Here is a 118,549-nt window from a genome sequence, read left to right as displayed (position 1 = left end):
CAGCTTCTGATCCACAACTCCCAACAATGTGCCATCAAAAGACAGTAAAGTCTCTGTCTCAAAGAGTCTGTAAATCATACTGGAGCTCTCCCTTCATAGGGATGGTCTGCAATCTACCGATTGCCCTCTCTAATAAACATTTACTGAGAGTCAGCTGGGAGTCAGGCTTTGTGTTGGAAGCTAAGTGATAGGAGATGAATGATTTATGATCCATTCCCACGTGAGCTCCCAACCTAGTGCTAATAAAAATGCCTAATATGGTAAGAGCATTAGACTAGGAGTCAAAAGAATTCTGTCCTCCTGGGAATAGCTTTTTGATTTTGGACCAATCCGTTGCTGTTTGGAATCTTGACTTCTTAACCTGCAAAATTCAGAATGGAATACATACAAATATATATCTTACACTTAACTGGGGCCCTCTGGGTGGGTTCAAGGCTATCTGAAATTACCTGAAATTGTATGCCGATGTATGTAAATGCATCCCTTTTCTAGGAAGAGGTATTATAACTTAAAAAAAAAATAGATTTGGGGAGTTTATTGACCCATAAAGAGTTTAGAATAACTGAATCTGATTTTTGGATTTACTCTCTAAGGTCCTTTCCATTCTAATATTCTACAATCCTAATAGATCTCTAAGATCTCTCCTTCTATCTCTAATATTTTGTGATTCCAACAGGGATGGAAGAAATGGACTAGAGATCTAATGTTCATGATTCCAAGTACCACAAAAGTTCATTCCCTTTCACAAGAGAACAAGGTTCAATTTTGCAGTGTGGAATTCTAGGCTCTTTATGATTTAACCTCCAATTGACATTCCAACTCCAGCTCTCATCCCTTCCCCATACCCCAACCACATTCCTGTCCAGCCTGCAGTTTCCACAAAGTTTTGCTCCCATTCACTCCATGCCTTGGGACAGGCAATGCTTTTCCATTTGGAATGCCCTTAACTCCACCCTTTTTCTCCTTGAGTCTAGACTTAAAGGTCCCCTCCCCAGTGAAGCTTTCCACGACCTCTCATCCTTTGTAGCAGGGTTTGGTGTGCTTCCTTAGCCCTGGATGTCCACAGGAAATAGGACTGTTAGTTCTCAGAGCAGCAAACCTAAATGTCAAGAGGCCAGGCAGAGGAAGTAAAAGTTTGAAGCAGGTAGGTATAACAAATTCTAGGCCCCTGTTTTCCCACCTCTAAAGAAAAATATCAGCGCGAAGGAAAACTACCACCTGAGAGCAATAATAAGTGCAAACAACATCTCTGGCCTAAGGCAAATAAACCCTGCAATGCGGATGCCGCCAAGGCAGCCTGACTCCAACAGGCTAGCACAGTTTTACCATCCAGCAGAAATACAATGAAAACCCTATTTGTAATTTAAAATTTTCTAGCAGCCACATTTAAAAAGCAAAATTACACACGTGAAATTAATTTTAATGATATAATTTTTGACCCAATATATGTAAAATATTATCAATCCAATATGTAACCAATATAAAAAATCATTGAGATACTTAACATCATTTTTTTCGTACTAAGTTTTGTGTGCATTTTACATTACAGCACATCCCAATTCCGGCTAGCCACATTTCAAGGGCTCAGTAAACACACGTGGCTAGTGGCCACTATATGAAACTACGCATTTGGTTTAATAATCCTAAAGCGCAAAACAGAACCCACAGAGCAACCTGTTTCTTGGTTTCAGAGGACACGCCAAAAAAAAGGAAAAAAAAGTAATGGAAAAGAGTTCTTGAGCATAATTACTTTGTTTCACGAGAAGGGCAAGTTTTATACGTGTTGAGGATCTTACACTCGTTACCTTGTGTCATCCTCGCAACAAGGCGAGCACTAATGCCCTTCTCTTGACTCCAGAGGGAACTTTCCCCAGTCGAGCCCTCCCCCAGCGACCGACAGCCACGCCTCTGTCCCGCTCCCGCCACTCGCCGGGCGCCAGCCCCCTCGAGCCCTTGGCTCGCCATCATCCTAATCAACGTCAAGTAAGGAGGCCGCACGCAGGAGCAAGCGCAGGTCACCTGCAAGCGTTCAAAGTGGACAAGGCCCCTTTTGGGGCCCTCCTCCTTGGGCTTGAGCCGCGGCTCCGGCACCGACTCCTCCCCGGATTTCTCCTCAGGCTCCCCCTCCGACTCCTCCTCCGACTCCGCTTCCTCCCCCTCCTCCTCTCCCTCCTCTGACTTCTCCTCCTCCTCGAACTAGTGCTCGAAGGCGCCACCATCCGGAGCCAGCCATTGCACGCTTCGACTGGCCTGCCCCTCAGCGCTCGCCGCCACCTCCTGACTGGATTCGCGAACGCGAGGGGGCGCCTCTTCCTGCAGCTGGGACTCGGCTTCCGGACGCTCGCGCGCCGAGCTCATCATAGAGGAGCCAGCAGGGACGTCCACTTCCGGTTGCCCCAGATGCTTCGCCGGCACTGATGAGCTCGGCGCGCCCTCGGCTTCCCTCCTTCGGGGTCGCGCAGGCTTCGCCCTCTAGCGGAAACGTCTTCCTCTTCACCCCTCCCTCGCGCAGACGCAGTGCCGCGCCCACGGCTGCCGGACAAAGCGTGACGTCCAGAGCCGGAGACATGGAGGCGACTGACCCGGGCTTGGTGGCAACTGGGAGCCTAGCGCCGCCGTCGGGGGAAGAGGAAAGGGCCGGCCCGAACTCAGGCCCTGAGCGTGACTCTGCGGGCTTCTCGTCGACTCCTGAAGCCCCGCTACCTGCTCCTGAGACCTCCAGCCCCAACGCCGCGGTCCCCGAAGCAAATCCTACGCCTCCTGCGGCGGCCTCCGCGGCCCTGGAGCTGCCCCTCGTGCCCGCACCGCTGGGCTCCGCGCCACTTGCCGAAGCTGCTCCACGTTCCCCCCCAGGTCCTGGCAGCTCCCGGCCCGGCCCAGAGACGTTCCGCCAGCGATTCCGGCAGTTCCGCTACCAGGACGCGGCAGGCCCGAGGGAGGCATTCCGGCAGCTGCGGGAGCTCTCCCGCCAGTGGCTGAGGCCCGACATCCGCACGAAGGAGCAGATCGTGGAGATGTTGGTGCAGGAGCAGCTGCTCGCCATCCTACCCGAGGCGGCGCGAGCCCGGCGGCTTCGCCGCCGCACCGACGTGCGCATCACCGGCTGAGCTGTGGGCGGCCCGGGCCTCTCTGGACTGGAGCCATGATCGAGTCTCTCTTCACAACGCATTAATGAAAAACGAGTTTTGGCAGCTCGTGTGTCCTTTTCGTTCGTCCTTTACCGTGTTTATTTTCCCGAGCCTGTTTCAACCTCCTTTCTGGCTGGTGGCGAAACTAAGTTGAGAGCCCATGAGAATAAAGCCTTTGTTTCTTACTCACTTGGACTTTGTTGGCTTTTGTGGGATCACTACGTGTTGGCAGGGCCTGGGCTTCCATATCTGGGACGTTTTCTTCTGAGGTTCCCCAGGACCCCACTTGGGTTTCCTTTGTCTAGCTGGAGTCAGGGCCCCAGCAGCTTGGGTTCTATATTGACCCTTACCTCACTAGCTAAAATGTGAGGTTGTTTTCCTCCCTGAGAGAATAGTGATACTCTGTCTTATAGGTGGCTTTGGGATCACTCAGGCAAACTGCTGGCTCCACTAAGTGCTTATTTAACTGGCTACTGCTGTACCGCTACTGCTGTACCAATTCTGCTGCTGACTTGCTTCACCAGTCTGGCCTTTGGGCACAGGCTTCCCCCAAAACCTAAGTTATAGGGCTATTTTATTGTTTTAGTGTGGGTCCTTACAGAAATACGCTAGTTCTTGTTTGTGAGCTCTGGTTTAAGGCTCCAGACTCACCTTCCTTACCCAATTTTAGGCCTCAAGATTTAAGCAGCAGCTCTGGTGTGAACTAATAGATTATTTACATTGCTAGAGCTACTCATTTTAATGTCTCTCCAATTGCCTTCCTTAACTTTTTTTTTTAATAAGCATAATTGTGCAGGAAGGGAAGAAAGAATTTGGCAAGTAATAAGGAAGCTCTGCTATGAAATCTTAAAGCCTACTCTGTTCTTTGAGGCTTTTGTCCACCTAGGAAAGAGCTCTTTGGGGTCGGCACCATAGGCCGCTTAGATTGGTTTCACAAGGGTCCTATATGCAGTTGAGAGCAGTCTCAATAAAGAAGGCCCAACCTGTCTTCCCTGCACTGCTTTCAACAATCAATCTAATAAGCCTGCAGTTCATCACAATGCATGAGCCAGACTGGGCTAGAGGCTGTGTGGGGCATTTTACTTTTGAATATTAAAGACCCTTAAATGAATTCAGAAGTATTTTGCATACCTTCCTGGGATTTTGGATATTGAGCTTGCATCTGCCTCCCTGCAGAAGTCTGCAAAAGCAGACTTTCTTTAAAAGGTAATGTTCAGAGAAAATTAAGTAATGCATATTAAAAATTGGGTAGAGAACGCTATAATAACAAATGACTGAAACATAGCAACAAAAACCTGTTTTATTTTTTCCAAATACAGATACAGACATTTGCATGTTTTGCAAATATTGCTTCAAAGCAACATTTCTATATACAGCGCCTTCTGTTCTAATAGCGCGTAAACATAGATATGTGTCCACAGTGCAATGCTGGCTCATCAAGGGTCCACCTTGCATACACTCATCACTTAAAGAAACAAAATGATTAGTCAAACCAGAACTGTTTTTGTCAAGGCTATTTTTTTTATAGGTGGATAGTTTTTCTCAAAAGAAAACTTAGGTAGTGTACATATTTCTAAATAGTAACAGTAATATTTGCAAATAACAGTTTCCAGTGCTCCAACTTGGGGTTAACTGAACTTGACCCAGGAACTGGGGATGGAGTCCCTCAACATGGCTTTAAATTAGGGAAGCCCACTGAGGTTATCAGAACTTGGAGTCATCCCTGCTTCCCTAAGGACAAAAGTCACAATGAGTAAAATGGGATTATTTCTTTTACAAAAAGCATACAATAAACCCAATAATGAACACTTGGCAAAACTAGGGTAATTCAGTTTCTGCTTCTATCTTGAAAAAGACATGAGATTAACTACCTTAAAGTTACAGCTTCCCCAGAGGTGATGTTCAAATGTTTTTTCAAAAAAGAAAAATCAGTAATGTAATAATACATGTCACCATACCTCACAGTTGTGGCTACAGAAAATCATCTGGTTTCTTCCCTTTTCAGACAAACATCACACAGTTCTTATAATGTGGCTGTCTGATAAATTATGCAAAACAGATGCCATGCACACTCCTTGAGCTTTTCTTCCCACACCAGAAACACCAATGTTAGCAATGGGAAACAGCCTCTTGTAGAGGAATTGTGTCTGCTTAATTATGGATATCACAGCCACATGTATTCCCTCTGATGGATAAGCTACAGCAGGTCAACTTGCCCTAAATCCATTTTCTATCAAATGGTGAATTAAATCACTAGACAGAGCATTCCCTGAAACAGATCTTGGTACAGAGGCCTTCATGACTGCAATGACCTGTGTCTTAAAGCCTAACCATCCCAAATCATCCCCGTTGCTGGAGATACTGTCACTGCTATTGAGATCTTGGCTACTTCACGTTTACATAGTAAATATTTGCAGCATATAACATTACAGATTCATAAACCCATAATTAACTTGTGACTGTTAATGGACAGCTGTGCTTTGATTTTTGCCTTTAGTGATAAGAAAACTAAATGGTGATATGGGTCACTCCTCAAAGCATGGAACATTTTCTTAACTTTGCCTAGTAAGGAAAAACAAAACAATTACACGTGGAACCGTAACCTGCGAGAGTAACAAATATTGTCTTAAAAGGTACAAATTGTACCTGGACTTTAAGCAGCATGATCACCTTGATCTCACAAAATAATACAAACAGGAAATTTAAAGTGTTGAAGTATATTAAAACAATTCTGAAAATGCTGACTATTGAACATACACCCTTCAGGGAAGGAGAAAAGCGCACATGTAGAATCTGAAGTTTGTTTACAACAATATAAAATAAGGTTAATTCCCCAAACCACATTCTTTGTAACAAATCTTTACAGTGAAAGAGTTCAAAATTTTGGGAATAGTTTTCTGAACATTAAATAGAACTGGTAAGCTGTTGATATTAAGAATTGGGTAGAAAATGCTGTCCTTTGGGTTCCAGACCCTGCCTGCTTCAGTTTGGAATTCCTCCTGGATTCTTTTACAATGAGATTCTAGTTGCTCCACAGGCTGCATGGGCTCTGCTACAAAGACACGACCCGGCCGGCTAGGGGTGAAAGCGTACGGCACTCGCCCCCAGGGCCACGAAGTCATGCAAGGGACGTGCGGAGAAAAGTGAAGAGTCCTGAGAAGAAGGCAGGGCAGCTAAGGCCCCTGCTCCTTCCCAACCTCCACAGAATGGTGAAGTCACAGCATTCCCACGAATCTAGAAAAATGAAAATGATGCCTGCTGCCTAAGTCCATGCCAGGCAGAAAACCAGAAGGCTTGGCATGTGCCCCAACCTGACAGAAAAGTCAATTAAATAAGCTGCAAGTTGAATTTACAACTGTTTCCAACTAAACTTTTTTGGCTCTCATTCCATTTATCATCAGTGGCACGATTTCAAGTGAAGTTTGTGCAAAAAGACTCACTCTCCATTCAACAATGTGCACAGAAGGGAATCCCAAGAGTCTATTTGCTACCTTCTTGGTAGGCTTTGAGATCAGAATGCCCTCCCTTCCTGCAGCCAAAATGGCCTCTTTGTCCAATGTCCAATGTCCACCCCCTGCCCAGATCCCTGAAGTCAGTCGGTGTCACGTGCATTCGGCATGCTAGGTTTATTTATTTAAATATGCAAAGCTCCTCCTGCAGGTGCCCCAGGGTTATGCCCCCATCAGCTTTGGGTGCCCAGTTTCATGTTGAGCAGCAGAGTGCGATCTGCTGCACCTTGCCCAGGTCCGTCAGCAGCTGCTTGATGCAATGCTTGAGCTGCGGAAGCCTGGCCAGAGGCTCCGGGGGCTCCAGTTCCCCAGTATAGTCCAGCCAGCTCTCCAACACTGTAGGCAAAATAGAGAGAAGATCCAGTGAGTTCCCAACACTCTATTTGCAAGACTCTCAGCAAGAATTTCAGCACTTAATTCTATCTGGCCACTCATGGCGGATGGGGAGGGAGGCCATTTCAGGCAGTATTGACTCATCACCTTCTGCAAAGTATTACTCCTAGTACAAAGCTCAAATGCTGTAGAGCAGTGCGTCCAACAGAACTTTCTGCAATGATAAAAAGTGGCTATGTCTATGTTGTCTAATACCGCCACTAGCCATATGTAGCTACTGAGCACTTATGAGGTGGCTAGTGCAACTGAAGAACTGAATTTAAATTTTATTCCATTTTAATTAACTTAAATAGCCACACATAGCTAGCAACTACTGCATATTTGCAGCTCTAGAGTCTAGAAGGCTTTGAAGGACCCACCTTTCTCAGTGTTACTGCCCCATCCTGATAAGGCTTTCCCATGTTGAAAATCAGCCTGGAGTTTTAGCCTTCTGTTAAGAAAAATGAAAATCTAAAGGGATTTGAAAAGGTCTATTTCTATTACCATAAATCCTGATTTGCTTCAAATTAATTCCTATCATCAGTAACACAGAAAATTCTGATTTTATTCTCTCCAAGTATTTAATGTAAGAAGACCAGGTACTAACACTCTTGATTATAATTAGTTCAATAATTAAAAAGCTGTCTTGCTCCTGAGAGCAGGGATTTCTCTACTAAAAGATATCTGTTCTTCCCCAAGCTACTCCCTTAAGCTCTGGCATTTGGGAAGAGGCCATCGTTGATAAGAGCCAGCTCCTCCAGGTAGGCCCTGTGCTTACCCCAGCCCACCTGTAGCCTTTCTAGTCTGTGCACCAAACCATACTGAGCACCTTCCGGACCCTGGAGCCAGAGGTGCAAAAAAGAGGGAGGCCACACAGTACCTGTTCCCCAAGCAGCTTGCAGCCTCACACGCAATCCTCTGCTCTCCTCAGACCAGCCCTCCACCTTCCTTCCCATCTTTCTAAATCCTCTGTTCCCTATAAGTTACTTCTCAGGGAAGCCTTCCCCAACTATACAGCCTGAATCTGGTCCCTGTGTCACAGGTGCTATGCTATCACTTGCTCTCCTTTGGAGCACCTACCCTGGTTCATAATTATATATAATAGGATGATTTAATTAACGTCTGTCTTGACCATAAGATCAAGCTCCATAAGGGCAGAGGCTGAGTCTGCCCTGCTCACCATTATATCCCTACCACTCAACTATGCCTGGAACATAATAGGTTCTCAACAAAGGCAGTGAGAGAATGCCGGAATGGCCTAGCAATGTGCCCCACTGAACACTCAGGCTCCACAGAGCTCACCTTCCTCCCTCGATCAGATTTCTTGGTACTTGGGAGTTCCAAGGAGGAGGAATCTTCCCTCCTCCTGATCCCAACAAGTACAAGGACTTGAAAATAAGAAAAATAAGGCTGCATTCTCAGACCTGAACTTGAAAACCAAGAGTAAAGGATCAAAGTTACATGAGAGTGACTAGTGATCTCCTGAGCAAGAAAAACTCCATGGTGACCAGTTTCAATACCTCAGTAAGTCTTATTTAAAAAAAAAAAAAAGAAGAAGAAGAGGAAGAAAAAAAAAAAGAAAACCCACAAACTAAAAGAAGACAAGGAAATAGGAACTGCTCAGCAAAAGAGCACAAAAGTAAATGGAAAAAAGACCCAAAGTCAGTGCTGGAAAAGCCCATCTGGGTGAGCCTAAAGGGGCAGTCAGGGCTGGCTGGGTTGATTCCAAGAGAAAATGTCAGTCAGTCTGTCCTTGGCAAGATGATCCTACAATTGCTGAGAGGCCCCCTTAAAGCCACTGTAACTACCTCAGATCTGGTTCTGAGACATCCCCAACACTGTGGTGACCCAGCAGGCACACACAGGGAGGATGAGCAACAGTGTGCAGACTAGAAGGGTCTAGGCCACTCAACAGTCTCTGAACTTGGTTAAGAGAAACGTTTGAGCCCCTAAGGTGGAAGCCTTCTCTCTAGATCTACAGGGTGGAAGAGCAGACTCAGAACTGTGGGAGCCAATAGCACCTCCCCTGGACCTCAGCATCTAGCAGGCCAGCCTTTTCTCCACACCATGTGCTGGACCATCACCCTAAGTTTCTCTTTTAAGGAAGCTCTTTTAAGGAAGTATAATGACTGCAAGCGAGGCAGAAGGTTACAAAGGTAAAGTTTCATTTCAAATACACTCCCCCAGACCATCTGGATAGAGGCCAATATTCACTAAAGCAACATTAAAAACAATAATAATAATCTTTCTATTTCATGGTCATTAAATATCTTTTATCTATTAGTTTTACATGACTGTTCACACAACTGCATAAGTTATTAAATAATCGTTAGTGTTAAAACAATACACTTTTTAAAGTATGTATCAGCCAATATAATAGCTTATTAGGCTTTTTAAAAAGGATATTGTAACCAAATTCCTATAAAAGCTCAGTTTATCTTGATGATATTTAGATGAAATGAAGAGTACACTCCCCACTACAGTAGAAATAAAATGGGATTCTGATGAATCTTAATTAAATATAATGCAAAAGTCTATCTGCCTGAATAAAATCTTTAAACTTTGTAACTGACTTTCATTAAAGTTGGCTTCCAGGACCTCTTAGGGCCTGGCATATAAGAACAGGAAGAGTATGTGGCTCCAAATCAGTGGGACACATAAGAGGTCCAGAGAAGGGAGCCCAGGCTATTATCATCCTGGCCACATTGCCCACTCAGTGAGCTCTGGGCCGGAGCAGCCCAAGCTGGGTGGGAGGGGTCAGTCAGTGATTAAGAAGTAGATGGGCTTTGACTTCTCCCCTAGGGGCAGGTTCCTTTGGCAGCAACAGAACATTCACCCTTTTTCTATGGTGCTAAGCCTTCTCTCAGGGACCCAGAGCCAATTCTATTGCAGTTCTCTCAAAATCTACAATTTTCAGGCTGGTATTTCACCCTCTTTCAGCTTTCAAATAGCAGAGTTTTCACAGACCTGGCACCAGTTACAGTTCTAAGGAGCACAAGGAAATCTTTAAGGAGTAAGAGAGACAAACACTCCCCGTTCCAGAAATGCTCTCACGATGGACACTGGATTAGCCTCCCATTCCCAGTTCCGCAGGTTTGCCTCAGGGGCAGGACAGAAGCATGAGGGGGTATAGGTCTCTTTCTCTCACTGTCCTCCAGGGGGGGGACCCCATTCCAGTCAGCCAGCCCTCAGTCACCCCTTCTCTAGCACAAACATCACTCTCTTCAAGGCCCCGCTCTGTCCCAGGAATTCCAGGAAGCCCTCCTATTTTCGCTTCCCTCACAATAGTTCTTCCCAGCATCTCCTGGCCACAACTCGTGACCCTAGTTTATGTAACATATGGCATTCTTCTGAGTTATTTCATATAAGTATGTTTTATATCCATAATTACAGTAATAACAGCCTGGCTGTACTCAGAATCCTCAAATGCAACATTTATTTCTTAATCTGGCTCCTTTCTGTGGATGAAAACAAATAAATAGGAAGCAAGTGAACAATCAAAAATGAATTTTTATCTTCAAAAACCAAACTGACAACTTCTTGCAGATCAAGAGTTCAGTCCTCCAAGCACATCTGTTACCATTAACACCTGGGAGAAACACCCGGGGGCTATACAAATGACTCAGTAAAATTCTTAAATCTCTACTGATAAAGGGGAGAAGGCTTCATTTTAGATTTTTATCAAAGGCTGAAAAAAAAGGTGTTTTCAGATCAATCCTCTCAACATCCTAAAAACTCAATTAAGTCAAGGTTTCAATTCCCCACAGAACTGGGTTAGTAAAGAACTGCTCAGATCACACACTGCCTGCAGGCAGCATCCAGCTGCTCTTCTGCACCCTCTCCTTTGCAGAAGGGACTGGGTAAGTGAGGCAGGACCCTGACACCACACACACCTCAGAAGTGCCTGATAAATGCTAAAAGTAAAGCTTGGCCATCTTGAGGAGAGAATGGAGGCTTGTGAGACTGACAGGAGGCAAGAACACAACTGTCCCTGGAGAGCCAGATTAGGGGCTTCAGAAAGCAGCTCATCTCGAGGGGCCCACAGTGCCTGTCAACGGCAGGGAGCCAAGGAAGGAGCCCTACCATCCAGCTCCTTCTCAATGGAGTCCATCCTATGCGTGACTTCGTCCTGAAGAGATTCCACATGGGTCAGCAGGTTAAACTGCCACTGGTGGTGGGAGCTCAGCAACCCCTCTCCGCCTCTGTCCAGCAGCTTCCGAGCGGGGGCTTCCTCTGGCAAGACCTTTTTGGAGACATATTCCCTCACCTGGGGATCCAATAGCATTTAAGTTACTGCATGGAGATAGCTCCCAGCCCCTTTGCAAACCAGCCAGTGTTTGCAACCATTTGAAAAGCCAGCTGCAGTCTGAATATTCCAGATCTCTATCTCCCTACCCGCCTCCTTCTCTCTCGGGCACTGGGCAGAAGTGTGTCTGCTATACCAACCACCACCTCAGGGCAGCACAGACATCCAGCTCAGAGGACCCCACAGCTGCTTCCTAGTGAATGGGACAACGCCCTAGGCCTGAAGTAGGCCTCACAGAAGGGCTTCCAGAGCCCTGAGACCAGAGTAGACAGAGCAGGCTGAGGGGAGACAAGGGTCAGTATGTGGGTGTCAGACAAACTAGCTTTAAGTCCTAGCTCCGTGTCTTGCTGAATGCATAAACCTGGAGAGTTACTTCACATCTCTGGGCCTCTGTGCTCTCATGGGAAAGAAGAAAGTAGTAAAACCTACGTTAAAGGTTCATGAGGATGAAATAGGGTGACATTTATAAAACATAGTGCTGGGTCTATGGTCAGCCTGCCATCAATGAAAGAGATTTTTAACCCTGGCTGGTTTAGGCCCAGTATGTCCTGATTTTTCACCACGTGCCAGATGCCTCTAGGAAATTTGCCCAGTCTTCAGGATCACAAATCTTTTCTGGGGTTTGTGATTGCAATCTTTCATTCATTCATTTGAAATAAAATAGATTGTAGTCAACATATATTTAGAGCTTAGTATGTGCAAAGCCACATGCTGAGAGATTTTCAGATAAATGCTGTACAATAACTGAGGGGGCACTGTCACAGCTCCATTCTATAAGTGGGTAAGGAGACATGTCTGAGGAGGTGAAACGACCTACTCAGAATCACACAGCTAGTGGCTGAGCCCAGACTTGAAACTGGGTCTGTCTCCAAAGACTGTGTCCTCACCAGCCTTACCCAGCTGTTCAGACCCTAACAAGGGCACAGGCTGAATGAGGGACAATGCCTACCCTTGACGGGCTTCTAACCTGGGATGCTCCCTCTCGGCAAGTTGCAGCAATGTACTTACACTGGTGAGACTAAAGCACAGGGTACAGTCTGTGAAAGTAGAAAAGACAGGGTGGAAAAGCTCTCAAATCAAAGTCTCACTGACAACTGAGGACAGTGCAGAATGGGACCAATGAGCACTGGCAAGAGAATGACACAGGGGGCTCCAGAAGAGAATGACTTGAATTTTTTTTAAAAAGGGGTGGGGAGATAGAGATTTAGAATATTCAAACTGCAACTGGTATTTGAAATGGTTGCAAACACTGGCTGGTTGGAGCAAATCGCTTGGGAAAACTGATGAAGCCAGCAAGTATTTTGAAAACATGGACTGTTTTTATGTCAGGACTGTGAAGCTAAAAGTAAAGCTATCATAGAATTGTACTGAAAAACTTATGCCTAACAAAACACTTGACTCATTCTTTGCTTATGCCAAGGATTAGCACCTAGATGCAATTACAGTGTAAACCGCATTGAAAAAAAAAAAACTCATTTTCCTAACTTGGTTCTATTTATCAACTTCCAAACAACCCTTTTCTCCTTGGTACTTCCCATCTCTCCACCCCTAACCCCATTGACTCTGCCACCTTGTGGACATTTCCCAGAACCAATGATCTTTGGGGTTTAAGAGGGCTCTCTTGATTATTGTCTCATTTTGATAAATCAAAAAACACCTATACTAAGAAAATTTAAATACAATTTTACAATAAATACAACTTTAACATCTACAGAACACTCAACCCTCAAGGAGGAGAATGTACAAGCTCTCAAACACCAAATTAAGAACAAGTACAAGTTAGCCACATACCTTTGGGGAGCCAGGTTTGGGGTCACTGTTTCCTCTGCTCCTATCTTGGTCTAGAGGCCAGCCCAGGCGCGGAGAGAGGGAATCGTCACCGTTCTCGTGGAGGGGGTTGACTGCATCGTCAAGGGCAGAGCGCCGGGTCTCCACCACCAGCTTCTGTTCCACAGCAGGGTAATAGGTGCGGGGTTTTTGGTAGCAGTGCTCGCTGGTGATATATGACTCCTCCACAGACCGGGGCAAGGGCAGGGGCAGGGGCTTCTCCACTGCCCCGTTCAAAGTTCTATAGCTTGGGGCTTCCTCCTTGCTCTTGGCTTCAGTGACATGGATGTGTCTGGAATGAGATCTCCCCTCCGCTAGATGCTGTTTCCAAGGCTGACACCACAGCTGCAGATCAGGATGCTCCCGGCTTCTGCTGAGAGGCAAACACGGGAAGGGCTCTGGAGTACCTGGACCACTGCAGGGGCCTCCCAGTAGGGAAAAGAGCTCCCACCAGGGCCATCTGGCCACAAGCCACATTTTAACGAGAATGAGTATAAATCCACAGTCTCTGAGGAGACCACTTCCAGGCAAGCTCCTGCTGTATCACACACAGTGAGTAGGACTGGACTTGGAGTCAGAAGACCTGACTGCATTTCAGCTCAGCCGCTGATGAGCAGCACAGCTGGGCCGAGTCACTCAGCCAGCCTCATTCCCATTTCCTCCTCTGCAAAACTGTCTTAGCATCTGTCTGCCAGCAACCAGAGTCTGATAAAGATTAAGTGAGTTAATTTGAATGGAAGTACAGTATCTTGTTGGCAGCAAAGTGCTCTTCAAGTGTGACTTACTAAAAATAACCTTAACCTCTTAACAAGCAGTTGCGATAGTCCTGGCATGCAATGGTACTCAATTACACAAACTTGACGATGACCCGAGAGAGGGGTGGTCATCAAAAGTCTTCTCCATGTAGGCCATTAATAATAAGGTTTTTAAACATTCTTCCAAAATCTTCTGTTCTCACCATTCCAAAGAGGAAAATTTGTTATTAAAGAACAGGATTCTGATCTTTTTTTGGAGTCACGGACACCTTTGAGAACCTGAAAGCTCTGCCTACATGTATGTGCACATAAAACGCTGTGTATGACTTTAGGGTTTCCCACTATCATTCACTGTTTGAGTTTAGACCCAACAGAGGGTCATTAAATTAATTTATTCGATTATAATCAATTGTAAAAAAAGAAAATATAGAAAATATCAGAGTGTACCATTCTAAGTAGCAGTAGGTGTTCTGCAAATTTTAGTTTCAGTTTTGTACATGTGAGTGATATAAAATGTACTTCTGGGGGTGGGGAGGGTATAGCTCAATGGTAGAGTGCATGCTGAGCATGCACAAGGTCCTGGGTTCAATCTTTAGTACCTCCATTAAAAAAAATAATAAACCTAACTACTCTCTCCAAAAAATAAAACAATTAATTAATTAATTAATTAAAATTTAAAAACCAACGTATTTCTTGCTATGGGTTATATATTTTTTAAAGTTTAAAAGCTACTACTCTAGATAAACCTCACCTTTTAACTCATTTACCACTCAGAACTTCCAGTATAATTTTTTATCACTAAATGAAGGAAGAAAGGAAAGGAGAAAAGGACAGAGGAAGAAAAACTGGGCTTCTCCAGTAAGGCCCACCAGCTACCAGCAGTTCCTAGCTGGGGGGGAAGCAGTGCCCTCCAGGGGGCACTTAGAAACACATGGGAGGATAGACAGGTGTTACACTTGGTTCATGGATGTGCAGAAACACAGGGGAGCCTTTCTAGCCTTCCTGATTATCACAATGACTACTGATTGTCACAAATGTACTATTGGCATTCAGTTCATAGAATCCATGCTAAATACCCTGTAATTCTCAGTACAATCCCAAACACACAAAGAATTATCCTATGGTATAACTGTAAACATTACCTTCCCAGTCCCAACTGACAAACACTGAAACCAGGTCAGCAGGAACTCACCAGAACTCCCACATATGGGTACCCCTCTGCCACTAACACACACACTTTTCTGAAGCCTTCCTGCAGAAATGGAATAGGACATAAATATGAAGGCATGGAGTGATCTCACAGAATCTAAAATTCTGCTGTGAGGGGCTGCCACCATCCCATCTCATCTCTCCACTCCAGCAATCCCCAATACCACTCCCATCCACTGGGGAAGGAGAGGAAACCACAAGCAACAAGGCAGCCTGGGTCCCTGGGCTACGTCTCACATGGTACTGCAGCCTGTACCAGGAACCCAAGATCCCAGACACACCCCTAAAATCATAACTGCATCAGATGACATGGGAGTCATTGTTAACTTTCAGGTCTATGCTAGTCTGAAATCTGTTAACTTGGAGAATATAAGTCACAGTATGGATCTGTTCTTGCTTAAAAACCAAAAAAGTCTGTTTCCTTCCTCCTACAATTTTCACTCTCCCAGCTAATATCTGAAGCCCTAGCTACTACATAAGGATGACACCTGCCTTTCTTTGTAAGCCCTGTCAATCATGAAGAAGGTATGCACAGCCAAGCATGTTACTTTTTAAATGACAACAGATGCTCTGAAATCACTCCCAGTTTTATTGTTTGCTCTTGAAAATGAATCCACTAGGTCACTTAGGAACAAAGTTTGGGAGAATGAAGACCCCAGAGCCTGTGAGAGAAGAGACTATCCAGGGGTACACAGACATATTATACTGGGGCCACCCCCCACCCCCATGACTAATAAGATCTCCCTATACCCTCTCCTGAATTGCTCAGAGAAGTCAGGTTTAATTCCAGTACAAAGTTATTGCTATAAAGATGAAGGAACTAATAAACGGGGATTTGAAAGGAACAAGGTTCTAGAGCATGGGACAGGGCCAGGAGCACTGGCATTTGCTGTTGTGAGAAGAAAGAGAATACCATCTGACTGAATCCTCAAATGAAAAGAAATATAGCAGCATTTACAATCAGGAGCATCATCTGAGGTTCTTCCAGGCCCTCGCCTTCCATGTGTCTGGGTCAATTTCTGGTATCTCACTAAGAAGAAATTAATTTGGTTTATGTGGAGCAAAGTTTTCTGATTGTAAAAAAGGGAAGAGCTAGTCTCTGACACCCTAAACAGGGGCTGTCACTCGATTCAGTTCACCTCCATAGATACTGTCACAGTAATGGCTAATTTCCCCCTTTCCTTCTCTTATACCCACCTCCACCTTCACTCCTGAGTTAGCAGGCCACATGACCACCTGGCCACCTGGCTAGCTAGCTTCCTGTAGTTAGGTGTGTCCATGAAACTGTTTGCCCTCCTTTTTCTCTTTTCCCCCTCTTGGGAGTTACAGCAAAGTTGAGGTATTGGCGAGACTGCTTGGACCATGCGGATGAGATTAACCCCAGTGGAATGCCAGGGCAACAAGACAGAAGGAAACCAAGTCCCAGATCCATAGATGGAGTCCTGGAGAAAAGCCACCTGCCTGGCCTGGAATCCTGCCTACCTCTGGACCATGCTATATGTGACAAAGAAAATTCCATTTTGCTTTAGCCTCTATTTTTTGGTCTTTGCTATAGCAGTTGGGCTTTTACCCAGATCAATACATACCTTTGCTGAATGTGCCCTGCTCAACCACTCCTTGTCATCCAGTACTCGAAGCCAGGACTGTGCATTAGAAAGCAAGCGAAAGCAGACTCCCAGTCTGTCATCTCATTCTACTCTGCCTGACACCAAGAGACCTCCAGGACTAATCAGCACAAAGGAAACCTTGACAGGGAGTGGCTCATCAGGTCCAATTCCTCTGTAGCACTAGTTTGTCACTGTTGATGACTTCATTAAAATGGCACCCTACAGGCAGGCTGATGGGAGAACTTAAGGAGAGAAGCTATCTCTGCCACAGACTGTGCTAATATGAAAAGAAAATTTATACAGCCACGGAGGAGGCAGTTAGAAAGATTAGGACAAGTACTTGACGGGAGCCAGGACTTGAGCTCTAGTCCTGACTCTGCCCCTGGAAACCATGGGAGAGTAGTTGCCCCACTCAAGGCCCAATGCTCTGTTTGGTAAAGTAGGTGCAGATTACAAAAGCCAACAGACCCCAATAAGGGCCACATTCTTTCTCAGAACTTATATGAACTTAGGTCATCTGACACACAGAATGCAATCACAGAAGGAAATTTATACTCAATTTGACTCCAAATTCTGGCCACTAAAAGCCAGAAGTCCAGCTCCAAAAGAACTAAACTTTTTTGTATGAACAAACCATAAAGAGACATTCACTGAGCAACCACTATGCTAGAGAGTGGGCCCACCAACGTCTCTTCCCGCAGCTTTCATTTTACTTTGCTTACCAATCAAGAATCTTTAGGATGGATGCATAAACAAAATGTGTTATTATATACAATGGGATATTATTTAGCCTTAAAAAGGGAAGAAATTCTGATAGAGGTAACATAGATAAACCTTAAGGACGTATACTAAGTGAAATGAGCCAGTCGCAAAAAGACAAATACTGTAGAATCCCATTTATATGAAGTACCTAGAGCAGTCAAATACAGAGACACAGAAAGTAGAATGGTGGTTGCCAGGGGCTGTGGGAGGGGAAATGGAGAAGAGTTGCTTAATGGGTAGTTTCAGTTTTGCAAGATGAAAAGAGTTCTAGAGATTGGTGGCAACAACAGAGTGAATGTACTTAATACTGAACTGTACGCTTAAAAGTGGTTAAGGTGGCGAATTCTGTATTATGTATATCTTACTACAATTTAAAAAACAACAACAAAAAACTCAGAACGGTACACCAAAACAAAAAACAATCTATAAATACATACACCATATCTTGATTATAGTGGTGTTTGAAAGGGTATGTATACACTTGTCAAAACTCAAGGAACATTTAAAATGGGTGAACCTAATTATATGTAAATTATTCCTCAAGAGAGTTAATTTTTTTCTAAAAAAAGAACTTTATCATGTAACTGAGAATTTTTAGTAAAGATCTTAAACTCATCTGTCTTATCACTGATTTTGTGGTTTTGCAGTTTCTCATATTAATCCTGCTCTCTGCCCATGACAAATCAGACTCCTCCAAAACGGCAGGTGAGACACTTACTGTAAGATGCTCATCTTGAGCTGCAGGCCGTGCAGAACCTCGATCACTCTCTGCACATCGCCGAGAAGCTGGTGGGTGGCCACAATCTTCTTGGCATTCTGGTGGGAGTAGTTCTCTTCCAAAAATGCCAAGCCATGCATATGTCCCCTGCTCAACCACTCCTTGTCATACCAGTACTTGAAGCCAGGCCTCTGACCTAAAGCAGTGACAATAAGAGAGTTAATCCCTGGTCTGAAGGAAGCCCAGGCCATTTCACCACCACACAATTATCACACAAACTAATGGAAGGGTGGACTGGCGTGTTCGTTTTGTTCATTCATTCATCTAATATACATCCACTTGGCTACACCTACTACATGCTGGAGTCTCTACTAGGTGCTGGGGACAAAGCAATAAGTAAGGCATGTAAATTTCCTGATCTCTGCAACTGACCAGAGGTAGAATGGGAACATGGATATCTTGTTAAATTTACATCACATCATTCCCTAACTAACTAAATGGATGGTCAGGCCCCTTCTCCCTTCTCTGGACCTCCATTTCCCATCTGTTACAATGACAGATGAACTAAACAGCTCTGGTGGTCTTGTTCAATAAAGGGATCCTTAGGAAGGACTGAAAACACAACCACATGTGATTTCACAGTGTTTCCTGCTCCAACAGCCCAGGGAACAGCTTCCAACCAGAATGTTGTTCACCTCCCAACAGCTATAAAAATCCTAAAATAACCCGGGTAATCCTTATCAAGGTCCCTGGGCTCTTTCTGGCTTTATTCATAAGATACATGGTGGGGATGCACCTCCATCCTGTTAACAATATCTTTAAGCAGTCTTTAAAGAATAGATCTGATAGGTTAAATTCTGACCCAACACACTGCAGAGTCAAATGTGGTCAATAAATATGATAGACACCAAGTATTCAATTCGAGGAATCTATTCACAGTCTTGGCAATTTAGTTTTAAAAGTTTAGAAAGTGCATAGGAATTGATGAATATGGTGTATATGATTCATACAAAAGGAAAAGTGGAGGGAAAGAGTGAGAAATAATAAAGTGGACAGAGAGACTTTTCAGTGGTGCCCTAATGGTGCCCTCGGGATTGTACGTGGAATCTCAGGGGCAGCTGCTGCAGAGGCTGCCTGAGCAGCAGGGTTCAGAGCAGCACTACCTGTTTTACAAGACAAAGGGCAGAGACACCGGCTGTCATCTCCTATCTAGCACTAACTGTCTGAGTCATCTTAGGCCAATCATGTCTTTTCTGGGCCTGTTGCTTGCCTGTTAAATGTCAAGGCTGGACTAAGCAGTCTCTGAGATCCTGCCCATCAATAATATTCTATGACTCAAAGACTAATCTTCTGACCATATTCTTTCTTTGGGATAAACAGGAAAAACTGAGGCAGGCTGCTCTCTGTCTATGGGCTAAGCTAGCATAAGAAGACACAGTATCACAACAGAAATTATCAGGACCCAAGGGGACCCACTTGATTGAAAATGAACTCTGGTGGCCCAGTCCCTCCCTATACAACCAGAAAAATTAAGAGACTTGGTCTCTCAAGCCAGTTCTAATTCCAATTTGCCTTACGAGATTAGAAAAGTCATTCGTATTCCCGGGCATCAATTTTTCCCTCATAAGAAAAAATAGGATTAGGAGCTCCTATCAGGCCCACCTCATAGGACTAAAAAGAATAACAGAAGCAGAGGCTCTCAAGCATTGTCTAGCTGTAAGGGGATCACGGCACTGGAGCCAAGGGGACAGACCTTACAGGTGATGAATGGAGAAGATGTCACCATCTCACTGACAGCAAGACAAGAACCATAGTTTAATATCTACCCAGATTTCTGGAAGGGGGCACCCAACAGCCATAAGCAAGCCCTGTGGCCATGGAGCAATGAAACTAGCTGATCCTAAGGAATTAATTCACTGCTCTGAGCGGCAGACAGGCTCTTTGCAAACACACCTTTCCCTTTTTCCCCATCCCCTCAAAAGGGCATATCTCTTGTCCAGGTGGCAATGATGCAATGGAAGGCAGATGCCCCCAGAGGGAGCAGAGGCCAGTTCCTAATTCTCCAACAGCCTTGGAAAGTCAAAGACAGAGCTCACATCCTCATGAACTCCCAAGAAAAGAAAAAGGTGCTCGCTCTGGCAGCACATATTCTAAAACTGGAACAGTGGAGAAAAGGTTAGCGTAGCCTTTACACAAGGATGATGTGCAAATCTGTAAAGTGTTCCATAGTTTATGCAGAGTTTTAGTCATGCAAGATAAAAAAGTTCTAGAAATCTTCCATATAACATTTTGCTTATAGTTTATACACAATACTGTACTTGTACACTTAAAAATTTGTTAAGAGGGTAGTCTCATGTTATATAATTTTTACCACACACAAAAAAATTCTGGCTCAAGGCCAGGCCTTCCACCAGGTGAGCCTCTTCAGGTATGTTCTCTTACTGCCAAGTTCAGGACAGCTGGCCACCAGGTAAGCTAGCAACAAAGGCGAGGAGGAGTCAGAGTACAGCCAATGCTGAAGAAATGAGCCTCAAGACCACAGACACTTAGGCTGCTTCACCGTCAGCTGTGCTAAGGAAAGGCCACATATTGTTAATATCACTGACTCCAGAAATCTCTACCTGGAGGGTCTTGGCAAACATAACAGGTGTATTTCTCAGGCACATTTTCTTCCAGTAATCCCATGCAGACCCCATGCTGCCAGCACTGGCACTCTTCACACTGTTAGAATTAAAGAAGCAATAAAAATTAAACTCAGAAGGAATCCTCCATCCAAAAATAGGACTCACCTGTGGGGTAAAGGGCACTGAGAGGTGGAAAGAGGAGGGAGGGAGAGCACTTCTCACTGACTTCCACAAGAGCTGCGCTGCAGCCACTCTTCTAGAACTGCACTGGCCAATACTGCAGCCACTAGCCACCTGTGCTTTCAAAATTCAGATTAACCATCTAAGCTAAAAATTATTTCCTTAGTCCCACTAGCCACATCTTAAGGGCTCAATAGTCAACTGAGGCTAGTGGCTACTGTACTGGACAGCACAGATGAAGAACACTTAACTAATGAATCGGAGCTATATTCAATACCTTGTAGTAACTTATGGTGGAAAAGAATATGAAAACGAATATACGTATGTTCCTACATGACTGAAGCATTGTGCTGTACACCAGAAACTGACACATTGGAAACCGACTATACTTCAATAACAATATATTAAAACAAAAAAAAAAGTTTGCCAAAACCTGCCATAGAGCAATTAAAATAATTTAAATAGTAAATGAGTTTCCTGATGTTCCTTTTTTATGTGGTACCCAGATTTCTCAAACATTCATTATTAATTAGGATTTTAACCTCCCAGTGATTTAAATTAACACCAGTAAATAAAATCAAATAATAATATATATGAGCAATATTGATACCAAATAATGAAAACAATCAAAGAAAACTGTTTTTCTAAAGTAATGTATGCATCTTCTAGATAACAAACACTAAGTGTAACCTAGGGTTGTGCAAATTATCAAAGTAAGTTAAAATTTTCTTTTAATAAAAATTTATTTGAACCTTTCTAGATGATAAATACATTTAAAACTAGGCAATGAATACATTTATAAAGTTTAAATTGTATTTGTTCCAGTTAGCTCCCTCTAAATATATGCCTTTTGCTAAAGTTACTGAGTGGAAAAGGGACGCTGCTTACAATGACATGGAAAGTCAGCCACTGTCCCTCTATAACACAAAGCCAACTGGACAGCAAATGGACAGCAGAGAAAAGTCTTCAACAAAACCCAAGGTGTTCTCAAATGAGCTCACTACCACCACGATGTGAGCAGGAAGCCACAGTGCTGAGATGAGCTGAGCTGAGCTAAGGGGATGACTACGTGGAGCCTGGGAAGTAGAAGATGGAATTCAGTTCCTGACTCTGCCAGGTAACAGATGGTGTGGCCTCAATTTTTCTAAACTTAGTTTCTTCATATAGCACAAAAGGGCACTTCAAGCTCTACCTCCGAAGCACCCCATGATCCTTGCTACTTAAAGAAAAGTCAATGCAGGAAGTACCGTGGTGGATTGGAACTAGTTCTCTTAAACTGGTAAGTCAAAAGAGCCTTGCCAGGAGGGGACTTCATTACTCAGTCACTAATGATTTCTATGAACAAATGAGGACCAAATCAGGCTCCTAAGGCCCAGAACAGAGCACATGCCCAGAGAGATGGGATAAAAACCAAGAATTTTCAACATACTTTTAAAAGCAAATGTTAAAAAAAAAATTCTACTAGAAAAAAAAAGACTTTCACATTACATAAGGTTTTGAATTATATTCCACTAAGCTTCAGAGATTCTACAAACGGGTGCATTTTGTGAGACTATTTAAAACAAAATGAAAAATGCACACTCATACATGTTCCAAGCTTAATGTTAAGAAAACAGTCCACCAGTACATGTAATTCTGTACTGCTAGGCTAGCTTAGTGTTATACTGTCTTCAGAACAAAGCTCTTCCTCCCATCTCTGATTAATCAAAGTAACAACACAGTATGCTGCTTAGGAAAAGTAGTCCATACAAGGCCATGTGTATTAGGCTTGTCTCATAAAAAGAGGTAAACAACTGAGCCACTGAAGCGCTCCAAGTTGGCAATCATCACTCACAACCCTGAATGCATATTAGACCTCAGGGGAAGAGGCCTGCCCATTCACATTTCTGAACTTAAAAGTGAAAACTACTCATCCTGAACTTTGAAAACTGCTGCTTTTATGTCACACATTTTGGGGTTCCATGAAAGTCCATTAGAAAAGGGGTTCTGAGGTTGAAAAAGCTTGAAAACCACTGACCTAATGCATACTAAAGGTTATATATATCAGGGGCTATTCAAGACCATTCATATACTTTGAATTCCCAGAGGTTGCCATGAAGGCTATTCAAAAAGAAACTCCCAAAAGAATTCTAACCAACATAAACATGACTTACTTCAAAAACTCTGGCTCCCTGGACAGGCCAGGCAGCTGCCAAGACACACAGGGTATTTACGACAGCCCTTGGAGTCAGCCAGGCAGCAGCCACCTCCACCAGAACTGTGATTAAGAAGCAAGAGAAGGGCAAGTAGGTGCTGGCCAGTGATGGTCTCCCCAAGTGGACAGGGAGGACCCCCCAACAGGCACATCCCAGAGACGGAGATAACAAATACAAGTGTCAGGAAAACAAAAGAATAAGAAACAGACAAGTTATAAAACTGGCCTCAATTTCTTTATGCCACAAAGAAAATTTACCTCAGAGAGAAGATATGGGCCCATAGTAAGATCAAACTGCCACTCCAGAGATTTGGGTCCCTACTGTTCAACTCCTCACTGTGTGACCACAGCAAAGATCCTTCTCATTTGTGGGTCCAGCTGCCCCAAGCAGAGTATGAGAGGTTTAGACTAAATGATCCCTCAAGTCCTCTCGTATTCTGTTAACAAGCTATTTATACCAGCCTGAGATTTGCACGAAGCTGAACCAACAAGCAAAGCTCAATCTGCTGCCGGTAATACTGCCTACCTGGGGCTTCTGACAGGACTTGTTATTTTTGCTGCCCTCAAATTGTACTTCCTCAGAATTCCCTCCAAGGACCAGTTTGTGCTTCTTTACACCTGTGTCTCCTGGAAGCTCTACCTACCTGAATCATGAAGTCATTTTCCTCCTGAACTTCACAGATGCAGCGGACCACTTCAAAATCATAATGGTCATTCCCATCAAGCTCCTCATCTGGGTTGGTGGTCACATCCACATCTTGGCCATACTCCTCGTCGCTCCAAAGAAAGCTCTCGGAAGAGGACTCACTCAAATTTTCCTCTTCTGAAAGGAAACGGAAAGCAACAGTCACTATTTTAAACTTAGTTATAAAATTTTAGAAACCCTAGATTGTCAAGAGTGGAAATTACCTTACATACCCATTCCTCTATGAACTTTCAGAGTTGGGAAATGCAATCTGTTCCTCAGCCCTGTCATCTACCAACAGCCCAAACAACACATGCTGCCTGGCAGTGAACTGAACTCCTTCCTCATTTTCCTGACAGTGGAGCCCAAGGTAAGCCATTGCTCAAGGTCACAGCTCACTGGAAGAGAAGCTGCAACTCCCCATGAAGCATACAGATCATCAGCCCTAATGATTCAAATGTGTCTTCAACCTCATTCAGCCAGAACCTGGCTTACAGTCAAAGTCTGTAACCATAGTCACGCTTAAAACAGTGGGGAATGATTAAAGGGCAGATTTCAGGGATAAGCAGAACCAGAATCACTAGGTCTTGGTGCCTGATTAGTGATCATTACAGCTAACCTTTACTGATCACTTATTCTGTACCAGACACTGTTCTAAATACTTTGCATATACTTACTACTTTTAAACTCACAGTCACCATGTAAGTTGCTGAAGAAGGGGAAGCTTCCAGGCTGACTTAAATTTCCCCAATCAACCAGGTCAGATGCAGAGGCCACCAACAAGAAATGGAGGAATGAGAGGGGCAAGTACGAAGAGAATGGGGGATAATGGATTTGGTTATAGACACACTGGTTTGGAGGTACTTAAGAGACATTCAACTAAGACCAAAGTTGGAGAAATCAGAAGCTCAGGAAAAGTATAGCTAATGGTCTATTTTGATATACTTCTTATTTAAAAGATCTGACGGATTATTTGCAGAAGGCATGGGAATAGATTACAATATCAACAAAAATCCAGCCACCTCAGGCTATAGTGCTGTACAAATGATTGAGCCAGCAGAGAGCCTCCTTACCAGACATTTTTACTTTCCCTTTGTGGTTTCCAGATTCTGAGCCATGGAGCTGCGGGCTCATATGGGCCCCAGGCTTGTGTGAGGACCCACATCTAGTAACAGCAAATGCCTTGGGTGGAGAAGGTTCCTGGGAGGTGTCACTGATTTCCTCACTGCAGGGGCATTCTGGAAGAACAAGACCAGGAAGGAATTAGCACCCCCAGACATCATCATAACATTCGATAATCAATCCCATCCAACCATCAGCTCTGCTACTCAGATAGCTGAAAGGCTCAGAAGCAATTCAGCTAGAACAGATTTAGGCATTAATACTTCTAGTTACCTCCAATAACCTCAAAACCAAAAGCTTCCTCCTCACTATCATCCCTCTCTCCTTTCTCTGTTGAGATTGGTTTTCTAAGCTGGAAGACACTCAGAATAAAACACAGCATCCCTTTAGCTCCCAAGATTGGAACACTGATTTTCTTAAAAATCAGCATTTTTGTTGGGGCTAGCCACACCCTTTTCAAAAAGTGAACTTTTTCTTGAAAGGGTTCAGAAATGTGTGTTTAAGAGTTCTCTGTGCAAATACAGTCATTCACCTGCATGTCCTCTGCTACAATGATGCTTTCACTGCATCAGGGCACACTGGCCAACAAAGCAAGAGAGAGGGCTTTCCTAAATGCCAGTGTGGCCTTGTTAACACCTAGGGTGAGTGGGCTCTTCCCCTGCCAAGGCCCATGCTAGGTTGAGCCCACAAGCTCCATTAAAGGTCGGCCTTTCCTCTCCTCAGTGCAGGCTCAGAGGCCAGGACTCAGGAGAAAGCAACCTTCCCCACCTACAGTAAGGAAACCCAAGTGAAACAACCCCGGAGAAAAATTACCAGGTTTGGTTTTCTTTTTCTTTTTCTTTTTCTTCTTTGGCTTTACCCTCACAAACTCTTTGAATTTCTTCTCTTTATTCTTTTCCTTGTCTTTTGCAGCTGGAATTAAATACAGGTATAAGTACTGGCATTCTAACATTTTTGTTTTCAATTCTGGGATGTTTACTCTTAAGTAAGTAAGCAGGTGCAATGTGAAGAACTAAAATGGCCAGCAGAACAGAGTCCTGGGTCTGGTTCTGCCTGGGAGGTCACCTTCCACCTTTCTCAGAGCTCTGCAGCCCCTTCTCCAACACTGAGCCTTTAGAGCAGGGTTTGGCAAACTCTGGCCCACCACCTGTTACTGTAAATAAGTTTTACTGAAACACACCAGGCTCGTTACATGTTGACCACGGCTGCTGCCATACTTCAATGGCAGAGTTGAGTAGTAAAGACCTTATGGCCCTCCAGGCTGGAAAAATTTGTCTGGCTCTTTACAGAAAAAGTTTGCCAGCCCGACTTAGATCACTACTCCTCAACACTGGCTACATACTGCCATCACTAAGGAAGATTTTTTGAAAGTTAATGCCCAGGTCCCACCCACAAAGATTCTGATTTAACTGGCTTGAGGTATGACCTGAGCCATCAGGATTTAGTTTATTTGATTTCTTCTCCTTCTTCTTTTTTTCTTAAATAATTGAAGTACAAGTCACATAATCTAAAATTACTCATTTAAAAATGAATAATTCACACCTTCCAAAAACCACAACATCATTCTCTGCTACTTTTCACAGCAAAACTCCTTAAGTTATCAATACTCCCTGTCCAAACTTCTCTCAGTTTTCCTAATTCCATTCTTTTTTTTTTCATTGAAGTATATAGAGTTCATTTACAATGTTGTGTTAGTTTCTGGTATACACATAGTGATTCAGTTATACACACACACACATAATATATATATTATTTTTCATATTCTTTTTCATTATAGGTTATTCACTGTGGTAATAGTTTGGTACGTACATATGTCAAATTTCATTGAATTATACAACTTAAATATGTGCAGTGCACTACTAAGATTCAATAAAGCTGTAGAAAGGAAATAAGAAGGGAAAAAGGGGAAAGGAGACAGGAGGGGAGGGCAAAGAAGAGGAGATAGGAAAAAAGAAAGAACGATCCATTCACAATGCTGTGCAACCAGCTCTACCCTAGTTTCAAACATTCTCATCACTCCGAAGTAAAACCACTTACCATTAAGCAGATTCTCCCCAACTCTTAAACCCTTGGCAACCAACAATCAACCATCTGTCTCTATGGATTTATCCATTTTGGACATTCCATATACATGCAATCATACAATATGTGACTTTTTGTGGCTTCTTTCACTTAACATAATGTTTTCAACGGCATGAGGAGTTTTAAAAACACTCTCCATGTGTGATTCAGATGTGGAATCAAGACAGATCACAAAGCAAGCGTGGGGCAGGGCAAGCAATTACACTCAGCTGATTTTAACCAAGCACTTGTGTGCGAATATCATAAACACCTCATTTACCCCCAACCCGTGTCTATCATTCCAGTTTTACAGATGAGGAAACTGAAGCTTGGTGAGGTGAAGGCACTTGCTTGACATCAACAGATATTTAAAAACAGGTTCGTGTGGCTCTCCAGCAGCACTATGTCAGTGTAGCTGCCCAGGCCCCTCTCCCGAATAGGCATCCAGGAACTGTCAGAGAAGACACTGGGCTGCATCCACAAGCTGACAAACCTGGGCTCCACAGGCAGAAGTTAATCTCCTGGCTAAAGAACACAGGGCTTAAGGGTCTCTAAGCTCCTTTCCTGTTAAAATAGTCGGGAACTGGGCAAAAAAGTTCAAGGAACAAGAACTACAGGAAAGACCTTAGTCTAATTTCCAAAAACTCATTTTAAGATTAAGAAACCAGGGCCCAAAGAAATAAAATGACTTAGCCAAAGTCATACAATTGATTAGCAAACATGGTTAAACTTCATAAAAACTATTAACTATATTTACTTTTCCTCTGACCCAGGAACAGTCTTCTTCAGTAACAGAAACAGAACAACTTCTTTCTGCACATTCTCTTGGCTACAACCACATTATGAATCATGGTTTAAGTTCACTTATTTAACAAATATTTTAGCATCTACCACCTTCCAAGTACCATTCCAGGGGAGGAGAGATAAGGCAATGAACAGAAAAAGACAAAAACTCCTGCCCTCACAGAGCTACATTCAAGTGGGTGGGGACAGAAAGCAAGTAAGTTATATAGCATTTTGGGAGATGATTAGTGCTATGGAAAAAATAAAGCAGGGAAGGGGGATAGTGGAGATAAGACGGGGAGATTTGCGATTTTAATAGTCTGTGGTCAGAGAACGTGGCATCGAGAAAAGGACATCTGAGCAAAGACCTGAAAGGAGGGACATAACAAAACATGCAGAAATCTGGGAGAAGAGTCTCCCAGGCAGCAGGACAGCAGACGCAAAGATTCTAAGGGCAGGCCTCCAGTGTTCAAGAGGCACAGGGAACATTTCCTAACTCACTCTATGCGGCCAGCATTACTCTAACACCAAAATCAGATAAAGACATTACCAGAAAGAAAAACTGCAGACCATTATCTCTCATGAACACAAATGCAAAAATATTAGCAAACTGAATCCAATAATGCATAAAAAGAATTATACACCATGACCAAGTGGGATTTATTCCAGATATACAAGGCTGGTTCAACATCTGATAATCAATTAATGTAATCTACCATCATCAACAGGCTAAACAAGAAAAATAATATATCAACTGATGCAGAAAAAGCACTTGACAAAATCCAACACTCATTCATGATAAAAATTCTCAGAAAACTAGGAATAGAGGGAAACTTATTCAACCTGGTAAAGGATATCTACAAAAACCCTACAACTAACTTCATATTTAATGGTGAAAATTGGATGCTTTCTCCTTAAGATCAAGAAGAAGGCAGGGATGTACCCTCTCAACACTCCTATTCAACACTGTACTACTAGACATTCTAGCTAGGATCACAAGACAAGAAAAGGAAATAAAATATAGACTGAAACAGAAGAAACAGAACTGTCTGTTTGCAGAGACAGGATTGTCTGTGTAGAAAATTCCAAAGAACTGACGAAAAAACAAAAACAAAAACTTGAACTAATAGTGATTATAGTAACGTTGCAAGATACAAGGTTAATAAACAGAAGACCACTGTCTTCCCATATATTAGCAATGAACAATTGGAATTTGAAATCAATAAATAGCAAGGAGGCCTGTTTGTCTCCATTGGAACTGAAATTAGAATTAAGCTGAGGGAGAGATGATGATGTAGGCAGAAGCCGATCATGCCTTACAAGAAAACTGGCCTTCACTATGAGTGACTCAGGGAGCCATGGACGGATATGAGCAAAGGAGTGATGGGATTTGATGTACCTTCACCCACATACATATAGAAACTGATGTCCAATCTAGTTTTTGATTTTTAAATTTGGGTTTCAATGACCTCCAAACTAAAGTAACTGTATCCATTAGTTTAATAAAATGCTAATAGCATTAACCCAACCACTAGTAGAATTGGCTGAAGAAGGAAAACAACTTAGGTCCTGGATCCTTGAGACAGAAAGGTCAAGACATAGGTTATAAACTGCTGAATGCCAGGGCATACCCAGTTATCACCTCAGTATGGGAGTTCTTTGGACTTCTCTAAGAACGATCTTTTTCTGCATTTCACATTTTATAAAACAGCATCACATCCTTTAGGGAGCCCAATAGGCAGTGAGAGAAGGATGGAGAAGTTCATTCCATACAAAAGATTCCTGAAGATCCCACATTATTCAAACTGATGTAACTGATGACTAATATTCTCAGAAATAAAGGCACAATAAACACATTTTAATTGGCCTACCAGCTTTGAAATCATGTGGTTGGTTGATTTTCTTAAATTTGTAGGATTTGCATGAATTCAAATTTTACACATAAAACTTTTATATCACACAGTTTCAAACTGATAAACTTCATTTGGCATAAATATATATATACTTTAACATGATTATCACCTTACAGAGGAGGAAGTAAAATTCAGAGAAGCGCCAAGATCACATAAATTGATATATAGAAAAGATGAACTCAAACCTACTAGAGGACTTGGCTCAAAGCTTCGGCCCTGTGCACTGTCCTGAAATAGGAAACAAGCACAGGGCATGGATCTACTCCACAGCTTAACACAATACTACCCCTACCCTGGCTGTGCAGACTGTTGGGTGTACGTGCTGGGTGTAGCAGACATTGTGGGTATCTCCCAGAATCCTTTCTACCCCTCATTCACTGGGCAGCATCTAAGAGGTTTAGACAGGACTGAACTTCACACTCACTTAAACCAGTAAGAGTAATCTCATGTCCCTTGTCACAGTGATTAAAAGGTTTAGACAAATATGAGCCTGAGCCAACTGGTTTATAAGGTAGGGACAGGAATGGACCAATCCAACGCAATCTTAGGACTCTGGTCCAACGTTTATAGATAGGGCATGCTCTTACTCTCTTGTTAGGTATGAATGAAGCAGCATGGAGCCTTTAATGATATTGGCTTCCATCCGCTGACTGCAAGCGTTAACCCTGAAAAAAGCACTGAGAGGCAAGATGATAAAAGACACTGGGTCCTCAACCAACAGTCCTAGAGCAGTACATCTCCCCTGGACTTCCCTAGTACATGAGTTAACACATCCCCTTTAATGTGAAAGCAATTTGAAGTGGGGTTTCCTGTTATTTGTAGCTAAAAGCATCCCCTGAGTTACAGCTGGTCAAAAATATGGGCATATAAAGCATCAAAGAGTCCCCTCCTGAGGACTCAATTAGAGGAGTAAACAATGAGGATAAAAAGAAGAAATATTCTAGGAAGTTGTTCTATAGAAGCCTGTGTTCTCTGAACACAGAGAAGAGAAAAAGACTTCAGAGGCTCACCCTGGGTTCTGGATGAAGACTATAAAGTTACATGTGACCTTAGGTGACAAAGCTCATAGGGAGAACTGTCCAGCAGGGACTAAGCTAACCCAAGTGACTCCCTGAGGAACAGGGGCAGATAAGGTGACAACAAGCAGAAATCATTTGGACCACCCATGTGCACAGGAAGTCTCCTGCAGGGAAGCACTCCTATTCTCCACTCTAGGGCCCAGGAGCAGGGCATCCTTCCCTGGAATTCTCAAAGACACCAGAGCCTAGAGATGAGGTATGGACTCTGTAACTAGATTCAAATTATGGCTCCACCACCTGTTAGGTGTGTAGATATACTGGTTTAAGTTATTAATCCATCTCATCAACACCTCAGTTTCTAATCTATAAAGTGGGCACAATAGTACCCACCTTTGTTTTGACGATTAAATAAGACAATACACAAGTAAAGAACCTGCAACAGTGCCCAGCAAGTGACAAGTACTCCAACATTAGCTGTTATTATCTTGCTTGCGATACTCTATTCCTGGAAAGTGGTGCTGGTCTGCCGTCAGCTCTCTCTTTGAGTAGCTTGACCAATTGTTCCATGACCCCCAGAACAGGTACCTGGCTGCAGAGCTTCTTCCCAAATGCCCCAACTTGGATGGACAAAGAGTGACTTACTGCCAGTGCTCTGTTTCAGAGAGTAGTTTGTCACCTGAAGAGAGAGAGAGGCTTCTCTGGGGTGGCCACGTGCCCTCTCCCAGGCTGCAGGTGCCTATCAAGAGAAATACCAGAGCCCTTCTTGTTCCCACCATACAGCCTGCTCCCTACTTCTTCTATTTCTCCTACTTCTCATCACTGAGTCTTGAGAGCAGAAGGACATCAAACTATTGTTTCCAGGAGGGAAAAGGAAAAAGATAACATCACCCATCCCTATGGGAGAACTGTTTGGATGCCACAGAGCACGGCCACACAGCAGGGATGAACAGTGACCAGAGAGTGTCACTGACCTGCATGAGGAGATAGCAGCTCAAGGGTAGAGCAGAAGTGGGTATGCTCTTTGAGAAAGCATCAGGCCTAAAAGCCTCATTTCACCTTGTCTACTTTTCCAGCCTCCTCTCCCATCAGTCCCCCACCATGGATCCCATCCAGACCCTGGCCCAAAGGGACCTAATAAACCCCTCCCTCAAGCCCTGCCTTTTTCTATCCTTAGTTCATATGGCAGAGATTGCTAAGTATCTCCAATACCCACTTCTCCACTTTTTCCATACCAAAAAAATACACTTTCCAACTTCCCCTGAGTGAGGCGTGGCCAGATACGATGTTCTGGCCTATTGGATATGAATAGAAATGTGTGGTACTTCTGGGCTGTGCTCTTAGAAGAAAGAGATATGCCCCATCCGTCTCTTCCCAGCAGTTGAACGACAGGCAAGGTGGTGAGTTATTCTGGACCAACACCTTAGACCTGGTGGAACAATGAGAAAGCTGGCCCTGGACAACTTCATAGAGCCACAGCAGAGCCAATGTGGGGTTTGCAGTTTGCAAGCTTGCAGTTTGACCTGAGACAGAAATAAACCTCTGTCTTAAGCCAGCTACTTTGGGTCTCTCATTAAGGCATCATAATCTATATCCTAATTAAGCTCGTATTGCTCCCTTCCCTTTAAGGGGAGAAACGACATGCTCCTGTGAGAAGGGCAAGCCAGCACCATAAGAAAAGGCACAAAGAAGTACCCACTCTTGTGTCCCAAGGCACCTTTTGGCCTAAAGCCAAGGTTTACCCAGAGGGAGAATATGAACAAAATGGATGTAACAACAGATAATAACAGGTGAGGTTCCCTTTGATCTTTGAATATCCTTTCTGGGCCAAACCTCTAATCAGGACTGAACTCACCTACACAGAATCAAATCCAAACACTAAGGAAGCCTGAACTCACCCCAGAAGAGACTTTATTAAATGGATTCTGGTATTCTAAGAAAAGAATTTGCTTTTTGGAAAAGCAAATCTAACCTGACCTTCCAAATTAATTTATGTGACTAAAGTCCTGGCTGAAGGAACAGGATACATCTGACAGCCAGAACCAGAAGGGGTACCTTAGGGACAAGCATGACAGTTTGTTCCTCTCAATGCCTATAAATTTTGCCCTGCTGGTTCCCAGCATAGGAATGCCTTTCCTATTCCCCTGCCTGCCTTCTGGTCCAGCCCCTACCTATCCTCACTCTTTAAGGCCTAATTCATATGTCACCTCTTCCTCTCGACATCCCAGCCCCTGTTCTACAGGCAAAATCTGAATTTGTGTTCCCACAGCACTTTATACATTCCTTATGCAGAACTTAGCAGTTTTCACTGTATTTGTTTATGTGCTCTTTTTCCACACATGAAAGAGCCCTGTCTCATTCATACCTAGTCCTACATCATCACTTTGGAAAGAAGGAAGTCAGATCCATGAAGCGCTCAGATCATAAGTGGACAGTAGCAGGACTAAGAGTCAGTCTATAGAGTCACAGACCAGAACTGCTACTCCTGCCTAACCTTACTGGCAGGGTAACTGGAAACAAAAAAAAATCTCTGCTGAGCATTTTCTGGTCCTGCTGGACCAGAAGCCCCAGGAATCTCCATCTAGAAGTCTCCTAGAACTCAAGTTCTAGGAGAACTGTCATAATCAGAGCACTCAGCATAAAGGGGATACTGTTTTATAGTAACCATCCTCAAGCAACACAAATTCTGTAAAATTCTGTTTTTCACTTAAGCATAAACGTCAGGTTCAACTGCCTGTGAACTAGGACAAGGGCTGCCTGGTGTGTCTCACCCTGAAACATCTCCCCAACCGAACTCTCCACAACATCTGAAATTCCACCCCTAAAGATAAGAGCTTTCTTACAAGTGTGAGGTGAAATCTAGAAATGTGAGAGAACAGGTGAACTACTGAGCTATCATTCATTCTCAACGAAAAAAACAAGGAGATAACCACTTAAAATTCATAAGACTGAGCAAAATTACGTAAGATAATACCAAAAGCTGGTGAGGATACAGATAAATCACACAGCTGGTAGGAGTGTAGAAGTCAGAACTACCACTTTCAAATACATTCTGGTACACTAACTAAAACCCTTCCATCTAGCAATTCCTCTTCTAGGGAGAGCGTTTCTAAAGAAATGGTCATGCCACAGGGGACATGTACAAAGGTAGCCCCCAAAGCATCATCTATAAAAGCAAGAAACTAGAAACCTCAATGACCCTTAAGCAGGAAGGACTTAGAGAAACAACGGCATATTTAATGATTGTTTATTTGGGGAGGGGGTAATTAGGCTTATTATTAATGGAGGTAGTGGGGATTGAACCCAGAACATCATGCATGCCAGGCACGCACTCTACCACTGAGCTATAACTTCCCCTCTATTTAACGATTGTTTAAAAAAAAAAAACTAACAAAAAGAAACAAACAAAACAGTTATACCTGCAAAGGGAGGGTGGGAATGCCAAAAAACCCACAATATACCAGCTAAAGAATCAATGAGGTCCACTTACAGATTTCAACCTGGACAAAGCCGAACATAATGCTGAACAAAAAGCAGCAATTTCAAGAGTACGTGTGACATGATACCACTTATACATATTTTTAAAACACACAAGATACTCTAACCTATTTACCAATATAAATGTTAGCAACACTCAAAAGTACCATATATTACTTCTCAACATATATGCACATATTTGGGAAAGCGTAAGGGAAAGAAAGGAAAAGCAATTTACGGGGTTTCTACTTCATCCTAGTGTTTTGCTTGCCTTAAAAAAAAAATCTGAAGGAAATACGGCAAAATGTTAACATTTGTTAAGTCTGGGTAGGTGATGGATTCGTGCATGTTTGCGATATAATCTGTATACTTTTCTATATGTTTAAAATAGTCCAGAATTTTTTAAATAAAAGACTAAAAATCACTGAAATGTTTTTTACCTATCAGATTAGCAATAGTTTAAAATTTGAATAACATTGATAAGGTTGTAAAGAAACTGACATGTATAACCCAGTTGGTGGGAGACATACACACTGGAAAAAACTTTTTGAGGGGTGATTTGGCACCATCCATCAGAAATTTAAATATGCATACCTTCTGCCCAATCAAATCCTGCCTCCAGGAATCTATCCCATGAATTCATTTGTAGACAAGAGCAAATTAATCTTTGGGAAGGTTTTACTTTATTTATCACTTGATAAGAGTGAAAAAATTCATAAATTATAATTTTTCATAGGAAAATGTTTAAATATAGTGTCCCATACATGAAATAATGGCCACTGTCAAAATGAGGTAGAGCCATGTATCTCCTCAGACACAGGAGGGCCAAGATACCTTTAATGAAAAAAGCAAGTTGCATATGATACCAACTGTGTAAAAGATATTTTCTTTTTAGACAAAATAGATATGTGCAGTTTGAATACGCCCAGAAAATATCTTATAAAGAGTTTATTAAAAATAGTTACATCTGCAAGGGAGGTGGGAGTGCCAATGTGAGGGAGACCTTTTCCCTTAGTGTTCTCTTGTATTGAATTTACAGCAATCATGTCACTCTTATATGAGGGTGAAGCAGGGGAGGCCTAGCACAAAAATTACAAATTTTAAACTTAGAGCCGCTGAATTGGAATGTCTAGAAGGTAGGATCCAATAAACCTGTGTTTTTAACAAGTCACTCAGTGACTCCCAGGCAGCTGAGTTGGCCATGGCTCCAGGTGAGACCTGAGCCAGCTGGCATATTAGGGGAAGGAAAGGATCTCAGTGACAGGTCCCTCAAGTTCTAGGAAATAAGCTTGTCTCCAGAATTAACAAGTTATTCAATGGCAGAGAAATATAAACTCATGTAAAAGACACAGAATGGGCACCAAAGTCAGTAGGACGGGCCAATAAGACATTATTAACATCCCTAAGGACTCAGTGTTTGGCCCTATAACACAAGCATTGCCCAGGCTAGAGGATGCTCCTATTTGAGAACTGAGCCAGTTCTTTCTTCTTTGTGCCAGAAATATCCACAATCAAGAGCATCAGGCAGATGGGACTTAAGTCTCCTTTTTAGTACCCAGAACAGAGGTTGGCACATAAAAGGTATTCGAGAAATAGTTGTTGGATAAACACGTCAATCTACCTTATCCTGAGGCATTTCTAACTCCAGTGTCCCTATCCAACGTTCAGTATGACACTTTCCATTCCCACACAAGGTCTGAACTAGACAGAGGAAAGTTCTGACAGCTGTTGGCTTCGTTTTAAGTAAATAACTGGCACCTGGATTTCAGCATCAGTCTATTGCTGATTCATACTTGCCAGCTCTGAGAGACATCCACCCGCTGGAGGGCACCTGAGCAGGACTCTGGTGAAGTCACTAAGGTGGTAAGTGCTGCCATGCCCTGCAGCCCACATGGGGAGTCCTCTCCTGGGTTAGGGTTAGCTGGCCTTCCTCAGGCAGCTCCGTTTAGGTCAATGCTTGGGCTCGCCGCATGTACAGCTAGACTGCCTACAGCTGAGGGTAATACTGCTGTGTGGGCCAATTCTGTGGCCACTAACCCTATGCAGCTACTGAGGACCTGAAATGTGGTTAGTCCAAATTGAAATGCTCAGTAAGTGTAAAACACTGGATTTTAAAGACTTAATACAAAAAAAAATACATAATAGCTTATTAGTCATTTTTATACTGGTTACATGCTGAATGATAGTATTTTGGGATATTCTGAATTAACAAAGTATATTAAAAGTGATTTCACCTGTTTCTTTTTATGTTTTAAAACGTGGCTACCAGAAAAAGTTATATGCTGACTCACATATTTCTAAAGGATAATGCACCTATGACTAAGAAACTACACCTTGACACATTATGTCTTCACAGCATGGCTAAGGACTGACCTCTCACAGGGTCAGAGATCACCTTAGCCTGCATGACCCTGCCCTACTGTCCTGAATCCAGACTTTATACTTCCTTGGAAACCCTGTCAGCTGTCCTAGGAGTTCCATATACCATCTAACACCTACGTATTTTAAAGGAGAGGTTACAAGTCAAAGATATATAATGATGTTACAATTTCAGGTAAAAAAAAGCTGGGAACCTTGTAGAATTTACTGGAAACTCATTAATTCTGAAATTCCCCCAGAAACGTAATTTTTCAATTTCTGTAAGTTTTAGAAGAAATCTCCCCAAAGGTTCTCTTGTAATAAGACATGAACATGAGATTTTATGATAACTCTTACTACTACCATTGTAATTTCTACGCAAAATAAACAGTGTTGTTAGAAATATCTTCAGTTGCAATTAAGATGAAATTTGGACTCAAAACTGGACCCAGCAAGAATCATACACCATCTCTTAGTTCTTTTATTCTCTTAGCAGGGATGGGGTATAGGTTTAGGGGATGGGATGACTGCACCGTGCTGTCTTTTTTTTTTTTTTTTTTTTTTTAATGGAGGTACTGGGGATTGAACCCACGACCTTGTGCATGCTAAGCATGTACCCTACCACTGAGCTATACCCTCCCCACATGCTGGCTTCTAAAGGAGCTCCTTTTCCTTGATTGTCCCCACTGTATACTAGGAGCACCAAGGACTTCAGAGGTGAAGTGACTTTCTCAATGTAACCTTAGCAGCAAGAAGTGGTGTAAGAATGAAAGTTATATATTTCTACCTCCTCCAGGAGGGCCACAAATCCATGATGCAATTCCTGAGGATACTCATCATTTTCAATCTTCTGCAATTCAACTGGACCAGACCAACCTAACACCTGCTTTCTGTGTCAGCCCTTCATGATACAGATACAACTCAGAACCAAAATGCTTACTTGGGGAACTGGCAGAGACCCGCTTCCTGGTCAGGCTCTCCTGGCTGGCCTTGTCTGAAGCTGAAGAGCCCCTCGTCTGGACATGCCTCTTTCCTGGGTTCTCCTCTGGCTCTGGTGACTTCTCCATTCCATGGAAATACTTCATGTGATAGTGCAACAGTTTGGCTTTGCGGAAAAATTTTAAACAATCCACAACCTTGCACCTAAACTTGTGATCTAGGTCGACAGCTGGTGCTTTAGACGTCACAAAATCATCTGTTCTCTTAAAAGTATTTGTTACTGAAAAAAAAAAAAAAAAAGATCCCTCGTGTTTATTCTAGTTACTACAATACATGCATTAACACAACACATGGCAACAGAGAGTGAAAGAGCAGCAATGTACATGTAACTGGAGACATCAACAGCTATTGCTGTTTGAAAGAATGGCTGTAACTTCAGGGTAAATAATAGAGACTCAACTGTGATTCATCTTTTGAAAGAAGAGACTAACTTTTTTTTTTTTTCCTCTTTTAAAGCAACCACACAAATTCTCAAGATTTCAGAAGAACAAGGGAAAATCCTTAAAAAAGATCAGGGATCCAATCCAGGACTGTTACTCATGAGTTGGACCAGGTTCAGACTTACCACCATCCCGATACCTCTCTGTAGACAGAACTAAAGGATATTCTGGAGGATCTCTTTATGAAACCAAAAGGATCTTACAATGGTTTTTGCACAAGGAGTGTATCTATTACAAAGCTTTTAGCATTGAGCTTTTGAGATTTTACTGCAATGAATTCTGTTTGATCAAGAGGACTCAAGAGTATAAGAAGAATGAAAAAGACAACCAACTGAATGGACCTGGGAGGCATGGGGAGAACTCTGAGGACTCAATGATCAAATTCAAAGAGAAAAAAAAGCTTGACAACCCCCTGCCCTGCCCCAAAACCAAACAGAAAGCAATGGTCTATCACGCATCAAAGACAAAAAGTAAAGCTGTCACAAGAAATTCATGAGTGGTGCTCGTTTCAGCCGCATATATACTAAAATTGGAACGATACAGAGAAGATTAGCATGGCCCCTGCGCAAGGATGACACTCAAATTCGTGAAGCGTTCCATATTTTTACAAACTTGTGGTTGCCAGGGGACTGGAGGGTAGGAAGGGACAGACTGGGATTTCAAAATGTAGAATAGATAAACAAGATTGTACTGTGTGGCACGGGGAAATATATACAGGATCTTGTGGTGGCTCACAGCAAAAGAGAATGTGACAATGAATGTATGTATGTTCATGTACAACTGAAAAATTGTGCTCTACAATGGAATTTGACACAACATTGTAGAATGACTATAACTCAATTTTAAAAAATGTTTTTAAAAAAAGGAAGGAAATTCATGAGTGTTAGAAACTCAGTTTACTGAAGACCCCCTTCACAATGCCCTCACCCCAATGAGAGCAATCACCTTAAACTCAAATCACTCCTACTCTACAGATTAAGTCACCCAGGAATATCCTGAATGGACAGAACTTTCTTGAAAGAATCAAATTGTTCCTAAATGCAATGATACAATTTCCATTAGAAGCAAATAATGTATTGAACTTTTGGTAAATATTATGATTACTTTTTCAAGTACCATTCCATAATCAGAAGGAATAAAAAAATTCTTAAACTCAATCTAAGTCATACTTTACATTTCAAAATCAGCACTAGGTAATGATTATGAAATTGGTAAATTCGATGATCTGATGGGTTCTGTTACATGGGCAATTTAAACAAGTAAAAAATCACACACATACACATACACATTCCAAAGCAGAATGCCTTAAATCACTCTCTATCCATGACAAGAGACACAAGAAGAAGGTTCAAATCAGTCAGATGCAGTTAAGAGAAGAAAAAGTAACATGAAATGAAATGGAATACATAGTTCTCAAATAGTTATACAGAGAAAGAATGTCAGTGAAGAAACTCAAAACTCAAACCTCCAATACATCCTAAAATTCTTTCTTAGAGCAAAATACAGTTTCTCTGGAATTTCCACCCCTTAAGCCTATTTAAGTTGAATTATATGAATCTCCCATTTTTGTAGGTTAAGAAAGGTTAAATATTGGCCATTCCATACGGTTCAACCTAGTAATTCCTTTTCCAAATGACAGGCAGTCTTTCAAAAATCACTGCAGAAAACTCTGTGTACTACTGTGTGAACAAAGCTGTGTCTGAGGAGGTCAGAGAGCATCAACACTGTCTTTTACCATCTGAGGCCCACAGCAGTCAAGTTCAGCTACAGTAAACTCAGTCCCCCTCTGGCTTATGTTTGATGTCTCGTTTGTGATAAAACATATTTATAATAGAAAAGAAGAATGTCAAAATACAAATATCTTTGAGTTTTTCTTTTCTAAATTAAGAGTTAAAAATAATGAGAACTTTGAATCAATTCCATGAAGAATTATCATTCTCTCTATTCAAAACCTTTGCACCCTCGTGTTCACACAGTGGTCATGTGCATAAGGCAAAGACAGGACAGTGGTTAAAAGCATGGGTTCTGCAGCTGGACAGCTGGTTCAAATCCTGGCTCCTCCAATTACTTTTCCTGCCTCCTCAGTTTCCTCATATGCAGAATGGAGATAAGAATGGTAACTACTTCACTGAGTTGTAAAAATTAAATGAATTACATGCAAAGATCCTAGAAAAGTATCTGGCACATAATAAGTGTGCAATAAATATTGGCTTTTAATAACTATACATTATCATTTTGGACCTAAGAACAAATGGGATATATGAACAGCCTTTCAGGAATTAACCTGCTTATAAGCAAAAGGGCAAACATCCCCACACTCCCAGCCTCACTGCATGCTCAATCCAGAGGCAGTATGGTATGACAGAAATAGTCCAACTTTAAATCCCAACTCTACCCTTCATTAGCTGCATAAATAAGCTGTGCATGATTTTTTAAATAATCTGATTATTCAGTTTACCATCATCTATAGAAGGGAATAATGCCACCTATTTCAAAAGAGTTGGAGAGAGGGCTATAATATATATATACTTGGCACAAAGTAGACCATTTCAAATATAAAATATATCCTGGTAAATAGGCTTATGTCATTTATGGAACATGGCTAGCGACAGCTATTATAATTATCAACCAGACTGAAACATTCCTTTGACCAGCCCTCATAAGTTCTGCCTGGGAGACACATCACTCTGTAAACATTCAATTTGGTCTACATCTCTCTAAAAATGTGAAATCCAAAACCAACCACAAGATTCCTAGTATGACCATTCAGTGGGATTATTACCCCCACCTTTCAGGACATCTTATTTTTACTAACGTAGTCCCCTCCAATTTTTTTAAATAATCACATTATATGGTAGTGGATAGTACCAAGCTTGATCCATCAAAATCCTGAACTTTGTGTTTGTCTTTTTAAAACATGAATTAAAGTGCATTTCCATTTTCCTTAAAGAGTTTTATCAAATTACATGTTGGAAGTTACATTTATCCCTAGTAAACTCCATCATATTACTTTAGTCCAAGAATTTTATAACTCTTGCTTCTGTAATCCTGTATGTTCTTAGGTCTTTATCCAAGTTATTGATAAAGATCCAGTAGGATAGAGCTGATGACAGCCTTCAGAATAACCTTCAGGCTAACATCAATCTATACTCTCTGGGTAAGCTGCTTGAGCGAATTGAACTTTATCTATGCAGATTACCAATGCACTTATATAGGTTGTCGATAGATAGATTTTAAGAGTGATGTGGACAAACTATCTGCTGAAATTAAGATATACCTGGTCTGACAGTGCTATACTAGACCCCTAAAATTTACAAGTTGAAACTTAATTCCCAATGCAATGGCATTTGGAGGTGGAGTGTTGGGAAAGTGATTAGGTCATGAAGGCAGAGCCCTCATGAATGGGATTAGTGACCTTATAAAAGAGACCCCAGAGAGCTCTCTTGCCTATTCCACCATGTGAGGTTACTGTGAGAAGACAGCTGTTTATGAACTAGGAAGCTGGCCCTCACCAGACACTAAATCTGTTGGCACCTTGATCTTGAACTTTCCAGACACCAGAACTGTGAGAAATAAATTTCTGTTGTTTATAAGCCACCCAGTTTATGGTATTCTGTTACAGCAGCCCAAAATGGACAGAGACAGATAAGCCTCTCAAAAGGAAATAAGTTTAGTCTGACAGGATAAAAACTTTTCCCCCAAAAGTAAAACCCTTGATTCCTCACAGCTAAGCAGAAGGTAGGAACAGCCGGACCTCCAAAGGTAAACAAGCTTGGCACTCAGGTGGGCCACCTACCTCTGAGAGGTGATACCAGGATCACAGAGAAGTTCCAAAAGTAAGACTCCCTCATAAACTCAACTCATTGATATAAAAGCCCTTCTGATTATAAGCCTACCTTGCAATATGTGGAAAACACAATGAACACAAGCATCAGGGTGAGACAAGCAGCAAAGAGGGTATAAATTAATTATGGACAACAGTCTGTGACAAAACCTGATAAACTATATAATTAACTATAATTACAGAGCCACAAGTGAAGTAGCTCAAACACTGCAAGACTTAAGTAACTGCTCCTTTTTCATGAAGGTCCTGCAAGTGGGACTATTTTATTTTTGAACCCAACAAAGTTTTGGAGATGCAAAAAATTGTATTTTCCAGGCTTCACAATTTTATCCTAATTTTCCCATATGGCAGCCAAAGGAGCCCTCTGTATACACAATGAAGGCTGCCAGTTCAGCCAGTGCAGACTACACATTCCCTCTGGCATATCCCTCCCATGTGCAAACCAAGCCCTGCTCAAGGCCACTTACTCGCACAATGCTTTTTCCTTGGTCTCTGAGCAAAAAAGATTCTGTCCTACCTTCTCTGAATTCCCAAAACTACTTCAGGGAAAATAAACCTTGTATCTGTCCTCTTCTATTTGTATTACAGCCAGGTCTGTTCATTCCTTATGCTAAAATGTTGACATGGAGAATGTGCTCCATTCTCTACTTCTCCTACAGGACTCATCTCAGTGTATTATTACATCAAACAAGAGAGTTACTTTTTCCAGATGGTTTCCTTAGCATTAAATGGGAATAAAAATACTTACTTCATAAGACTTCTACATACTTCCATGAGGTAATAGAAGAGATAACTTACTGCTAACTACAACAGGTTACTTGAACATTAGTTGTCATCTGGGTCGTCACTGACCTCACGGTTGTTTGCTTAAAACAATCAAAGTTATGCATAATCTCAGTCAGGGATCTACGTACCAGGGCACAACCTGCAAAATTTTAACATCTAATTGCCTCACTGTAACAATCAAACACTGAAGTGTTAACGGTAATTAATAAAAGCACAATAGGAACAACCAAATGATGCAATCAACCAGCAAAAATGTTTTGCATTTTAAAAGGAAGAATTTTAAAATAATATGCACAGCATAATTATGCTAAAGAAAACCCACAAAAGAAATATAAGCAAAACATAAAATTATATATAAGAATACTATATAAAATATGATAGTGTACACTTTTTAGAATTGTAAGAATGTATGCAATGGCAATATTTTCTTACCACATTTCAAGTTAAAAAAAGAGATTTTCCTACTCTTCCATGTTTCTAATGTTATAATACCCATATTATTTTCACAGTAGAAAAAAACACAATTCTTTTATATATTATATTATATTATATTATATTATATTATATTATATTATATTATATTATATTATATTATATTATATTATATTCCTCCCCAGAACAGTGTTCCTGTGACAAAAGGAGTATGGTGATGGAAGCATGATCAAGAAGCTAGGAGAGCCATTGGTTGCCAAAACAGCCTGGTGGGCAACAGTCTACATAAATCCCAAGTCTCACAAATGTGTATTTCCCAAAGGGATAACAGGTCATTTGGAACATATGTCCCCAATGGCACCAGCTAACTGACATCATTCACTCTTGGGATACTATGGTCATTGTCAATATGGGAGCAGTCACTAGGAGACAAAAGGCAGAAATATGTAATAAATCTTCCAGGAAGCTTGGTTCAAATGCTTGGCGTAGAGAATAAACTACTCAAACCAATTTATTCCTGTTTCAGAAAACAGTATAGAAATCAGTATCTCCAAGAAGTCATTGGCATTACCATTTAAAAGCTCAGTGCCCTTCCTCATGTTTAACATATTTTTGTTTGGAAGAATTGAGGCAAAACATAGAGCTTTCTCCCAGGCTCCCAGGAGCAAAATCCCAAGTCACCCTTAACTCTTGCCTCTCCCAAATTACTAATATGACTTGGTATATGAGGAGAAAAATCCACAGAACTTGAATTTGTTTTTAGTAATGGTATAATTCTACAGAATGCCTTTTTTTGGGGGGGGGGTAGAAATAAACTATAAAATGTCTCCTAATAATCCCTGCCTCCTAGTATTCACACTCATGTGATCCTCTCCCCTTGATTCTGGGCAGGACCTATAACTTGCCTCTAACAGAACAGGCAAAGATGACAGTATGTCACTTTCATGAATATGTTATGTATAATAATCATGTAACATCCATCTTACTAACAGCCACTCTCCCTTGCTGGCTAGATGAAACAAGCTGTTATGCTGTGTGTGAGCTACTCTTTGGACAAGCCTTGTGGCAGGGAGCTGACAGTGCCCCCCAAAAGCCTGTAGCCCTCAGTCTGACAGCCTGAAAGGAACTGAATGCTGCCAACAACCATGTAAGCATGTAAGCAGACCATTCCCCAGTAGAGTTTTCAGATGAGAACACAGCCCTGGCCAACCCCTTGACTGAAGTCTTACAGAAGAACCAGTTAAGCTGTGCCTGGACTTCTCACACACAGAAACTGTGAGAAAATAATTGTGTTATTTTCAGCTACTATGTTTGTGGTAATTTAGTCACATAGCAATAGTTAATACAGAGTAGGATCAGAAGCCCTCTCATTTTCTATTTGGTTGGGTAATGCTTTATTCTTCCCCTTTTATGATAAGCATATATTACTTTTATACTAAAAAGGGTTTTTAAATTATGTTTTCTCAGACTTGACTTAGAAATAACATCTTATTTAACCTTTTTTTTTTTTTTTTTTGCATACAGATTGCCAGCACCTCAAAACCTCACAGTTGGAGAACTATGATGATGAAACTCATTCTGGCTGGCAATACTCAGTCTGGCATTCTAAGCCTATGTCAATCTAAGTACCGTCTTGCTTTCTAAACTCAATTTCCATTAATTAATGCACAGTGAGGCCTCAGCAGGGGCCTCAGCAACTGCTTCATGCTCTCATAGCTAGCAGCTCTGCATACTGTACATACTGTATTACCCCATGTATGGTTACAGATGGGGAAAAAAAAGTATTATAAAAATGTAGAGAAAAAAGGAAACCGGGGAGGAAGGGGTATAGCTCAAGTGGTAGAGCACATGCTTAGCATGCATGACGTCCTGGGTTCATTCCCAAGTACCCCCTCTAAACATAAATAAACCTAATTATCCCCCCCACCAAAAAAAAAAAAAAAAAAGAGTCAAAAAAAAAAAAAAAAAAGGAAACCAGAAGGATAGATATCAAACTGTTGACAACTCTCAAGAGGAGATTGGGCTAGGAAGGCAAGTGGTAAAGAGGAACTTTCACATTTTCTCTGTATGCCCCAGGAGCAACGAGTATGCTTAGCACTGAGCTCTTGGTTTCTAAATACAAGTCTCCATTTAAAAGAAATCAGGGCTTCTTGGAGAAATGGCTAAATCCAGGGTTGGGTAAGTACAAGATGAGCTTGGAACATCTTGTTACGCCAGAAAGTAAAGAAATGTGCAAAGAATAATGAAGACACAGAAACTAGCTTGAAGGGCTCCCACTGGCCAAATTTGAGACAATATGGGTAATTAAAATAAATAATGTTAGAAACAGATTATAACTCCAGAACAAAAGAATCAATAAGTCCATGTGGATATAAAAGAAAGAGAGAGAAAAAGAAAAAAGAGAGAGGGAGAGAGGAAGGGAGGGAGAGAGGGAGGCAGGCTCTTCCTTACAATTGAATACAAATTAATAAATGTAGAAGGAATGATGAGAGTTAGAAATCACTGTTTGGTCATCAGAGTAAAAACTGTTTCAGGCAAGAAATATCAGCGGATACTTAAATGGGTGAACGTTTGATGAAGAAACAAGATATTTACATAGTCTCAAAGAATCTTCTCACAAGAAACTTATTAATTATAAAGGGGAAAATAATAGCTTTACAGTAGAGAAATCTGGTGGGTACTTACTACCTTAGACAAGTGACCAAAGTTAACTCCACCAATAAATGGGACAAACAAATTGGTAAGTACACATCACTTACGTGGTACTTCTGCTAAAAGTGAATAGCCTAAATCTAATTATGTGGATACACCAGAAAACCAAAATTGAAAGACATGGTATTCTTCAGAAATGTCAAGGTCACGAAAGACAAAGAAAGACTGAAAAATTGTATTCGATGAAGGGAGACAAATGAAACATGACAACTAAATCCAATGTGTCATCCTGAATTGGATCCTGACCAGAAAAAATGTTTTCCCCACTTTTGCTATAAAGGACATCATTAGAACAACTAATGAAGTCTGAATAAGGTCCTGACTTTGATAACTATATTGTGGTAATGTAAGAGAATGTCCTTGTTTTCAGGAACTACACACTGATGAATTTAGGGGTAAAGTTCTGCAACTTTTTTGCACACAATTCAGAAAATAGAATAATAAAGCAAACATGGTAAATTGCTAACAAGTAGGGTATTTGGTTGCAGGTCTATAGGAACTCTTTCTACTATTTTTGCAACTTTTTATAAGTCTTAAATTATTTCAAAATAAAAACATCTTTAAAATATATGCAAGGAAAAGAAATATATATGTGCAAGAAAACTACTCTGAGGTCACAGAACAGCTAAGTGGGAGGAAAGCAACCCTGCCAAGGCTATTCCCTGGAATGCAAGTCTCCACATTCTGCCCTTAACAAAAATCACTGAACACTTATTCCACAAGATGGCAGAGCTGCCTCAAATGCCAGAGCTGGGTATGGAGCAGCTAACTCCCCTCTTCTGCTCTGGGCTAGATGTGTCGCCTTCCCAGCTCTTCCTCCTGCTGCCTAAGAGCCTCCCTCACACTAGTTTCTCAGATCACGACTCCAAGTTAGAAATTCCAAGGCTGGCACCAGCTCAGGGCAGCAATCTCTAAGCAATGACTAACACAGAAGCATCCTCCAGGGGCCTTGCTGGAGGTTTCTGAAGATGATACAGCCCTCCCTCCTGCTTACTTACGTAACACATTCCTGGTGAATGAGTTCTCAACAACCCCCCTCTCCCAGCTATCTTTCTGGATCATCCTGTACTCACCACTAAGCCCGCATTCCAAAAGAAACACCAGGAACACCATTTAGTTCCCAGATCAACACATCCTCCCCCTTAAAATTAAAGAATTCCAAAGGCACCACCCTGTCTGGAGTATTGATATCACTTGTACCACACACTGCTCTCCAAACCTGGCCACCCTACTAAGCCTGGCCATCTGACTCAGAGTGTACACACTGCTTTACGAAGTTCCCTAAAGAGCAGTGGGAGTTTTGCATCACATGCTGTGCATCCTCTCTAAAGGCAGGGACCGCTTCACTTGATTTATTTAGCACCCAGTATCTCATCCAATGGCATTAGGCACTCAGAAGACAGGAGTCACAATGACCCAGCCATTAGGAAGTGTGCAACTCTGGCTACATTATTTCTTCTTGCCAAGTACTAGGCTCTTCTATAAAACAGAAAGAATTAATACTGAAAAATTAGAAATAAATGTCTTTCAGCAGTGGATAGTTAAATACATTATAGAATATCCATCGAGTGAAATAAATTATATGTAACTGTGAAAGGAGCTATGAACTGAGATGGAAAAATATCATAAATGAAAATGACAAGCCATTGATTAATATAAGAATATGATTCCATTGTTGTGTTTTTTAAAAGCTATATGGGTATATGTATGTTTGTATATGCAACAGAACCACGTGTGGAAGGCTGGAAGACCACACACCAAACCACCAAGGTTCTTTCAAGAGTGAGAAGAGTAAGGGAAGACTTCTTTTTTTCTTTTTTCTTTTTTTTGAAGTTTTAATTTTTCCTAGCACATACTGATTTTGAAATTTACAGGGGTGGAAAAAATGGCAAAAGGACTCTTTACATAATAATTTTTTAAATAGGGGTCCCAGCTGCCTTTGCTTTAGAAAGTAGTTGTGAAAATTCACCAAGAACTAATACTAAACTAAAGATTAGTATTCCTTTGTGTTCTAATTATGAAAAATCAAATTTAAATTTTAAATATCAACATTAAATAAAACTTTTCATTGCTGTCTCTTTATGACTCAAAAATAATGACCACACTAAGTGCACACAGTCTGGTATAATCTTAAGTTCCCACTATGTTGTTTTTCAATAAAGAAAACTAATGGTCAACTGATGTGATTTAACTTTTAATAGCTTAGAAAACATTAAAATACCTTCCCTAATTTTCAAGACAGATTATCTGATCATATACATTGACTTTTTAAAATATTTTATTTATTTATTGTATTATTTTATTAGTTTTGGCGGGGTCAGGGAGAGTAATTAGGTTTATTTACTTTTAATGGAGGTACTGGCAATTGAACCCAGGACCAGTTGAGCTATACCCTCCCCCCACCCACACCGATTTTTTTAAATCCCCATATCCAACAGGAATCTTGGGGAAAAAAGAACAGGCATCAAAAAATAGGACTTACTTGAAATTTTGTTTGGAAAAAGAGTTGTCAACACTATGGCAGATCTAGAAATGTTTAAGCTGGGCAATGATCAATCAGTAATACCATTCACCATTTGTCAACTGGAAGTATCCAGAACAATCCATTCTTATAAGTTGTGCCTTTCTGAGGTCAAGGAGATAAGTTACTCATCTTTCTGTGTTTTTATACACCTCTCAAGCTTTCCTCTCTCCCCCTCAAAGTTTTGGTACCTAAGAAATGCTCAAGTAATGTTGGATGAATGACCCAATAGCAAATATTACCCACTACTTGACTGATGAAATAAGCTTTCCAATGGATCCATTTGCTCTGGCTGGGAATAGAAAGTATTCAATAAAAATGTGTAGAATGAAAGCCCAGAGGTGAGAGTATACCTGCTGTGCTTGCAGATTAGCAAGGAGGCCATGTGCCTGGAGCAGAGGCATCAGGAAGGAGAGAGACTGAGGAAAGATGAAGCTGGAGGTTACAGGTGGCCAGAAGAAGCAGGGCCGCTGTAGGCCAGAGTAAGGACCTGAGGTTCTCATGACCAAATACTAATAGTTCTGGGTGGTGGGAGACATGAATGCCAGTTTTACTATTCTTATGTTTTTCTGGATTTATTTTTAAATTTATGAATATAAAAAGGCAAGTTACCAAAAAAGAATATACTGAATGGAGACAAGATCCCTTCTACAAAATGAGGTAAAAGATACCAACAAAATCCCTGGTGGAGCCTGGATAAGGTCTTGATTTTGATAATTATTTTGCGGTAATGGAAGAGAATGCCCTCATTTTTTAAGAAATATACATCAAAATATTCATGGGTTAAAGCCTGCAATTTATTGTCAAACAATTCATAAAAAAAAAAATACTTTAAAATACTTTGAGGCCACAGAATAGCTAAAAGAGGAAGAAAGCAATCTGACCAAAACAGAGATCCAGGTGAACATTTGAGAGCTACTTCCCTATCCTGCAAACGAAGCATTTTCAGTAGCTCCATAAACAAAGCAACTCAAAGCAACTGACCTCAGTTTGGCAACAACTTACCCGCTCGGCCTTAACTCACTTCACGAAGCCTGTAATTAAGTCAGAAAGCACACCTAAGTCTCAGAAAAGACCCTATGATTATGCTGTTGATGCTGCTCTGCCTCCACGTCCAAATGCCTAACTGCTACTCATCTTTCAAGGCCCTATGCAAGTCCTATATTCTTCCATCCCTGCCCCTAAACCACCAAACTAAATAACACCTCTCTCCAGGGGTCAGATCCAAGGAGCATTTTATCAACGCTAAGAACAAGCGCTCCTTTCATCTTTGTGTACTTGACAGTTAGCAGAGCTCCCAGGCATATAGTAAGGGCTCCACAAGCGAATCCTGAGTTCAACTTCCATGTGGCAGGCACACATGATCATTGTCAGTCTTCTCTCCTGTAGTTTTATTTTAAGTATTTCTCATGATATCACCTTACTTTCTCTCTTGTAATACAGGTACCTGCAGTCTTATTCCTCTGGACAGAAAGATCTAGAAAGGCAATGACCAAATGTCTCATTCATTTCTCTAACCCCTAGGACAATGTATTAATTCTCAGCCAATGTTCTACCAGTACATGTCTGATGACAGATCACAGACACTCCCAACTTCCCTAACTACAATGGCTATCTCTATGACTCTCCTACTCAAGAAAACACAAGTACCTGAAACCTCAACTATTGTAGGCATTACACTTAATTGGACCAAGTTAATTTTTTCTTTAAATCTTTTGCAAAAACTATTATAGGCATTACCCTGAAACTAACCTGGTTAATATAATCATCTGTAAACTTTGAATACTTCAGTGACAAATAGCTTGCTATTCATTTTATAACTGGCAACACATCAATGGGACACTAGACCACATGACAGTATCCCATCTCTAAAAGGTACTTAGTTTTAAAAAAAAAAAATTAGCTGAATAAGCCTGTCCCTCTATTAGGTCTTCTCTCTTGTTTATTCTGTGGTTCATGTAGAATATACACAAGTGATACAGCTTAGAATAGAGTCTAGCACTTGGTAGGCATTTGTAAAACATTCATTGATTAACATGAATGAATGGACTGCAGCCCATTTTCAAATAGCCCTGGTTATCTGTGTATGGCTAAATAAGCTGGGCCCAGATTTAGAGAATCATCTGAGATCTCTGGACTTCTAAGGGCATCTATTTAATTTCTGCTTTACAAAATAAACAAATGCTTATTCAAATAGAACAATTCCAATTGCATTCCTCTTTAGCATTTAAGTCATGAAAGCAAACAGCTTAGAGCCTATTTCAAAAGAATACAATAATGGGTTCCATGCTGCATTTATTCCTCCTAGTTCAAGCTTGAGATAATCTAACTATCACTATAGACTCTCTTGGAAAATGGGCAACTGCTTCAGTCAGCTGCAGTGGTTTCAAAATTATTCTCCAAAAAATTCTCTGTGCAACCTAAAGAAGCAGAAGACAACTTGGAATCTTCCCATCATCCTTTCCCAAGACTCACCTATCCCACCCTCACTTTACTTTATTACCATCCTCTCCACAATCCAGAGACACAGCTAAATTAACTGACACAAGACGAACTATGTATATGTAGTTTTAAAATAGGCACTGGCTTTTAGCCTCTAACCTAGTCTCCTTACTCATCTCATCTGCACAGCATATTTCCTAGTGGTGTAGGAATAATTCACTGTCAATTTCAACTCGTGTCTAACATGACACCACCCTTAAGACAACATAATGAAGACCTCAGTTTGCTGAGTTTTAAGGGCTGAGGTTGTCATATAGAGTTCTCCATGCCAAAACAGACTACTAAATTCTGAGACTAAATTTCCACCTCATTTGTACATCAAGTCTAATAATTTCCTCCACATGACAGAAATCAGGCTGCGAGGAGAGGAGCCTTGTCACTGAGAGGACGTTCAGCAAGAAAAGAGAGATCCCTTGTTTCCATGAGCCCACAAGGCTAAGGCACAACATTCTGAGCCCAGTGGATGAAAGGACCAACCTAAAGGCACCAGGGATGAGCCAGGAGTGATTACTTTAGTACCTTCAGTTTACTATTTTCAAAGAGCTGCTCTTCCACTGCATTTATGTTAACTATGTGGCATCTGGTGGAGACCCTTCCCCCAAAAGAGAAAGAAAATCTGTCCCCCTCCCCCTTAAATTTAAATTAACCAAATAAATAAGTATAACCTAATTACCTCCCCCAACCAAAAAAGTCTTATAAATGACCACATTAAAAAACAAAACTATTTAAATGTTATTAACCTTTTAACAGTGTAAAGTTTTCTATTTATAATTTAAATTACTTTTAATGTTTGGAATTTGCATTTCCAGAAGAAAGGCAAAGAATTTCAGATCTTACATTCATTGTTAAATATATAAATTAGATTTATATTTAGTATAACACAAATGAGGATGTAAGTATACAGATTTCATGATAGCTTATATTAAATAAAGGCACAAGTACCTAATGTCAAAATACAGAATCACTAAATACTCACTGACTACCTTCTCTCCATTTGAAATAGCCTAAAAAGAGATGTGCTACACCTCTGCTCACATTGTGCCCTCTGCTGGAATACCTAGCCCCATCTCTTACTCATGGGACAGTGCTATACATCCATCAAGATTCAGCTTAAATGTCCTGTCTCCTAAATTAAGATGGTCTTCAGGCAGGCACTAAGTCTGACTGATCTTACATCTGCACAGCGTTTGGTACTTAGCAGGTTCACAGGACACTCTAACCAAACCGAGCAAAAAAAGATATGCAACCAGAGCTTCCATCCATGTTTGCAGCATCTCTTCTCACCTTTCATGCCCTAACTGCAGGAAGATAATTTCATTTAATCTTCACTATTTCCCTGAGTCTCTCACTAAAAAATTCTCAGCACCTTCTTCTTCAGAGAAGAATGGGCAACTCACAAATCTCCACAAGATTCTTCATTCTTCCCCTGGGCTCATACACCCCAAGAAGCTCTGCTTTGAGAACTACAGAGCCCTTTCTTATGGAAAGAAAGTTACAGACCACTCAGGTTTACCAAAGGAACACTTCCCAGGTCCAGAACCACGCCATCAATAGAATCTCATGGGAATTGAGTCCATAACTTATTTCTGGCTAAATTCTCCTATAGGGCCATGTCTTTCCCCTGTTAAATCTGCCTTAGTTTAGAATACAGCCGAATCCAGAAGAGGGTTATCCCTTAGGCCTTAATGAATATTTAAGAAACACCAGAATTTACCTACACTAATTTCCTTCTCCCCTATTCTACCCTTTTCAATTCATATTAAGTCAAACTTTACAAAACAATTTTTTTAAGGTGAATGCTGATCAAGAACCTTGGCACATGAGCTATGGGTAGAAGACATTTTGATTTCATCAAGATTTTATAAGGCTGGCTTACACTATAATCAAAATGACTTTTTTAAATTTGGAGTTTACAATTTGGGAATATGCATATATAATAATATCAACTGTACACAAATTATGATCATAACTATATTTTTAAATACTGAGAAAAAAGAATGTAGATTTAAAATTTTTAATTTCAGTATTATGAAATACAATAAATAAAAGTAAAAGACAAGTGACAGACCAAGAGAAAATACAATACAATGTATATAAAAAACAAAGGATCAGTATCAATAGTATACAAAGGAAATTTGGCAAATCAATAATTAAACAATCCAACAGGAAGTGGGAAAAGAATATGAAAAGACAATTCATAGAAAAACAGATCAAAATTTCAATAAACATGAAAAACTGTTCAACCTCATTAAAAAAAACAGAACTTAAAAAAATAAAATCTTGTTTCCAGTGTTAACATAAATTAGAGAAAATTTAAAAGATGAATAGTATCCATAGATGGCAAAGATATAGGGAAAACATTTCACCATACGTTAGGTCATAATATAAAGTGGAATGGATTTTTCGGAGGGTTATTTGTTGATGCAATTTAAAATGTGCATTCCCTTGAATCTAACAATTACACTCATAAAAACATATCCTATGGGGCTATTCATCAAGTAGTCAAAAACACATATTCAAGGAATACCACCACATTATTGTTTGAAATACTTGCTGCTTGGAAATAATCTAAATGTCCATCAAAAGAGAAATAGTTAAATGTATGATGGAACATTCTTACTAAACACTAATAATCAAACATTAAAAAGAATGAGGTAAGTGTGCTGACATGAACAGATCTCAAGAGATACTGTAAAAATAAATCAGAGAACAATAAGCCTAAGTTAGTTCAATTACATTTAAAAATAATAAAATCTTAATTGCTTCCCTATCAATGTAAATATATAGAAAAGGATCTGGGGAAAAAAATCACGAAGTAGTAACAGAGGTTTATCCAAGGAGAAAGGAGCAAAAAAGATGAGGCTTTTCTTTTTTACTCCTAATAGCTCTATATTGTTTGGCTTTCTAAAGATCATTCTACATTATTTTTATACCGCTTTTTAGAAAGGAAAATAAAAAAATACATACTTACACATATACACAAAAAAAAAGTGGCTTAAATGTTCTTCACTTTAAAGGCAAACATCAAGATTTATTCATGGTCAGCAACATCCTGGACTCTGACCATTTACCAGATACATAAAATTACCAAAAATAAGAGTCTGCACTACCAATAACATCCAAATAGCTATTAATGCAATAAGCAATCACTACTTGAGAGGAAAAAAAAACCCATTATGTAGTCATGAATATGTACAACTTCCTAAACTGTCTATTAACATGAGGTAGCGTTTCCTCTTTCAGAGCATGTACTGAAATAACCCTTTTGCATACAACCATTATAAACTCTGGGAAAAAACATTAAAAATTAAGTATATAAAGGCACTGAAGAGCAACCACAAACGTCAGAAACAGAAGTCAGACATTTGGAATAAAAGAAGGGCACTAGGTGACTTCCCCATTTTTCAAGGCTTTTCACCTAAAGGCAGGCTCCAGTCAGTAGCATGGGGTAGCTAAAACTGAAATAGATAGCTTTAGTTTTACTAGCTGAAGAAACAGAAGACAAAGTTCAGTGCAACTAGAGCAGCTAGAAAATGAAGGGGGAAATCCTAAAAAGAAGACAACTACGAAAGATGGCCTCACTTTTCTACATACAAATTCCGCCTAAATCTCTGGTTGAGTTCTGAATGTACAGCATTCCAAGGAGCCCAATTAAGGCTCAAAGAACTGAAAAGAGGTTTCAGATGTTGCCCATTGCAGAGGAAAAGAATCTGAAGTTTGAGGTCAGCCAAATTAGTTGCCCTTTAAAACAAAGAAATCATTATGCTTCAAAGGAACATAAGGCAATCCAAACTACAACCTATCAGTCACAACGCACAATCCAAAACATTATATATAAAAAGAAAAGGGAAAGTATGATCTGTAGTCAAGAAAAAAGTCAATCAATGGAGATTAACTTTAGGATAATCTAGATGTTGCACTTGGCAGACAAGGATTTTAAAGCAACTATAAAAACTATGCTCACAATGAATAAATAGACTGAAAATCTCGACAGACAATCTAGGGAAAAAAGGGTATTCCAGAACTAAAAATTATCAGAAATTAAAAATTCACTAGATGGGCTTAACAACAGATTAAAGTTGAGAGAATAATTTGAAAACAGATTAAAAGTTATTCAATCTGAAAAAAAAATTATTCAATCTGAAAATGGTGGAGGGGGGGACTGAAAAATCAAAAAAGGAAACAGAGCCCCAGTGACCTGTGGGACAGTATCTAAAGATCTAACATAAATTTGATGAAATAAATCAATTTTTGTATTCAAGCTCAGTGGACTGATTCACTCAATCTCAAGTAGGTCAAATATAAAGTTAAAACAAACTCAAACACATCATAGTTCAAACTGCTAAAAACCAAAGATAAAGAGAAAAATCTTGAAAGTAGTCAGAAAGAAAACAACACATTACAACCAGGGAAACAATATGAATGATCACTAACTTCCCTTCAGAAACAACAGAGGACTGTGAATAACATCTTTAAAGTTCTTGAAGAAAAAAAAACTGTAAATTCCACAAGTCTATATCCAGTGAAAATATCCTTCAAGAATGAAAGTTAAATAAAGTCATGTTCAAATAAACAAAGACCAAGAGAATCTGTCACCACCAGGAAAACTGTACTGCAAAAAAAAAAAAAAAAAAAAAGAAATGAAGAATACTGGTTATGGTAAATATGTATGCAAATCAGACTATCTCTTTTATATTATCTACTTTAAAATACGTACTCGTTCACAGCAACAATTATAACTATATTGTGGATTTTATAGTGTATGTAGATATAATTCACGTGACAACTAGAGCATAAAAAGGGGATGTTAATTGATTACATAACATTTTACACAGAGTGGTTCAATATTAACTCTACTTAAGTAAACTGAAAAGTTAAGGATATATATCAAAATGCCTAGAGTAACCTCTAAAACAAATGCTAAGAAGTATAGCTAAAAGCAAATAGATGAATTAAAGTGGAATTTTAAAAAATTATTCAATTAACCTGAAAAAAAAAAAACAGGAAAGGAGGAAAAGAGCAAAACACAGATAGGATAAACAAAAAACAACAAGCAAAATAGTAGACCTAAAAGCAACTATATCAAACAATTACATTTAACGTAACTAGACTAAACATGGCAGTTAAAAGTCAAACCTGACTATATGCCATTTATAAAAGACACACTTTGAATTTAAAGACACAATTATGTTCAAAGAAAAGTGACAGAAATAGATATACCATGGATAGAGAATGCAAAAGAAAGCTGGAGTACCTGTACTAATATCAAATAAAGCAGACTTCAAGTAAAAGACTATCACCAAAGATTGATGTTCCACATTAAAAAGAAGGCAATTCATTAGGAGGACATAAAAGTTATAAATGTGTATGCACGTAACACAACTTCAAAATACATGACGCAAGACTAACAATTAAAGTGAGAAACAGATAAACCCACAATCAAGGTTAGAGATTTTTAACAGCCCTCTCTTGGCAACTGGTAGAATGAGACCAAAATAAACAAACAAAAAAAACAATGGCGATATATAGCAGAAAAACACCATCAACTACCTCGACCTAACTGACAGGTACTGAACAGATATACAACAATGGCAGAACACACAATTTTTACAAGTGCATATGGAATAGTCACCAAGACAGATCATATACTGGACCATAAAATGAGGCTCAACAAATTAAAAAAGACTGAAATCCTACAGAGTATGTTCTCTGACTACAATGGAATTATATTAGAAATCAGTAACAATAAGGTATCTATAAAAACTTCAGTACTTGGAAATGGAAACAAAACTCTCCTAAGTAACCGATGATCAACAAATAAATCATACATATTTTGAATTAGATGAAAATGAAAATACAAAATATCAAAATTTGTGGGATGTAGATAAAGCAGTGCTTAATGGGAAAACTATATATAACTTTAAATGCTCATATTGGAAAAGGAGATCTAAAATCAATGACCTAAGTTTCTAGAAACATTTAAAGAAGAAAACAATTAAAATCAAAACAGAAATCAATGACATTAAAAAAAAGACAAACAGAGAAAATTAAAGTAAAAGGTTGGTTCTTTGGAACTATCAACAAAATTGATAAATCCTTAGCTATACTAATCAAGAAGAGAGAAGAATCACAAATTAGCAATATCAGAAATAACAAGCATATAACATTTTTTAAAAGTATATAGTATTTAAGAAATATTATTAATAAAAGTGAAAAAATCCATTTTTTTAAAATTTACAATCAAAGCAGAAGCAAAAGTATATATTAGAAGAGGATTATGTTAACTAAGTATGAACCTGCTACAGTAGAAATCTCTTGTAACTCAGCAAGGGGAGAAGCCGGTTCCGTTTTCATAGTGTTTTCTCCCATTGACTTGCAGTTCAACTCCAAGCCTGTAGGCCTCAATCCATCCCCAATGGAGTGGCAAGTTAGTGCAGATGAGACCTGGCCAGCTTCCAAAGGAGATTTCAACTGACCTAGAAGAAAAAAAAGAAAAATTGGGGAACATATACATGTTTATAATCTGAGAATCAAAAGTTCCACATAGGCTGATAAAGCCAGGATCTTTTTAGAAGAAGCCATTCATTTCACAGAATACAAGAATACATTCACAGTTTCCAGTATATATAGCAAGGGTTGTGAGCATATCAAAGAAACAAGCTAGTAAGAAATTAAAGTGAAGGGAGAATTTGCTGGAAATGTTAACACAAAGGCAGAGGCACTGGAGTGAGATGGCATCAGAAAGAGAAAGAGGAACAGGACTCTTCAAAGCACTGTATCTTCAACCCAATGTTCAGACATATATTAGCAAAACCAATCACAAATGTACACAAAAGTTTGTCTATTGAATGTTCAGTGAAGAATAATATAAGAAACACTACAGCTAATTCAGTAACTTGATTTCAAGACCATCTAAAACTTGTGTAACACAGTACACAATGATTTAGATTGGTTCTCACTAGACAGGGATCAGGTTGGCAAGACCATTCCAGAACAGACTCTGACTCACCTTCTTCAGATTCCTTGGTACTAGATGATGTGTTTTGCAAAGGATCAGTATTAACTGTATCAACCAAATTTGATACAACCAAGTCAGGATCTAGGATCTCATGGGTCCCATTAGTGGACAGCCTGGAGGACCGTCTCCTTGATAAGTCTTTGTCAGTGTTTTCCGAGTAGTTTTTTGACTTTTCCTGGGCTATAAATCATTAAGAGAGTTGTAGTCAAGAGACCAAAAGAAATAACTTGGCTATTACAGATTTCTGGACTGGCTGTCTCTATATAGGCTTGCTTTACAGAGACTTCTGGAATATTAGTTCAATGATAAAAGGAAATACACTATTCTGGTTTATAGTTTTAAGTAAAGGCACAGTCCCTCTGTCAGGATATAATTTTCCTAATTTAAGGATTCATGGTCTGAAAATATGGGCTAAGGTCATGTCCCAATCTTGACAAATTCCATTTTGGGGCTTCCCAACATAAAAGTCTATGTACTAATTTCCCAAGTCAATAAGGTTTACAGAGCCTTAGAGCCATCACAAATTCTTTTTGGAGCCAACAAAGTAAATTTTTTTTTAATCAATAAACAGCAGTACTCTTTCAAAATTTCACTCAACATATTAAATCCATCCTATCTTAAGCCATTACATTTCCAGTGGAATCCAAATCAAATGTAGTGTATGGGTATGAAGATGAAACCACTAAATCCAACATTAATACAGCTTGTACTTTGCTATTTATATCTCTTCTAGCAAAACTCCTCTGATCCAACCACATCCCGCTTACATTAGCTCCTGTAATCAGGGACAAGCATTAGAGCCTATAAGGATAAGGGACAACATGGATATAGGGGAGCTAACCCAATTGACATCAAGTTCTAGCCACACATACACAAACCAAAGACTCACATGAATTTTTGTCAAGCCGAGGACGTTTTAACGGGACTTCACTTCCTTTTGAAATTTTCCGTCTTCTCAATTCCAATGTTATTGGTTGCAAAGTTAGAGAGTTTGAATCCACAGCTACATGTATATAAAACCAATAAATGTATATAAAACCAATTAGTGACCAATCCTCATATTATATATAAATAAAACATATATATATACACACATACCCTTGCAGGATAATAAGCCCTCAAAGGGCATTCTTACTTAAGCTAAAAGGGAAAAAAAAAAGTGAGATGGGCGAAAAAATACTTCCTTATAAGAAATCCTGACAATACCTTGTAGACTGACTTTCTGAATCTCTTTTTGATCTCTCCTATGACCCAGCTCTAGTCATACATTTGTCTCCTGAAACCTCTTTAAATACCCCAACATGGCTGTTTTAAAATATGAGGATGCAAGGGCTATAGAAAAGTCATTTTTTATCACCATTTAATCTTCTCATCAAAATCAGGCTTATCCAATACTCAGGAAACCTACCATATTGCCTAATTCTTAAAATGTGTACCCTGAGACTATGGCTTGATTATTTTCAACTTCTACTTGCTAAACTGGTCAGCCTGGCATTGATCCTAGTTTTGAGGGACCATAAAGAATGTCAACATTTATAATCTCTTAAAAACAGTTCCAGAAACATCTCAGGAAGCTATGCTATTTGATAGTCACTGTTTTAGGCAAGGCTGCTTATCACTAGCAAATCCAGCCCTGACACAATTTAGCAAAGCAGAAGCTAAACTCTTAGATAGTACTCACTCTTTATTTTTAAACCTAACGCTTAAGAAGCTCTCCCCCATCAGCAAAGATGAGACTACAAAAGGCGGACAGAAGGAAAAACAAAAGAAAAGAAATTGGGAAGCTTGACAGAAAAGTAGGACTAGGGGATATGATGAAGGATGAAAGGAGAGAGAAGAAAGAAGAGGGAGGAAGGGAAGGAAATGGGAGGGGCAGTGGGAGGAGAGATTCATCTAAGACCAGCAGCTTCAGATCTGCCATGTCAAATGGCCAAAGGACACAGAGTTGAGCTCTGAGGAGGCAAACCCAACGAGAGTGCTAAACTCTTTTTGGCTCTTCCTGTGTTCAGTCTTCCTAATGTGCCAACATTATTTTGTTCGAAGGGTGGGAACTTGGAGGTCATACATATTGCAAATTAAATACAAACAACTCTCCCTAAATAGCTCAAATCCTGTTCCAATAAGGTCTGGTTTGTACAATCTAGAGAGCTCAAGACCACTGTGTCAAGGAACTTATTCCAAGTAATTTTTAAAGGGGATGTGAACTATAGATAGATATTGGCAAACCTTCTTCACTTTGATACCATACATAAACTGGGGCGGACCACACAGAACTTCAATGCTTCCCAAACTCTTCTTACACTAAATAAGAATCATCTGCAAAGGCTGTTAACAATTAGCACTCCCAGATTCTGCTCCAGAGATTCTGATTGGGGAGGAATGCCTCAGGCAAGTATTAACTTGGAAAACACCAGTTCTCCATGAAATCGATTCTATCTGGTGTGAAATCTTACACTTATAAAAGCAATAAACTGAAAGCCCCATTTTTTATATGAGTGACGTAATGTGGCTTCATAGGAGCAATCTGCAAACTGGAGGGCAACTACCCCCATCCACACTTTCCAGAGGGTACAAGTCATAGCATAAGTAACTAAAGGGTCTTCTGTTTCAGAACACTCAATTTCCACGTACACTCTTCGCTAAACTAAGATGAGGACACATCATATTTCTGCCAGTTCACATTTTCTACCTTTCCTTGCATAAGTGCCCTTCTCCTACTTGCACAAAAAATCCTGCTTATCACATCCTACATCTTAACATGGTACACTGCCCAGAGGTTTAAAACCCCCAGACTTTCTCAGCTGGGGCTCCTCATTTGAAAACAGAACACAGAAGTTATTTTCTCAATTCTCCCAAGAGTGGTTTATAACTAGGACCACTCTCAGTGCACAGAAGTCAATTCATTACACATCACGGATGCCTTGGGCATTAGGGTTTAATTAATTCTCTCCTGGAACCCTGCTGAGAAAGCCAGTGAATTTAGGCCAGTGCTGTCCAATATAAATATAACGAGGGCCACAAATACAAGCCACATGTGTAATTCTAAATTTTAAATTAAAGTTTAAAAAGTGAAATTAATTTTAAGAATATATTTTATTTAGCATCATTTCAACATGTAATCAACAGTAAAAAATTATTAATGGGATATTTCACATTCTTGGGGGTTTTCTTGTACTGAGTATTTGAAATCCAGTGTGTATTTTACACTTACAGTCCTTCTCAATTCAGTGTGGCCAATTTCAAGTGCTTAATGGTCACATGTGGCTAGCAGCTACCATACTGGACAGTGCAGGTCTGGGCTCTAGTTAGGCATAGGGACAATTCCAGTATGCTCAGTTCTTGAAGATGAAACCCAGTTACAACTGCTGTAAGAGGAAGTGCCTTATTTCATCTGGGAAGAAATCAATCTCCTATCTAATCTCGTATCTTAAAATTAGAACTCAGATGTAAGAAGGCTGACTACTGGGAACAAGTACTAATACATTTTTTTGAAGTAAATAAAGGTAGAGTTTGTTCCACAGAAATTAAGTCTGGTGTAGCTGTCTGGATTGATAGAACCGGCTTCGCATTTTCCATCACAATGAAACAATGAATGGGCTAATTCCACAGTTCCACAGTTTTGATGAAAATATATTCTTGCCATATTTTATATTTTAAATTTATCTTTGGCTGCTATTTAAACTTGTGAGAAAAAAACAGGTATCACTTAAAATGTGCTAGAGGATTCACAGTTCCAACATTCATGTAGAGAATATGCAAGCAAGAATGTCTGAAGGCCACTGCCAGATAATCACAGTCAGAGTGCAGTCTGGAGACCCTGGGGGCTCCTCACGCCACTCCATCAATCTAGAGAAGGAATGTGTGGTTTAGGAAGAAACTGAGGGTTTGTTTCACTCTTGGCTATTCTAGAAGCATTCCAAATCTCAACTTTTTAAAATAATTGGGTATACTTCCCTAAATCTGTATCCTCTAACCTTGACTCTTACCAATTAGCCATCTCAGCTTTTCATTTAGACTGAAAATTTCCAACCCATAACCACTCTCCAGAGGGCTCAGTTTCAAATGTACCCACACCTTCCTGGGTCCAGTGTTCTTTGTTCCCACCTCCTCCAGATGCCCACACCCACTTACTTCTCCTTTTCTCTTTCATGTCTCTCATGAAAATGAGATGTCCTGATCCCAAGTTCTGTTAAGCTTACTTAAAGTGAAATCATTTGAGTTGGCACAAGCAAAAGGCCTTAGCTTATTAGGTTTTATCATATTAGCTTAAGTATCTAGTGAGCAGTTATTTACCACTCCAGAAGCCCAGTCAAGAACATGTTTCTCAACTTGTGTTCACCCAGATATAGGCCTCCCTTAAAATTCAGCTCCACAGACATGAACTGTTTGCAGATCACAGGATGATTCAAAGTCAGTCACAAAAACAAAGGGTGGACGTACAGCAATTATAAAGAACCACAAAGGCCACAGAAGAGCACTCTAGCATTGCCCACTTGGGACACTCACCAGTAGGAGCTATGGAAGGGGGTCTGCCTCGTTTTCTTTTTGGCTCCCTCAAGTTTTCTTGTGAACTCTTCACAAGGTCATTTTCAGGTTTCTTGTCCACTTGAGCATCTCCAGAATACTCTCTGTCATTTTCTGAAATGTTCTCCTTATCTTCCTTCTCGTTCTCAGGAAGGCTCTTCTCTGACACTTTCCCCTTTTCAGAACAGATTAACTTTCCTTCTTTATCAGGCTGCTTGGGTCGCTTTTCTGTCTTTAAGGCTTTGTCCTCTTTGTCTTTCTTCACATTGACCGTGGCTTTTCTCTGCTCTTTAAACTTCTCTCGTTTATCAGGAGATGATGAAAGACTTTTGTGCTCTGTTTCTTTAGGCCTAGCATTACCCACAATATTCTAAAATGAGCAAAATAGCAATGAAATATTTTGTGGTTACTTGTAAATATAAAATCAGATGATTTTTTGTAAACTTATGAAGACAAAGAAACTAAAAGAGGACATATATCAGGTCACATAATGGAAAGCACCACTGAGAATATCCACCCATAGTCTGAGGTTTGAGAATCAGTCTTAAGTTTAAAGAAAATAACAGTCATGTTCAACGCCTTCTTAGACAATGCCATCTCCCTTATGATTAATAAGTCACCAGAAAGTAATTAAAGGGACAGACCACTACCCCAGGGACCTCTTCTGGAAAGCAATCTTTCTGACAGAGGTCTTCTTAGCAAATGCCTTCACACCCGTCCTTCTCATCCCAAGCATGACTACATTGCCCCAGGGTCTTTCAGAGGCCTGGCTCACTCTGCCAATAGATGCTGATGCCCTGTGTAGAGAACTGGAGGCTGAACAGGAAAGCTTTAAAGATACTCCAACCCAGAAACAGAGTCCTTGCTTCCCCTATTGGGTAAAAGCTGTGCCCAGTCCAACAAGCCCCCTACTGTGTTCCTGAGTCACTGAATTTGTGTCCAACAGGAGGAAGTAGTGCTTTTTTATTACTTTCCTCCAAAATTACTTTCTTTAAAATTCATCCTGAAAATCTTGTGTCCTAGTATACTGCCTCATAATAAAACCAGCCCTGAGAGCTCTGGAGTCTCCAAAACTACAATTAAGTTCATCTGTGTATGTATCTTCCTTCATATCATGTTCGTATGGGATTCGCAGCACATAGCACACACTAGGCACACAGATCTTTGCCAGAAGTAGGAAGGAGTGCCTAAATACTTAGTGAGTGAAAGTTTAATTTGTTCCATAGGGAAAAATAATAAACAAGGAGAATTCCTGTGGTTAGTGCATAAAAGGCAAAAGTTTTAAGTCCTCAAAATTTTCTGAAAGCAACGAGGCTGATAACAAGCACTCCTCAGTAATTGCTGGAGAAATATAACCGGCAACCACCAGGAAGGGGGGTTGGCAATTTGGGTCAAAAGACTTACAAATTTATACTTCTGAACTCAAATGAATTCCTAGAAATGGAATCTGCTAACAGAATAATCAGACTTGTACACCCAGGTTTGCAAATGACCAAGTTTAAATGACCCTAGGGAACTGGTTCCACAAAGTAGGGTCTATACATATTACAAAGTACTACATTGCTATTAAAAGCTGTATTCCTGTATGGTACTCAGGAACTTGGAGGAACTTTATTTTGTTAAAACAGCAAGTTATAGAAGATTAATGTATGACTCTAATTTTGAAAATAAATACATATATATATAAATATCTTTTTTAGAAAACATAGAAATCTATACATCAAAATTTTAAGAGCAATTATATTTAGATGATACAATTTTAGCTTTTACATTCATTGTGCTTTTCTGTATTTTCCAAATTTTCTACAGCAAACGTGTATTATTTTTTAAACATGTATTATTTTTATACCTCCAAAAGAAAGCTAAATTCTTCAAATAAAGATTATCAAACCATTTAAGGTAGTACAATCCTATTAAAAAACAAACAAACAAAAAAACCACCCTTGATCTACTCTAATACTACATGAAAAAAGCTTTTAAAATTGTCTGACAGATATTTTAAGCAGTTTCGCTTTGCAAGTGGCCATTACAGGACCCTAGACTCTTAGGGTCGAAGAGAGTTGAGAAGTCATTTATTCAAACCACTATGTCCTCTCAGAAAACAAAAACCAACAGGAGCCATGAGCCTGTGCTCAAACACTTGCCAGGTCTGAGATGAGGTGAGACACTCGTAGGCAGCTGGGAACTGAGGACTGAAGCACCCACAAATCCACACAGGGTGAGATGCCCATCTCTGAGCCAAAGCACCATGAGTACGATCAGAGTAAACAGTTTAACGTTTGTTACCTGGAGCCCCAGACTTCCATTTGGGGAGGCTCTATATACAATCTGATAATTCTGTACAAGTTCTTAATACAGTCCTCTGTATTAACTCATTCCACAAACTTAATACAAAAATTGCCAAATTTAAGGCTAAAATAATGTTTTAGAGTGCTGTGTAGCACCTTAGATGCCTCACAGGCAAATAATCAAAGAGAGAACATCTTCAGGGCTAAAGTTTACAATTCTGCCAATTTTCTGAAGAGGAAAAGCAGCAAAAGGCAAAAACGTTCTTAACGCTTTCTATAATAATATCATGTATCATGATGCTTTGAAAATGCTAAACATACGTACCCAGAGTAAGTTATTAAAATTTGTGATAAGTAGAAGCATTTGATCATCGTAAGAAAAGACAACAGGTTTCAGCATTACCAAATACTGTCACATCAACAACCACACAAAGAGGTAAATAACAGTTAGTAACAGTCAGAATCTTCCCCCTTAGTTATTCATTAAGACATAAATATGAAAAAGACTAAAGGGGAAAAATCATGAAGAAAGTAGGCCTAGATGGCCTTCTAGGTGGCCAGTGTCTGTGTGCACCATATTTCCAGTATCAAAACTCAGGTCTGGTGCTCAGGCAAATACATAGATGGTGACAGGGACAACAGGAAACAACATTTTCAACCCAGGCACAGCTAGCACAAGGGATTACCAATCTACACCAAACAGTAGCTCTGTAACCACCACACCATTGTCCTGAGCTGAAGGACAAAGTGGGATCAGTAGAAAACATCTCTAGATCTCCTCAAGCACTCAGCAAGTTCCCTGTGAGGGGAAACAGCTCTAGGGGCAGGGCACAGAGAGAGAGAAAAAGGAGTAACAACCAGACACTTTGGAGAAAAGATGTTTTCTCAAAAGAGGTAACAGGTAATGATATTAAAGTACTGGTACTTCTGAAAAGAAGAATTTGCATTAAAAGCAAATGGCAGAAAGACAAATATTTACAATTTCTGAAAATTTCTGTATTGCTTTCTGGTGAAATCATGTCAGATGGAAGAAATAAAGACTTAACTATCATAAACAAATGTAACATCATTATTAGAGAAACAAAACTACAATGTTAGCATCATTGATACCACAAAGCACAAAACCACATTTCTCACCTGATCTTTGGAAAAAGCTTTGACATGAATATGTTTGACAGTTTGAACTACTCCATCATAAAATTTCACAGTGTAAGTACCTAAAATTCAAAAAGATATGATGATTTTAACTTGCAGTTTCATGAAAGCAACAAAACTTTTCCAAGCATAAACACAAGGGAGCTCCAACAAAAATAATAAACTTACAGGAATTAAAACATCATTTAAAAATCACATTCAGTCTTACTTATGTCCAAGATAATAGTATGCTTGCCTTTTTTAATCTTTATAGATCTGTTTATCTACACAGATCAAAATCCATCAAATAACTCATTTTTATGATGCTTCATTAAAATTTTAAAAATTTGTACTGAATTTAGACCAAGAACAAAGAGCAATATAATAATTAAGAATGTAAGGAAATACCAACAATGAACTATGAGAAAGAGAAATTAAGGAAACAGTCCTATTTACCATCCCATCAAAAAGAATAAGATAGGTAGGAACCTAGCTAAGGAGGTAAAAGACCTGCACTCAGAACACTGTAAGACACTGATGAAAGAAACTGAAGACAGCACAAACAGATGGAAAGATACACAGTGTTACACTGCTGATGGGAATGTAAACTGGTGCAGCCACTGTGGAAAACAGTATGAAGGTTTCTTAAAACACTAAAAACAGAACTACTAAATGACCCAGCAATTCCACTCCTGGATATATATCTGAAAAAAAAAAGAAAAAAAAAACACCAAAAAACAAGAACACCTAATTCAAAAAGATATATGTATCCCAATGTTCATAGCACCATTATTTACAATTACCAACATATAGAAGCAACCTAAGTGTCCATCAACAGATGAATGTATTAAAAAGATGTGGTATATACATATATAATGGAATACTATTCTCCCATAAAAAGAATGAAATTTTGCAGCAACATGGATGGACTTGGAGGGCATTATGCTAAATGAAGTAAGTCCGACAGAGAGACAAATACTATATGAGATCACTTATATGTGGAATCTAAAGAATATAACAAACTAGAGAATATAACAAAAAAAGAAACAGACTCACAGATATAGAGAACAAACTACTGGTTACCAGTGGGGAGAGGGGCAATACAAGGGTAGGGGATTAAGAGATACAAACAATTATGTATAAAATAAGCTACCAGGATATATTATACAACACAGGGAATATAGCCAATATTTTATAATAACTATGAAGTATATAACCTTTAAAAATTGTGAATCACTATATTGTACACCTGTAACTTACCTGTACTGTACATCACCTATACTTCAATTTTTAAAAAAAGAATGTAAGGAAAATACAGATTTACTTATTGCTTGGTGAATTATCTATTTTCTGGGCTTAGGGGTAGTAATATCTTTTAAACTTTGAAAGAAATATGACCATCTGCTAAAGGTATTATGTTTTTAGAAGTCACATTAATCTCAAAATCCATATAAATTACCTCCATGTTACAATATTTAAAAATAGAGACTAGGCCAAAGCACTAAATGGTGTCTGCTATGTTGTCAGTTTTATTCCATTCTTTTTTAAAAGTTCAACAAAAATCACTCTGCTAAAAAAACTGAAGCTGGAAATCCAAATAATTTCATCTTCCCAAATAAGATATCCAACTACAGAAGTTCTCATTAGTTGCACCCAAACCAACAACCTCAAACTTTTGCATCTTAGAACCCACCCGTGTATGTCTGTCTCTCTCTCCCTCTCCTTCTTTCCCTCCGTCTCCCTCTCCCCTCCTTTTTACCCCCTAGGGATTTAAAAACAAAACAAACAAACAAACAAAAAAAAAACCCACCAGAGTTAATCTTGTCGAGATTACCAGTGAACCACTGTTAAACATAGTCCAGTTTTCAGGACCAACTCCCACTCAACACAGAAGGGAAAAAATAAATCCGAAGGATTGGGGCAGAAGAATGTAACAAGGAAGTTAAGATCTTCTGGCTGGTTACTTCCTTCTCATACATTCTCTCCTGACTCCACCTCACGCCACCTCTCCTCCAGTCCTAAACAGGGCCCTGTCAATGGCTAGCCATCTCTGTTGAAAGCCTCCCCGTTTAGTGTTCAAAGTCCAATGCAATCTGAGCCCAGTTATTTTCCAAACTTTATTTTGAATCACCAGCATACAATACCCACCCACTCAAAGTGACTAGCTACTTACCACCCACTGAAACTGCCTTGTGACATTTCCACTCCACATCTTTATCAAAGTGCTTCCCTGCCTGGAATGTGCCACTCATTGATCCTTAAGCACTTAGCTCAAATGATCACAATGGTTCTGTAAAAAGCTTCCTGACTTCTTAGCTACTGGAGATTTCTCACTGCTCCGAACTTTCAGACTCCTTTGGAACCTGGCCTGCAGAGCCGCCCACTTAGGTGCCTTCATATAAAAAGTAGATGCCAAATCGAAGGCAAGCTCTCCAAGGCCAGAGACCACATCTTACACCAGTTTCTCTCACACAGCACCTGGCTCACTGTAGATGAGTGTTTCTCAAAGTGTGGTCCCCAGACCAGCAGCATCAACAACCCTTGTGAACTTGTCGGAAATGCAAGTTATCAGCCCCACCCCTGATATACTGAATCAAAAATCCTGGGAGTGCAACACAGAAATGTATGTTTTTGGTGCATACTAAGTCTGAGAACCACTGTCATAAACAATTAGTAATTATCTACTGATTTTTATTCCTGGTAAATATAAAATAAAAGTGATTGTTTCAAGGATCACCAACACAGAAACAACATGGCTAGCAAACAAGATAGATATAAGGATATATAGTTGGTTATATGTATACCTAATCATATATATAGTTGGTTGGTTGGTTAAAACAAGCAATGAGATGACAGGCTATGATAAAGGATTCTACATAAGGCAAATAAGTCAGCAACAACTCATGAGAACTTACAACAAAGGCCTAGGTTCCTGCCTTCCTGCCTCTATTGTGAGGGTGTTGTCAAGCAAAGGAGCAATGATAAGCAAGGCTGTGGCACTCTAAACAAACACTTTCCAAGCAACCATGGCAAGCACTAGCCAGCCTGAAGTTGGGGGCTGGGGCCGGGGACATTAGGAACTCATTTCTCAAGAAATCTTAAATATTAAGTGTGCCAACACGCCACCCAAGCCTATACTTTCAACTATTTTATTAACAAAGTTTGGCACCAGTTGTATCAAAATGAAAACTGTCTATTTTTACAGACATTTCAAACATCCAGAAGGACAACATAAAAAATGCTATCCAACAGTCCAACATTTTCAGCTACTTGAAGACAATCTGAAGCTAACTCCTGATGGCAGGCTCAAAAAGGATGCCTTAGATGAAAGGATGTGCCCCAAGTTACATATAAGTCTAAAACAGAGCTAGAATCACAACCCAAACCTGTCTGCTAACCTCTAATTCTCCTCCCACCACCCCACACTGCCTATTCTCCAAGTCCCTCAACCCAAGTTCCAAACCACTGACCCAGAGCACCACTGGCCACTGTGAAATGATCCAAACTGTGGCCAAAGGTGCTCAGGAACCACTGTCCTCAGATAACAACATCCCAGCCCTGACCCTCTTTACTTCCAAAAAACTACAAGGGATTATCTTGAAACTTTCTCCCGCGATCATGCACACAGCCTGATTTAGGCTTCAATAAATCAGAGGGAACAAAACAACACATCCCAAAGGCAACAGCGGCCTAGACCCAAATCTACTTTACTGGTTTCATGTATAACTAAAAGATCATCTTCCCACAGAATTCTCCCATGGGTGGCTGGCAATAGAGTTCTCTTATGGCCACAAAAATACATCTAACAAAAAACATATTTAATGATAGAATTCAAAATAAGAGCATTCCTGACACAAAGGCCACCTGCCTCAGGCTCCCTTAAGTAGCTCCTATCTTTACCAGATAAAACAAAGCTTCCTGGCCTTACTCCTCTGGGGGTTAAGAACTCAGCATATCAAATAACCTTAGGGAAATCAGCAGAAGGGATGTAAGAACAAAACTAGAGATGCTAGTAAGATCATCTCCTCCAGGACCAAGGAAATAGGGATACACTGGTGACTTGGATAGGACAGATTTCTGATGCTCCTGCAATCTATCATAACTGTGACTCTAGGGCCCTTCTGCTATCTTGTTCATTCTCCAGGAGTCAGAGAATTCCATAATACCATGGATAGAGACTCAAGTTTTCAAACATGGTTTCTCAAAGTCCTGAGGTTCTCATAGATGTACCTCAGGGGGTGGGCAGAGGGATGGGATAAGCAAGCACACGTTTGCAGGCAAACCTTCCCCTCCCACTAAGTCTTTTTTTCTTAGCAATTTTACATAACAGGCTTAAGTTCTGTGGCCAACAATTTCCAAAAATACTCATCTATTCCAATTCCTTCTTCAATTTCTAACTGCTCAAATGAGTCCAGAGCAAGAAGAGTGAACTGCCTATAATCATCAAGCAGGAACTGGGACAAAGCCTGTCTCCAATCAGGGCTCTCAAGACACCACTAGACTCAGAAAGTACAGACCATCTACACCCACCCTACCATATCAGGTGCATACTCTCCACTCCCCCTCCCCCACCGCCACCCCTCCATGAGCACCTAGACCTGACAACTCCTGCTGTTTTAGGAAAACCCTGCTCCAGAGAAGCAAGCTGGTACTATGGGTACTCCAGTTTCAGGAACTTTGGAGCCCTTACAGACCCATTTAAATCTGAGCACTAACATTTATGTATGTGCTCTGTAACCTCAAGCAGTTTCTCCTGTGAGCTTAGTTCCTCATCTGTAAAATGAGGATAGCGTTGCCGGCAACAACCTTTCCCTATTTGCGTGAAGACTAAATGAGATCAGATATGGAAATCGTTTAGCAAACAGACTATCACAGAGCAAGGGATCAATAAGTGGTTCTAATTATCATCATCCACCAAGTCACTTTAAAAGGGAACTCCATCTTTCACATAGAAGATTAAGAGCTGAGCTAGCACCTGCATATATGGGCCTAAACTGTCCTTTTATCTCTATTCAAAGCTACTCACGTAGTCCCAGCCTCCCCAAATTTCAAATGTAGGATCACTTATAGCCATGAAGAAAACAAAAAATAGTAACTGCTTCAACCAGAGACCCTAGAAATAAGACCATTTCCATAGAACCTCCCAGTAAAAATGCAGACTTTAAGCACTGAACAAAGAGACTGAACTGGGGCACAAGGGTGGCATATGACCTAAGAATATGCATAATTTTAAGGACGAGGGACCTGATTATGGAAGAGGGCCTAAGCACTCAAGTTAAAGAACCACAGATCAACAGGAAGGAACGATTCCTCATTTTGTTGTAAATATGAACCTACTTTCAGTTTCCCCCAGAGAGGATGCCTTGCAGAGCAGGGGACACAAAGCCCTGACAGACAAGTGACTCTGACATCCCCAGTGTAAAAGAGGAGAACTGAGCAGCCCCAGCAAAGAGCTGAGGTCAACTTACCAGAGAAGGCTTCCAAACAAAGATTCCCTGGAAGCAGAATCCCTTTGACTCCAACACAGACCAAGGCTCTAACAAGGCTACCAGGTGTGGTTGCCTTCAAGCAAACTGATGCTTAATTGCCATTGCCAAAGAACCATTCCAGGTGAAAAGGGCTAAATAACATGGCACTGATTTCCCCAGTTGGCAAGTGCTAAATAACTCTCTTAGGAAACTCTAAAAGTTGCTGTTTAGTTGTGATTCAATCATGCCAGATTCCCATCCAGCGGCCAGTGCTTTCCACTCTGGCTAGAACCCCCACCCACCAGCCTGCTCAGTCAATGCTCAGCCTCAGCAAAACCACCAAGGAAGTTAAGAGTGGCAGAAAAATCAGACCAAGCCTTCCCAAGATGAGCCTACAGAGAGTGGCTTCACTATATCCCCAGCCTCCTCCCAGCAGCACCAACAAGAAGTATAACTTTTACAGAAAATAAAGGGGGCGCCTTTCCTGCAGAGGTCTTCCTTGTAGCACCATTAAGCTGTGAGGGCCTCTGCTACACATGCTCAGAGCAGAAAATACCATGGCAAGGATGAAAAGAGAGTCTAGCATTGTCCCTCCCAATCTGCAATTACTAGAATAAATCATAAACTAGAAACTCTGCCAGCTCCCCTGGATTAAATCTAACCCAAAGGCAACACCTAAGAGTCATTATTTCACCTCAAAATCAGGCACAGATCTGAGCTCCCACAAAGGCTAGCTTTCCTTCATAATCCACGATGTAGTAATAATGTCACCCAGCTAGTTCCATTACCTTTCAGGATTTTCTCTACCCCATGTCCTTTCTCTCCTTCCCCTTCCAATTAGTCTCAAGAATCAGTAAGGATAGCATAATATAGGACTTCAGACCCAAGAACTCTGGGGAAATCAGGTTTTTTAAAAAATATTCACTCATTTTCAATGTCCTCCAGTTAACTAAAATTGACTGAACAGAATGTGAAGCTTATAGAACTAATACATTAGAGTGGCAAATGACCACTGCAGGAACAATCATTACCTCATGACTCTCCCTCCAATAATTTTAGCTAATAGAGGAAATAAACTGAAAAGATATTTTAAAACAACTTGCAAAGCTCTGATTGCCCAAGTTTAAAAACCATTTAATAACCTTAATTAACTATGGCCAATAATGCGGCCAATGACTTTTAGTCCTTAAATGATTATTTCAAAAGATTTCAGACCCAACCGACACAAAAACTCCAATAATTGCAGGGAAGGATCCCTCCCCCACTCTCTCCTTATGATTTGTCTGCCCCAGCCATATCTTCTCCTGGTTGCCCTATCTCAACATCTACTTCATTCTGACTTGAATTAGCTCTTCTTAATTTTTTAAATCTATGATCCCAAGGCCTGGGCTCTACAGATATTAGATGCAAACAACAGGTTCCTAAGCCTTAACTGTTTCCACCAAGACCCTACCCCCACCCCTCTATGAGACCACTCCCAGGGCTCCCCAAACCCTTCCTCAATCTGCCTCTCCTTTGCCACTCCCTTATCTAATCCACTTCACCTCATTTCTGTCCTCTATGTGACTCTGGGATATCACTGGAACAAAAAAGAAATGTTGGAGGGAGGATACAGCGCAAGTAGTAGAGTGCATGCTCAGCAAGCACAAGGTCCTGGGTTCAATTCCCAGTACCTCCATTAAAAAATAAATAAATAATTGACCCTGAATCTAGGCCAGCACCTTGCTGGCCTAAAAAAGAGTCTTAAAAAAAAAAAAGAAAGAAATGTTGCTTCCTTTCTGCTACCTCCTTTATCTACAGTTACCCATTTTATTACCCACAACTCTAATTTGCTCTAAAGGGCCACCATTTCCCCCAAGGGAGCACAGCTCCAATGGATATATTCAGGGGAAAACATCAGCAAAAATCACCCTAACAGACTTTCAGGAACACATCTATGTACACTAAGAAACAACTATACTTCATATCATGTAATTTAAATCTAGTAAGAGCAGAAAAAATTACTAATCTTGAAAATAAGATTCTGAAAAAAAAATTACACTTTTTTTGTGACTTCTTTTTTGAGGTATAGTTGCTTTACAATATTATATTAGTTTCAAGTGTACAACATAGTAATTCAAAATTTTTAAAATTATACTCTATTTAAGGTTATAAAACATTTGCTGTATTCCTCGTGCTATACAATAGATCTCTGTAGCTTTTTTTCCTGTAAGTTTGACTTTATTTTCCCCATTTCAGTGAGATCATACAGTCCTCATTTTAATAAAAAATGGATCTGTAAATTGTATTTAATGAGTGTTTGATATAATAAACTGCATCTTTTACTAAAAGAATTTGAAGTTTAGCAATATGTAAGCTTTCCTTTAAAATAAATTTTCAGGTTAATGTGATACATATGAAAAGTAATAAAAAGGATTAAGTAATAAAAAGGATTTTATTTTGAACACAGGCTTATAAAAGTAACTTAGGGAAACAAGGGACTATCCAAAAAGACTTAATCAATCATGAACAGGAGGATCAGTAACTGCTTAGACAACTTAGAAAATATAACCCTGCTTTAGGGGCCTGCAGAAAAAGAACTGTGATTTCAGGATAACATACATCTGTTAACCCACACTGGTCTAACAGCTGGCTGGACTGGGGGTGGGGTGCATGTAACAACAGAGAAACTAAAATTTCTGCTATATGCAAATGTATGTTCATTTTTGACCATTTCAACCCACACTCAGACAAAACTTCCTGGTCACTCCAAGGTCTAGCATTTAGCAGAGTGCTGAGTAAACAGTTGAATAACTTTGCTGAATGAAAAGTCAATATTCACCCCTAACAGTGGTACTAAGCAGTCTGTTTGCCCTAAACATTCACTGCAGAGATCATGGACATACCATAAACATCTTGGCGGAAAATGCTTAAAAAAAAAAAAGGTATCACTTGAACCCTGAGTCTGTTCTCTGAGTGTCAGGATGCTGACCACACGTATTACCTTCATAACCCTCCTCTTGCCTTTGTATTAGCAAAATGAACCTCTTTAGGTCATGTTCCCTGTCCTGACCCCTCACATGTTCTAAACTCTGGCAAAAGCATCCCAACCCAGTTCTCTAAATCCCAGTTCCTCAATTTCAACTAGCAACTCTGATGTTACAGATCACTCTCAATCACCTTGCATTTACAAAGAACATTTTTAAGAAATGTTTGTAGTCAGCTTCATTTCAAGGCTGATCACAAATACCTAAAAGGAACATTAGGAGTTTATTTCATCAATTATTAGGAACCCCTAGACAGCAAGAACCTGCATACTTCCCAGTAAAGTGATGGATGAACCATGACTGTTTTAGAAAACAATGACTAAAATTTAGGAGGCAAAGAATCAAACTCTCTCTTTTTAACTTAGCTTTCTCTCCATTTGTAATTTCTTCCTAACACCCAACAGAGTAATTAACTTGAAGAGAGACAATTCCTAGGCAATAAATACTACTGAAAATACACTATTAAACTCCAATATTACAAATTCACCTTCAAATCAAGAGTAAAAACAATTACAACTCAAATGCCTTACCATCCTTGTTAACTGCAGTGACTTTGGCTGGGTAAAAACGACAATCAGACCAGCAAGCAAGGACCTGCTCATTTATTTGAAATTCCTAAAAAATATTAAAGAAAACAAAAAACAAAAAGATCCTGTTACCAATCTAATTTCATAAGATGTACACGGTAACCAAATTCATAAAAGAGACTGGAATTGCCAAGAGTGGGAAGGGGAGATGACTACTGGGATGGAGAAAGATATTTCTTCTATTCAGCATTGGGCATCAAAGCAAAAGGGCTGGACACAAGACTTTTCTCATTTTAGGAAGTTTGGGCAGGCACAGCACAGCACTGATGACAAGCCCATCCTATCCCTGAAAGTGAGTCTAGGAGCCCAGGACCACACCAAGTATACAAGCTGGAAGGGCAGAGGCTACCTCATCTTGAGGGAAGCAGCATCCACGCCATCTAATGCCACCCATACTTTGCCAAGGGAGGCACTCATTCACTATTTTCCCAGCACAGTTTGCACTGATACATTTTGTAGAATAAATAAATCGGACAATGGTGAACAAACCTAAATTCGGGGGTGGGGAGAGGGGGAGGCTAGCAAGAATTCAAGTTCCCTAGTCAGGTTAAAATGGAAAACAGGATCCAGGGCAGAATCAGATCAAAAGACTGTAGGATTTCTACAGATGTTTCAATGCTTGTTTAAAAAACTGAAAACAAGCGGGGAGGGTATAGCTCAGTGGTAGAGCGTGTGCTTATCATGCACGAGGTCCTGGGTTCAATCCCCAGTACCTCCATTAAAATATATAAATCAATAAATCTAATCATTTCCCCCAGCAAAAAAGAAAAAAAAACTGAAAACAAATAATTTGCCCTTCATTCTGAGATCAGTAAAAGTTCCGGGCATAGTGATGAAATTTAGAAAACAGGAACACAGTCTAATCAATTTCAAGTTTTTCAAAGGCTTATAAAAGACCTTAAAATGAGGCTAGCACAGTGCTCCATATGGAATGACTGCTTAATAAATGATCAGACAACAGATCAGCTTAATAAATGATCTAAAGGGATACAGTGGTGTAAGAGAGAGATAAAGTCCCCAGTTCATTATCAATGCAATCTCAACCAAGTTAGTTTATGAGCTATCGCGTCAATCACATCATACAGATGACAACTGAGATTCTTCAAGAGCCCCAGGTGCTTTGGAGAACTCAACATTGCACTACAAGCCCAAATAAGGATCTGTCCCCAGCTGCTACTGACTTTCACACCAAAAACATCAAAGACAGGAACATAAAGTACCCAATGGCTGACCCAGCTCATTACCAAACTACCCAGACTTGTTACTCACAGAAGATCCTTCTTCTTCATGTAAGCCCTCTTTCCTCAGCTGTATTTTCTCTAAAGGGCGTAAATAAGGACTGTCCCAACAAAACCACTCATCATAACGATGGTTCCAACGCTTGAAATGGATGAGTACTTTTCCTTCTTCGTAGTCAATATCTTCTATGTGAGCTGGATACCTGAGGCAGAAAAAAAATATTTTGAAATGCCTTTAATACCCACCCAAATATTCGAAACAATACCCTTCCAAACCTGTTCCCAAAGTAGTCGGTCACCAAATACTAAATAAAGCCTACTACTTAGAGGCTCTGTGTCACTGTGTCAAATCAGAAATTATGGAAGCTAACAGATGGGTTCAAATCCCACCCTGGATATTCCTTAGTTTGTGATTAAATCAACATCTCACAGCGTGAGTGCCCTCACGTAAACTGGAGGAAGGATACCAAACACTGCATTGTAGTGTAAGTTAAACAAGATGATATTTACCCATGACCTGAGCACAAAGGAAGCAGGAAGCAAACATTTAACAACTAGACTGTATTTCACATGTGCCAAAAAATTATAATGACCATGCAGCCCAGATTGTGTTAGCCTCAATTTAAAGAATTTTGTAATCTATATATTGGAATACCACACAGTTGTTAAAAAGAACAAAATGGTTCTATGTCATGATATCAAAAGTTCCCCCAAGATGAATTAACAAATGAAAAGAGCAAGGTGGAGAACATTGTGTGTGGTAAGTTACTGCTTGTTTTTTTTTAACAAGATGAAAAATAATATATATTCACATATGCTTGAATATACACAAAACATTTGGAAGAAAACATAAACTAACAGTGGTTCCTTGTAGAAGTATGGTCAGTTCAACAGATGGGATCTTTCAATCTCCATTCCACCCTTCTTCTAGACTGAGCTGGGAAAACCAGTAACTACATTTTCCTGACTCCTTTACAATTGCCAATCCAGGTCATGGAGACATGTGGATTTGTAAGCAACCAGACCAGTGCTCCAGTGCAGGATTTCTCAAACTTTCATGTAATACAAATCATCAGGGGGCTTTTATAAAATGCAGATTCTGACTCAGTAGGTGGAGCTAAGGCCTTAGAGGTTTAAACAAGCTGATACTGACATACTGATACTGGTTTGCAGTAACAAGGGTCTAAAGTCTAGTCACCAGCTTCCTGAAGTATCAAGCAGCAATGGTGGAGGTGGCATTAGCAGTAGAGACTTCTTGAACTCCAGATCACGGTTCCAGTGGTGGGTTCTCCTAAGAAGGGCAGCCCTCTTGAATTCCACTCCTCCAACCCTTGCAACAAATTTTTAAGTAACCAATTTCTTGTTTTCCTTTTGTGGTTAAAGTACCCAGAGTGGTTTCAGTCTCTAGCATTTAAACCTGACTGATACAAGAGGGGAACTGGGTATTGGGGCAGGGAGGGGCAAAAGTGGGAGGGAGGCCTTTACAATATATCTTTTAATGCTTTTTCATTTTTCAACCATATGAATGTATTGTTCATTCCAAAAATAAGTGGTTAAAAACAAAGAAAAATACATACAGTGTATAAATATATGGATATTTGAATACTATTTATAATTTAAACAAGTATTAAACATGGAGTAGATATTTTCACTGAATGTTTAAGAACATAGCATATTTGCAATAGCATTCATTGTGTATCATAACCATGTACTGCAAGTAAAATTCATATAATAAAAAAAGAAAAAGAAATATAACATGCAGTTGTTCTCTTAAATATACTTGGATCAATCAGATTGCTATTCTAGATTGAGAAAGTTTAGATTCAACCTACACGTATTTTCTCCCTATGACTTGGATTTGTACCATCTCTTTCCTTTCTTATATCTAGCACCTAATGTCCTGCTGTCCTAATAAATATGTGCTACCTAAATAAACAGGCCTGCTTCCCTGTGTCGTCTGTATACTGTGTCCTCTTCAAACCAACACTAGTGTCCTCCAAGGCAGTTTGCTTAGAGTTAACCAATCAGAGTAGACTGCAGATACTGGGCATTCAATAAACATTCAGCAAATGAATCCCATTCTCCCTATTCTTTCCAAAGGTCATGTGAACTGTCAATTCTTCAATCCCAAGGCTCTCAGACTCCAGCTACCCATTCCAATTTCAGTCACTCTCCAAGTTCAGGCTCCAAACACTTCACGTGAGTATTTCTCACACAGGACTGACAGAGTATGCTTTTTAAAATTTCTAGTGGTACTATGCATACATTCATTGCTAAAAAATATTAGCATATAGAATAAAAGACCTGAAACTAGTCTCCCCACTCCAATCCAACTGACACACAGCTGTGGTAAACACAAGATAGCTTGAAAAAAGACTGGTTAATTGTGCGACCTGATGAACTGAGTAGTACAATATGTAGGACATAAAAGAAGATTCCCTAAGTCTATTCCTCCCTGTAAAATGGGGAAAAGGATGTGGATACGCAGTTGCATTCCTGTGGCCCTCTCATTCATTCAGCCTACCAGAGACTAGTAAGCGTCCCTTACTTACTTATAGGTTTACTATCTCTAGCAATAGTTTTCAAACACAGGTCTTTGGACCAACACACAATTAATTTTTCACAGAACTAAATTTATTTAACTTACAGAACTTTTCTTTATACTAAAATCATTCTTTCTCTTTGTGCTTAAATACACTTTTTAAATTAAAACAATGGCAACTGCTTGTTTTTTAATCCTTCCTAATATTACACCACCATTAAAAACACTGAGGCAGCTCGCTATGTACTGATTTTTAAAGACCCCTAAGAAAAGTGGGGAGAAAAACAACTCAAGATGCAAAATGGTATTAAATGCACTATCATTTATTTGGGGGAGGGGAGGGAGCCAATACATTCATACCTGTTTTTAAATGCGAGGGCTATCTCTGGAAGGATGATCAAGCAACCCGGTTTGCCTCTTTGGAGGGGAACTGGATAGTTAAGGAACTGGAGAGGAAGTATGAGACTTATTTTATTCAATGTATATCCTTTTATTTGTTTTGAATGTTGTACCACGAGCACGTATTAAATATTAACAAATATAAGTATTTATTTTAAATATTCTTATTTGGCAAAATAAGAAGTTGGCAACTTCAGGACAAACCCCAAATTCTTTTTAATTTGCACTTGATAAGTGCCTTCTAAAAGTCTGGTAAGTCTGAATCCATAGAATCAACTTCAAAATCCTAGGCTAGCAACTCGGCTACACACAATCAGAGTGTGAAGGACCTCTGGGCCCTTGGCTAGCCTAAAACTACTTCCTTGCTCAAAAAACTTCACAGGGCACAGGCATCCCACTGTCTGCAGACTATAGAAATCTCTCCAGGAGGATCAAGAGCAACCAAGGGGTCAGCAAGTTTTCCTAAAGAGAAGGTGGTTCTCCCACAAATCTCTAAATTGTGACAAGGATACAAGTCACTCATGGTGGATGGGGAAACCCAACTGCATTCCAGAGAAGAGAGAGGCAGCTGATCTTAGATATCAACCCAGAAAAACTTGATGGATCACAACGGCTGGTTGCCTTGGGGACAGTCAGCTTCATCAGTCAACAGAACTTTATTAAGTGACTCTGACTTGGAAGAAATTATAAAATCTATGTGCTTCTGGCCCCTGCCCTTGAGAAGAACCAGACACATAAACCAACTAAGCTCTAAAACCATAAGGTGGAACCACATGAAACAGCTGATAATCAACTGATTTTACAAAAAAAATAGTAATTTTAACTGGTTCAACCTAAATATCTAACAACCATAGGTATGCTGGAGAAGATGTGGGAAGGTTAACAAGAGAGGAGATGTAAATGGAATCTGTATAGACAGAAAAGGGGAGAGAGAATTTCCAGCTTCATCATGTAACTAACAGCCACTGATGAGACTCTAGTTTCCAAACATTGCAGCTGGCAGTCACATTTCTAATGGAAATATTAGCCACAGAGGGGCAGATATTGAAAACCAAACTGAAACAAAACTTAACTCTAGGGAGAGAAGAACTAGGAATAGCCAGTAGACTTGTCCTTGTACTTTTAATTTTTACAAGCATTTAGTCACATTGTACCGGTGTAAACAAAAATAAATACTTTTAAATTTAAAGTTTTGAAAAATATTTAATGGGCAGATATCAACCAATAGCTTCAGGGTTATTGGGTTTATATACTGCTTGGCACATAGACAAAGTAGAGCATTATGCAGCTAGAAAAAGAGAGAGAACACTATGAATTGACAAAGATATCCAAGTTTTAAAAAAGGAAAGCTACAAAATCATACATATCTTATGATACCTTTTGTCTTACAAAAGAGGAAAATAAGAATATATATTTGGCTTTGCTTGTATTTAAATAAAGAAACACTGGTAGGATGAACAGAAACTAATAAAACTGGTTATCTTAGGGAGTAGAGTGGGTATAGGATAAAGAAGCAGAAGCAGTCATTCTCATTGTACACCTTGTTACAATGCTCTGATTTTCTGAATTTGTTCAAACTCTGTCCAATGGATTATCAATTAAATCCCTTGAATTTCCCAGGTAGACTATCATATCATATTCAAATTATGATTATACTGTCTCACTTTCAATACTGATAACTGCCATTTATATCTCTCATGTTATCACATTGATTAGTGCTTCTAAATGATGTTCAAAATTAGCAGAGAAGGCTAGCATCCTTCTCTTTAGTGAAGAATCTCCAGTGTTTCATCATTAAGTGTGAAGTTTGTAAAGGTTTCTAATTAATGGCTTTAATCAAGTTCATGATGCTTTCCTCTATACCTGACTGAGGGTTCACCAAGAATAAATTTTGAGGATTTTCAACCTTTGTCAAAGTGATTATACAGCTCTTCTCTTTCATTCTATGAATATAATGAAATAATACATTTCCTAAGTTTAAGTTGTCATAACCCTACTTAAATAAGGCATATTTGGTTGTATGTGTCATTCATTTGATAAATGTCTCTGTAGTGTTCTAGCATTTTATTGACAAGTTTTATGTCTCTTTTACAAGTAGAATTTGTCCAAGTTTCCTTGTATTATGCCCTTCCTGTCCAGTTTCAGTATTAGGCTATGCTACCCTCACAGAATGGACTACAAAATTTTATTTAGTTTCCTATGAAACAGCCTACTGTGGGGAATTTTTATAAGACAGTTCTTCATCTTTTCCATTACTTTTAGTTACTAGAATGGTCAAGTTTTCTACCTCTTCTTGAGTTTATTTTGCCTAAACTAATAAGAGTTTGAAATGATCATCAGATACAATTTAGGTATTCAAAATCAATAGTTTTCCTTTGAAGAAAAAAGCTCAAGACTCAGTTAAAATACTTCAAACCCATGTCACAAACAGGATTTTTAAATGGCGAATACAAGCACTAGATTGCTAAGCACTTTATAAGGACAAAATCTATGCTCTACTGATTACGTTATTCAAACATTTCTTAATTTGTATTCTGAGACAAACAAACTGCTAGGTCCTGAAGATACAAAATAAATGACCAAACATCAGGGCTTCCAGGGTGGCAAGGGCCCAAAGAGAAGTTTTGGCGGGGTCCTTGGAATTCCCCACCCCTCCTCAAGCAAACAGACCAAAAGCATTCTTGATCTCTGGAGAGAAAAGAGTAAAGGAGTACAGACCTAGAATTACCTGGCCTGCCTATACATCATAACCAGGAACAGACGGAAGACAGGCAATGTCTCTTTATGGAATGCCTGGGCTGGAGAGTCTGAGTTTCTGCACACTCTCCCCCATCTCCCTCTAAAGCACCTAAATGGACCTTTCTCTTTCTAAAGTACATTTCCTACTAGTCACCTCATAATCTCTTCCTTAGCCAAATCTACTTCCTCTGCTCACCTTCCCCAGAAGCAGCAGTGGAGCCCACCGTAAACTTTTTCATCAGGGACTGAAGGGGCTGGGAAAGTGGCTTTAGAAAAGAAGACTCAGCACTTGGGCTGAACCATAAAAGATGAAGAGAGGCATTTCCTAAATGTTTACATTTCCTCCACAGTATTCTGCATATATTAGGCATTCAATAAATGTTCATCAAATGTACTTTTTAAAAAGATTTGATTATGAATACCTAGAGTTACAAAACAACAACAGGAATATACACACATAAACCAAGATGAATCACCAAAATAAACAAATATATCCATGCTGTAGATGTCAACAAGACAAACAGATCCCAGTACAAGAACTATCAAATTGGAGGGGATATATGCACAGGTGCTGTGGTCATCATGACAAAATTAAATTAGTCACCACAAAGCTTTCTTCCAAAGGCCAAAAAGCATCAAAATCTCATTGAACCAAAATTCAACTTGGAAAGGTCGAATAACCTAAACTTCATAGCAAATTAGGTTACTATGGTAACCTTATCTTAAGCAAGTAGTGTAATTGGTTACTAAACTAAGAAGTCACAGAAGGCCACTGTGGACAATCAAACATAGAGACACAAAGAGAATGACAAAAATTAGAGACAGAGAAATTCATCAATTCCACTGACATTTTTCTGAATACCTAATCTGGGGCAGGAAGTTGCCAGGGTTTGGAAATACAGAGCCAAATCTATAAGGATGTGTGATCACAACAGCTGGAAGAGGGAGAAAGATTCTATGTTACAAGACATACTGGGCCTTTCATTTCCTCAGACATATACATACCTCCCCATACCTGGTCTGCTCCCTTTACCTGAATCACGATCCCCTGCCCACTCTTCCTAGGCAGCAGCCTGACCTTTCTGCAGCCTCAGAATCCCTGACTACACTATCTCAAGTAGCCCCCATCTCCTTCCAACCTGTGTCCAACCTTCCTTCCTTGCTTCCTTCACAACATTTGCCCCAATATGCAATTATTTCATTTGTTTCTTGTTTATACTTATGGCCTGCTTCCTAGGAGAATATAGATACCCCCTAAAGACATCTATCTCTTATTCACTGCAGTATCCTCAGGGGAAATAAATATCTATACACAAAAATAATTGTAATAAAGTATCACAGGTGCAACTACAGAAGATTATTTAATGTAGAATATGCTAGTTCTAGGGCAGAGAGGAAGGAGGCCGAGGAAGAAGGGGCCAAAACAACTCTAGTAAGAAAGGAGGCACTTGTTTCAATTCTGAAAGACAAATGGGCATTTTTCAGGAGGCAGTGAGGCTGAAGAGTATTTTGAGGAGAGGATGCAATATGAGAAAATCGGCGTAAGTACAGAAGAAGGGAAGCACAAAAGATGACGAGGAAGTACAGGGAACTGAAGGTGAGAAAGGAAATAGCAACTCTGTATAAAGAGCTGTGCAGGAACCTCATGGATTTCATACATACTGTACGGATGTGCAGCTGGACCCTAAATGACTGTATTCCAATAGCAATCCATGGGCGGCTGGGTGTTAGTGAATACAGAGCTGGTGGGCCACAAGGTCTCCATAAGGAATGTTTTATTGTGCTATTCCATAATCTGGACCATCTTTATCAGAGGTTTCCAGCTGAGATGCCACAAATGGATTATAAGTCAGCAATAATAAGAAAAAGGCTGAGATGTACTGGTCAAGATGACTACCATATAATCAAGCACTAATAAAGAATGTTAGTGTGGGGGAGGGGAGGGTATAGCTCAAGTGGTAGAGCACATGCTTAGCATGCAGAGGTCCTGGGTTCAATCCCTAGTACCGCCTCTAAAAGTAAATAAATAAATAAACCTAAATACCCTTTCCCCCCACCAAAAAAATAATGTTAGTGTATGTGTTTGCAATTAACCTGGCACTATATGATCACTCTCAAAAAACAGTTGTACTGGTTTTAAAATATGTCCTTCCCTCAAAAGGTGGAGATTAATTATCCTCCCCTTGAATGTGGCCCCATTTCTAACAAATAGAATGTGGTAGAAGCGATGGTTTAGGACTTCAAGGTTGGGTCATAAAAAGCACTACTGCAATTCCACTTCTGGGTAAACACCCCAAAGTACTGAAAACAGGGACTCAAACGAACACCTGTATATAATTTTCATAGCAACATTATCCACAATAGCCAAAAAGTGGAAGCAATCCAAGTGTCCATCAATTGATGAATAGATAAACAAAATGTGATATAGCCACACAATGGCATATTATTCAACCTTTAAAAAGAATAAAATTCTAAGAAAAGAAAACAGCAACAGCAAAAATCTAATATACCCTACAACATAAATCAACTTGAAAACATTATACTACTGAAATAACTCAATCACAAAAGGACAAATACCTTATAACCTGGAGTAGTCACATTCATAGAAACAAAAAGTAGGATGGTGGTTGCTAAGGGCAAGTGTGGGGAGAGAATGGAGAGTTACTGTTTAATAGGTACAGAGTTTCAGTCTGAGAAGATGAAAAAGTTCTGACAATCCAGGGAATACAGCCAATATGTTATAACTATAAATGGAGCATAACCTTAAAAAATTGTGAATCACTATACTGCACACCTGTAACTTACCTAATATTGTACATCAACTATACTTCAACTAATTAAAATTTTAAAAGTTCTGGAGATGGGTGGTGGTGATGGTTGCATAACAATATGAATGAACTTAATGTCACTGAACTATATACTTAAAACAGTTACAATGGTAAACTTTATGTCATGTGTATTTTAACACACTATACACAAACACACACACAAAACACTGCTGCTTCTTGGGTTCCCCTTTCTAGGGGAAGCCAGGTGTTAAGTCGTTCTAGATGCCCTATGGAGAGGCCCACATGGCAAGAAACTGAAGTCTCCTGCCAGCAACCAGCACCAATTTGCCAGGAATGAGGTTCACCTTGGACCACAACCTCATAAGATGTCAACCCAGAACCCTCCATTATGCTACTCCTGAATTCCTGACCCACAGACATTGAAAGGATAAAAAATGTTCAGTGTTGCTTTCAGCCACTAAATTTTGAGAAAATTTGTTAACATAGCAATAAATAACTAACATAATAGCATTTTGCTCCAAAGCTACTAAAAGTGGGATTCACAGATAGTATATAGGTTGGAAGTGCCAGTCCCCATGCTTTTGAGTTTGAGAAACACTGCTCTAAGCTACCAGATAAGTCTACCTACCCGAGGGCTCCATCAGGGAAAAGAGAGGATTGTGGGAAAGCGCACACAAAATGAAAGGGAATAACTCCACACGCATGTCTAGAAAGGCAGAGAACAGTCCAGGTCTAACAAAGGGACGCAATGCTGGCTTGTCCACAGTATATGACCTCAAGTCCCAGGAAGGCTTGCTGCTCAGAATCTCGGCTGCTTCTGAGTAAAATTAAGCTGCTCAACACTGCACACTGTGCACATGCTTAAATTAGAGCAGCTAAACAGAGCTTGGCAGAAATCTGTTTGGTGTCCCTACATACACATCAAAAATACAAACTGAAGAAATGTTACAGGGGTTAAAAAAAGAGGAACCAGAAAGGATAACAATTTCCCTCTGATTTCCCACTCCAGCCAGTCAGTATTTACTCACATGGCTATTAATAATCAATGTGTGTAGCTTCCTCTAGAGGTTATAAACTGACCCTCCATAAGGTATCTCATGGGATCTTTACCACAATCCCATGATGACTTAAGGAATTGTTATTACCATTGCACCCATTTTACACTTGCAGAAATAAAGGCTCAAAGAGAGTGAATAGGAAGAGGTATAACCAAGATCAATATCCAAAAATTCTGACTCTAAACCCAGTGTAGGGCCTTCTGCTCTTAATTTGACTTCACATGCAAATATCCTTAGAGTGACACAGGTCCACGGTGGTGTCTTTTGCATTAGCCAGCTAATGGTCTACCTGGTGGTAGCCCAGAATTTGCCCAAACTTTCCCCCAGGAGCTGGACATTCAGGCTGCTTCCAGATTCTTCCTTATATAAACAGCCTCTCTACAAACCTAACAGCACTCATTCACTTCAAGAATCAGAGTGTGCCTCCATTCCTGGCTCAGGGCACACACCAGAAGCCAATGACTTCTGTGCACAAAGGTAACATTCTAAGCCATCTCTAGCCTTTGCTGGAGAGGGGATGGGGATGGAAATTGTATTTAGCGAAAAACAAAGGGCTGACTATTAAGCTGCAAAAAACTGTGCTGCTTTGGATGCTTTAACTCTATCCCTACCCCATACAACTTCCATTAATCAGTATCTGACACTTCTAACTCAGGAAATGTCTTCAGTTCATCTCTCTTCTCTACGCTGATCATTTCTCTTAAGTGAACAGTCAGTACATCCAGGTAATCCCTATACCCCTCTATCAGTAGTAGCAAAGGTCCTGATTGATACAGAGACACTCAATAAATGTTTGGTGACTGAATGAACACTACTTTTCTATCCCTACAAGGGATCTGACTATGCTCTCTTCTTCTCTTAAGGACCAATCTCTCACCACACCTGATCTGCTTCCTCTTCAGACATAGAGAACACACCATGTTCTTTGAACCCTCAATATTTTTGCTCACGCCGTTCCTTCCGCCTGCTTTCTGGCTTCACTCTTATCCTGGAAATCTTATCCTTTAATCTCACTTCTTTACATATAACCTCAACTCCCTGGCCTCTCCCTCCATTATACCTGCCTGAATAAACCTCAACCCTAGGTAAATCAGATTCTCCATATCCTCCATTCCTGCACCCAGACAGCTGATAATGCTGGAGAATACACAGTCACACACTGATGTGTCTCACTTTAAATGTGTGACCACAAATAGTGGTTCCCCTGGGAGGGAGGGGACTGTGTGACTAGGTATGGGAAAAAAGGTCTTCTGAGGCACCCAAAATGTCTATATCTTGATCTGGGTGGTGGTTACACAGGTGTATATATGTATAAAAGTTTATCAAGCTACACACTTGAAATCTGTATACTCTAATATAAATTATACCTCAATAAAAATTTTTTCAAAAATAAAAAATTTTAAAGAGTACCATCTTTGCTCTCTTCTTAATTCAATGTCTTACAACTGTAAACTGCCATAAAAATTAATATCAAAAAAGCTTTTTTTTTTAAATCCAGGGTGTACCACACATTGCTGAGTGGAAAAGAGCCTAAGGAGGAGGAGGAGTCCGGAAGGATGAAGGAGACCAAATTCGTAACTACTGCCAGGGTTCAGAGGATCCATGATGGTAGCTTAGACCACATGGCCTAAGTGTGGAGGTAGTGTGGAGGAGCAGCCAGTGTCAGAGTCAGGATAGACTCTGCAGGTGATCTGACAAGACAAGATGATAGACTAGACGACGGAGTGGGAGCGAGGAGCTGAGGAGGCTCCAAGGGGCCTCTAAAGGTAATGCCTGTTGTGTTCTGTGTCACTTGACTATTTTTATCTTTTACTCAAAATCATCATCATCACCATCATCCAAAACCCAGAAGCAGTGATGCCTCAGTAGCAAGGGGCACACCTAGAATCCAGACCTTCGCATCTAATACCATTTCCCAATAAAAGAAATCAGGGCTCCTTGGAGAAATGACTGATTCTAGGGCCAAGGCAGGAAATACACACAAGATGAGCCTAGGATATTTTGTAATGCCAGAAATAAGGAAGTGTTAAACACACAATTATGACAAGAGGATGTCAAAAGGACACACGAGCCAAATGAAAGAGCTCCCAATGAAACAACAGAGCAACTAAATGAATAAAACAGTATTGAATTATATCCAAAGTCTAAAGTAAATGTTTGAGGCTATACTGATATTAATAAAAGCATCAAAAACATGGAAAATCTAGAAACTGATAAAGCCAAAAGCAATCTAAGGAGAACAGGTTAATGGGTAAATTATACATCCACACAATGTAATTCTACTCAGCAATAAAAGGATCTACTGATTCACACAAAAATATGGATGAATTCCAAATGCATTATAAATGATAGAAGCCAAACTTAAAAGGCTACATGTTGTATCATCACATTTATATGAGATTCTGGAAAATACAAAACTATACAGACAAAGAATAGATCAGTAGGTGACAAGATCTGCAACAAAAGGGGGCTGACTACAAAGGGACATAAGGAAATTTTGCAGGGTGTTAAAAATGCTACATTTTAACTGTGGTGGTACATGCATGTCTGTATGAGTTTGGCAAACCTCATGAAACAGTACACTGAAAAGAGTGAATTTTTACTGTTTGTAAAGTATACCTCAAATTTAAAAATATAAAAATCACATGCTCCCATCACCAAGACTACAAGTAAACCTTTATCTCTACCTACATACCCAGGTTCTCCCTCCCCCTTCCCCTTTAAATAAATGAACTATCTGCTCCCATCAATAGCCAATCCTTCCCCTGTGCACCACACCACAGTTCCTTCTCTCCTTTCCCTTGAACTCATGCCAATCAGGGCTTTTGTCCCCACTGCTCCACTAAAACAATCCTGTCAAGGTCATCCATAACTTTGATGTAACCAAATCAACAGTCACTCAATCCTAATCTTACTTGACCCACCAGCATCAGGAATGAGGTGACTACTCCCTGCTCCTTGAAACACTTTCTCCACTTGGCCTCTAGACATCTCCTCATGGATTTCCTCCTGCCTAAATGGTCATTTCTTCCCAGTCTCTTTTGCTGATTCCTCTTCATCTGCTAACATCTAGACACTGGAAGGCAAAGGAGTTCAGTGGTAGAGTACATTCTTAGCATGCACAAGGTCCTGGGTTCAATCCCCAGTACCACCATTAAAAAATCAATAAGAAAGAAAGAAAGGAAGAAAGGAAGAAAGGAAGAAAGGAAGAAAGGAAGAAAGGAAGAAAGGAAGAAATGAAGAAAGAAAGAAAGAAAGAGAAAGAAAGAAAGAAAGAAAGAAAGAAAGAAAGAAAGAAAGAAAGAAAGAAAGAAAGAAAGAAAGAAAGAAAGAAAGAAAGACGGAAAGAAAGACAGAAAGACAAATAGACAGACAGACAAATAGACAGACAGACAGAAAGACAAACAGACAGACAGACAGACACTGAAAGGCACCAGGAGCTCAGTCTTCCTTTTTATCTGTATTTACTCCCTAGATCAGTGCTGTTAATGGAAACTTCTCAGTGGAAACTTTCTATATCTCTGCTCTCCACTATGGCAGCCACCAGCCACTGAGCACTGGAAATATGCCCAGTGTAACTGAGGAACTGAATTTTTAATTTTATGTAAATAGTAACTTATAGTTAGTGGCTACTTTTTTGGACAGTGCAACCCTAAATGAACTTATTCAGTCTCATGGCCTTAAATCCCATATACTTACAAAAGACATAGCTGATAAAGAACTGTTATCCAAAATACACAAAAAATTCTTAAAACTCAACAATAAGAAAACAACAATAACAACAACAAAAAAAGAACCAACAGCCAACCAATTAAAAAACAGGGAAAAGACACCTTACCAAAGAAAATATACAGATGGCAAACAGGCATATGAAAATATATTTGTCACATTTCATTAGAGAATCACAACTTTAAATAACAATGAGATACCACTATACACCTATTATAATGGCCAAAATCCAAAACACTGACAACACCAAATACTGGCAAGGATGTGGAGCAACAGGAACTCACATTCATAGGTGGCAGGAATGCAAAATGGTACAGCCATTTTGAAAGACAGTTTGGTAGTTTCTTACAGAATTAAATATACTCTCATTATATGATTCAGCAGTCACATTCTTAGTATTTACCCAAATGAGTTAAAAACTTATGTCCACACAAAAATCTGCACACAGATGTTTTTAGCACCTTAACCGAAAATTGCCAAAACCAAGTACGTGAATAAACTGTGGAACATCCAGGCAATGGAATTTTATTTAACAGTAAAAATAAATGAGCTATCAAGCCATGAAAAGACATGAAGAAATCTTAAATGCACACTACTAAGTGAAAGAAGCCAACCTGAAAACACTACATACTATATGTACGTCCAACTATATGAAATTACAGACAAGGTAAAACTATGGAAACAGTAAAATGATCAGTGATTGCCAGGGGTTAGGGGACAGGGACAGATGAAGAGGCAAAGCACAGAGGATTTTTAGGGCAGTGAAATTATTCTGTATAATACTATAATAGTGGGTACATGCCATTATACATTTGCCAAAACCAAAGAATGTACAACACTAAAAGTGAACCCTAACGTAAACTATGGACTTTAGGTGATTTTGGGTGACTATGATGTTTCAACGTAAGCTCATCAATTATAACGAATGTACTACTCTGGTGCAGGATGTTGATAGTGGGGAAGATTATGTAGGCGTGCGGGGACAATGGATAGGAACTCTCTGTACTTTCTGCTCAATTTTGCTATGAACCTGAAACTGTTCTAAAAAATAGAACCTTTTTTAAAAATCTCATTGCTAACTCCCAAATTTCTATCTCTAACCCAGGGCTTACACCAAAATGCTTGACTGTTATTCAACCATCTGCTCAACATCTCCACTTGGTTATCTAAAAGGAATCCCACATTTTAACCATCCAAAACCAAACTGTTGATTTCCCCCCATTTCAGCAAGTAGTAATTCTATCAGAACTTAGACCAAAAGCCCTTGGAGTCATCCTTGACTCTTCTCTGTCTCTCATGATATCATCAGCAAATCTATCAGCTGTACCTCTGAAAAATACCCAGATCCTGATCATCATCATCTCCACCACTGCTTTTATTTAGTTCAAGTATCCCCTTTAATCTGACTGCTACAAACGACTCCTTACTGTTCTCCCTGTTTCTGCCCATGCCCGCCTACAACATATTCTACACATGTAACCACAGCCACTTTTAATAACTGAAATCAGATAATGTCACTTTCTTGTTTAAAATCTTTCAATGGCTTCCTATTACATTTAGAATAAAGTCCACAGATTCTGGCAATCTGGCTCATGCTGACATTTGTGGACTCGTCTCCTACCTCTGGCCCCTTACTCTTTACCCTCCCTCTATTGTTTGAACATGCCCAGCATGTTGTGTCTTGGCTGCCTCTGCCTGGAGCTCTCTCCCCTGAATATCCACCTGGCTCAATCCCTCACTCATTTCAGATCTCTACTCAAACTTCTTATCAGACAGACCTTCCCTGAGCACCTTCTACATAAAAAAGTACCCCTCCTACACACACAGCATCACTCTCTGTTCACTTAACCAGCACTTATTCCTCTTCCTAGTATTTATCATCACCTAAACTTACAGGTATCAGTCTGTTTATTTATGGTCTAGCTACCTCCACTGGAATGTCAGTTCCTAAAGATCTGTCTCTCCTAACCACCACTCTCTCTCCAGCATCTAGCATTGAATAAATGACTTGACATCAAGTCATCTTTGTGAAGCCTTCTGAAATTCCTACACGTGAAATTAATTGTTCTCCTCCAGGGGTTTGTACATGAACTCTGTACAGATAAACATCACCTCATGATATAATTAATTTCAGGGGGTTTACTCTCCGTCCTATGTATAGGACACAGTATGGGGATCAAAGTCATACCTTATCACGCTCAGAAGCCAGACTACCTGGATTCAAATCTCAAATCAATCACTTAATAGTCGTGCAACTTTGGGCAACTTACTTAACTGCCCTGTGCCTCTGTTTTCTCATGTATAAAATGGGAATAATAAAAATATCCAAAGTAAGTCACTCAATAAATGTGAACTACTAGCGAAGACATAAGCATGAGATGATATAATGAACAATCTTTGGTTAACAACACTAAAAGTCAAGGCCAAATACCTCATTGGCCTCTAAACTTCTTGAGGGACCTAAGTGATTGTTCTTCACCCCATAGTGCCAGACATAATGCCTGACTCTCAGCAGACACTCAATACACATATGTGGAAAGCTCAAAAATGAAAATTACTTTCTTAAAAAGATGGGTACAATAAGTGAAGAGGCACAAATCAGGAACACAGACATGATGAGTGGAAATAATCCTAATGAAAAAGAAATAGAAAAGCAAGAGAGCTAAGAGCATTCTGAAACTCAGATTTTAGTATCCTTTGTACAAGAAATTGAAGGACACCATAATCAACTTAAATGGAAACAAAGTGGTGGAAACATGCCAAAGAGTCAGGAAAGCAATAGACAGAAGGAGCTTTTTTTGTGTTCAGAGCAGGAACAGGGAAGGCCAAGCCTACTGTTCAGGGCAGATGGTGCGCTCCTGACAGATGACAGGAAGAATGAGGAAGGCGTCAGAAAAAGCAGTTTCCATTCTATCCACCAAGCATCATTACTAGGAAACTACAGCCTCTTATAATGTTAGACAGTCAACTCATCAACATGAGCCTGGAGGTAAGGAGGGCAGGCAGGATTACTTCATCCAGAGTAGGAAATGGATATGTGGAAAGTTCACTCCAAAGTGGTAGGTCCAAAATTAGAACATGGATTCTTATCAATATTCTATAGTCTGTCTGGTGAGATAAACTGCTTTGGGAACTGATGATCTTCATGGAAAATCTAAATCTGTATTTTATAAATATCCCTCTCAAGGAAAACAGAAATCCTAACTCCATGATTTTGGAAGGGGATCCTATAATTTAAGAAACTCTGGCTTGGATGACTTATAAATAAATTCTGATAAGGTACACAAAACACTGTCATCAAACAGAACTAGGTTAAGTCTCAGATTCAGCAGTAATTAACTTGCGACCCCGGGCAAGTCATTTTACCTCTGAGCTTCAGTTCCAAATGAGCCTGCTACGGGAGATTAAACGAGATAACCACGTAAAGTAATTACAGCAAATAGCATCCCACCCGACACATAGCAAATTCTTGATAAATGTTAGCTGTCATTTCTATTGTTGAGAGTATAACAGAAGTATAATATGTGCAGTATACAAAGGTGAGAGAAAAAAAGGCTTCTGTTTAAGCAATACAGACAAAATCAATCAAAGATAGAAACCTTTTATAAATATGAAGGCATTAATCTAGAAAGACTCACTATAGGTCACATTTTCTTCTCCATGCACTTCTACTGTCACATGAGTTTTGAAAAATGCTTTAACCCTTTCATGCTTTTTTCTTTTTTTGCAACCAGCAGCAAAACCAGAAAATATGGAAGAGCACCGGGAAAAATAACACCAGGGAAAGGAATCATCTGGGAGGCATGGCCAGCCTTTGGAGTCATCAGATCAACAGGGGTTCAAATCCCAGCTCTACCACTCACCAGCTCTAAATTTGGGACAAAGGACTTTTGCTTCTATGGGCCTCGATTTCTTCCCTCATTGATAAAATCAAAACAATAAACAACTACACAGCTTGTTGAGAAAATGTAATGGAGAAGCTGCATACGGAGAGCCTGGCAGAGTCAGTCCTTTACATGTTATCTAATTCTGCAATATTTAAAAAAAAATTTTCTCAAGGGCATCCTCATAAAGTACTGGTGGGAATATAAACTGGTGCAGCCACTATGGAAAACAGTATGAAGGTTCCTTAAAAAAATAAAACCATATGATTCAGGAATCCCACTCTTGGGCATATATAACCAGAGGGAACTCTAATTCAAAAAGATACATGCATCTCAATGTTCACAGCAGCACTATTTACAATAGCTGAGACATGGAAACAACCTAAATGTCCATCGACAGATGACTGGATAAAGAAACTTTGGTATGTTTATACAATGGAATATTACTCAGCCATAAAAAATAAAATAATGCCATCTGCAGCAACATGAATGGATGTGGAGATTGTCATTCTAAGAGAAGCAAGCCAGAAAGAGAAAGAAAAATACCATACGATATCACTCATATGTGGGCTCTAAAAAAAAAAGACACTAATGAACTCACCTACAAAACAGAAAGACTCAGACATAGTAAACAATCTTATGGTTACCAGGGACAAAAGGGATGGGAAGGGATAAATTGGGAGTTTGAGATTTGTAAATATTAGCTACTGTAAATAAAATAGATAAAAAACAAATTTCTTCTGTCTAGCACAGGGAAATATATTCAATATCTTGTAGTAACCTATCATGGAAAGAATATGAAAATTAAAATTACTTAATTAACTAACATAAATAAATAATGTCATGAAAGGGGGAAGAGTGAGGAGGGGAGAAGGATTACCGTGGATCAAAGGCAACTACAGAGACATAAATGTGACTATATTCCGGATATTAGTAATATGAAATTGTCACTAATTATGATTAATTACATTACAGTAAGTATATAAAGCAAATTGGGTTAAGTATCTTAACAATTAGTGAATACAGGTGGAAGGTATAGCATTCATTGTACTATTCTCTCAACTTGTTATGTTTGAACATTTTCGTACTAAAAAGCTGAAACTCATTCACTTTACAGTCCCTAAAATAAGAACAAATAATCCAAAGATTCAGAGGTAAAAAGTCAAAAGGAAATAAGGATGAAGTGTTGGATCCTAAAACCCACAACTGCATCTTATCTAAATGGACTAAAACCACATACACACAATATGTGGCTCTACAAACGAATCACTTATCAGGGTGAAGACAACCATTTTTAATCTAATGATAATAAAACAAATCCTCCATTATTTCAAAAGTATTCAAAATCAAAGACTGTTATTCTGGTTATTTCAGAGAGGCTATGAACTCAGTCTGTCTGGGTTCAAACCTCAGTCTTATCCCAGTGTGATCCTGGGCAACTGACTTCATCTCCCTGAGCCTTCTTTTTCTTACTGGTAAAATGAGGCAAATAATAGTACTCATACTTCAGGGGACTATTAATTGGAAGATTAAGCAAGATGATCCATGAAGCAGGACAACAACCACAGATAATCAGCAAATGTTAAGTTATTATTAATTTTCTGGCCCAGGGATTCTCTTTTAAATGTTAACTTTAGATTCTTAGTCCTAAAACTTTTTTCACACTGGCCATGTTTTCATTTTTACAGTAGATATGATTAAGAAGAAAATTAGTGGTTGTATTTTCCTGGAAGTATTTAATATACAATGCTTCCATGGGAATGATCCTACCTATCCACATAATCCAGTTACAATTCCCCATTTTGCCTTCATGGAAACTGAGGATAGAAGAGGTAAAGTAACTTGACCAAATAAATTCAACTAGTAATTAGAGTATATAAGACTCTAATTCAGAACTCCTCATTCTAAATTATAAGCCTCTGTCAGCACACCGAATAATGGTTAAAAGATATTTGTGGACATGCTTACAGTCTGAAGTTCACAGGCTGGGCTGTTTATTGGCTGTATTTCCATTTGGAAAGGCATTTCAAGGCAGCAAACTTATCTGGAGATAAGTTTTGTGACTCAGGACAATAGCTTTCTCTTGTAGTCATCTGCACTCTAAGGGACCTAGCCATCTAATCTTTAGAACTGATCCTAAGGCACTGACAGCCCATCCAGCTTGTGCCCAAATGTTCACTGCAGCTTTACTCATAGTTTCAGCCTCACGCTTCCTGAGAAGCCTTTCCCACCTCCCCAAGCGGAACAGGGCTCATTCTTCTCTGGGCTGCTGCCTTGGCCCCATACACATTCCTCTAGGACCTGACCACTCCAGGCATCAGCTGACAAGAATAGAAGGAGGAAGGGTAGCATTCTATTCACTGCCTGACGAAAAATTCGCTAAATAAACACATAAGTAAAGGAGTAAATACATATTGAAAATCGGAAGCAAAAAGTTCTACAAAGGTAGGAGGATGATCTGAAACACAATTTACCCACTTAAGAGATATAGTATAACTCCATTATACAATCATATTGACTGAAAAAAGAGTATATAAAAATCTTATGTACACCCTGATCATGACTATTTTACATATAAACAATTAGAAAAAAGACTACCTTATTAGGTTGGTGGAATTATAAATAACTTTTTCCTATTTTACTTACTATTTACTATACAAATAATGTTATATCACCAGCAAACTTGAAAAAAAAATGACATAAGCAAAAATAAATTCAAGATAATTCACTCAAAAGGTACAAATTTCCAGTTATAAGATAAATAAGTACTAGAGATATAACATACAACATTATAAATATAATTAACACTGTGGTATGTTATATGTAAAGGTTGTTAAGAGAGTAAATCCTAAGAGCTCTCAGCACAAGAAAAAAATCTTTTTCTATTTCTTTAGTTTTGTATCTATGAGATGATGAATATTTACTAAACTTATTGTAATAATCACTTCATCATGTCTGTAAATCAAATCATACTGTATACCTTAAACTTATACAGTGCTGTATGTCAAGTAAATCTCAATAAAACTGGAAGAAAACTGACTCAAAAAAGAAAAAAATATTAGCAGAACAATAACTATTAAAATATTTGACTTGGGAGTTTAAAATTTATTTTTTCAAAAAGGAGTACAGGCAAGATTTAGCAAAGTTTCAAGAAACTGTCCAGAGCATAAAGAAAAAAATTACCTCAGTTTCTAAGACTAGTATAATAGCCTGAAATTAGACAAAGATAGTACAAGAAAAGGCAATCAAAACCAAAACTCCTAGTGAACATGGATATCAAAATCCAAATAAAATATTAGCAAAGTGAATCCTTTAATTCACTTATTATATAAATGACCTAATAAAGTTTATCCAGGTATGCAGCAGAATTGTTCAACATTAGAAAGAAAATAAAAAAAAAAAAAATTCAACTGCATGCAACTACACACGACCAATTACCAAAGAGAAAATGTAATATAAATAGATCCATTTACAGAAGCAACAAAAACTAGAAGGTACTTGGAAATAAATCTAATAGACAATATGCAAACTCTTTATGGAGGTGACAAAACATTACTGAAGTCATAAAGGAAAATGTAAATAAATGCAAATACATAATATTTTCATAGAAGAAAACTCTATCATAAAGATGTCAATTCCCCCTAAATTAACCATAAATTCAATAAAATTTATCTCAAAATTCAATAGCATTTTCAAGAAACATCACAAATAAAAAAATTCACATTAAAAAGTAAAGGTCTAAGAATACAATAAATAAAACACAAAGGGGCAAAACCCTTCTTAACAGATATCAAGACTTATTTTAAAGCAGCATCAATTAAGAGGGAGGATATAGCTCAGCAGTAGAGTGTGTGCTTAGCATGTACAAGGTCCCTGGGTTTGATTCCCAGTACCTACATTAAATAAACAAACAAACAAACCTAGTTACCTCCCCCTCCAAAAATAAAACAAACAAACAAAAAACTCAGAAAGCAATGATCAATTAGATAATAGGTTATTAGCACAAGAGTAAACACAATTAATGGAAGAGAATAAAGAGCTCAGAACAGATCCGTATTATGGGTCTTGATATATAGAAGAGGTATTGCAGATCAGTTAAAGAAAGGAAAAACTGGCCTATAAATGATGCTGGGGTAACTGGCTATTCATATGGTGAATTTAAAAAACAATAATCAAATACCCAGTTCATTCCATACGTAAAATCAATTCTAGGTAGATTAAAGATCTAAATGTGAAAAGCAAAACTTAAAAACTTTTAAAAGAGTTTAGGAGAATATTTTTTAAACTAACTGATAGATAAGAATTTTGTAAGTCACAAAAAGCCAAAATCATTTTTCTTTCATTTAAAATTTCAAATTTACATGCCATGAAAGATACCATAAATAAGCTGAAAAGACAAGCTACAGACTGGTGGGAGATTTCTGCAACACAAACTGACAAAGAATTGGAATCCATAATATATTATTAAAACATTTATAAATCACTAAAAAACAGACAAAGCCAGTAGGAATATAGTCAAGAGCAAGTTACAAAACACACATTAAAAGATGTTCAACCTCACTAGGAACAGGGCAACACAGAATAAAATAATAAAGTTTTATAACAGATTGGCAAAACCAAAAAGTCTGTCAAAGGCAAGGGCAGGTAGAGATGTGGGAAAACAGGAAGTTTTATTTACTACTGGTGGGAGTTAAGATTTAGAAGTGTTTTGGAGATAAACTTGGCAACTTCCAATAAACCTGAAAATGTGTATATCGTATTACTCAACCAAATTCACTGGAGTAGGCCTTATCAAACTGCAGCTCACGACCCATTAGTAGATTGTAAATGGTTCTTGACCAGCATTTTTGTGTGTATGTTAAGGAAACATCAGAGTATAATGCATATGTTAAGATGAAGGACTGTTTCATAAAGTTTTTGCTTCAGTTATATTTATGTATATATATGTGTGAGTACTACACTGGATTTAAGATGCATTTCTACTAGAGATTATGGTCAAAAAACTTTAAAAGCCACTGCCCAAGAAATATTCTTGCATGTGTGCACAGAGATATTCACAGAGATGTTCACAGTAGCACTGTGTATAAAGTGAAAAATTGAAATCTAAATGTCCATCAGCAAGACTGGATAAACAAAACATGGTATATTCATACAAGGGAACTTTATATAGAAATCAGGATGAATATCTTATGTATCAATATGGGTAAATCAAAAAACATGAAATGCAGAAAAGAAACAAACAGTATACCATTTACATGAATTTTTTAAAACACCCAAAATGATTCTAACTAGTATTATTTATGGATACATATAGCAAAAATGTAAAACATGAACAGAAAGGATACAACCAACTTCAGGATGCTGGTTGTCTCTAAGGAATGTGGCAGGGGAACTGAATTGGGAAGGGTATAAAGGTACTTCCATTATATCAGAAGTGTTTTATGTCCTTTATTTTTAAGACTATAAATAAAATTAACCAAAAATGTTAACATTAAGTAATTCTGAGTGATAAGTACACAGATTATTTTATGGTTAGCTGTATTTTTTAACTTCTATATTTTAATTTTTTCCCCAAATTTAAAAATAATTCTTTCCCTTGATTAAGCTGCCTTACTGAGGGATACCAAAAAGGAGAAACAATTATAGAAATACAAACAACCTAAAAACAACTAGGTGTTCAAAGTGTCTCTGATTCTTATGTCAAATCTCCCAGCCCCAAAAGGCAGCAGAGGCATTTTCTATGCCAGCCATTTCCCCTGCGTTTCCCATCTTCTCTTCCTACACACTCCAGGAACTGGTCAGCCTATTTTGAGATAACCCTCAAAAGCACTACACTCTTCCTTATGAAAACTCAGAAAGGTTTGAGTTCTGAAACTCCCACCTTTACCTCAATAACAACCATCATTTTACAGTTTATAAGGCCTTTCCCCACGTATTCTATTATTTGATCCTCAGAAAAATGCTATGAGGCCGACATTACAAGTACCCACATAGATGAAGCTGATGCTCAGAGTGGCTAATCACCAGCTAGAGGTCACAAGTCAATGACAAAGGCAGGACTACAACCCCTCAGCTTCTGAGTCTTCTGAACCTATACAATGTGATCACTAAGTTTCAACCATACAACAACACACCCAGAAAATAGGAGCGGTTGTTCACGATACACAAGCTGTTCCGATCTAACCCCTATCCTTCATTCTTCCATCCCGGATCTTTCTCCCATCTCTTCATCCAGACAGGCAGCCAAAAGCAAGAGAGCTGCCACTATTAACTCTTCCCTTTCCTGTAGTCACTCCTGCTTCTTTTTCCCGTAACTCCTTCAGATGAACAGGCAGAAATATAACAGGATGGTTCCCTTGACACAGGGATCCCAGCACCAAAGAGAAAGGACATTCCCACAGCTCTAGACTTAAGTCTCCTTCCACCTTCCAACAGTCAGGGAGCAGCAAAACACTACAGAAAAGCCCAGGCTACCCACTCTTTATTGGTGCTGGCAAAAGTCCTTTACTGAAGGGATTTAATTAACAGAAAAATGTAAAAGTACCAGTTTTTTAATCGGTCCCGGGCTTCCAACTGGGCTCCCACTTCAAAGCTGATTCCTCGTCTGTTAGGTGGATGCTTTGTCATTTTCAGTCATCAGCGGGGCTGCTTTTATTCTCCTGAAAAAGCCAATTAAATATTTATGAAACTTAGGCAAAGTCTGCCCAGAGTGGAGTATCACTCACTACACATAAAAGACAAACAGGCATTATTCAAAGCACAAGGCTCCAGGATACCCTGTCAGCACCCTCTTTTACTCTTGCCCTCACCCTAATACAGGTGTGCCACCACTGGTTCCTCCTTCTCTATTATGCAGCATCCTGTAGTCTCTGGAACTGGGAGGAGACTCTCCCTCAACACTGTTTTTACCAAGGATTCACCTAAAAGGGGCATCCCTTAGAACTCCCAAAAAACTGCTCTCAGAGTTAACTTAGCCATTTGCTGATACATTCAACAAATATCTGCTGAAAGGCTATTTAGGAAAACAGTCATCAAGACCAAAAGAGACAGTTCCTGCCCTCATGAAGCCTCCAGTCTACTGGGTGGAAACAAAAATGTAGCTGGTAAACAGACAAATGACCTAACTGCAAGTTGTAACTGCTATGAATTTTCAGTGTTCGTACAAAGGCAGCAAACAAAGGCTGAGACACTGATTTCTGGCCCTACTTTTGGAAGCTTAGACAAGAAAAGTCTATTTATACATTCTTTAAATCCACTTATATTTTCAACCTCTTCTTGAGTCCATCCTGACAATTTGTATTTTCCTAATTCTTTATCAAGCCTTTTGATCCTGGACTGGTCATTTTTTTTTTTAACTGAAGTATAATCAGTTTACAATGTTGCATCAATTTCTGGTGTACAGCAGGTGGTCATTTTCTACAAAAGTAAAAGTTATCTTTAGGGACTAGTGGTGGTTCTGATGGAGATGTAGACATTCTGAGCTCTTGAGGCACTTCAGCAGGCCACCTCCATACAGCAGGCTATCCTTGAGCAAATTCTCTCCCACTAAACTCTGAATCTCAAAAGCCTACACTGCCCAAGCAATGCCAGAGCACTGCTAGGGCAATATCTGCCTCCTATCAGAGGGACAATCTTTGCAATGGACGAATAAGTAATAATCACAGAAGTAGGTGCTCATATCTAATGTGTAATACTATCACATTTTAGGATGAATTTCCTTGCAATATACTACTTGAAAAGGCAGGATGCAAAATTATACCCCTTTGAGCTCACGTTAAAACTCATGTGCTTACAAACTACTATATATATAAAGTAGATGAATAAGAAGGTCCCAATATATAGCACAAGGAACTACATTCAATACCCTGTAATAACCTATAATGGAAAAGGATACGAAAAAGGATATATATATATATAACTGAATCACTATGCTGTATACCAGAAACTAACACAACATTATAAATCAACTAAACTTCAATTTAAAAATAAGTAAATAAAACTTAAAAAATAATAAAACTTACATGCATTTTAGGGGAAAAAAGTACTCTGGGGGAAAAAACTCAAGTGCATTTAAAAAAAAAGACGAAGAAGAAAAAACAGGTTGTTCTTTTCCTTTTAAACAGTTTCCTAAATTTATAAAGTTTTTGACAATGGAAATTTTCCATAAAAAAGAAAAAAATGTAATGCAAAGGACGAGCTATCCATTACAACAAACAATCCATTTTGCAGGGCTGATATTGGGGAACAACATACAAAGCAAATTAAACTAAGAAAGGAATGGCTGACAGTTACAATTAAGGAAGCTGAAACATAATAAACTGAAAAGCTCTGTTAAGCTAGAGTGCTTCAATTATATGGAACCTAGGAAAGGGAAAGCCAGAGGTTTGACTGACTTTACTTACACCATCCAAGAAAATGAGACATCAAATCTGATATAAATAAATCCAATCAGTAGAAAAGTCTTCACTGTGACTTCCCTGAAATACCACCTCAAATTATCTATATTTTTATTTTTGACTTCATGCATACCAAGCAGTTCTCAGATTAATAGTTTTGTCTCTCAGATTATATGAAAAGGTGATTCCAGACAATAAGAAATGCAGAGTGACACTGAAAACTCACTGAGCAGCTATTTGACAGATTTTATGCAAAGGACAGCTCCCCTTTGCAGATGTCACGTAAAGTAATACAATGTAATGGGATGAAACGTTTGGCCTTTAATCCTCAGCCCCACCCCCTTATTCGCTGAACAAACTAACTTAAAAATGGGCAAAGTATAAGAACTAGTGGATTACCAGGGGAAGGAGGACAATACAAAGGTCTAATAAGCATGTGATATCATATCCACATAAGGAAATGCAAATCAAAATAATAATTTTCCACTTCTTAAGCTAAAAGTTTCAAGGTAAAAAAAACCCAGTGTTTTCAGAGATAAGGAAAAAAGATCATGCTTATTACACTGTTGGTAGAAGCATAAACTAGAAAAGACTTTCTAGAGACAAGTTGGCTCTATCTACAAAAACGCACATAACTGCAACCCAGCAGTCCCATCACCAGTAACTTTTCCCACAGATACATCCCCCAAAGTTTCTGCCAAATTACCTGTAAGGATGAACAGTATAGCTTTGCAATTTCTGCAGCTAAAATGTCCATCAAAAGAGGCCTAGTTACATGAATTATGGTCATCTATACAATACAATGCCATACAGCTATTAAAGGAATAATCTGTAGATTCTGATGTGGAGCCATCTTCAAGATACACTGTCAAGTAAAATAGGCATGGTGTAGATGCATGTGTATGGTATTATCTCTTTAATGTAAACAGGTAACAGACATAAATGCAGACAGATCTATTTGGTATATGCCTAAAATTATTTCTTGGGAGGAACAAGAAACTATTTAAGTAGCTCCCTTAATGAGAGGAATAGAGCATGAAAATTTAACTTTTCATTTTTTACCTTTCTGTATTATTAGAATTTTCTAACCCTAAGAATGTACTTCTTTTTTTTTTTTTAATTGTTGGTAGGAATTACCTTGTTGGTAAGATCTTAATTTTGAATTACTTCATCACAGGTAACAGGATTTTCCCAGAAGTAGACAAATCACTCCTCAAAGGCCCTTGCTCTTTCCCTACCAAAATCAATGCTATGCTTACACTCATGCCTTTAGATATAAACATAATTTGAATATAGGAAGATGAAGCAATTGGGTGCTTTTCAAACGCTGTGTCAGACTTATCACACCATTATATAACAAGCAGAAATATTTAATTTTTCAGGAAGGACAAAACCTAAGACTGGCCTAGCTGTGGGAAGACTAGAATACTTGAACTGCCTGGGGCCCTAACCATGGTCATATTTTTATATCTCAATCTGGAAGCAAGGAACAGTTATAAAACTGCTTATACACTTGGACTCAGTAATTTCAATCTGAATAATACAGCCCAGCACAAAAATGGACCATTTGTGAAATGAGAAAAAAGGCAGTAGCTCTTAGTATACAATTTTGGGGAAACTAGATATAATTCACTTTAAGAACAAGAGAATATTTAAACAAAATCTAATGTAGTAGGACTACAAGGACCACACTATAAGCTCCATTAGGGAAAGGAATGACTGAAGCTCAACAGATGCCTAATAAATGAAATAAAGAATGCTACTCAGCTACTAAAATGATGAAGACATAAGAACCGACCTTACAAAAGAAGAGTAGATATAAGACACCCTTAGGCAAACTAACAAGACCTCCATAAGAAACACAGATAATAGAAATAATAGCTAACTCTACATATATGAAGTCCTGTAATCCTTAAACAACAGCAGAGATAAGCACTATTACTAATTCTCACTTTAAAGAAGAGAAAACAGAGTAATGAGGAAAAGTTAGGGACACCCTTGACACCCATATAGAAAGGGGCTGAGCCAGGATTTGAAGTTATACCCTGTGGCTCCAGATTCTTAACCACTAACTACCACATGTTTGCTCATGAGCTAATCTTTCAATTATCTTTCTTAACACAACCTATGAGGATTAATGGCCCCTATCATGGGTGCTGTAAAGGTTAGATGAGAAAAGATTTGCTAGTTAACTTATGATGAAAAAGAATATGAAAACGAATATATGTATATTCATGTATGACTGAAGCACTGTGCTGTACACCAGAAACTGACACACTGTAAACTGACTATAATTCAATAAATATGTATATATATACACAAAAAAGAAGATTTGCAAGGCCCCTATATGTCTACCACAAAGTAGGTATTCAAAAAATGGCAGCAGAATTTTCTGAATTCATAACATATTTACTGACGTGGTGTACTGACATGGACTCTGGATTTTATTTTAGGAGACATTTAAAAGTACTGTAGCCATAGTAACTGGAGGTCCTGCCCTCAGCAACCCCATTGTACTCTGGGAAAAGGAACTGAGGGCTCAAACTAATAAAGAATTAAAACGATAGGTGGGTATGGAATAAGATCATTCAACAAGTCAGCTCTAGACAGGGTTAGGTTAAAATAAACTCTGGAAATAATGTCAACTACCAGAAACTACAGAACAGGCTTTACAATAACCTAATAGTGCTTCCACCGGGCTTGCATTCAACCTCCATTAAAGTGATGATGCCTTTTAAACTTAATGCAACCCCCTTCCAAATCAAGGAACACTTCAAGTGAAAGACCAGTTTAAATCTTTATGCCTTCTTCATTCAACAAGTATTTACTGAGTGCCTGCTATGTGCTGGAGATAGACGCAGGGAGGATGAGACACCACTGACCCTGTTCTCCTGTATGGAAGGCAGGAACATGATAAACACATATATGAAGAAGATAATTTCTGGGAGGATGATGAATACTGTGAGGAAAACCCAACAAAATAATGTGAGCCAGTGACATGGGAGGACCACTTTAGATAAGGCTGCCTGAAAGAATTCTGAAGAGTTGAGGTCTGAGCAGAGATCTAAATCACAAGGAGACAACCAAGTAAAGATCTGAGGGAAGAGAATTCTAGGTAGAGGGAAAGTTCTAGAGGCAAGGCCCCTCAGGCAAGAATGAGCTCCCTTCCCATCAACAGCCCTGAACCTAGGAGGTGGAGACGCTCCCCATAGCCTTCACAGCTGTCCCAGAAAAGCATCAAGATCAGCATGTCCAGTGACACCTAGGTCTCACAGGAGGAAACTTCCAAGGGGACTCTGCCAAAGTTCTGTCTTGGAGGAAGGCCAGGGAGTACTTAAGGATGGAAGCACTGACAGGTTTCAGACTCAGATTCTGGCCAATTCTGGCTCCACTCACTATTGGCTAAGTGAAGATGAGAAAATACTGAGCCTCCCTGTTTACCATCTATAAAAGGGGATTAATAACCCCTACCTCCTGGGGTTGTGAGGAATAAATAAGCTAATAGATGTCAAGTGCTTAGCACAGTACACACTAAATATTCAGCATTGGTGATAAAATGGTTGTGTGATAGGAGGAGCACTAGCAAAAAGGACATCAGACCCAAAGGATCACAGTCAATATTATTATGCAATATTAACAAATAGTATGCAATATAAAAAACATAAAAGAGCACATCCTTAATCCTAGGGAGTGAAGAGTTGGTTCCAGTAGGGGCAAGGGCCCCACCACCACTATCCTCACATTTCCTCAACGACACAGAAGGAAGACTGGGTCTAAAGCCAATGATTACCATTTCTTCAGGCCCTTGCCCAACTCACACAAAAAGAGCTGATCAGCCTCTTTTACTCGGGAGGGTAAGGAAATAAACAAAGCAGGGGCGCAAGGAAAGGAGGAAGGAAGAAAAGAAATGGGCCAAAAAAATTCTCTTACCCTCTTCCCAGATATTTGAAATGCTTTCTCCAAGAGCCAAGCTTTTTCTTCTACAATTAAAATTCAGACAGACAGCAAATAGGTTGAGTTTACTCATTCTGAATTACTGAGAATGAATTGGTTAAACCCATGGATCTTTCCAGAAACAGTGGAAAGGGCCTAGTGCCCAGGCTTGGCTCCAGAATATATTTGCTTGAATGACCTTTGGCACATTACTCAACCTCACTGAGCTAATCATCTTACCCTCACAAGTTCCTTCTCCTTTTCTCCCCACCACAGTTTAAGGCCCCAAGACTGCCAACGTGCCAAGTCAGAAACATGGGCATCGCCCTTGCCTCCTGGTCTCAGTCACCATTTTATAACACATATTTCCAGGTTTCTCCCATTGCCCAGTGGTTGCCCAGTTCAGGCCCACATCAGTTCTAATCCAATTACTGCAACAGCACTCAATGCATCTCAAAACCTCCAGGCACACCCTCCCTAGATCCAAATCAAAATTGTCTTATAAACTTACTTCTGAGTGCCTATTTTATGACAGACAAAATTCTCAGTGCTTTATATATATACATCTCATTTTAGTATCTACATCATAGGTTTGTTATGAGGATTACTACTATTCCTGTTTTATAGATGAAAAAAACTAAGGTTCAGAAAGTAGCCCAAATGACAAAGCTACCAAGGATTAGGACAGGGACTTGAACCCAGGTAGTCTGACGAGTCAACTACTACACCGTTGCTAATCTGCATCAATGCTACTACAGTAGTATTTCTAAAGCATAAATCTATTGTAAGACTCCTTTGTTTAAAACACTTCAGGTTATAAGTCAATTGTATTTCAACTTAAAAAAAGAGCTCAGTAACTCCCCAACAGAACAGTGTTCAAGCTACTCGGTGCGGTATCAAGGCCATCAGTGAGTTAGCCATTATGGCCAAACCACACCAGGAGTTATTAAAGGGAGCTTAAAGGAGAGGACCAGTGGGGAGGGTATAGCTCAAGTGGTAGAGCGCATGCTTAGCATGCACAAGGTCCTGGGTTCAGTCCCCAGCACTGCATCCAAAAATAAATAAATAAACCTAATTACCTGCCCCCCCCCAAAAAAAAAACTAAAAAAATAAAGTCACCTAGAAAATGTAATGATAACAAAAAGAGAGAGAGAGAGAGAGAAAAGCACACAAGCTCAGCAGAGGGACAGTGGCACATAGTGGTTATAAGCCAGAACTCTTAACTGACACTGTCTGGGTTTGGATACCAGCCCCACCACTTTCCAGATAACCCTTGCACAAGTCATTTCTTTTCGGGCCTCATCCCTTCTTCATATCTTCATTCAGGTGTTGTGAAGATAAAAATTACTTAGCACAGAGCCTGGCAAACAATAAACACTCTTACTTAAGTTATTACTGCTCGTGTAGCCTGCACACACAGATTCCTTGTAGTTCCCACCTCCAGACCTTTGCTCAAGCTGCTTCCTCTGCCTCGTCCTTCAAACTAGGCTCAGCCATCAGCACCTCCCCAAACGGCTGCTGGGTCAGGGCTCACTCCATTTTTCTCCCAAGGCAGCCTTGCCTGCCCTCTGGACTCCACACTGTAACTGCCCATTTCTGAGCCGATCTCTCCTGAGGCATTTAACTTCTCACAGGCACCCCCAGCATCTAACACACATGCCCTAAATGGCAGTCAGACGCTTGTTAAATGAGATAACCTCAGCTTCCTCATTGGCAAATGGGAATAAAAACAGGAAAGAGACCAGTATTACCCCTCTCCAGGGATGTAGGGATTCAAGGAGACAATCATGTGGAGGCTCTTTGAAAAGTTCTCTCCACAGGTAAATACAGGAACTGTTGTTACTACTCCTTGGGGGAAGCGGGAGGAAAGCAAAGCACAGGGAATGAGGCACCTAAAGAAAGACCACAATTTCACCCCTAGAGTCTAAGGAAAGCTTTTTCAGTCACAGAGAGGGCTCCAGTCTATAAACGATGGTAGGCAGCTCTGGAGTGGGTTTATGTGCGTTCCCTTTAAGGAAGGGAATCTTTTTTTAAACATACCTGACTAAGCTGTTCTTACAGGATTCCTTAATTGAAGTATCACCACATTACAAAGGAAAACAATTTGGAGATGGAGTCATTACCCCATGGGACCTCCAAAGACATTTTCCTAAATTACAACCATTTCACTGCACATGGGGTTTTAAAGATAAATAAAAATCATTCAATAGTCAACTAATTAATTACTTTAAGTATTAATTTTCATTCCTGGTCTTTATTATTAATACCAGGAAATGGCTAACAAAGTTTTCAGCACAGGCTAAATCATTGACAAATAATCTCATTTCCAATAATGCAGAGAAGTTGGAAGTATTACCCCATTTTACAGAGGAAGGAAAGGAGGATTAGAGCAAATAACTTGCCCATGGTCACCTGGCTAGGAGGGAGAGGTAGGATTTGAGAAGCAGTACCTCCTCCAAACCCCACTGTACTTGTACTGCTTCTAAAAATACGACCTTTGTAATAGCTGGACACTAATAATATTAAGGGTTTACTGTGAAGTTGCTGTGTGAAAATGAGAAAAAAAAATGTGTCTTTCTCTCCTACAGACTACTAACGTAGTTACCAATGAAATACAAACTAACAAATAAGGTCCTTGAGAGGATTTTACAGACATTTTCAGAGGAATAAAACAAAATAATGGTAACTATACTCAACTCTTCACAGTTCACCAAGCTTTGATAACTTTATAAATGAGGTTTTCTTATTCCCCTTTTACAGATTAAGAAATGGAGAAAAAGGGTAACATTTACTGATACTTCCAATGATCGATGAGAGGTAGTTATGACGATACTTAAGAGAGGAAATAGAAGTCCAGGTGGGTTAGTGACTTGCCATGCTGGAAGTCTGCCTCCAGTGTCTGTCCCACAGGGAGAGCCCCAAGAGTTTGGAGCCCCATACCCAAGTTACATGTAGCCTCAAAAGAGTGGCAGATGCTAGAATTCAAACTCAGGCATTCTGCCTCCAAATCCTGGTCCTTTACCACAATGGTATGTGCAGCCTGGACATGAAAGTTGGCCTCTTTAACTACCCTGCCTTTCTGAATTGCAGATGTATAATTCTCATATAGCTCACAGCATGACCAACTTCCTACTCATCAAAGCACACTAGACAATGTTCACCACTCTATGAGACCAAGGGACAGTCAAACAGCCCAAACCAGCCATGCCCGGGAGCCTCAAGAAGAGGAGAAAGGTAACCTCAGCTGAGAAAGTTTGGCTTCTACAATTAAAGGATGTTTACATGGTCAGGAAAGCAATCTGGGATGAGGTGGCAAGACCACCTTTTCTGTCAGCAGTGCCTCAGTCCTGGGCTCCAGGCTGCCATCTGTTTGATAGTGACTAAAGTGACTTATTCAAACCTTAGGGGGAAGGTAAAAGGTAAGGCAACTGTAAAGAGGAGGATGTAACAGCACAAGACTTACAGGCAAAGAAACCTGGGTCATTAGCCAAATGACCCTGGACAAATAAGTTACTTAATCTGTTTTCTTATCTATTAGTAAGAAGATAATATAACAATATATAATATATAAAAATATATTAAAAATATAATAACATAATAGATAAACTGTAAAGATTCAGTAAGAGCCAGTAAGAGTGCTCCAAAAAAATGCTAACTTAAATGCCCGTATTTCTAGGCCAGATTTCCACAACCTAGAAACCCCAACACCTGCAGAAGCAAGGAAGGCATGCCAACCCACCTGGCTGTGCATCTTTTCCACAGGAGAAAGAGATCTCTTGAAAACTAGGTCTCTACTAGGAAAAAGAGAACCCAAAGACTCCTTTAAGATGCCTGGGGAGTCAGCCTTTAAAATCCTAGGATTATGTTCCTGACATGGGATAAGCTCTTATCAAATAAAACCATCATTTAAAATCTTTCCCCAGGCCCCTCCTCTTCCTCCTTCCCCTAAATTCACTGATTCAGGCACCATCTCCCTTTCATACAGCTGCCCTCTTTAAGCTCAGTGACTCATATTCAGCTCCTAAAATTTAATGGGATTTCTACAAGCTCATTAATTCCATTATTTGGCCAAAGAAAACAAAGGACAGCTGAATATCTAGCCCAAGATCCAGCAAAGTTGCCACAGCATCATTACAAATCAGGGGGAAGGGGGGGGGGTTCAATTTTCAATAGGTTATCCCAAGGTTAGTCAACAACATGTAAAGGGTAGTTGCTGAGATGAGTGAGACAGGGACAGCATCCTCCCTTTCTCCAAGCTTACAATTTAACCAAGGAGGCTCTGACTAAGCACACGTTTTGGTTTAAAGAATGCTTAATCAAGAAAAATGTAAATTCCCCCCTCATTACTTCCTAGAAAGATGAGGACATAAGATTAAGAGGTTATATACACCTTTGAGCCTTGATTTCCAGGCAACATCTGCAACTGCCTTTGAGGATAATCAGGTGTTCTCAAAGAACTGTTACCTTTACTTGCTGATGAAGTTATTTGAAATCTAGATTTCTTATCACTGTCCTTAGCAATTTCTTGCCAGATTTTGTGACTTAGTGTGTTACTAGAAGGAAGAGCACTTGGAATTAATTTTCAAATGAAGTTTGAACTTAAGATACACTTCCAAATTTCAGATAGGATGTTTAAGCACCTTTAAAATCCAGGAAGAAGTACCAGCTAGCTTCTCCCAGTCTCCCATCCCCACAGATATGGACACCTTGGGAGAAGAGGGCTAAAAGCATTACATCTCACTTTCCCCAAACTCCAGCCAAAGGCAAACCACCTGCTTCATTTTTAAATGTCACTCTACCTACTAATTCAAAGAGAAAAAGAAAGCTGGGGTGGGGAGGAGAAAACATTTTTAAAATACACTTCAGATAAAAGAACTTACAAATAAACATAGTTGTATGTAAACTATGGAATCCCTCTTAGGGATTCAAGGAAGTAGCTAACATTGAATGGAGGATTCAAGACAGACTTCTCTGAGAAGTTTAGACAGTTTTGAATTAAATAAAGCATGGAAATGGCAGAGGACATGGAGGCAAGAAGAATGCTGAAGTTGGGTGTGAGGACAAGCTGGGTGCCTTGGCTAGAAAAGAGGCAGTGACAGAAGTGACTTGTACAAGGGAATGACTGGCAGCCCGCCCAGTAGAACACGTGAAGGAAATCAGATCTGCTACAACAAGCTCCCACAGACACTGGGTTTCTAAGCAAGATTCGGACACAGGCTGAGAGCAGGGTAGATCTTGGAGATAATCATAATCAGCCCCTAATTTTACAAATGGGGAGAATGAGGCCCGGTAGCATTAAGTGATTTGCCTGAGGTCTCACAGTGAGCGGAAGAGCTGGGACAAGAGCCAAATCCAGATCAAATCCATTACCAAAAAGATCTATCTGACATTCATGTGAGGGATGGTGGGGAGGGGAGAGGACCAGGATACAAAATAGTCTAGTCATTCAGGTTTGTCCTGATTAGAATAGGATTATGCAGAAAAGGCCATGACAGGTGACAGCCAGGGAAATAGGTACAGATGACCTAAGACATTTAGAAAGGGAAAACCCACTAAGACTTAGAAACAGATATGGATACAAAAGGAGAGAGCACCATAAGCCAAGATCCCCACCAATGTTATCCTCCAAACTGCATTCGCCTTTGTGAAGCTCCCACACAGAGACAAGCGAGTAGCTTCCATTCAAGGTCCAGGCACCTGCCTTTCCAGGGCCCATTTTTCCAAAACTTAGAAAACCAAGGACTCTTTGGAAATTCCAACACCTGTGACCCTGGTGACTTGGGGTATGTCAGACTCACTATCCCTGGTAAAATGACAGGTGAAGGACCAGAGAGACAAGCTGGCTGATTACTACATTGGCTATGCAATATTTACTAGAATGATTTTCTGACAAGAATTATGTTCACCTTTAAGCAAGAAATATTTAAGGATTTAAATTGAATAAAATATATAGAAATCAAACTCCTGAAGAAGTTCTAGTCATGATTTTAAAAGCTAAATGCTAGAATAACTGTAACTGAGTATAAATAATAGTCCTCCAAAGGGGACCACAGCCTTGTACAAACTTTAAGCACTGTGCACCAAGGTAAACAGAAAATGGAAAATAATGCTCCAGCATAAGGCTAACCACCACCTTATTATTTTCACAGAGAAATCTATGGCTTTGTGCATAGAAGCTAACTACTCAAATTGTAATAACATTAACATCATCTGGGAATTAGAAAAGCAGATACTTAGGCCCCACACTAAACCTACTGGATTAATCACCCTAAACCTACTGGATCAGAATCAGCACCCCAGGTGACTTATTGCACATTCAAGTTTGAGAAGCACTGGTGTAGAATACTTTAAGGGTGGACTACATATAGCAGTATACATATAAAGTATCAAACAGACAAATAAAACACAAAGTACCGCTCACCTTCTGTATACCGTATTTTATTAGGTACTGCCCAGAAAGACCTCCAATGTTTTTTAATAAATTTGGTACTTACTAATGACCTTATGATCTAAATGTGGGATCTACTTCACTTCCTGAAATAACACAGCTCTAGGGCTTTCATGCACATGAAATATAAAACAGCTTAGTTGTTCTGAAAATACAATTATGGTTAATTTTATTCAAGTTCCAATACTGAGTTCAGAGCACTTCTCCACAAGACCCATTAATTCCTACAGGTTCCTGGGAGTATCATTAAATCCCACAGCATCCCTAAGAAGCAGGTGCTTGGCAAACATCCAATCTTCAAATGAGATTCAGAAGGACGTGGTCCTGAAAAGCAGTATTTTCCTGCCACATCCTGCCAGTGTACCTTCTCAGGCCCAAACACTCTCCCCACTGAGGCCTCATACAGCTGCACACTCAAGTACTTCCCAAAAGGGAGAAAGGTCAGAGGTGTCATTATCCTATAAGCACTTGAGATTCCAGCTGTGGAGAAATTAATCTGGTTAAGGTTCTGGCTGAGAAGCCCAGAGTAAGATCTGGAAAGACAGAGGGAAACACAAAAGAAAGAGCCTACAGAGAGGCTTTTAAGAGAAATTTCAGGCATTTGCAGATTTTAAGGTGGGGGTTGGGAGCAAGATTTGGCAGCGAGGGGATTACAGGGAGAGAGAAATACCCATCCCCCACCTGTACCCCAGGAACAAGAACAAAAAGAGTGACCAAGAGATTCCTTCAAATGACCTCTTTCCTTGATAAAAGGAAGAAAGCCAGTGAAGGGAGGAAGTTTATGAGCTAGAAGCAAGACTAAAAGAATCTCGTGAGGTTTTGCTGGGGTTTTTTTTTCCAATGAAGGGAAATAAAGAAAACAAGAAAAACAATACCCATCTAACTTGAATCTTATCGGAAGCAAACCACCAGGAGGATTATGAGCCCTGTGAAAAACCAAAGAAATGCAAGAGGATTCCTTTCCAGTTTAAATCCAGTGCTTGGGAGTCAGGCAGTCCTGAACTTGAGGCCATTTCCAGAGCATGAGGAAGAATGAAGAAAATCTCTGCAGCCAACAGTAAGCAGAGTAGTGTCCAAAGGAAGAAAGAAACCAGAAAAATGCCTGGGGATAAGGCAAGCCGAAAGAGTTCCTGTTAGCAGAATGATAAAAGATAAAGTAGCCCTAGAAAGACAACATGCAGGCACACTTTTGCGGGGGCAGGGGGAATCCTCCCCTAGGAGGAGGGGAATTCAGGAGGTAGGACTGACTATAGGAAGTGTGCTGAGAAAAAAGGCCACAGAGCAGAGAAAGTGCTGCACTGAAGAAAGATATGCATTCACTAGAGGAAGGAAGAGGAAATGGGTGCACTGACCAGACAGTGAGAGCACCTAAAGAGAAATGGGGTTCCAAAGAGGAAAGGAAACAGAATAAAGAAAATATCATGGATGGCAGAAAAGCTCAAGAACCATGGACCATCACCCGGGAATGAGAGGACTCAGAAAAAAGGTGTGCCCTCCTAGATTTAAGAAGCACCAGGAAGGTGGGTACACCACAAGAACTGTGTAACCAAAATAAGGGCACGCTGTAAATTTGAGGGGCACAGGAAATAAACACACCTAGGAAATAAGGTGGTCCGATTTAGATAACTCATGAAAAAGGGTGAAACCCCAAGAATACAGTGACTGGAAAAAGCAGTGAATTCCCTTCTGTTAATACAAATATGTATCCTAAAACTTCAGGATTTGGATCTCATGTTCGATAGACTCTGTAACTAAGGTGCACCCCTAGATTTGAAGGGTTGGAGAAAAGAAGCAGCCCCGAAATTTCAGAAATTCTGGAAAGCATGTTGCCAGATTTGGGGCCTGGAAAAGGGGATTCTTCTTTGGATCTGTGGGAACAGGAGTACCCCAAAACTTTGGTTATTGGATCCCAGGTATGAAACTTGCTAATGGGGAGAACCCCCAAATTTGAAAGGAAGTGCTTACTCAGACTGGAGGCTCGAAAAGGGAGTGTCCTCCCAGTTTGGGGGTCGTGGGTAAGGGGGTACATCCTCAGGTGGGGAGGCTTTGGAAAATGAGGTAAAATCCCAGGTCTGGAACTTAAGAAAGGGGGTACATCGACCACATTTTCTAAGAACTATAGAGAAAGGGGACACTCCCATATCGGGGGCTTGAGAAAGGGGTGTGCTCCCCATAATAGAATAAGAGTCAATAAAAGAAAACGCGTTCCCAAAGCACAAGGCGACAGCTGGGGTTGGTGAGCTCTCAGGGGCCACACAGCTCAGACTCTAGCCGTAGAGCTTACCCCCCACCCCCAACACCGCCCGCTCCGCGCCCCGGGCCCGCACCCAGCGGCCCAGCCCCCTCGGGTGGCGCTCATTGGCCCTGGCCTCCGTCACTCCAGCGGGCAGCCCTGGGGATTGGGCGCCGCTCGCACGCCCGCCACGCTCTCAGCAGCGGTCCCCGGGCCTCCCTCCGGGCTGGGCAAGCGGGGCCAGGCGGGGAGCGGGGCCGGGCAGGGGACCAGAGCAGCAGGGCGTCCGTCACCGTCCCCGCCCGCACGGCGCGCGCGCGCGCGCGCGGCGCAGGCCCGGCCCGACCCGGCCTCAGGCGGCCGGCTTCGCCTCGCCGCGCCTCGCCGCGAGCTCACCTCACAGCCCCGCTCCAGCTGCGCCGCTCCAGGACCAACCGACAGAAGGACTCTGCGTGCTGCGCACCACGTGACCCCCGGGACGCGCCCAGCGTATCCCCCCCCCCCCCCCACACGCACCATCGCCACCACCAAGTGACGCAGCGCCTCATCTGCCCCGCCCTCGGCCCCTCCCCGCCAGATTACCGTGGCGACAGTTCGGGCGAGCCACGCCCACCGCCTTGACGCGCGGGAACACGCCTGCGGCTGGATCCCGAGCACGAAGTCCCCATTCACCCACATCCACAGTGATCATACGAAGCCCGGAACTGGACACTGTCCATCACCTCTTAATTTTGCCTCCTAAATGCATCTCGAAGCCTCTTACTTCTCTCTGTCCCGCTGCCAACACTCCAGTCTAGGCCACCATCACCTCTTTCCTAGATGATGATTGCCCTCTCCACCCCATTACTCTTTCGCCTTACAATCCATTCTTCACACTCAGACTGTGGGAGCTTTTCACAGCCTCCCCAGCTCAAAGCCCATTTCCCACTGTTCTTCGGATTGAGATCTAAATCTTTACTGTAGCCTATCTGCCAGGCTCTTCAATCCGTACCTAACCTGCCTCTCTCACATTCTCACAGAATCAGCTCCCCCATGTACTCAGTGTCTTTCAAGTACTCTAACAAGCCAGATTCCTCCCCGCCTCAAGGCCTTTGCACTCATCCCTCCTCTACTTTCCCTTACTAACTCCTAAGAAAGGACTCCAATTGGTAGTGCGGAGAGGAGCTGTACTTTGCCTCCGTTGCGGGGGGTGGGGGCCAAGGTCGGAGTTCCAGCCACCCCAGAAGGGTCTAAGGTGTTTTTCCAATGGGACTTGGGGAGTCCCAAAGAGAAATGCTAAACATTTGTTATTTAGGAAGACAATAACGACTTTATTTTACATTGGAAAAAAGGGCAGCCGGATTGCACTTCTTAAAATGTAAATCTTGTCACTGCCCTGCAACAACCAATCAATCATCTCTCCATCGAATCCTCCACCCTTGCTAATCCTCTGGCCACGCTGATTTTCTGTCCGTTTCTATGGCTCTTCACAAGCTCTTTCCAAGCGCTGGGCCTTTGACTAGACTGTTGCTTTTTACAAAGCTGACTCTTTGACGGGTCTCCTCGGTGAAGTCCTCTTTGACTACGTTATCCAGAAGTGCTCCCCTCAATCTCATGCCTCCCACACAGCAATTACTCTCTACCTTACCACTGCTCATTTTCAGCAGAGCACTTGACACAGTTTGTAATTATTTAACTTGTTTGTTCTCCTGGTTTTTGTCTTTGGCCCAAATTAGATTTAGGGTCTATCTTGTACCTAGGGAATTGTCAGAACCTGACAGATAGTAGACGTTCATTGTGCATTTGTGGAAGGAATGAAATAAAGGGAATGATATTTGAAAAAAAAAAGTGATAATTGAAAATAACGAGTAGATTCTTCTTCAATGACCTGACTCAATAGGAGAAGTGCTTCTCAAGTCCTGTCTGGAGACTGAAGAGGGCATTTCCTAAGCTGAGGTAGTCAGAGCAGAGCGCAGTCCTTAGGGAGAGGTCCTGGGAAGACAGGGACAAAAAGTCCTATACACACTTTGACAACACATATACAAAAATTGTAACCATACAGAGAAAATTGGTGTGGCCCCTGACCAAGGATAACTTGCAAATTTGTGAACTGTTCCATATTTTAAAAAAACAAACAACTTCTGGGTTGAGAACCAAAACTACCTGCATGAACTCAGCCAAGTGCTAAAATACAGGAAGAAAGGACCTTCCCAGGATCCTCTGGGTATATGTTTATTAACATTAAATTGCTCAGATTTTGGTGGCTGTTGTAGCATATAGAGAATTTTTTGCTCTGTAACGACGGTAATGCCAAGGATCCATTGCCCCATACAAATATAACATGTTTCTTTTCTTATTCAACCTGCACATATTGAGACACAGGGTTGAGCTGGGCATCAAAGACACAGAGCAGAATGAGATTTAGGCCCTGCTCTCTGAGTTTACCACCTGGTAAAGAAAGCATGACAATCTGTAAGTTAAAATTCTTTTTGTCTGTTGCAAGTATAAACACTGACACTGTTACAAGTACAAGCAAAAGAAAAATATATTGGGAGGATACTGGGGCCCCAGAGCATGGACAGGAGAGCAGGATCAGAAAACAAGCCTCACAAAAGCAGCTCCACCAAGAAGCAAGAAGCAGCAGCTGTTGCTGCCAGCAGCACCACATGCCACAGCTGGGATTCAATCCTAATATCCCTTTGTCTTTGAGTCTTGCACTCAAGAGGCAAAGTCTTGGCCAGGAGCCGATGTTGATTGGTCAATCTCAGGTCACATGGATTAGTCCAGGCTGCCAGAGGAAGAAGAGAGGAACAATTTGCCTCTAAGGATAGCACCCCCCCAAATGAGAAGAGAGGGAAGGACTGATGCTGGCCAGGCAAAAATAACTTGATAAAATACGAATAAAATACATTGAGAGTTAAGCTTTTCCTGATTAAAAAACCTGCGGAAACTTGCCTTGCTAACTTCTGAGCTGGATGTCTGGCTGGCTGCTAGACACAGAACTCCGGTTTGCAAAAGTTCTGGTCTAAAGTCCAGGTTTCACTACTGCCTCTTTAGCAGCATCTATCTACCCTTCTGCCTTAAGGTCTTCCCCAGCATCTCACTAAGTAATTGGTCTCAACCTTCCAATTCTTTCTTAGATAGAACCTTTCTTTGTCAGATGGCATTCAATTAATAGTTGTGGTTGACTGAATGAGTGAAAGAATGAATGTACAGCAGCCTCAACTCCAGCGAGTAGATTCTCTCCTGCTAAGTTTCCAATCACTTCAGAACTGTGGTCCCAGCACATAAGACAACAGCTCCACAATGAAGCCTTGCATACACACCAGCTGTACAGTAGCACAAGAGTCATTCAATACCTGCACAGAAGTGTCCTTTCTCTCCCTAAGCATCACTTTTCTTCAACTGTAAAATGGGATGATATTTACCCTCACTCACAGAATTGTCACATTTAAGTTAAATAACACATGAGAAAATGTATTGTAAACTGCAAAGTTCTATATAAATGATTTTCTGATTGCTTTTTACTAGATTCATTATCTGGAGTATTCAAAATGTCCCTAGCTAAAGAGAAGCAGAAGTAAAGATCTGAGATAGAATATTCAACTAGAAAACTGATCTTTCTCAACCTCCATCCAGCAAGCCTTTAAACTCTATCCTTCTACAACCCCACAGCACTTACAATGAGTCTGTCAAGGAGAAAAGGAAAAACTAAAACAGAAAAGCAAGCCCCTTAGCTCTGACTCACACTCACAGACCCCATGCACTCAAAGTATCACCAAGCCTGAGCATGTCGGTCTCCAAAGCAGGAACTGGAGTGTGATGTCTGCAGCACCAAGCTCAGTGTGAGAACTCAGGAAGCCGGAAACCACAGTCATAGCAGCATCTGAGAGTCCACGAACATCCACAAGGCAGCAGGGGCCCAAGGGAAGTGTGTTGAGTCTTCGTTCTGGTCTGAGGTCTCACCAATCTGGGCCTGATGGAAAGTTCCTGAGCTCCTCAAGCCTTAGCTGCTCTCCAAGTGAGGGGGGGGAGTATTAAGTAGGAATTCCAATATATTTCCAGCATTTTGTAAGACTGTAAGGAGGGAAGGAGAAGGGGGAGGAGAGAGGAGACCATTTTTCATTCTCGTGGCGAGGGCCACTAAAGAGACTGATAAAATCCACCTGGACCACTTCAAGGGCAGAGACTATGTGTCCTGGTCTTTTTTGTCCCTTGGGAGCTCCAGTACCTAGCACTGTTCCTTGTAATTTAAGCATACATGTTTCTTGTGGGTTGAAACTCACGCCAGCTTA

The 118,549-nt window shown here is 40.0% G+C and overlaps 2 protein-coding genes and 4 non-coding genes across 12 annotated transcripts; 5 read left to right on the top strand and 1 right to left on the bottom strand.

The window, feature by feature from the left end:
- The first annotated feature begins 2,352 nt into the window (after positions 1–2,352).
- Positions 2,353–3,317, top strand: SCAND1 (SCAN domain containing 1). The gene has a single exon (XM_014562515.2). It carries the CDS (start codon positions 2,418–2,420, stop codon positions 3,105–3,107), a length of 690 nt encoding a protein of 229 aa, XP_014418001.2. The 5' UTR covers positions 2,353–2,417; the 3' UTR covers positions 3,108–3,317.
- Positions 3,318–4,410: 1,093 nt separating this feature from the next.
- On the bottom strand, positions 4,411–114,794 carry PHF20 (PHD finger protein 20). Of its 7 annotated transcripts, XR_004313219.1 has the most exons (19): positions 98,611–98,704; positions 79,028–79,097; positions 76,157–76,328; positions 74,831–74,915; positions 65,810–65,889; positions 62,367–62,754; positions 58,750–58,863; positions 57,852–58,040; positions 57,139–57,318; positions 37,547–37,825; positions 25,812–25,910; positions 24,950–25,114; positions 23,836–24,014; positions 20,815–20,914; positions 18,194–18,389; positions 13,107–13,515; positions 11,093–11,276; positions 7,390–7,460; positions 6,838–6,973 (listed from the first exon to the last, which is right to left on the bottom strand). XR_004313219.1 is itself a non-coding variant. In XM_032462218.1 (18 exons), the coding sequence occupies exons 2-18, from the start codon at positions 99,890–99,892 to the stop codon at positions 6,831–6,833; spliced, it is 3,045 nt and encodes a 1,014-aa protein (XP_032318109.1). In that variant the 5' UTR covers positions 99,893–99,924; positions 114,672–114,794; the 3' UTR covers positions 4,411–6,830. The 7 variants fall into 7 exon arrangements, 6 of the variants coding, with proteins under 6 accessions (XP_032318109.1, XP_032318110.1, XP_032318112.1 ...); XM_032462218.1 differs by lacking the exons at positions 7,390–7,460; positions 79,028–79,097; positions 98,611–98,704 and adding exons at positions 99,810–99,924; positions 114,672–114,794 and having other exon boundaries at positions 4,411–6,973; XM_032462219.1 differs by lacking the exons at positions 7,390–7,460; positions 79,028–79,097; positions 98,611–98,704 and adding exons at positions 99,810–99,924; positions 114,672–114,794 and having other exon boundaries at positions 4,411–6,973; positions 13,107–13,512.
- LOC116658062 lies at positions 20,320–20,426 on the top strand. The gene has a single exon (XR_004313263.1). It is a non-coding gene; the product is annotated as a U6 spliceosomal RNA (small nuclear RNA).
- Positions 38,545–38,651, top strand: LOC116658089. The gene has a single exon (XR_004313290.1). It is a non-coding gene; the product is annotated as a U6 spliceosomal RNA (small nuclear RNA).
- Positions 75,534–75,605, top strand: TRNAD-AUC. The gene has a single exon. It is a non-coding gene; the product is annotated as a tRNA-Asp (tRNA).
- A 1,473-nt stretch (positions 114,795–116,267) lies between the features above and the next one.
- Positions 116,268–116,379, top strand: LOC116658059. The gene has a single exon (XR_004313261.1). It is a non-coding gene; the product is annotated as a U6 spliceosomal RNA (small nuclear RNA).
- The last annotated feature ends 2,170 nt before the right edge of the window (positions 116,380–118,549 follow it).

Source organism: Camelus ferus, chromosome 19 (assembly GCF_009834535.1).
Source record: "Camelus ferus isolate YT-003-E chromosome 19, BCGSAC_Cfer_1.0, whole genome shotgun sequence".
Taxonomy (NCBI): Eukaryota; Metazoa; Chordata; class Mammalia; order Artiodactyla; family Camelidae; genus Camelus; species Camelus ferus.
The sequence above is the reverse complement of the archived record's forward strand: the minus strand, read 5'-3'. Positions and strand labels throughout refer to the sequence as shown.

What these genes read in the sequence shown, in the direction of transcription:
- SCAND1 (XM_014562515.2), top strand. Translation starts at nt 2,418, where the DNA reads ATGAGCTCGGCGCGCCCTCGGCTTCCCTCCTTCGGGGTCGCGCAGGCT.
- PHF20 (XM_032462216.1), bottom strand. Translation starts at nt 98,689, where the DNA reads ATGGAAGTACCTTTATACCCTTCCCAATTCAGTTCCCCTGCCACATTC. An exon ending in ATGAAGAAGAAGGATCTTCT is followed by an intron (nt 74,916 to 76,156) that starts GTGAGTAACAAG and finishes AATATTTTTTAG; the next exon opens with GAATTTCAAATAAATGAGCA. An exon ending in TGTTTGCCAAGACCCTCCAG is followed by an intron (nt 18,390 to 20,814) that starts GTAGAGATTTCT and finishes TCACTGCTTTAG; the next exon opens with GTCAGAGGCCTGGCTTCAAG.